The sequence below is a fragment of the Cetorhinus maximus genome, chromosome 25, assembly GCF_964194155.1.
Source record: "Cetorhinus maximus chromosome 25, sCetMax3.hap1.1, whole genome shotgun sequence".
Classification (NCBI taxonomy): domain Eukaryota; kingdom Metazoa; phylum Chordata; class Chondrichthyes; order Lamniformes; family Cetorhinidae; genus Cetorhinus; species Cetorhinus maximus.
In genome coordinates, this window is record NC_135903.1 from 36,466,559 (window position 1) to 36,610,737 (window position 144,179).

General features: G+C 42.6%; 1 protein-coding gene and 1 pseudogene across 1 annotated transcript; one reads left to right on the forward strand and one right to left on the reverse strand.

Annotated features, from left to right (window-relative positions):
* Positions 1-16,786: 16,786 nt before the first annotated feature.
* LOC144668059 (26S proteasome non-ATPase regulatory subunit 11) lies at positions 16,787-117,230 on the reverse strand. The gene is made up of 14 exons (XM_078529819.1): positions 117,071-117,230; positions 77,174-77,275; positions 71,170-71,294; positions 70,354-70,425; positions 61,536-61,593; positions 57,312-57,506; positions 54,225-54,369; positions 53,526-53,586; positions 52,050-52,112; positions 48,825-48,950; positions 35,808-35,843; positions 33,643-33,694; positions 32,667-32,809; positions 16,787-17,287 (listed from the first exon to the last, which is right to left on the reverse strand). The coding sequence occupies exons 1-13, from the start codon at positions 117,162-117,164 to the stop codon at positions 32,667-32,669; spliced, it is 1,272 nt and encodes a 423-aa protein (XP_078385945.1). The 5' UTR covers positions 117,165-117,230; the 3' UTR covers positions 16,787-17,287.
* Positions 65,810-66,293, forward strand: LOC144667775 (large ribosomal subunit protein eL24 pseudogene; annotated as a pseudogene).
* Positions 117,231-144,179: the final 26,949 nt, after the last annotated feature.

Consider the following 144,179-nt stretch of genomic DNA (forward strand, 5'->3'; position numbering starts at 1 on the left):
TTAAAGCAGCAAATTAAACTACATTAAAGCACTACCTCTCCTTCGGGTACCATGCCCTAGAAGGGAATTGACAACCATGGACTTGCATTGGACTGGTCCATGATTATGCTTGGTAAAGTACTGTAGTGGATTGCTGTTGCCTTCTGCAGTATGGCTGACCAGGAAATTGTCCCATTCTTACCACCTGCCAGGCATTTGGAGGAATTTATAGGCTGATAATCAACCTGCTTGACCACATTACAAATGCACCTGCTGTGGCTTCAAGTCCTAAAGTGGGACTTGAACCCAGAGCTTCTGGCCCAGAGGTAAGGACACAACTCACTGCACCACAAGATCTCCAATAAAGCCCCTCATAAGTACTTAATTCACTGTAAAGCATTTTGGGAAGTCCCGAGGTTGTGAAATACTATACATAAATGTAAGTAATTTCCTTTCTCTTATGTGAAGTGCAGCAATTTAGGTACTATCTTGTAAGATGCTGTTCTCAGCGCTCATATCAGTATACCACGTTCATAACATGCCAGCAACAACACTCATTTTCTAATCCTGGAACTCAGACTGTGGTTTTACATTGAAGCTTTGCTTTGTGGTTTGCCATATCATCCAAACTCCTTGCTGTCTTCTAACTCTCCACAGTTAGACATTAGCTGTTACTTAATATATGCTTGCCACAGAATTCAACGTTTATTGAAAAAGCACAGATATCATTCTCATTTATATTTTGGTTTGAACATCATGATGACATCAATGACATGATACTGATGTTGGCATCTGGGCTGACTGCTGCTGTCCCTGTAAACATGAATAAAACACTGACAGAAACCGTCCGTTAGTTTTACTGTATAATGAAGAAACACACATCCTCTCCTCCACCCAAGCGATTTCAAGGCTGTGATCTAATCTCTGGGTTTACACCATTATAAACCATTCAAGTGTTGTTCAGGGAGTTTATTGTGAATCATGAAACCTTCAATTATATTATTCGCTCACAGGCATTTCACTCACAGACATTTATTATATTCTCTGTATGTCAGCCCTGGCTCAGTGTGGGTCAATCAAGAAAGTTGTGGATTTAAGTTTGAAGAAGTATAGGTGATTCTTCTTGGTGTTCTGGCCAACCCCTCAACCAACATCACTAAAACAAAATGATCTGGTCATCATTGCATTGCTGTTTGTGGGAGCTTGCTGTGCTGTGTTTCCCTACATTAAAGCAGCAAATTAAACTACATTAAAGCACTTCCTCTCCTTCAGGTCCCATGCCCTTGGAGGGAATTGACGACCATGGACTTCCATTGGATTGGTCCATGATTATGCTTGGCAATGTACTGCAGTGGTTTGCTGTTGCTTTCTGCAGTATGGCTGACCAGGAAACTCCCGACTCAAACCTCCTGCTGGCAGGTCTATTGGAAGGATTTACATGCTGATAATCAACTTGTTTGTCCACATTATGAACACATCTTTTGTGTGCAAAAAATCTACACTGACACTCCAGTGCAGTCTTGGATGGGACATTAAGCCAAGGTCCAATCTGCTCTGCTCAACATAAAAGATCTCATGACATTTTTTAGAAGAGCGGGGCAGTGCTCCCTGGTGTTCTGGCCAATATTAATGCCTCAACAACATCAGTAAAATAGTTTAACCGGTCATTATTGCATTGCTGTTTGTGGTATCTTGCTGTGCATAAATTGGCTGCTGCATTTCCCATAAATTACCCCATGAAGTCTCATGGCATCAGGTCAAACATGGGCAAGAAAACCTCCTGCTGATTACCACGTACCATCCTCAGTACTCCTTGTTGAACACACTAAAGGACATAGCAGGTAGATTGGGTCTGTGGCAGGCGGTGAGGGAACCAACGTAAGGGAAAAATATTTTTCACCTCATCCTTACCAACCTGCCTGCCACAGATGCACCTGTCCATTACAGCATCAGTAGAGTGACCACTGCATTGTCCATGTGGAGGCAAAGTCGTGTCTTCACATTGAGGATACCCTTCATCATGTTGTGTGGCACTACCACCGTGCTAAATGGGATAGATTTCGAAAAGATCCATCAACTCAAGACTGGGTATCCATGAGGTGCTGTGGGCCATCGGCAGCAGCAGAATTGTGCTCGAACGCAATCTGTAACCACATGGCCTGGTATATCCCCCACTCTACCATTACTACCAGGGAATCAACACTGGTTCAATGAAGAGTACAGGAGGCCATGTCAGGAGCAGCACCAGGCATACCTAAAAATGAGGTTCAACCTGGTGAAGCTATAACACAGGACTACTTGCGTGCCAAACAGCGTAAGCAGCAAGTGATAGACAGAGCTAAGCGATCCCACAACCAACAGATCAGATCAAAGCTCTGCATTCCTGCCATATCCAGTCGTGAATGGTGGTGGACAATTGAACAACTCACTGGAGGAAGAGGCTCCACAAATATCCCCATTCTCAATGATGGGGGAGCCCAGCACATCAGTGTAAAAGATAAGGCTGAAGCATTTGCAATAATCTTCAGCCAGAAGTGCCGAGTGGATGATCCATCTTGGCCTCCTCTGGAGGTCCAACATCACAGATACCATTCGATTCACTCCACATGATCCCAAGAAATGGCTGAAGGCACTGGATACAGCAAAGGCTATGGACCCTGACAATATTCCGGCAATAGTACTGAAGATTTGTGCTCCAGAACTTGCCGTGACCCTAGCCAAGCTGTTTCCAGTACAGCTACAACACTGGCTTCTACCTGGCAATGTGGAAAATTGTTTAGGTATGTCCTGTAACAAAAAGCAGGACAAATCCAACCCGGCCAATTACTGCTCCATCGGTCTACTCTCGATCATCACTAAAGTGATGGGAGGGGTCATCAACAGTGCTATAAAGCAGCACCTGCTTAGCAATAACTGCTCACTGATGCTCAGTTTGGGTTCTGCCAGGGTCACTCAACTCCTGAACTCATTACAGGTTTGGTTCGAGCATAGACAAAAGAGCTGAATGCCAGAGGTGGGGTGAGAGTGACTGCCCTTGATATCAAAGCAGCATTTGACCAAGTGTGGCATCAAGGAGCCCTAGCAAAACTGGAGTCGATGGGAATCAGGGGATAAACTCTCCACTGGTTGGAGTCATACCTAGCACAAAGAAAGATGGTTGTGGTTGTTGGAGATCAATCATCTCAGCTCCAGGGCATCCACTGCAGGATTTCCTCAGGGTAGTGTCCTAAGCCCAACCATCTTCAGCTGCTTCATCAATGAGCTCCCTTCCACCATAAGGTCAGAAGTGGGGATTTTCGCTGATGATTTGCACAATGTTCAGCACCATTCGCAACTCCTCAGATACTGAAGCAGTCCATGTCCAAATGCAGCAAGACCTGGACAATATCCAGGTTTGGGCTGAATAGTGGCAAGTAACATTCGCGTCACACAAGTGTCAGGCAATGACCACCTCCAGCAAGAGAGAATCTAACCATTGCCCCTTGACACTCAATGGCATTACCATCACTGAACCCCCCACTATCAACATCCTGGGGGTTACCATTGACCAGAAACTGAATTGGACTAGTCAGATAAATGCTGTGGCTACAAGAGTAGGTCAGAGGCTAGGAATCCCGCAGCGAGTAACTCACCTCATGACTCTCCAAAGCCTGTCCACCATCTACAAGGCACAAGTCAGGAGTGGATGGAATACTCCCCACTTGCCTGAATAAGTGCAGCTGCAACAACACTTGAGAAGCTTGGCACCATACAGGACTAAGCAGCCCATTTGATTAGCACCCCATCCACAAACATTCACACCCTCCACCATTGATGCATAGTGGCTGCAGTGTGTCCTATCTACAAGATGCACTGCAGAAACTTACCAAGGCACCTGCCAAACCCTCGACAACTAACATCTAGTTGGACAAGGGCAGCAGATAGATGGGAACAACACCACCTGAAAGTTCCCCTCCAAGCCACTCACCACCTTGACTTGGAAATATATCGTCGTACCTTCACTGTCGCTGGGTCAAAATCCTGGAACTCCCTTCTTAACAGCATTGTGGGTGTAACCTACACCATATGGACTACTGCGGTTCAAGAAGGCAGCTCACCACCACATTCTCAAGGGCAATTAGGGATGGGCAATAAATGCTGGCCTAGCCAGCAACACCCATATCCCATGAATGAATATAAGAAAGCAACAGGGTGTCCTCAGGTTGTGAAAGGTGCTATATAAATGCAAGCTCTTTTTTCATCTTGATGCCAAAGAACAAAGTTCAATATTACTGTAGTATAAACCAAGCAGGCATACAGCATCCTGACTGGAGCCGCTTGGGATCTGCACCCTGCCCCCCCGGACTCCCCCCCCCGCCCCCAATCGCACCCCCACCGCACCCCCACGCATAATGAAAGTGCTCCCCCAAAAGCTGTGTTTAAAATAATGTTATGTACAACAGTTTGACATATGTTCCAGGAATTTAACAAACTTGAGGCTAAGCTGACATTGATTAGATAAAAGGGTTCATGTTTAGCTCTTGCAGCTTTATTACAGTTTTATAACACACTGTCAGTATTCTTGAATCCTGCCTGTAATTATTCTGAAGTATTATAATTCACTTTGCATCAGTCTCCAGGTGTCTGTCACTTTACAGCGTTAGAGGACAAAAAAAATCTGAAATAACCTTTAGTCTTTAGCCTGGTCTGTTGGATTTCGTTTATCTCAGATAGATAAGAATTGATAAAATATTTAAAGATTCCAAGCAGCAAATGGTGGTGCCATGATAATGTCACTGGACTGGAGAGGCCCTTCACTGTGTGAAGTTTGGTGCACATGGTTATAATATTGTACAAGGATGTTTTTCATTCGTTTTGATGAGTGTGGTTGCAAGGTCACTATTAATAGTCCTTCCTCATTGAGAAGGTGGTGGTGAGCTGCCTTCCTGAACCCCTGCAGTCCATGTGGCGTAGGTACACCCACAGTGCTGTTAGAGAGAGAGATGCTTTGGGGCTATGGGTTCAAATGCTACCACAACTACTAGTAATATTTAAATTTAATACATCTGGAATGTAAAGCTAGTGTCTGGTGACCATATCAACTGTAGATTATTGTAAAACCCCATCTGGTTCACTAATGTCTCGCAGGGAAGGAACTCTGTTGTCCTTACCTGACCTGGACCAGGTTCTGACTCCAGACCCACAGTAATGTGGTTGACTCTTAACTGTCCTCTGAAGTGGCCTAGCAAGCCACCCAGTTCAAGGGCAATTAGAGAGGGGCAACAAATGCTGGACTTGCCAGCAATACCCTCATCCCATGAAAGAATTTTAAAAAAAAATCTGGATGAGTTTGAAATGTTTTGTCCAAACAGGTGGCTTCTTGAATTGAACTTTTAAGTTTGAATTATTACCGCAATTAATTAAGTGCAGGGAGGGAACAGGCTAAAAGTTTTAACTTTGTACGTCACTGTGTGAAGTTTGGTGCACATGGTTATAATATTGCACAGGGGTGTTTTTCATTCGGTTTGATGAGTGTGGTTGCAAGGTCACTATTAATTGTCCTTCCTCATTGAGAAGGTGGTGGTGAGCTGCCTTCCTGAGCCCCTGCAGACCATGTGGCGTAGGTACACCCACAGTGCTGTTAGAGAGAGAGAGAGAGGATCCAGGGTTTTGACCCAGGTTCTTAATTGCTGCTCCGCGCTGCCACATTCAGCTGCATTAACATTGCCTTGTACGCATAAAGAGGCTGAACATGATGGGTTAACTGTTAGCTCCACCTTACACCCAGTCAGCATATTCTCATTGAATATGGAGACCGGCCAATTGTGAAGTGACAAATCGGGGAAATTGCAATCCTCCCCACATCCTGTCGAACAGATTGAGGTGCAATGTTCTCAGTAACTGTACATTTACTTTGTACGAGCTAAACAAGGGAATCGACGGAAATAAATACAATTTACACTCTTGGGACTAACCAGCCAACTAAAATGCACCGTTTTCGACCCATGTAAACCTTCCAAGTGTGATGGAGGATTACTTGTTCTCTCCCGCGACTTCCCTCTAAATTTTGAGGATATAATCCGCATGGATTTTCCGTCTGATCGCCTGAAACGGAAAAGCATTTCTTTGTTTTCTTCTAAAACTGATTTTTTTTCCCTCTTGCAAATCCACGTCCGCAGAGTCAGATTTATAGCAAATTGGTTCAGTGTGCATGGGTTTTTATAATGCATTTTGATGGGAGGTTTTGGTCTGTTAAATAAACCCTTTGAGGCCAGGAATCCGTCGTGCTTTGCATATTCCGTTTCCTTCCACGTGTTTGAATGTAGCTTTACAGAAACTCCGGTTAAAGGGCTTTGCGTGAAATCTCATACAAGGGCGACATCTCCTGACCAATGCAGGAATAACAATTGAGTTCCACTTCTCCGCAGATGGAGGAGGTTGCTTATGCCCAATGGTGTTAGCATATTGCAGGGGTCTGAAACCCGCAGCCACCCCCCCCACTACCTAAACATCTCAAGTGCGCCTCTTAACCTTTTCCAATTTTGTGTATTTTTTCCTCGTATTAAGTCAAGAAAAGAAAGAGAAAAAAAGTCATACTGAACTCGAAACGTGAACTGCTTCTCTCCCCACAGATGCTACCAGACCGGCTGAGTGTTTTCCAGCATTTTCTGTTTGCATTTCCAGCATCCGCAGTTATTTATTTTTATTAAAGTAAGAGCCACGTTTCCAATTTGGTGATGAACAACTAATCATTCTGCTGCCACTTTAGAGTTTCAGTAGATTATTTGAATGAAAAACATCAGCATGCTCTAAATAAACTTGTTCGGCCAATATAGCTGTACCATGGTTATAGATAACGTGCTTGGTTCAAGGTACAGGTTTTATGAATATGATCAATATTGTTTCTAATATAGCTAACATAATAAATGATTGCACATTAGAAGCTATTTTTCTATCACAAGAACAATAACTGAAAAATTGTCTTAATTCCACACATCTTGTTTGTTGTAGACATTAATTATAATTTTGTCACTAAAAGTAGTCAAAAACATGACAATTTAGAGCCAAGTCTATCTTAATTTCAATTTTTTTTCTACTGATAGGTAAACAAAATATGTGGATTGAATTTATGGATTCTCCTGTTGCTTCAACAGGTGAGTGTTCAGCAAGTGAAATAAAGACCAGTTTATAGTCTAGGTTGATGTTGTATTGTGAAATTAGGCTGAGTCTCGATTTGTATTAACTGATTACAAATACTGCATATGAAGTCAGTGTTGGGGGCATAGATGGAGGAATTGACTTGGCTCCAAGCTCACTTGCCTGGAAGGCACTTGGCTCTGTTCTTCCCAAATGTCAGAATCGCCTGGCGCCAGAGACTTCATTTGGGTCTGGCTAAGGTTGCCCTCTCCCCTAGTGTTGGAATCCAGCTTGCAAGCCAAGACTGGCTTTATATCCATGTTTGGGACATCCTGTGCTGCGGGTCCCTGTGCTCAGGTGGCTGTAGAGTACTACCTTTGGTGTGCAGGAAAGCCCCCTCACGAACGACATCATTGACCCAGCCTGCAGGACTTTACAAGAAACTGTGTGTGTCAAGGATTTTGTCCTTCCACCTGATGCTACAAATAAGTCTTAGACCGTGAAGTTGGAATTCTTTGAGTTGTTTTATGTGATGCCAGGAGGTTATATACAAATTATGCATTCTAAGAGAGGCACTTGGTAATTGGCTCAGAATTTACAAACTTTCATCTTGCTCCCAATAGTTTTTTAGATTTAAAAAAACTCTTCAGGCTTTCTCAAATATCTTCCATTGACCATTCTCCTCCCCCCACCATCTGCCTGAGCAGTCATCACCTGACTTCTGCTGGTGTGGAATGGTTGTCACTTTGCCTAGCACTGCATCCCAAAAATAACACTGAACAGAATATAGAGATGCTTCAATGGGATATGGTGCACTACAAACAAGTACCTCAAAATAACTTCGAGTGAGTTTAAAAAGGATACACGCTAAAGCCCTGTTGGAGATAATGGGACTGAAAATTCTTTGATCCTTGACATGCCAAAAGTCAGAGAGGCCATTTCATTTAATGGTTGTTGAGGCAGAAGTCACTAGGTGCAAAACTTATCTGTCCGAAAGGCTGAGAATCCTGGTATTTTGTACTTGATCTGTGTGGGTACCAGGTCCTCTCCTGGAAGTCTGCTGCAACTTATCCATCGGCCCTCTAAAGTTGGTCACACGAAGACATTGCAGCCACCTTCAAATGGCTTAAAACTCGTTTTAGATTCAGCTCCTCCTGTTTCTGCAGTAACTGCCCACCTGCAACTGTCACAGCTTTTCAGTAGGGAGGGGAGGCCCCCCTTCCATACAGCTGTGATGTGGCACGAATCATCAGTTGGCAAGCAGAATTTCCAACCCAATCTCCTTCAGTGCCAAAACATCCCTACTGGAAAATCCTGCCGAGATTAAGCTGTGGATCAATACCATAGCCCCTGCCTTCTTTGGGATAATCGTTGGCAGCAATTCAACAAAGCCTTGAAAGGTAACAATCTTGAGAGAGGGAGCAAGCCGTATAATTCAAGCATAAACAATCTTACATTATTTATTCACTTGAGCACAACACTGACAGTTTCTTATATGAATTGAGTTATCCATGATTTTGTTAAAGTCCAAGGAGATCAAAGATAAGGGAAAATAAAATCAGTGTTTATATAGAAACATTGGAACATCAGATTATACAGCACAGGCAGTCTTTCAGCCCATCAATTTTCTAATTCTTTCCCTACTGCAGCCTAAGATTGACCTCATTGTCCCATACTCTCTCTATTGACACCATATTTTCCTCTACTTCAACTATTCATGTACTTTTCATTTTAAAAGATGTAACAGCCATTGAAGGGGGCTCAGTTGGCTAAATGGATAGAGTGCAGTACAGAATAATGCCAACAGGGTGGGTTCAATCCCTGTACTGGCTGAGGTAGTCCTTGGGGCCCACCACCTCGCCTTGCCCCACAGTGAAAGCATGGCTTGAGCTATGATTACCAACTCTTGGACATCGAGGGTGCTATATGAATGGTCATTGCCCCCAACTACTCCCTGTGCCAAGCATATTCACTGCTCACTTTCGAAGAACAAAGAAAAGTACAGCACAGGAACAGGCCCTTCAGCCCTCCAAGCCTGCGCCGATCATATTGCCCGTCAACTAAAACATTTTGCACTTCCAGGGTCCGTATCCCTCTATTCCCATTCTATTCATGTACTTGTCAAGCTGCCTCTTAAACACCACTATCGTACCTGCTTCCACCACCTCCTCTGGCAGCGAATTCCAGACACTCACTACCCTCTGCTTAAAATACTTGCCCCGCACATCTCCTCTAAAGTTTTCTCCTCTCACCTTAAAATCTATGTCCCTTAGTAATTGACTCTTCTACCCTGGGAAAAAGCTTCTGGCTATCTACTCTGTCCGTGCCACTCAATTTTGTAAACTTCTATCAAGTCACCCCTCAATCTCCGTCGCTCTAGTGAGAACAATCTAGTGAGTTTCTCCAACCTCTCCTCATAACTAATAACCTCCTGGTAAACCTCCTCTGCACCCTAACTTCATCTAACTTACCTCTGCTTATTCTTAAAATTGAGTAAGTTGATTACTTCCGTCATAACAATCCCCATCACCTTTCCTCAGTCATCCGATAAAAAAGCTGTAATTTTAAAAACATCCCTTTAATCTTCTTTAAGAAATTTTCCCTATGCTTTCTAGGGCTTTATCATCCATTCTATAAGGTCCTTAAAATTGCACACAATATTCTAGCCAGTACTGTGTACAGATCTTTCATAAAGTCTTCGCTTCTGTACTCTACTTACTACTTTATTTACCTTATTTACCTACTTCCAAAATTTTAGAGAACAATGTATTTCAACCGCTAGGTTTCAGTTCATCCACATCCTTCAGTGTCTTTCCATTGAGTGTAAACTTCAATTCTGTTTTTGTTCTCCCAAGATGCATTTCCACATACCCAACCACATTAAGTTCTATCTGCCCATTCTACTAACCTGTCCGTATCAAGTCATTGTCATTCCCCTGTTTGAAAACCCTCCACTTGTGCCATCAGCAAATGTTGATATTGTGCTGAGTCAAAGACAACTGATCCATACAAGTGGAAAACAATTGTGGACCCAGAGCTGAGCTGTGGTACACATTCAACCCTGCTCCAATCCAATCAACACCCGCTTGCCAAACTGTTTCCTATTGGTCAACCAACTTTTTCTCCATGCTGCTACATTTCCTCTTGTCAATTTGTCTTAACAAGATTCTTAAGAATATCTTTTACATTCCTTCTACACATTAAGATTGTTGACTGGATTGACTTTATCTATTGTCACTTTCGCAAAAGCTTATCCAACTTGCCTTTTTAAACAAGTCCAAGATGTTTAACAGGCCTGTTTATTCTTCTATGTCAAGATGTTCACTAATTTCAACTCTTGGAATCTGTAATTTAAGGTATCTCAAACTGTTAGACTAATTGGTCCACAGTTAAAATGTTTATAGAAAATCTCCATTCTTTTGAATTGATTGCAAACATGTATTTTTCTCCAAGGAGAAGGTATAAATGTTTACTGTAACTATAAGTGAAGTAGTCAGTTATTCAATTGTTTAGTGCTAAATAAGTTTGGTCAATAAACAAATTCTGATGTGATGCTTTTTCACTTTTTGTACATGGGAGAAAGCTCTGTTCTGGGAATAAGATAATTTCAGCAGTTAAGATAACCAGCAAATGTAGATAGCAGAACAGTGATGACAATCCCAACAGTAGAATTGCAACTCAGTGAGAGTAATCCAGAATATAGAGTCTGAAAAATCTAGAGTAAGGTAAAGATCAACCAAAATAGTGCTTTATAAATGCAAAATGTTTAATGTTAGAGCTTCAACTTGTACTACTCCCAACTCCACTGCTCAAAATCATCTTGGATTCTCCTGATTTGCATGTCTTGAGTTTTTGTGCCAAACTTCCAAGATCAAATGAAATTTCAAGGAAATTCCGAGTTTCTGCTTTAGCGACTTCAATGAAGACTTGCACCAGAGTTAAACAAACAGACCCTATGAGGAGGTGGCATGGTAGCTGTTGAGCATTAGCACTTACTAAACAGTAATTATTGTGAAACTGCAGCTATAAGGCAGTCAAGGGACTAACTGATACCAAAGTAAAATGCAGTGAGACACTGAAAAGTAACACTACTGAAATTTGGAAAAGATACAAAGCCAAAAGGGGCGTTGGATTGCCACTCCGTGCCCAATCACTTATATAAAATTTCTTCCGTGTTCGTCTTGCCTGACCTTCCGACTCAGGCCGGGCAAGATCCAGGCAGCACAGCTATCTCCGAAGCCCAGTATCACAATCCAGCAGAGTTGGGTTAATGGACATGGCCCCTTTTTTACTGCACTAGCTGCCGTAAAGAGGCTCAATTAAAATTGACAGGCCAGGGAGAAGGTAAGTGGACAGAATTTTGGGGGGGAGGGGAATGAAGGTCAGGTGGGGGGTCAGATATCAGGAGGTGCCAACATTAAGTTAGGGGGGTTGCTGACCTCGGGTTCAGGGGTGTTAGAAGTTAGGTCGGGAGGTGAGTAGGGCCTGCGGGGGAGGGGCTGTGTCAAGTCTGCCTTCCGGGTTGGGGTTAAATCGAGTCAGGTCGGGGGAATCCCACGGGGAGTCGGGGTTGGGAATACTGTGTGTGGGGGGCAAGGGTAAGGAAAGGCCCTTGGGTGGGGGGCAGAGGTGTGAGGGGAGCGCCTGGGGAGTGTCAATGGTGTGGGAGGTGTCCCTTGGGGGGCGGAACCATCTGAAGTTTGAGATTTAAACTGCATTTTCTGATGGGTCCCAGAGCAGGGCAATTGCCAGGGGAAGTTTGCATTTCTGGGCAATTGCTGTGCAAACCCTGACCTTGAAGTTCCAAGAGGGGTTTTCCAACGCATCTTTGGAGTACCCCTAAATCCGACACTGGGGAGCTTGGAAGTTATGGCCCAGAATTCACCTGGTCATGGTGTGCTTAAAATGGCTCAACATTATTTTTGAATGCATTGACGATGTTGCTACACAGACCAACCAGAACAGTTCTTGCTGCCATGGAATTGTTCAAGAAGCAGCTGAGATTTCCACAGCATCTTGGCCAATATTTATCCCTGAATCAACATCACTAAATGACTTGATTGCTGTTTGTGTGACCTTGTTGTACATAAATTGGCTGCCATATTTCCTACATTACAATAATGACAACACTTGACATATTTTGGTGGTTACAACATACTTTGGGAGGCTTTAATGAAAAACACACAATACAAATGAAAGTCTGTTTCTTTGTGGCTGGCAGAGCAATGTGTTCCTCATTTAGCAGTCAATATTCAAGTATATGAAGGAGAAAGTTTTAATTTTCTGCCTATCCTGGCAGATTATTTTTAAAAAAAATGTAACATGTGGAAGTTGAGGCAAAAAAAGGAAAACAAAGATAAGGACAGAATGTTTGAGACGGGAAGTTACATTTTAGTTCTTCAGAGCTAAAGAGACAGGAACTTAACATAATTTCAACAAACAATTGGTAAGGCAAGAATTAAACGTAGAGAAGTTCCTTGGAACTTCGGGAATATTAAACAGACCAGCTTGGGTGCAACACCATAGGTCCTACCAAGTTGTGTTCCCTCGAGTTGCAGCTTGTATGGAAAATCCCAAAGTTATGAGATAGCCAGATAATCTAAGAACTTATCACTGCTTAGATGCGACGCTTGGCATGGTGCTTATTAAAGATGTCCGCTGAATTGACACACCAAAACACACTCACCAGTTACGTGGATAAATATTGACTACAGCAACCGATGCAGCAAACGCCCCTGATTCACATGCTGTGCTGAGGGCTGCTTAACAGTACCAGATGCTGATGTCTTACTAGAGTAGTACAGGAGCAGTCCAAAATTTGTTTTTGAAGAGGGTAAATCATGTGACACCAGTAGGCAAGGACAAATGGGCTTGATGAAAACTTTTATATAGTCAAACAAGGACATAACTGGGGCCAAGGGTTTAGGGCTCTCAAAAGCTGCATTGCCCCTTGAAGGTTTCCTTCAAAATATCAGTTCACACTCACTGAGCCCTTAAACATGCATATGAGAACTTGAGGAAAACATTGAAATATTTCACTTCCGATCCTGCCTCCCTGGCTCAAACAAAAATTGTCAATAGATTAAGAAAAACGGTGTAGTGAAAATAAAATGAATGCTGTAAAATACGGTACATGTGGGAGATGACAGGAAAACCACCTGCTGGCCAAGTCAACGAAAACCATGCACGACTCAGAATGAGGATACAACGCAGTGGAGGAAGGTCATCTACCGCCTGGAGAGGTTTAGAGAAGAAGAGTGACCTTCCTGGCGGATAGTAATTCCTAGTCATACATGAAAACTGAACAAATAAAAGATTTAAACTTATTGAAGATCTGTTTGATTGAATGTACAAACCTGGATATTAGCGTTTCCAGCTCAAAGCTAAAAAAACACCATCACGTGATGAGTAAAACCCCCAACACTATATGAACAAACACTGTACAAGCTGTGAAACATTCATAACATTTAATTAAAAACTCTTAAAATGCACCAGATCAAAGATTTGGGTTTTTTTACATTGTGGAAGTATGTAAACATCCTCAACATCATCCAATATTTCATATGGACAAAGAAATGAATAGATATATATAAAATGTCTATATATATATATATATATATTACAAAAAGACAGGTGCAGGTAATGGAAGAGATCTGTGCACAAAATCTGTACATTCTAAGTAGGATCAATCTAATGTAGTGACATAAATCTATAATTAGCCTGAACATCCTCCCCTCCCAAAAGTAAAAAGATACATCTACACAGGGCATGTACCGTCCCAAAGTATAATTAGTTATTGTGATCATCACCAGCAGCCACTCATTAAAGCAGTTTCAGCAACAAAAAAGAAACATTCTCAGAACAGTTTGTTTAACTACCTTGATTTGTTAAATAACATGGTGTTGGTTAATCAACTGGATAGAATTTGTGTCAAAATACCCAAGCACAAAATTAACTGGGCAAAACAGCAATTTGCATCTTTTAAAGAAAAATCTATTTCTCTTTGGGCTCGAGATGATTCCCAAGATTTTAACTTATCTCTGCTAACATTCTCATTTTATAGAATTCCCACTTTTCATGTAGGGTTTAAATCTGGTAGTGAGCTGAACATGCCCTGTTTGAGGCACCAAAGTTTAATTCATTTTTTTCTAGTATTTTCTAACTAGATATCTTATTCCACTGCACTTTGGGGTGAGGTGCCCAAAGGAAGCAATCATATCACACGCTGCAAATGAAAATACAGTAGACTCCACAATGCCATTCTTAGAAGCGGCTTCCTTCATATTCCCTCATGTACCAATCAGTCTACAAAGTTCTAAAGAATTATTGCTGTTTTTGCTGACTGAGGTTCCTTTTTGGAAGCCTGAAGTAATGGTCAATCAAGAGCGCTCTGAAAAGTAAGGTGAGCATGATACTGTTACCAGTTAAAGATAACCTCTGAATTAAATTAAAACATCAGAATCGCTCATCTAGCACACTCTGTGCTCTATTCCAATAAAACTATCCATAGCTGAAAAATAACTCCGGACTTGATGACATCAGTGCAACCTTCAGTCATCTGGTGTAACTAGCTGGAAACAATATATCTTCTGCTGCTCACACTACAATAGCAGCTAATACTTTGTAATTTGAATATAATTCCATTGCATTCCAAATTTACCACAGATAAAACACCATGCCCGGAATCAAACCAGCAGCTATTAGCTCATTTAACATCATGGAAATCAATTGCAACTGAATACATTTATACCACTATAAATAATTAAGTGCAAGGTCCAGTTGTAAAGGAGTGGTGTGCAGGTTCTAAACAAGCTAGTTCTGAAAAGGGGCCAGTGACTATAGTGCACTCGATTGACAAGCAACCATTACGCTCAAGTGACCTTGAACTGCATAAAGTTAGGATTTTTTTTTAAACTTGCAGATCACCCTGCCCTGAAAATAATCCTTCTCCCCAATTATAATTTTCTTACAGACTGAAGGTAATGGTGAAATTTTATTACATAGGTCCCTGCAGCAGCTTTTTTAGACAAATTTCCAGCAAACCGCTGAGTTAATATGTGGTTTAGTCTTGCCAGAGGACTGCTAACACATTGATGTTCAGTGTAGAATGAATATACAATGTCAACCTTGAGGTTTTAAAAATTAAGGGCTGGATTTTCGTGGGAAAGGTGGGAAGTCAAGTCAGGAAACACCAGCCTCCTTTCAAAAGGCCCCCGCCTGGCATATTTTCGTTCCGGGTAGGTGGGTGCAGGATGGAGTTGGGCCTGCGATGGAGGCGGGCGGATGGCAAGGCCGGCAGGAATGCCCACCTGTTTACTGGACATCAGCCCGGTTGTAATGATGAATGTCAGACCCGCAAACCATTACTGTCCCCCCCATCACATGCTCTGTCATATCCCCCATGCATCTTCCATAACCACTCTCCCAGTATTCACTATGTACAGAGCCAATGAGCCATTGCCAAGTCTGACAAATCCTGAAACTGACACAATAAGCAGGGGCTTTGCAAAGATCTATTGAAAAATACAGCTCAGCTTACAACTTCTTAAAAGCGTCAGTCAACCACAGCCATAGTATAAATGTCAGGAGCTTTTATTCACTTCAATACTCAATCTTGTGTAAATGCAGTGAAAAAAACTTTTCAAAGAAACAGCAAGATATTACAAGGTAATAGTGAAGTCAAACAAAGCTTTAACTCCCCTCTGCAGCTGTATATTGCTTGCTGAGATCCAAGTACATTAATCATTCTTGGAGCTCAGCCCGGCATTCATAATGAGGAGATCCAGCAACTGTATCAACAAAAACAGGCTAAAGAGATGGCATCTTTATGAATGTCTGGTTGAGCTCCCAGGATGGCTAATGCACTTAGATCTCATCAAGCAATGTTTAGACAGCTGCAGAAGGGAGGGAAAGCTTTGCTTGACTGTCATTTCTATTGCTTTGTAACAATCTCATGTTTCTTTGAAGAGTTTTTTTTCAAGTGTTTATTTACATAAGATTGAGGGGTCTGAGGTGGATAAAAGCTCCTGACATTGATGATATAATGGCTGCAATTGATTGACAGCTTTATGAGAAGGTAAGAGGACTAATGTATTTCCATGGGAATGCCAAATAACTATTTTTCTCTTTTGGTTGATGACTCAGGACAGGGATTCCCCCATAGTTCTCCTCTCGGCGAGGCCTTGAATCATGTCTACTTACAGAAGGGACCTGACTCCACTAAAATTGCGTTGGGGGGGGGGGGGGGGGGGAAAGAAGGGTATGAGGGGGGTTGAGCTGCCCACCTCAACAATAGAGCTGGCAAGGGCGGGATTGCTGCGTGTGGGCTGGCTATTGGCAGCCTTATCCCATGTCAGCAAAATTTGCCAGAAGTGAGGTCAGGGACTGAAATGCCGGAATTGGTTCCCATCTGCCATTTTTAAAAGAGCTTCGGAGTCCTCAAACTTGGCAAAAATTCGGCCTAAGACTTTCTTCCTTCTCCGCCCCCTAAAGATGTACACAAATAAAGCAGAAAATATGCACACTATGGATGACTCATTCAAAATATTCAAACACCTGTGGGGAAGCCAAAATAAGGTTCTTTGGTGCCTATGAATTCCAACAGTCAATCTACACAGTCTTTTGCACAAGTTTTTTTTCCCCCTCAAAACTAATTTATAAATCTAAAAATGAAAAAAGCACACATCACACCTTGAAAAAAAATGTTTTCTTCTTTATTTATGAACTCATCTGAACATCAGATATACCTGATAATTGTTGGTTAGCAAGAACCGTTTGTACATTTGATATTGATGGCAAGAACCAAAACAGCGACGGCATGTGTAGGAAACTGTTGGAAAACAAGTCAGGTCAAAAGCAGTGTGATGTCAGCCAGGTCCAGAGACAGCATGGGTCAACGGTCAACCAAAAACCTCTGGATATAACAAAGCGAGAGTTTGGTTAAACCCTCAATAGAATGAAGAGCAGGACAAAATATGACAAAGGATTTAAAAAAATGTCATACCATCCCCTGATAACCTGCTGGGTAAAGGCTACATCAAACCGGAACAAACTTGTTCTGAACAGAATGAGTTTGACGAGGGATTTAAAAACTTTCAGACTGAAAGTAGGACACACTGAAAAAATCCTAGCATTTCTCCAAGCTCTGTTCTCTTCTGTCACACAGTCCAACTCTCTGGAACACAGTTGCTCTCTGTAGGAGGAAAACAAACAGCTAAATATGCATCAATAGAACTGAATAAAAGCCAGGCTGATAAAGCTGAAATGTTTAAAGACTTTATAGTTAAAGAAAAGTCTACTTGAGCACATAGCACAGCTCTCAAAGGGAAAAAGGAGATAAATCATCCTTGCCATCACCAAAGATTTGTTGATACAATACACAAGGAGGCTGTCATTTGGTCCGTTAGCCATTATAACAGCCACAGGGATAATGTGCCCAACAAACTGCTAGGTGAATATGGACAACATCTTCTACCCGACCGTCCCTTTAGAACTTCAGAAAAGATATACTAGCCATGGAAGGGATAGAGTCTGGGCACACCAGAATGATACCTGGGAGTAAAGGGGTTAAATTATGACAGCATGTTATATAAACTGGGCTTGTATTCCTTTGATTTTAGAAGGTTGAGAGATGATATAATCAAAAGTGATAAAGGGGTTAATTAGAGTAGACAGAGAAACTTTCTGTGGGAGAGGAATCCAGGACAGGAGGACATATCTTAAAATTAGAGTTGGACCGTTTAGGAGGCAAATCAGGAAGCACTTATCTCAACCAAAAGGTAGTGGAAATCTGGCACTTGCACCCTTCAAATGACTGATGCTGATTCAATTGAAATTTTCAAGTCAGGGATTGAGAGGTTTTTGCTGAGCAAGGTTCTCAAATAATATCAAAGAAAGTCAGGTCAAAGCTGAGAGATCAGCCATGATCTAATTAAATAGTGGAACGAGCTCAACAGGCTGACCATCCCATTCCTGTTCTCACCAAAATAACTGCTGAATTCTACTGATAATGGAAATTTAAGTTCGAATGAAAATGCTGCCAGATGACTCTATGGTGCACAAATCCTTTAGGCTGACCTGAAAACCTAATCTCCAAGACTCTGCTGTAACCTTCTGCACTAAAGGCAAAATCTCTCAAGGAAACACACCAAACTCTTGGTCATTACTCTTTACTTCAAAGTGCTGTAAATAATTTTCAGGCTTAAATGTTCTATCAACAAAATAACTAGGTGACTTTTTTTGGTATCACTTTTATCAATCATTTTCGTTCTTAATTACCATGTGAACAAAAACTGTACAATTAATAAGGCCATAAACAGAATGCTGCTTTTCAAAAGAAGGATCAAAATGTTATGAAAAATACAATTAACTATCATTGTAAATTCTCAATTTCAAAATAAAATTTGAAATTGTCTAAACAAAGCAATTTGCTCCATAAACAAAACAGAACTTAACTGAAGCATTACATTTTTTTGCAACAGTTTAAATTTAGTATTATGGGCATGGATAAACTATGGTACACAAAGTGAATGCCCCTTCTATATCATTCATTAAGTATCATTGATGACTGTGTCTCATGCATTTTTCAAACCTAAAGTCTTACTTGTTTAAAATACACAAGTGTCCAGAAACAGCATTCACACATCTAATTCAAGTCAGAATTAAGAGATTTGGGGTTTGCACTAATGCTAAACTGGAACAGTAAAATAGACCCAAGGCCCCACCTAACTCCAGCAAAGTGGAATGAGAGTCAGAGGAGGTAGTCTTCCACCCCATAACATCACATGGAATATTCTCATTGTAACAATAATGAGATGACAAGTTAGTCATCTAGGGTGCTAACTATCTGTGCTCTGTACATCCAATGACACAAGAATCCAAAGAAATAACTTGCCTTTGCTGGTGAATAACTTAAGCTGTGTGAATCGAAGGCATTTATTACACAATGAGTAATTCAGGCAATGGTCAAAGGTGCAATAGGAAAACATCTAGAAACTGAAAATATAATGAAGAGTAGTCAGCATGGCTTTCAAAAGGGAAAATCATGTTTGATCAGCCTTACCAAAATCTTCAAGGTAGTAACAGAAAGTGTGGATAAGGGTAATACAGCAGACACAATAAATACACTTGGATTTCCAAAAGCCTTCGATAAGGTACACAGTGGACACATGACAATGGTCAGAACATGAGGAATCAAGGTACAAGTCGCAAGACGGATACAAGCTGGCTACGAAATGAGAGAGTAGGGGGTTAAAGGTTGTTACTCAGACTGCCCAAAAGGTGGGAAATTATATTTCAGAAACACTAGCTGGGACCACTGATCTGGACTTGAGAACTGAAAATACAATTTCAAAATTTGTGAATTACACCAGATTACAGGTTTGTAGTTAGCATTGGAGGGCTGCAGGAAAACATTAATAAACTTGCAAAATGGGTATGTAATTAGCAAATAAACTTCAATATAGCTAAGTGCCAGGTGGTACATTTTGCTTAGAATACAGAGGAGGCTACATACTCTTTGGAAAATGAGTGTATTAAAGTGGTAGAGGAACAGATGCATAGATTACCAGAAGTAATGGTCCAGGTTAATAAAGCACTGGTTAATTTCTTGAGGGATAAAACTAAAAAACACAAAAATTATGTTCCACTTTTATAGAACCTTAAGATGAGCCACATTTGAAGTATTTTGTACAGGTCTGGTCTGTATATTATAAAGGATATAGGGTACTGGGGAAGGTACAAAAATATTACTAGAATGATACCAGAACTGAAAGGTTAGAACTATCAGGAAAGATTGAATAGGCTGGGGCTATTTTCTCTAGACAAGAAAAGATTGAGGGGTGACATGATAAGAGGTCTTCAAGATTATGGAAGGGTTTGATAGGACAGACACAATGTTTCCACTTGCAGAAGAGACCATGACTAGCACAGGGTCAATTAAGGGGAAATTAGATAAATACCTGAGGGAGAAAGGAATAGGAGGATACATTGATTGAGCTAGATGAAGTGTGGAAGGAGGTTCATGTGGCACAGAATATTCCAAACCAACATTTACTGCTCATCTGCATTCGTTGTGATTTGACAGTGGGCTACATACATGTTTAAATTCACCTTTCACTGAACTAGGTTAGAACTTCAAAGCAGTACAACTTTCCAAACGTGTGTAAAAAGATGGAAAACAGCTGCGATCCTTCTCAGAATTCTTACAGTGCAGTAGGCCATTCGGTCCATCGAATATGCACTGGCTCTCAAAGAACATTCTATCTACTCCCACTCCTGCCGTAATAAAGAACAAAGACAAAGAACAAAGAAAAGTACAGCACAGGAACAGGCCCTTCGGCCCTACAAGCCTGCGCCGATCATATTGCCTGTCAACTAAAACATTTTGCACTTCTGGAGTCCGTATCCCTCTATTCCCATTCTATTCATGTATTTGTCGAGCTGCCGCTTACACACCACTATCGTACCTGCTTCCACCACCTCCTCTGGCAGCGAATTCCAGACACTCTCTACCCTCTGCATAAAAAACTTGCCCCGCACATCTCCTCTATAGTTTTCTCCTCTCACCTTAAATCTATGTCCCCTAGTAATTGACTCTTCCACCCTGGGAAAAAGCTTCTGACTATCAACTCTGTCCATGCCACTCATAATTTTGTAAACTTCTGTCAAGTCGCCCCTCGATCTCCATCGCTCTAGTGAGAACAATCAGAGTTTCTCCAACCTCTCCTCATAGCTAATAACCTCCAGACCAGGCAGCATCCTGGTAAACCTCCTCTGCACCCTCTCCAACGCCTCCATATCCTTCTGGTAACGTGGCGACCAGAATTGCACGCAATATTCCAAGTGTGGCCTAACCAAAGTTCTATACAGCTGCAGCATGACTTCCCAGCTTTTATACTCAATACCCCTGCCAATGAAGGCAAGCATGCCATATGCCTTCCCGACCATCTTATCCAACTGCGTTGCCACTTTCAGTGGACCTGTAGACCCAGGTCCCTCTGCCCGTCAATGCACTTAAGGGTTCTGCCATTTACTGTATAATTCCTGCCTGTATTAGACCTTCCAAAATGCATTACCTCGCATTTGTCCTGATTAAACTCCACCTGCCATTTCTCCGCCCAAGTCTCCAACCGAACTATATCCCGTCGTATCCTTTGACAATCCTCTTCACTATCTGCAACTCCTCCAACGTTAGTGCCGTCTGCAAACTTACTAATTAGCCCAGTTACATTTTCCTCCAAATCATTTATGTATACCACAAACAGCAAAGGTCCCAGCACTGATCCCTGCGGAACTCCACTAGTCACAGCTCTCTATTCAGAAAAGCACCCTTCCACTGCTACCCTCTGTCTTCTATGACCAAGCCAATTCTATATCCATCTTGCCAGCTCACCTCTGATCCCGTGTGACTTTACCTTCTGTACTAGTCTGCCATGAGGGACCTTGTCAAAGGCCTTACTGAAATCCATGTATATAACATCCACTGCCCTTCCATCAATCATCTTTATCACTTCCTCAAAAAACTCGATCAAGTTAGTGAGACACGACCTCCCCTTCACAAAACCATGCTGCCTCTCACTAATACGCCCATTTGCTTCCAAATGGTAGTAAATTCTGTCATGAAGAATCTTTTCCAATTTCCCTACCACTGATGTAAGGCTCACTGGCCTGTAATTTCCTGGATTATCCCTGCTCCCCTTCTTAAACAATGGAACAACATTGGCCATTCCACAGTTCTCTGGGACCTCACCTGTAGCCAGTGAGGATACAAAGATTTCTGTCAAGGCCCCAGCAATCTCCTCCCTTACCTCCCTCAGTAATCTCATCTGGCCCTGGGGACTTATCCACCTTAATATTCTTCAAGACGCCTAACACCCCCTCTTTTTTGATCTCAACATGATCCAGGCTATCTACACACTCTTCCCTAGACAAATCGACCGCCAAGTCCTTCTCTTTGGTGACTACTGATGAGAAGTATTCATTTAGTATCTCTCCCATTTCTTCTGGCTCCACACAAAGATTCCCACCTCTGACCCTGAGTGGGCCTACCCTTTCCCTGGCTACCCTCTTGCTTTTTACATATGTATAAAAGGCCTTGGGATTTTCCTTAATCCTGGTTGGCAGTGACTTTTCATGACCCCTTTTAGCCCTCTTGACTCCTTGCTTAAGTTTCTTCCTACTTTCTTTATATTCTTCACGGGCTTCATCTGTTCCCAGCCTTCTAGCCCTTACGAATGCTTCCCTTTTCTTTTTGACTAATCTCACAATATCCTTCGTTATCCAAGGTTCCTGAAACTTGTCATGCTTACTAGCAGGAACATGCCGGTCCTGGATTCTTATCAAATGACGTTTGAAAGCCATGTCAGTTGTTGATTTGCCCTCAAACATCCGCCTCCAGTCTAGATTCCTCAGTTCCTGCCTAAAATTGTTATAATTAGCCTTCCCCCAATTAAGCACCTTAACCCGAGGACTCCTGTTATCCTTATCCACCAGTACCTTGAAACTTACTGAATTATGGTCACTTCTCCCGAAATGCCCCCCTACTGAAACTTCCACCACCTGGCCGGGTTCATTCCCTAATACCAGATCCAGTATTGCCCCTTCCCTAGTTGGACTATTTACATATTGTGTCAGGAAGCCCTCCTGGATGCACCTTACAAATTCTGCACCATCCAAACCCCTAGCACTAAGTGATTCCCAGTCAATATAGGGAAAGTTAAAATCACCCACAACAACTCTATTGCTTTTACATCTTTCCAAAATCTGCCTACATAACTGTTCCTCAATCTCCCGCCGGGAATTGGGAGGCCTATAGTAAACCCCCAACATTGTGACTGCATCCTTCCTATTCCAGAGCTCTACCCATATTGCCTCGCTGCATGAGCCCACCGAGGTGTCCTCCTGTCTTACAGCTGTGATATTCACCTTAACCAGCAGTGCAACTCCCCCACCTCTTCTACATCCCTCTCTATCCTGCCTGAAACATCTAAATTCTGCACATTCTCTCTTTTCAGATAGCAATCCAATTCCCTTTTGAATACCTCGATCGAACCTGTCTCCACCACCCTCTCAGAAGTTTGTTCCAGGCTCCAACCACCTTTTGGGTGAAAACATTTTTCCTCTCACCACTTTTACTCCTCTTGCCAATTATTTTGAATCTGTGCCCTCTAGTTCTTGGTGTCTTGAGTGGGAACAGTTTCTCACTATTTACCCTGCCCATACCCCGCAGGATCTTGAATATCTCAATCAAGTCTCCGCTCAGCCTTCCTTTCTCCAAGGAAAACAGTCCCAACCTCTCCAATCTATCCTCATAGCTGCAGTCCTTTATCCTTGGAATCATTCTTGTGAATCTATGTCCCCTCTCCAATGCCTTCACATCCTTAAGTATGGCGCCCAGAACTAGACACAGTACTCCAGATGAGGACTAGCCAGTGTCTTATACAAGTTCAACATGACCTCCTTACTCTTGTACTCAATGCCCTTATTAATAAAGCCCAAGATGCTATATGCTTTATTAACTGCTCCCTCAGCATGCCCCATCTTCAATGACTTATGTACATATACGAGGTCCCTCTGTTTCTGCACATCCTTTAGTTTCTCCCTTTATTTTATACTGTCTCCCCATATTCTTCCTGCCAAAATGATTCACCTCACACTTCTCTGCATTGAACTTCATCTGCCACTTGTCTGCCCAATCCACCAACATGTCTATGTCCTTTGGTTCAAGACTACCCTCTTCATAGCTGACATTTCCAATCTTTTTATCATCTGCAAATTTTGAAATACTGTCCTGAACACTGCAGTCTGGGTCATTAATATATATCAGGAAGAGAAAGATTCCTAACACTGACCCGAGGAACTCCACTACAAACCTTCCTCCAATCCGAAAAACAGCCATTAATCACTACTGTTTCCTGTCACTCAGACAATTTCTTATCTGAATGCCTACTTTCCCTTGCATTTCATGAGCTAGAATTTTGCTCTCATATTGTGAGCCACTGTATCAAACACCTTTTGAAAATCCATGTACATCGCAGCAACAGTGTTGCCCTTTTCAACCTTCTCTGTTAACTCCTCAAAAGACTCCAGCAAGTTAGTTAACCATGATTTTCCATTAATGAATCCATGCTGGCTTTCCTTAATTATCCTGCACTTATCTAAGTGACTAATGATTTTGTCCCAAACTATAGTTTCCAGAAGTTTCCCTACCACTGAAGTCAGTCTGACTGGTCTGTAGTTGCCAGCTTTACCCTTGCGCCCTTTTTTGAACAAGGGTGTAACATTTGCAATTCTCCATTCACATAAACATAGAAACATAGAAAATAGGAGTAGGCCATTTGGCCCTTCGAGCCTGCTCCACCATTCATTATGATCATGGTTGATCATCTAACTCAATAGCCTGCTCCCGCTTTCTTCCCATATCCTTTGATCCCTTTTGCCCCAAGAGATATATGTAACTCCTTCTTAAAAACATACAATGTTTTAGCCTCAACTACTTTCTGTGGTAGCGAATTCCGCAGGCTCACCACTCTCTGGGTGAAGAAATTTCTCATCGCAGTCCTAAATGGACTACCCCGTATCCTCAGACTGTGACCCCTGGTTCTGGGCTCCCGCACCATCGGGAACATCCTTCCTGCATCTACCCTGTCTAGTCCTTAGAATTTTATAAGTTTCTATTCCTCTGGCATTACCCCTGTGTCTAAGGAAGATTGGAAGATTATCACTAGTGCCTCTGCAATTTCCACTCTCACTTCCCTCAGTACCCTTGGATGCATCTCATCCGGTTCTGGTACCTTATCAATTTTAAGTAGATAGCCTTTCTAACATCTCCTTCTCAATTGTAACTTCTTCTAGTGTACCAGTTACCTCCTCTCTCACCTCAGCATGGGTAGCAACTTCCTTTGTAAAGACAGATGCAAAGTGCTTGTTTAATACCTCTACTACTTCTCCTTCCTCCATGCACAAGTCCCCTTTTTTTTATCCCTAATCAGCTCTACTCTTTCTTTTGCCACCCTTTTATTATTTATATACTTGTAGAAGGCCTTGGGATTCCCTTTCATATTACCTGTCAGTCTCTCTTCATGCTCTTTCCTTGCTTTTATTAGATTTTTCACTTCCACTATGGTCCTTCTATATTCAGCCTGATTCACCATTGCATTTTCTACCTGACATTTGTCGTATCTGCACTTCTTCCTTTTCATCTTCAGCTCTATCTCTGTCATCCACGGTGCTCTCGATTTAGTTGTCCGACCTTTCCCCTTCAAGGGAATATGCTTTGACATTGCCTGCAATACTTTTTCTTTGAAGGTGGCCTATTGTTCAGTCACCGTCTTTTCTGCCAACATTTGATTCTAACTCAGATGCATTCCCATCCCATCGAAGTTGGCTTTCCCCCAATTAATTATCCCTGCTGATTGTTTCTTGTCCTTTTCCATGGCAAACTTAAACCTTATAATACAATGGTCACTGTCCTCTAAATGCTCTCCCACTGGTATTTGATCCACTTGGGCCAACTCATTCCTCAGAACAAGGTCCAATCGTGCCTGCCCTCTCATTGGGCCGGAAACATATCGCTGCAGAAAATGATCTTGAACATATTCCAGGAACTCTCTCTCCTCTTGTCCCTTTGTGCTATTTCTATCCCAGTCTATATTTGGATACCTGAAGTCCCCCATTATAATTACTCTGTCCTGAACTGGTGCTAATGCCTCAAAGAGAGATTAGTTATAAATAAAGGTATTAAAGTTGTGATATATTTATGGGATGAGAGTGAAGGACCTTTAACCAAGTCAAAATTCAACAATATTCAAAATGATTCACAGCAAGTACAAAATGTCCTTCTCAGATGTCTATGAAACAGATCAGCACTGAAATGATGTTACCTGCAAAGTAACAAGTAAATATTTTTTGCTAACTTATATTTAGAACGCTACTGTGGTTGAATTTTCCCACAAAAAAAGTCTCTCTTGGTGTTGCAACAAAACTTGCATATAAATTCACTCTCAAAGAACGATTAAATTGGGAAAAGCTCCCAAGTCAATCTGTGTAACACTGCCCGGCCTTGAACTCCTGCCAAGACTTTAGAGAACTTCCTCACTTGTCAAAACAGTACATTAAGCGTTGTATTAAAATATAGAACTCATTTATTTCAAGGCTCTGCTGAGTGCTAATGTGATTTATATACTACAAGGCAGTTGAGATGGCCAACGGAATGCTACACAAGACACTGCATTAAATCAGGCTACGGAAATCCCTGCCTCTATATTTATATAGAATTTGAGCTCAAAAGTGTTGGGTCATGGAATTAGGTAGCACAGATCAGTTGCCAACTTTTGTTATGTTCAGGAGAGTGGTTGGGGGTGGGAGAGAATGGGAAGGAGATAATGTGTGCGAGTGTGTGGGGGAGGGGGAGAGAGAATAATTTACAGTGAGAGGTGGCCATTCAGCCCATCAAGTCCATGCCAGCTCTCTGCAGAGCAACCTAGTCAGTCCCACTCACCCGTTCGAGCCCTGTAGCAAGTTTATTTCCTTCAAGTGCCCTTTGAAATGATGGATTGTTTCTGCTTCGAAAGTGGGCAGTGTTCCAGGTCATTCCCACTTACTGCATAAAAAAGCTCTTCCTCACATTCCCCCTGCATCTCTTGCTCCAAATCTTAAACCCATGTCCCTAGTCCTCCTACCATCAGCTAATGGAAGAGTTTTTCCCTTTCTACTGTACCCAAGCCTGGCATTAACTTGCACATCTCTATCAAATCTCCCTCAGTCTCATTTGTTCCAAGGAGAACCACCCCAGCCTTTCCAACTTAACCTCATAACTAAAATCTGCCCATCTTTGGGATCATTCTGGTAACTCTCCTCTGCACCTCAAGGAGGTTCGCATTTTTCAATTTGCCTGCCTATTCTGCTAGCCTATGTCCTGTTGCAAGCAATTCATATCATCCTCAATGTTTGTCACTCCTCCAAGTTTGGTATCATTGGCAAATTTTGAAATTTTACTCTATAAAATCCAAGTCATTTTTGTACAGCAAAAAAATCAGTGGTCCTAACATTGATCCTTGGGGAACACCACTGTTTACCATCCTCCAGTCTGAAACACAAACGTCTACCTCGAGTTGCTGCTTTCTGTCAGTAAGCCAATTTTTTATCTAACTGGATACTGACCCCCTTATTCTGCAAGCCTCAACTTTGTTAACCAGCCTTTTTATGTGGTACTTTGTCAAGCGCTTTCTTAAAATCCATATAGACAACATCCACCACTTTTCCTTCATCAACCTTATGTTACTTCAAAAAAATCAATTGGATTAGTCAAACATGATCTGCCTTTTACAAATCCGTGTTGGTCCTGCTTAATTAAGTCAAACCTCTCCAAGTGCCTTTTGATTTTATTCCTGGATTATGGATTCCAAAACCTTATCTACCACTGATGTTATGTTAACCGGCCTGTAGTTGTTCATTACTGTCTTTCTTGGCTAAAGGCGTCACATTTGTCACGGCCCAATCCTGTGGCACCTCCCTCATATCTAGGCAAGAATGACAGGTTAAGGCAAGGCCTTGGCTACCTCCACCACTACTTACTTACTTTAGCGACCTGGGATGCAAGCCATCCCGACCAGGTGACCTATCTGCCCTATGCATAGCTGGCCTTTTCAGTGCTACCTCCTTTTCTATTTTCACACTGTCCATTGCCTCTATCATCTTCACTTCTACCGATATTTTGTCCGGTTCCTCTTCTGTAAACACAGATACAAAGAGCTCATTAAGTAAGCTAACCTTGTCCTGTGCCTGTAAGCAAACATCAACATCTTTGCCCTAAATAGAACCCGCTCCATGTCTATTTACATGCTGGTAGAAGCGTTTTAGGTCCCTTTTATATTGAATGCTATTCTACAGAGTGAGCACTACAAAATAATGCTTCTATGGTGGAACAGCACAGAATTCTGAAAACGACAGAGTAATTGGTTTCTGGCCGATTAAACTTGATTACTGACAAAATTAGATTTCACTCAGAAAAAAAAAGCATTTCTTCAGGGGACCTCTGAACAAAAAGGCTAGTATTAAACAACAGACTGATGAACAGGTGAAAGTGACCATTTTAAACACTGAAAAGTTTCACAATGAAAAGTGCTGTGAACAAATAGCATCATTTAGGAAACCTATAAAAGGCTAATCTACCTTTTATAGGCTGGCATTGAGTGAACAGGTGGTAGATTGGGACCAAGCAAGCAGTTGGAGGCCGGTTTAGGGAAAGATAGAGCAGGCAGGATGTGGGATTGGGCAACTTGAATCACAAGAGATGAGTGCAGCACTAGTAAGTGAACTGCTTTATAAGTGTCCTCTTTTAATGCCAGTACAAAACGAAGGCGAAGTTTATGGGGGAACTATCAGATCACGTTTCCACTTTTGGAATTTTATTGGTCTTTGCTAGCCATATGGCTGGCCCACGCTAACCATATTTCAATCAGTAACACTGGAAACAATGTACAATCAAAATATTTTTAATACCATATAAAACATGAGAAGAAAAGAAAACAACACTCATTAAACAGCAATTAGAATCTACTCTACTTCAGAGAGAATAGGAAAGACATGCAGAGATTCTGACTCCTGTTTTCTCTCCACTGACAGCTGTCCTTTTTATGTGGGTTAATTTCCTCTCTGCTAAGCTAAAAAATGCTGTAAAACCTGCGTGTTATGTACACGGCATTCAGAAGATAAATATTTGACCCCAAAAGGCTAGCAGTATGAACAGTGAAGCGGTCTTCCGATGGAAGTAATAAAACTTTGCAGGGTTAATCCTGTAGCACACAACTACATTTCAAATCCTTCAAGCTGAACATTAATTTGATATGTGTGCATGTGGTAATCTTAAATGGGTTTGGATGATGATTGCTGGTGAACCAGCCTCTAGACATTAAGCGACTTTCTGGACTCACTCACAATGGAAGGGAATCGTAAGAGAATTTGTCCTCACCCATGGAATTATAGCCCACGTCAGTAAGCAGCTTTATGGGGAGGAAGGAATTAAGGTAATCGATCAGTTCATTGAAAAAAAGATGATCAGAAATTTTAAATTCAACTAAGAGAATATTGTAACCTGGATGAGCTTAGTGCAATACATTTAATCATTCAAATCCTGTACTCAACCTGTATGAAAATGGTCTGTTGGTCTTTATTGGAGAACTAAAAATGTATCTCAGCATCAAAGCAGGAGCCCAGTTACAAAACGATTACTGTGACAAATTGGGCAGGAGTCTTGTTTAAAATAATACAAAAGGCTTTGTTTTAATATATTTTTATGAAATCTTTTAGCTTTGTCAGCATTGCAGCCTCTTCAATTCAATTGCTGTTTGCTGGAAACAAATAGTGTGTGCGCACCCCCAAAATACTCATTGTCTCGAGCTGAAGCCACTGTGAAGGGTAGACAAGTTACCCCCTCTCTGCAACCCCTCTATCCTAACGGACTACTTAAGAGATGTTAATTCCGGGATACCAGTGGTATTTGTACATATGGAGTGAAGAGCAAGCGTGCTCTACTTTTTACTCCCTTTGTCCAGTCTCTTCTCACCTACATCCGTGACTCTTCCTGAAGCCCTATGCCATTTCAACAATCTCCAGTTTCCTGGCCCAAACTGCCACTATGGATGTCCAATCTCTCTAAACTTCCATCTTGCACCAGAATAATCTGAGGGTTTTGTTCAAGGAAGAAGTGGAGGGGCCCAACCAGTCCCCATCCTCCATCACCACTCTCCTTCAACTGGCTGAACTTGCTCTCTCAATCAACAATTTCTCCCTTAAGTGGTCTCTCACTTCCTCCAAAAAAGGAGTTGTCATGGGTACCTGCAAAGGCCCAAGTTATGCCTATTTGTGGGGCATGTGGAACATTTTTTGTTCCAGTTCAACTCAGGCCTGCTCCCCAACTCTTCTTCCAGTACACTGACGACTTTATCAGTGCCATTTCCTGCGCTTGCCGGAACTGGAAAACTTCTCCAAATTTGCTTCCAATAGCCACCTTTCTCTCAGCATTATGTGGTCCATCACTTCCCTTTCCCTCCTCGACTTGTGTCCCCATTTTTGGAGATAGGCTATTAATATCCATCATAATTCCACCAACTCCCACAGCTACCTTGACTATACTTCCTCACACCCTGCATCCTTTAAGGGCTCCATTCCATTCTGCCAGTTTCTCCATGACATCTGTTCTGAAGATGCCTCTCTTTTTCCACAGCTGAGGATTCTGCCCCACTGTGGATGACTGGCCCTCACTGTGTCCAACCCATTTCTCGCATTTATGCTCTCACCTCTTCCCCTCCCCTTGCAGAACTGCAATAGGGTTCCCCTTGTCCACCCCACCAGCTTCCACATGTAAAGGATCATCCTCTGCCATTTCTGCCACAATCAGCATGATGCCTTCACTAAACACCCCCCCCTCCCCCCTCCGTCAACATTCCAAGGGGAACATTCCCTTGGCAACACCCTGGTTCACTCCTCAATCACCCTCGTCCCTTCCCACAGCACTCTCACGTGTACTTGCAGGAGATGTAACACCTACTCTTTACCTCCTTTTTCCTCACTGTCTCAGGCTCCAAACACTTCCAGGTGAGCAGTGGTTTACTTGTACTTCCTTAAATTTAGCTTTTTTTTTTATTCGTTCATGGGACGTGGGGGTGGCTGGCAAGGCCAGCATTTATTACCCATCTCTAATTGCCCTAGGTGGTGGTGAGCTGCCTTCTTGAACCACTGCACTCCATGCTATATTCACTGCTCACAATGTGGTCTCCTCTACAATAGGAAGGCCAAACGCATATTGGGTGACTGCTTTGTGGAATATTTCCGCTCAATCCGCAATCTTGATCCCAAGCTTCCAGTTGTTTGCCATTTTAACTCAACACCTTGCTCTCACGCTCACATTTCTGTCATTGGCCTACTACAGTGCTCCAGTGAAGCTCAATGCAAGCTTGAGGAACAGCAACTCATCTTCTGATTAGGCATTTTGGAGTCTCCTGGGCTCAACGTCGAGTACATCAATTTCAGAACAGGAACAGTCTCCCACACTTTGCTTCTTTTTCTTTGCCATGTGCTGATCTGAATTTTATTTTTCAGATTTTTGCTTTCAGGACAGAGCTGTTCATTATTCTGCCATTCAGACTCACTTTGGGCAAATGTTTTGATTCTTTACTACAGTTATTATCACTCCCTTTGCCTTTTGTCCCATAACATCTATCATTTAATCTCTCCTGCTCTCTCCCCTACCCCAGACGTTGCCTTTTTCTCCCCCTTTCAACAGTATAAAACTCATCAAATTTTTACCTTCCTTCTGTTCTGAACAGTCATACATGACTCGAAACACAATGTTTCTCTCTCCACAGGTGCTGCCAGACCTGCTCAGCAGTTCTAGCATTTTCTGTTTATATTTCAAAAGTTCAGCATCCACAATATTTTGCTTGTATTTTAGTCTCCAAATGAAGTAGGTCTAGATGACAGGCTTTAGTTTGTCTGCAGGCTAGGAAGTCAGCTTCAACTTTATTTCAATTACACAGAGGGGTAATTCAGTCCCTATTTTAAAATTATTCATTCTGTCCCCAGTTAAGACAGCAAAATGCTCAGCAACCGAGGAAGCAAATTAAGTGCCGATAGGAGTAGGATTTTCTCTGCAGTACAGGTGAAGGAGCTGGCAGACACCAAACTGAGGCGAAAACACTGTTGCCACTGGTAGGAACGTGTAGCTCCGGCATGACAAATTTACACACACAGCTTCCAATATAAATACAGACATAGGAATTGCTAATAGAAGTGTGCGCTTCTGTAAGATTTAAAAAATATTAACCAATTTCCCAGTGTTGCACATGGGGCGTCAAAGCCAAGTGAGAGGTGGATAGTTGGACAGAGTGCAGAAAGAATTAAATCATGCACTGTTTCCGCAGGCAGCTGGGTATAATTAGAGTATGACAAGTTATTGTAAAATGTAGATACAGGAATTAAAAATTTAATAATTAGACATAAAACAGGTTCAGACAATAGATTTCTAACATATTATAAATGTTGATTACTGGGGTTGTGACAAGGAGACTAAGTTAATCGATTAAGATTGCTATCCCAACTTGCTAGGAGAGGGGAAAGAACATGTTCGAATTTGAGCGAGACAGAGCAAGTGCAAACTAATCTCACCCTGCATGAAAGATGCTTTGTTCACCAGGTGAACACATTAGGAAAATGGCAGAAGTAGAGTGATCCCTTTGAATTCTACTGTGGCTCCTAAATGCAACTGTGAAAGGTACCCATTTAGTCTTCTGTCCTAGTTTGGTCTTTAAATTAAAAATATCAGGTATAACAGGCTCACATGTCTAGTTGTTTATTGGACTCCTGCTTCGCCAGGCAGCTGTACAAGTTGCAAGTACAGAAAACATTGCATGATGTCCAATTTCATGGAATGAAACCATATTTGCATATGAATAATACATTACCCTCTCAAGTATGAAGGACCATAGATATCAGCTGGATACCACACATACGTCAGCTACACCTGAAAAGGATAGTAAAAAACGATTCTGTCCCTCGCATTATATTACACCTACCTATGTTAGTTTTTTTGCCTTGTTGTAGAGCGAGTCCACTACTTTACTCATATTCTGGATTGTTTCAAGCGCAGTTTCATATGTTTTGTCTACTGGAGGCTCATCAAACACAATCAGGACCCCCTCGCCTTGGTCTAAAATACCTGAAGTAAAAGTAAATACAACAAAAAACATAAATATAATCTGCAATATAACTGGCTAGAAATATTTTTTTTCTTCTAGCTCCCCTGCTAGATTACCACACATTTTTTAAATCTAAAAAAAAAATCAATCCAATACTGGAAACCAATATCCAGTGTGAAGTTATATAACTGAGAACAGCAAAGTTACTGGATGCAAAATACTGATGGGGGCTGGTTATTCAGATGCCAACAAATCTTCAAGACAATTTATCCAGTCCTAGTGATCATAGATCAGGTGGTTATTTTAATAGCTTAAAATACTGTATCCTAATCTGCAAAGGGTTAAAAGTGACAAATTAAAAGCAGTCACCCATTTAACATATTTTTAAACCTGGTACACAATGCTAATTTCTGCATGGTATTTCTTACTCTGCAGTTAAAAGGAGAACTGTGTCACACCAAGGACATGCAGTACGGAACTGCATACTGGAACAAAAATGCCACTTGTAGCTAATATTTCAGTCCCATCTGGAACAGGTAAAAAGTTATTTGGAACAAGAGATGTGATCAAAGTTTAAAATCATACCTGTCTTGAGAGATGAATTATTAAGGAGAACTAAAAAAAAGAGACAAAGGTAACTCTTGACAAAAATGTTAGCCCTTAAAGATATTGCATAGTCAAGATTTAAAATTGCAATTGCAACCATGACTAGGCTATGTAGTTAAACCGATTACATGGAAAATTCTTTTTTTGTTATTCACTGGTTCAGTTATTGTGCATGTCAGAGCTGGGTATGATTTTAACTTTGTTGTAGTTTCTCCTGTGTTCAATGTAGAAACTGTTCAATGCTTACCATGAAACTTCTTGTCCAAGATCATCTGAGAGAGTTTTCTTTCCACATCACCCTGGAATTACAGGACAATGTTAACTCCAAATTGCATTTCACAGTTGCTGAGCTGAAGATATCTCACTTCGGTAGAATTATCTAGGGCAAAATTCCCTAGGTTTTGCCATCTTGGCTGAGCGAGAGCTGATGATATTTCAAATTCAGTCAAATAAAACTTTCAAGGAGCCAGATAACTGATTGGGAAGCTTAGCAGGTTTCTAGATAAATAAACTCCTATCAACTTACTTGGTGCTCTGTTAAGATCTCAGCATTTCAGTTGCACTTAGGAAACAGTTTTCAACCATCAACCCCATGGATGGATATAGACTTTAAGTTATTCGAAACAAAACATTTCCCCATTATGGATTCCCAGATCTCAACTACACCATCAAACCAGCTGTGAACCTTGCTCAATTTCATAAACAGGCAGAAATAGAGGGGCACAGTCCATCTTCACTCTACCCTCAAATAAGCACCTAAGCAGATCAAAGGCCTGAGTGAAAATGCGAGCTCTACAAGGGTGCCATTGAGTTTTATAAATCAGAACCACTTGGGACTTAACCACATGAGGTCACTTATTGAAGCAATACATATTATGAGGCCAAACATCTGTACTCTGATCAGCTGTCAACTACTGTGAAATTAATTTAGCAACAAAAAATGTCTTGTAATTCATTCCCAACTCAGAATACCCTCATTGCTCCAGTGGGAGCACTAAGCAACAAAGGTGCTGGGAGGCAAAGGCAAATTTCATTTGCTTGGCTTTGAAACACAGTGCAGTATGCTTATGAAGCCAGCTGCCACATAGCATGACTAAAAATAAAACTGCTTTTTATAAAAGTTACTGTTTTTCCTGGAGAAAAAGAATCAAAAATAAGACCTTCAGTTCTAGAGCAAGGAGATAACCCGGTTTTATTTTTAAAAGTTGTTTCTCACCAAAGTGAAGGATGCCAATTAAATGTTGAAACTTTTGTAGTTTTATTGTATCTATCTAGAAACCTTTCAGAAAACAGATTACAATAGGGAGTCAAAAATATTGTAAATAATTCTCTTGCTTCATTAATTTGGATCTCGCTTTGTTACAGAATGTGCAGATTCAAATATTTGAGAAAACAATTATAGAAGGTGGCAAGTTAACCCAATCCAGTTGCTGTGAAAGATAATCAGTTGTAGTAACTGCACGATAGCGCAGTTTTAATCCCCAAATTTGTCTCTTCTTTGTGGTGTTAATTCCTTACTGGGAAGCAGCTCCAGAGTCCATTATTCTTAAGTTTAACATTTATAATATTGTCAAGCTACACCATTAGGAGAACTTTGATGGGGCTGGGAGTTGTGGGGAAGGCCGGGTGTGGGGGTGGGGGTGGTGGTGTGGCGCTGGATGGGATAAAATTAAAGGACAGGAATGCTGCCCAAATTGCCCTCCTTAAGCAAAAACAGTGAAGCTACTTGTAGCACTTTGGCCAAGATCAACTCATTAAGCAAGAGGAGGATTACATGGGACCTTCTTGGTCTAAAAGGCTCAGCTACTCATTTACTACATTGAGTCAAGCACCAGGGAACTCAAAAAGAATGCTTCAATTTGGGTTCATTTAGTTTTAGCAACAACTCAATAAGATTACTTAAGGCACTGTTATAGAAGAGTGTCAAGCAGGCTTCCAAAATGAACTTGCATTTTTATAGTGCCTTTTCAAATGCCTTTAAGCATATGCAAGCCAAATTAATTACTTTGAAGTAGTGTACATATGGAAAACATGGCAGTCATTTTACTAACAGCAAGGCCTCCCAACAGGTAACAATAAAATTAATGGCCAGTTAATCTACTTTTAGTGTGTTGGCTGAAGGATGAATTTTGCAATGAAGTAACAATATTTGAATAACATCATGGCACCTTCTTAATGCTCATTTGAACCACCAGATCAAAACAGTGCAAGTTTCAGTTTAATGTTTCCCTCAGCAGTCCACTGAAGTTTCAGCCTAGATTACACGTTCTAATCTTGGACTGAGGCTGCAGTCCTCAATCTTCTGTCTGAGGTGAATGATATCAAGTGAGACAGATTGACTTTAATATTTAGATCAACATCAACAAAATTCACAATGCTGTATTTCCTACTTAAACAATGATGATCACTTACCTTGGATAGTTTTATAATACTTGCTATGTGTTCTATCTGTAAGAATAAGAAAAAACATTTTACTTTACGATCTCCAAGTCACCACTAAAAAAAGTCAGGATTAAAAGAAACAGATGCAAGTACGTGTCATAATGGCATGCATGGGTCTTCAAAACACAATCAAGTAACAATGCAAACCGTATTTTTCAACTTAATGTTCAAAAGAGTTTGCCAAAGAATTATACTTTTAATACTTATAAAAGTGGATAATAACAAGATATTAAAAATGACAACTTAAATATTTACAGTACAGCAAGCCTTTATTTAACAACAGTAGTTCGTCTGAAAGCAATGGCAACCTTACATGGCAATAAATTTGAGTAGCTAGCAAAGCATATGGGCTTCATAAATAGAGGTATTGAGCACAAAGCAAGGAAGTAATGCTGATCCTTAATAAAGCTCTGGTTAGGCCACAATAGAGCAATGTGTCCAATTCTGGTCATGACATTTTAGGAAGCACATGAAGGTCCTTGAGAGCATGCAGAGGAGATCTACCAGAATGGTTCCAGGGATGAGGGAATTCAGCTACAAGGTTAGGTTGGAGAAATTGGGGTTATTCTCCTTGGAACAAAGGAGGTTGAGAGATCTGGTAGAGGAGTGTAAAGATTATGACAGGTTTAAATAAAGTAGACAAAGAACAGCCATTCTCAAAAATTGATGGTAACAAGGGGACAGAGAGTTAAACTTTTGGGCAAGAGATGTAGGAGGGACATGAGGAAGAATTTTTTTTACATAGCAAGTGAGCTCGCTGTTTACGAGCTCGCCGTTTATGAGAGTGAAAGCAGAGATGATCAATGATTTCTTGAAGGAAATTAGATGGGCACATGAGGAAAATAAATTTGCAGGGCTACAGGGATCGATTGGGGGAATGGGGCTGACCAGCTTGCTGTCGACTGCCAGCATGGACTCAATAGGCCAATGGCCTCCTTTTGTGACATTTTTATTCTTTCACGGGATGTGAGCATCGCTGGCAAGGCCAGCATTTGTTGTCCATCCCGAAGTGCCCTTGCGGTGGTGGCGAGTTGCCTTCTTGAACTACTGCAGTCCTTGTGACATAGGTGCACTCAGAGTGCTGTCAGGATGGGAGTTTTGACGCAGTTACAATGAAGGCAGGGCGACGAACGCCTGGCAAAAAATTTAAGGGACATTTTGGCATCAGACCTGAGTGAAGGCATGATCATACGGTTCCAAGTCAGGATGTTGTGTGGTTTGGAGGGAAACTTGCAGGTGGTAGTGTCCCCATGCATCTGCTGTCTTTGTCTTTCTCGATGGTACAAGTTGCAGGTTTGGAAAGTGCTGTCAAAGGAGCCTTGGTGAATTGCTGCAGTGCATCTTGTAGATGGTACACACTGCTGCCACTACTGTCAGTGGTAGAGGGGGTGAGTCTTTAAGGTGGTGGATGCAGCGCCAATCAAGCAGGCTGCTTTGTTGAGCTGCACAAATCCAGGCAAGTCAAGTATTACAATTATTTTTATTCATTCATGGGATATGGGCTTTGCTGGCTGGGCCAGCATTTATCGCCCATCCCTAGCTGCCCTTGAGGAGGCGGTGGTGAGCTGCCTTCTTGAACCGCTGCAGTCCATGTGGTGTAGGTACACCCGCACTGCTGTTAGGGAGGGAGTTCCAGGATTTTGACCCTACAACAGTGAAAGAATGGTGATATATTTCAAAGTCAGGATGGTGAGTAACTTGGAGGGGAACTTCCAAGTGGTGGTGTTCCCATCTATCTGCTGCCCTTGCCCTTCTAGATGGTAGTGTTCGTGGGTTTGGAAAGTGCTGTCGAAGGAGCCTTGATGAATTCCTGCACTGCATCTTGTAGATGGTACATACTGCTGTGTGTCCGTGGTGGAGGGAGTGCATGTTTGTGGATGTGGTGCCAATCAAGCGGGCTGCTTTATCCTGGATGATGTCAAGCTTGAGTGTTGTGGGAGCTGCACTCATCCAGTCAAGTGGGGAGTATTCCATCACACTCCTGACTTGTGCCTTGTAGATGGTGGACAGGCTTTGGGGAGCCAGGTGCTGAGTTACTCGTTGCATGATTCCTAGCCTCTGACTTGCTCTTGTAACTACAGTATTTATATGGCTAGTGCAGTTCAGTTTCTGGTCAATGGCAACCCTCAGGATGTTGATAGTGATGGATTCAGCATTGCTAATGCCATTGAACAAGGGGTGATGGTTAGATTTTTCCCTTGCTTGAGATGGTCATTGCCTGGCACTTGTGTGGTGTGAATATTACTTGCCACTTGTCAGCCCAAGCCCAGATATTGTCCAGGTCTTGCTGCATTTGCACATGGACTGCTTCAGTATCTGAGGAGTCTCAAATGGTGATCATTGTGCAATCAGCAAACACCCCTACTTCTGACCTTATGATGGAAGGTCACTGATGAAGCAGCTGAAGATGGTTGGGCCGAGGATACTATCCTGAGGAACTCCTGCAGTGATGCCCTGGAGCTGAGATGGCTGACCCTCCAACAACCACAACCACCTTCCTTTCTGCTAGGTATGACTCCAGCCAGTGGAGAGTTCCCCCCCAAACCCCAATCGATTCCCATTGACTCCAGCTTTGTTAGGGCTCCTTGATGCCACACTTGGTCAAATGCGGCCTTAATGTCAAGGGCGGTCACTCTCACCTCACCTCAGGAGTTCAGCTCTTTTGTCCATGTCTGAACCAAGGCTGCAATGAGGTCAGGAGCTGAGTGACCCTGATGCAACCCAAACTGGGCGTCAGCAAGCAGGTTATTCCTAAGCAAGTACCGCTTGATAGTGCTGTTGATGGTCTCTTCCATTACTTAACTGATGATGGGGGGTAGACTGATGGGGCAGTAATTGATTGGGTTGGATTTGTCCTATTTGTGTGCAGGGCATACCTGGGCAATTTTCCACATAGCCAAGTAGATGCCAAAATTGTAGCTATAATGGAACAGCTTGGCTATGGGCGCGGCAAGTTCTGGAGCACACGTCTTTAGTACTATTGCCTCAATATTGTCAGGGCCCATAGCCTTTGCGCTATCCAGTGCTTTCAGCCGTTTCTTGATATCACGTGGAGTGAATCGAATTGATCGAAGACTGGCATCTGTGATGCTGTGTATCTCCTGAGGAGGCCGAGATGGATCATCCACTCGGCACTTCTGGCTGAAGATTGTAGCAAATGCTTCAGCCTTATCTTTTGCACTGATGTGCTGGGCTCCTCCATCATTGAGGATGGGGATATTTGTGGAGCCCCCTCCTCCAGTGAGTTGTTTAATTGTCCACCACCATTCACGACTGGATTGGGCAGGGCTGCAAAGCTTAGATCTGATCCGTTAGTTGTGGGCTCGCTCAGCTATGTCATTTGCTGCTTATGCTGTTTGGCACGCAAGTAGTCCTATGTTCTCGCTTCACCCAGGTTGGCATCTCATTTTGAGGTATGCCTGGAGCTGCTCCTGGCATGCGCTCCTGCACTCTTCATTGAACCAGGATTGATCCCCTGGTTTGATGGTAATGGTAGAGTGGGAATATGCCAGGTCGTGAGATTACAGATTGTATTCGAGTACAATTCTGCAGCTACTGATGGTCCACAGCGCCTCATGGGTGCCCAGTCTTGAGTTGCTAGATCTGTTCGAAATATATCCCATTTAGCACAGTGGTAGTGCCACACAACACAATGAAGGTTATCCTCAATGCGAAAGCGGTTACTCCTACAGGTACTGTCATGGACAGATGCATCTGTGACAGGCAGGTTGGTGAGGATGAGGTTAAGTATGTTTTTCCCTCTTGCTGGTTCCCTCACCACCTGACGCAGACCTAGTCTAGCAGCGATGTCCTTTAGGAATATGCCAGCTTGGTCAGTGGTGGTGCTATTGAACCACTCTTGGTGATGGGCATTGAAGTTCCTCACCCAGAGTACATTCTGTGCCCTTGCCGCCCTCAGTGCTTCCTCCAACATGGAGAAGCACTGATTCATCAGCTGAAGGAGGGTAGTACATGGTAATCAGGAGGTTTCCTTGCCCATGTTTGACCTGATGCCATAACACTTCATAGCGTCCAGAGTCGATGTTGAGGACTGCCAGGGCAACTCCCTCCCGACTGTATACCACTGTGCGATGGTGATGGTGGCGTCTGGGACATTATCTGTAAGACATGATTCAGTCAGGATGCCAATGTCAGGCTGTTGCTTGACTAATCTATGAGACAGCTCTCCCAATTTTGGCACTAGCCCCCAGATGTAAGTGAGGAGGACTTTGCAGGGTCGACAGGGCTGAATTTGCCGTTGTCGTTTCTGGTGCCTAGGTCTGGTTTCATTCCTTTTTTGAGACTTTGAAGCTATTTGATACATCTGAGTGGCTTATTCAGCCATTTCAGAGGGCATTTAAGAGTCAACCTCATTGCTCTGGATCTGGAGTCATATGTAGGCCAGACCAGGAAAGGACAGATTTCCTTCTCCAAAGGACATTAGTGAACCAGATGGGTTTTTACAACAATCGACAATGGTCATCATTAGACATTTTAATTCCAGATTTTTATTGAATTCAAATTCCTCTATCTGCTGTGGCGGGGTTTGAACCCAGGTCCCCAGAACATTACCCTGGGTCTCTGGATTACTAGTCCAGCAATAATACCACTACACCATTGCCTCCCCTGCGCTTTATAAGAATATGACTTTATGAATTTACTGCAGAGACCAATGGTTGGACTATAAAAAATACGGAAACCACATTCCAGTGACTTAAAACTGCAGCTTCTAAAATGGCTTAAAACTTGCATCACTGTACCTGATGAATCTAAACCCATTAAGTGGAGCCAAACTATCCGGAAAATCCCAGAACCAATTACTGTGAAGGACTGTGAATGGGATCATCTGCTAACCCATACACAGAACATCCAGACCATCATCTGGATGGTCTGGACGGCGCATTAGATGTATTCAGCTCAGACAATGAACTCTCGCTGAGAAAGGAATGCATCCCAGCTATAACCTAATCAAACCAAAACCACCCACCTGGAATACACTAGCCATGACCATATTTGGGTTATTGGTCAGCTGGAGGGGATTTTTAAAAATTCATTCATGGAATGTGGGCGTCACTGGGCAGGTCAGCATTTATTGCCCACCCTAAATGCCCCGAGAAGGTGATAGCGTGCTGCCTTCTTGAGCTACTGCAGTCCATGCAATATAGGTACAACCACAGTGCTGTTAGGAAGGGAGTTCCAGGATTTTGATCCAGTGACAGTGAAGGAACGGTGATACAGTTCCAACTCAGGATGGTGTGTGACTTGGAGGAGAACTTGCTGGTATTTCCATACATCTGCTGCCCTTATCCTTCTAGGTGGTAGAGGTCACGGGTTTGGGAGGTGCTGATGAAGGAGCCTTGGTGAATTGCTGCAGTGCATCTTGTAGATGGTATACACTGCTGCCACTGGGCATCAGTGAGAGAGGGAATGAATGCTGAAGGCGGTGGATGGGGCACCAATCAAGCAGGCTGCTTTATCCTGGATGGTGTTGAACTTCCTGAGTGTTGTTGCAGTGGCACTGATCCAGGCAAGCGGAGAGTATTCTATCACACTCCTGACTTGTGCCTTGTAGATGGTAGACAGGCTTTGGGAGTCAGGTGGTGAGTTACTCTCTGCCGAATTCCCGGCCTCTGACCTGCTCTTGTAGCCACAGTATTTATATGGCTGGTCTAGTTCAGTTTTTGGTCATTGGTAGCCCCCAGGAGGTTGATAGTGGGGGATTCAGCAATGCAAATACCACTAAATGTCAATGGGAGATAGTTAGATTCTCTCTTGTTGGAGATAGTCATTGCATGGCATTTGTACAGTATGAATGTTGCTTGCCACTCATCAGCTAAAGCCCGAGTGCTGTCCAGGTCTTGCTGCATATGGACACAAGACCGCTCCAGTATTCGAGGAGTCACGAATGGTGACAATCGTGCTACCATCAACGAACATCCCCACTTCTGGCCTTATGATGGAGGGAAGGCCATTGATGATGGTTGACCTAGGGCACTGCGCTGAGGAACTCCTGCAGCGAGGTCTTGGGATTGAGATGGCTGACCAACAACCATAACCATCTTCCTTTGGGCTAGGTATGACTCCAATCAACAGAGTTTTCCCAACTTCCGTTGACTTAGTTTTGCTTGAGGTCCTTGATGCCACACTCAGTCAAATGGTGCCTTGATGGCAAGGGATGTCACTCTCATCTCACATCTTGAATTCAGCTCTTTTGTCCAAGTTTCGTCCAAGGCTTTAATTATGTCAGAAGCTGAGTGGTCCCAGCAGAACCCAAACTGAGCATCGGTAAGCGTGATATTGCTGTGTAAGCGCTGCTTGATAGCGCTGTCAATGACACCTTCCATCACTTAGCCGATGATCGAGACTAGACTGATGGGGCGGTAATTGGCTTGGTCACATTTATCCTGCTTTTAGTGGACTGGGCAATCTTTCATATTGTCAGGTAGTTGCCAATGTTACAACTGTACTGAACAGCTCAGCCAGGGGCATGGGTAAGTCATGAGTATGACTGCCAGAATGTGGTCAGGGCCCATAACCTTGCAATATTCAGCTGTTTCTTGATATCACGTGGAGAGAGTTGAATTGGCAGAATATTGTTGCAAATGCTTCAGCCTTATCTTTTGCACTGATGTGCTCGTCTCCCCCTTCCTTGAGGATGGGGATATTTGTGGAGCCTCTTCTTCCAGTTAGTTGTTTAATTGTCCTCCAGCGTTTACTACTGAATGTGGCAGGACTGCAGAGCTTTGATCTGATCTGTTGGTTGTTGGATCTGACTATCGTGTGCTGTTTCTGCTGCTTGGAATGCAAGTGATCTTTTGGTGTAGCTTCCCCAGGTTGACCCTTCATTTTTTAAGGTGTCTCGTGCTGGTCCTTGCATGCTCACCTGCACTCTTCATTGAACCAGGGTGGATTTGCTGGCTTGATGGTAATGGTAGAGTAAGGGGTATGCCAGGCCTTGAGGTTACAGATTATTGTTGAATAAAATTCCGCTGCTGCTGCTGATGGCCCACTGAACCTCATGGATGCCCAGTTTTCAGTTGTTAGATCTGTTCTAAATCTATCCCATTTAGCATGGTGCTAGTGCCACAACATGACGGGCGGTAGCCTCAATGTGAAGACTGGACTTTGTCTCCACAAGGGCTGTGTGGTGGTCACTCCTACCAACACTTGTCATGGACTGTTGCATCTGTGACAGGTAGATTGGTGAGAATGAGGTAAAGTAGGTTTTTCCCTCGTTAGTTCCCTCACCACCTGCTGTAGACGCAGTCTAACAGCTATGTCCTTCAGAACTCAGCCAGCTCCATCAGTTGTGGTACTTTTGAGCCAGTGATAGTCATTGAAGTACCCCATCCAGAGTACATTGAGCCCTTGCCACCCTCAGTGCTTCTTCCATATAGAAAAGCACCAATTCATCAGATGAGGAAGGGGTGAGGGTGGGAATTGGGGGTGCGCCAAGTGGTAATTAGCAAAAGATTTCCTTGCCCATGTTTGACCTGATGCCATGAGGCTTCATGGGATCCAATGTCAATATTGAGGATTTCTAGGGCAACTCCCTCCTGAATGTATACCACTGTGCCACCATCTCTGGTGGATCTGTCCTGACAGTGAGACAGGACATACCCAGGGATGGTGATGTCTGGGACATTTGCCTGAAAGGTATGATTCCGTGAGTATGACTACGTCAGACAGTTGCTTGACTAGTCTGTGGGACAGCTCCCTCAATTTTGGCACAAGCCCCTAGATGTTAGTAAGGAGGACTTTGCAGCTTGACAGGGCTGGGTTTGCCATTGTCGTTTCTGATGCCTAGGTCAATGCCAGGTGGCTTGTTTGGTTTCATTCCTTTTTGGAGACTTTGTAGCAGTTATGATACAACTAAGTAGCTTGCTAGGTCATTTCAGAGGGCACTTAAGAGTCAACCACGTTGCTGTGGGTCTGGAATCATATATAGGCCAGGCAAGGGTGGCAGATTTCCTTCCATAAGGGCATAAGTGAACCAAATGGGTTTTTATGACAATCAACAATGGTTTCATGGTCACAAGCTGTATAATTCCAGAATTATTAACCAAATTTAGATTTCACCAGCTGCCGTGGTGGGATTTGAACGCCATGTCCCCAGAGATTGACTTTTGGAAATCCAAATATACTACATCTACTGGTTCCCCTTTATCCACCCTGCTGGTTACTTCCTCAAAGAACTCTAACAAATTTGTCGAGCAGAATTTCACTTCCATGAAACCATGTTTACACTGCTTGATTGCATTATGATTTTCGAAATGTCCTGCTACATACTTAATAATGGATTCCCGCATTTTCCCAATGGCAGGTTCATGCTGATTCATCAGCTGAGGGCGGGCGTAGTAATCAGCACAAGGTTTCCTTTCCCATATTTGACATGATGCCTTGAGACTCCATGGGGTCCAGAGTCAATGCTGAGAACTTCCAGGGCAACTCCCTCCCAACTGGCATACCATTGTGCCACCACTTCTGCTGAATCTGTCCTGCCAGTCGGATAGGGCGTGGGACATTGTCTGTAGGGGTATGATTCAGTGAGTATGACTATGTCAAGCTGTTGCTTGATTAGTCTATGGGACACCTCTCCCAATTTCAGTACAAGCCCCTAGATGTTAGAAAGGAGGACTTTGTAGGTTCAACAGGACTGGGAGTATGTTGTTGTTTCTGATGCCTAGGGTGATGCTGGGTGGCTCGCTCGGTTTCATTTCTTATTGACTCTGTAGCAGTTCGGTACAACTGAGTGGCTTGCTAGGCCATTTCAAAGAGCATTTAAGAGTCAACCACATTGTTGTGGGTCTGGAGCGACATCTAGGCCAGACCAGGTAAGGCAGCAGATTTCCTTCCATAAGGACATAAGTGAACCAGATGGGCTTTTACAACAATTCGACGTATATTCATGGTCACCATTACTGGGGCTAGCTTTTAATTCCAGATATTTTTTTAAAAATTAATTGAATTTAAATCTGATTTGAACCTGTGCCCCCAGAGCATTAGCCTGGATTACTTGTCCAGTGATATTACCACTGGGCCACCACCTCCTCCATTACACTGTTCTATAAGTGTGAATAACTTGTGTACCAGATAGGAAATCTTGTGATACAATTCATGTATTTGCAGAAAATTGACTTCACAAACCACAATAGCTGGATGGAATCAACCTACATCATCTAAAACTTTTACACAAGAACATATGCATGTAAAAAAAACACCCAGGTCCAATTTTCATTGGGAAGCCCACCGCTTGTGTTTCAGATCTACCCACGATTTCAGATACCTCAACAAATGTGTCTCCAGCTGCGACTTACTCCATGTGGATTCTAACTGAAATTCCACCCTTAGCATTTCCAATCTACCCACAATTCTGGACACTTCCTAGACAACACCACACGCACACTCTTGACCTCTCTCTTCAGCAGCACTGACTCCATCTCAAAGCTGTCTTGGTCTGCAGTTTTATTTCACTCTTCATCTCATCCAACGGTTTAACAAAAAACTTGCCTTCCTTTCAGGTGGAAAAGATTGCAAGCTTCAGCAACTCAGACAGCAAGGCCCCTCCAGATAGATTTCCCCTTCACTTCCCTCTGGCCCCATACCTTCTTCTAATCTTATCCCTTGCTGTGCTTTCATAACATCCTTCTCTAACCTCTCACCCTTCCCATCTCTAACCCTGAAAGATATGTCATCAATAAAGGACTCAGTTTTATTCCCCGATGCCCGCCACCTCAATGAATTTTGAGCTCAGCATGATGCTGAGCTCTTTTACTGTTGCCTTCGCCTCCATGCCCAATTCTTTGGCCTGGAGTTGCCCCCCTGCATAATGGACATTTTTACCCGTCTCCACTGATTCACCTGCATCTGGTCCTCTCCCTCTGCCCTCTTACTCGCTCTTGATCTTTATAATGTCACACTGGCAGTTCTTAATTTCTCTGATCTCCTCACTCACTCTAATCTGTCCCGCTCTGAGCGTGCTGCACTCTTCTCTCTCAGGTTCAATACTAACATAGTCATCAAACTTGCTGACAAGAGTGGTAACAGCTGTTGTCTGGCAAATCAACTATCTACTTAGCAGAGGCCAAAAGCTAACTATCCAACACTTCCCAGCACCTCCATGGACCGTGACTGCACCACTGAACATGAATCCATCATCTCTAGGACTACCACTGATGACCTCCTCAAGGCGACTTCCCTTCATGGCCTGCAACCTCAGACTCCTAACTCTGAATAGGCTGCATCTAACTCCTTCCCAAGTAGACCTATTGGGTGGAATTCAATGGTCCCGGCAATGGGGCGAGATCCACAGGGCCAGTCCTTGGTGAGAGGAAGAGAGGTTCATTGTGAAGAGCGTGGGTTGCCTTTCCAAGGATCCCTCCCTTGCTGTCTCATTCCTTATCTGGGAGTCCAGACAGCAAGTCAGCATCAAAGCAGTGCTCAATCTTGGTCCTCTCTCAATGTCCACAGTTCCAGTAGGGATTACTGGATATTCAGCAGCAAAAAGACTCCAACCTGATTTCCCCTTTCCTAACCCAGAAGAATACAGGCCAACCATAGGGCCCTTAACACTGCCGGCCTTATGGCTGAACTATTCATCACTTTGATTTTGGGGCAGCTCTCACTGAACAGATTTAGTTAAAATCAAGTTTTTTAAGTTACAGGAATGGTAAGTTATGTGCATGGCTAGGGGCAGATGGTTAAGTTCCATAAATGCCTACCAAATAGAATTTAAACCAGCCAGTTTTAAAAAGTGCTAAATCTATTAAGAGACACTGTACATATTAGAAGATATGAAGGCCAGATTTACATCTTCAGTACTGCCATAAATCTGCTACATTAAGTTCCCATTTAAAGTTGCCTGATCCGGCGCATTTTGCTTTAGCATTGTGGGTATATTTGGGCTGATATGGGCACTTATGGTCGAGACTACCATTAATGTTGTTACATGCCAGTGGCGATCAGGTGTGACTGACCAAATCGACTCAATTTTGGAGTAGACTCTCCCCAACTCTCCCACTGGCAGCTCCTCTTGCTGACTTCCTGTCTTACGCTGCCCTTGTCTTGGGCCCTGGGGTGCGGGATGGAGGGAGGGTCGGCGAGATGAGGCCGGGGGGAGGGGAGGGATGAGAGGGGCTCAGCAGGACAAAGGGGAGGGGAAGGCCCAGCGGGACAGAGAGGGAGGGGGGAGGGTCAGCGAGACCGAGGTACAGTGCTTGGTACTGATGAAGACTCATGGCTGAAAGACAGCAGTCAACAATTTCCACTCTTTTCATGGCAGCGTTCATTTCTCCTGTGTTTTTACACTTACTAATTTATCCCACTTCATGCAGAATAAGTAGTGCTTGTTCTTTACCATTGCAACCATTGCCTAGAGCCAGGCTGTTAAAATACTGGTAGTGTGCTTAGCAATGGGCATTTTATGTTGCTCTCAGAGCTTTCGAATTTGCTATTACAACACTATAAACTCTTGGGTTGAATTAGATTTATCTATTCAGAATGGATGGCAAATACAAATGTCAAGCCAAAAGGTTCTCACCTATTTATTTTTTCCCCAGCATACCAATTAATTGAAAATGTGATAACTGATCACAGAAAGCTGCCCATTCCTTTTTTAGCAGATCAAAATAGTGAAGAGGTAAACAACACTAGGAGCAATGAACTCAATACAAGGGCTGGGCAAATTTGATCTGGTGTGCTAACATAGCACCTGTCTTTAAACGATGCAATGTGCAACATGCTGGTACTAATACAAGTACTGGCATTTTATGCGTGCTGTGCATGCATTCCAAGGGCTCAATTAGGAAAATTTGGAATGCATTCAATTCATTCATCAGTTTAAATTTATATTTGAGAAAAAAGCTTTACTGAGTTAACTATGGGGGCACAAACTGAAAATAACAGCTCCGTGACCCAAAGTTGTGTAGCAAGATGTGGTTAAACATTATTTCGGAAGTCGATTGCAGGTGTTGTTAGCTGATGAATGCATAATAGTACAATAGAAAATAAAAGGCAACATTTGCATATAAACGAGCAAGCAAATGCAATAACAAAAATTACTTGTAAAAATAGAAAATGCTGGGAAAACTCAGCAGGTCTAGCATCTGTGGACAGAGAAACAGAGTTAACTTTTTGAATCTGTATGACTTCTTCAGTGCTGAAGAGAGGTAGAAATATGATGGGTTTTATGCAGTTGAAAGGGTGGAATGGAGCAAAATAGAAGGTCAGGGATAGGTTGGAGATCAGGAGGGATTAAATAGCAAACTATATCATGGACAAAAGACAAAGGGATTATAATGCTAGTATTAAAGACTAAAGCAGGTGTTAATGGCGGCATAAAATTCAGCCCTATCTGAAAGCAAAACATGAGAACAAGATACAGACTGGCACTTTGAGGTGGTGGGGGAAGGGGGTGGAAAAAAATCAAAATGGAGGACAGAGTTCATGGTCTGAAGTTGTTGAACTCAATGTTAAGTCCAGAAGGCTGTAAAATGCCTAATCGGAAGATGATACTGTTCCTCCAGTTTGTGTTGGGCTTCACTGGAACACTGCAACAGGCCAAGGACTGAAATGTGAACATGAGAGAATGAACGTAAATTGAAATAGCAAGCGACAGAAGATCGGGGCCATGCTTGCGGATTGAGCGAAGATGTTCCGCAAAGCGGTCACCCAGTTTGTGTTTAGTCTCCCCAATAACAAAAATTAGTTAACTGGTAGAAAACATTGACACGAAATGGAACCTCTTTAAAAAGGATGCTATCTTCTGATATACACATGGACGCTACACACTATCCTGGCAATCAAAATGGTGTCAGTTTCGGAAACAATCCATTGAAAATCAACCATTAATGGTCTACACTTGAGCAATATTGAAGCAGCCAATATTTTTCTAATAACGCCACGGCTTGCAATTCATTTCAGGATGGATCCCAGACTTGTATGCAAGTAAAATGGGAACGTTGTTTCATTCATACTACTTGCAATTACCTGAACTCTGGAGAAAGGCTCAATCACTCGGATAAGATTCTGCTCCAATAAGTTGTCATACAGCTTTGCCAGATGCGTGGTGATAATTGGATCATCCCGTAGCTCTGCTTGGAAATCTGTTAAAGCCTGGAACCCATAAGGGCAGAGTTATAATTCACAATAGACAAGATAACACAAGTTAAGCAAATTAAAGTGATGTTCTTTTTTCTTTTTTTTGCAGGGCTAAATTTGACAAGGCAAAAGCTGCCATGAGTGTCTGGCACAATGACAAAAATCCCTAAGTCAACCATTCTAGAATAACAGGCATTTGCACTAAACCTTCCACTTTGCAGGCTGCTTGACAATAGTCTTGGCGAAAGATGATATTTTCCACCAATGACATTCTGAACAATTAATGAAGGAACTGTTCCATCCAAATCTTTCTTTCATATTGTTACCTGGAGGCATACCAAGAGCAAGGAGGTCTGCCTTGGTTCAGTTTGTATCACTTTTGCCCGAGTCAGAAGGTTATGGGTTCAAGAGCCATTCCAGGAGTTGAGGACAAAAACCTAGATTGACACTCCAGTGCTGTATTGAGGGAGTACTACACTGTCAGAGGTGCCATCTTTTGATAGACATGTTAAATTGAAGCCCGGTCAGCTCTCTCCAGTAGGCACAAAAGATCCCACGACACTAATTCGATGAAGAACAGGAAGGGTTATCCTTGGTGTTCTAGCCAATGTTTATCACCCAATCAACAACAAAAAACAAATTATCTGATCATCATTACACTGCTGTTTGTGAGAACTTGTTGGGAGCAAATTGGCTGCTGCATTTCCTACATTACATGATTGACGACACACTGCAAAAATTCTTAATTGGTTGTAAAATGCTTTGGGGTGTTCTGTGGTCATGAAAGATGCATTTTAAATTATTTAACAGAAAATACACCCAATCTGAGTGACTTGCCAGCCTGGTTGAATTTGGATTTTTGGTTACAAAAATAAATGTTTAATCTAAACTATCTAGTCAAAAAACACTCAAGATTAACCGATTAATGACCGCAGTAACCAACAACTCAACTTTACCATTGAATTGTTACTTTTCTTCTGATTTTAAGATGTTACTTTGATTGTTTGCAAGTGTCTGACAAACTTATTTAATTTGTTCAGAAATGCACAATCTGATATAAATCTCACTTAAAGACATTGCCTTGCGCAGGTGTGATAATAATGAAACAGCTCTTGTTAAAATCCATTACCAAACAAAAGTTTGTCACAAAATACTGAAGGCAATACCATTAGGATAAATAGCCTTTTAAGAGCAACTGCAACTCAATGATGTAAGCAACTTTTGCTACATCGAGTTAACAAGTTTGGGGATCAAAAACTGGTACAACCTGCCAAGTTTACAAAAATGTGTCACCACCAGCTATTCAGTACATGGTGATATTATTGAGAACAAGAAACTCCTGGTGGAAGCACTTCTTGTGTTATGAATAGCAGGCCAAAATTTTAGAATCTGTGATCTAATTTCATGAAGCCTTTATTCAATTTTATAATCCAGACTGCAGTGCTCTCTATTTGCAAATCTGTTTTTTTTCTTGGGGTGGTGAAGGTGGACTTACCAAGTTTCTTATTTGCAAATCCCTCAGTAATAAGAAATGAGCTGTCTTTGGGAAAAGAAGCAACATATACACCTTCGCATCCCTAAAACCATATCAACAGTATTGCTGAAAAAAAAAAAGGGGGCATTTTTGACAAAGTTTTTCGTCTTGCACTCATCAGGGCAGTTCACAAGAACATCAAATAGAAAGGGAACAACATAAATGTAGCTTCCAGTACAAGCAAACACTGCAGTCCAACTGACAATCTTAAATTGGTTGTCAGCGTAATTCTTAACACACTGGGGATTGTTTAGCAAATGTTGTCCAATCGCAGAATCACATCTAATGTTGGGCACTGCGCTTTGAGTTTTGCAAACACAGCTGGTTGGGAAATGTCTGTACCTTGCGAACAACAGAAGGGTCATGCTGTTTGATATGATCCGCCAGTCTTTGGGACGTACAGTCTACATACCTAGAATCTCACAGACACGGAAATTCATGTACCACATTACTCATTTGAGAGATAGGCAGAATGTCTTTTTGGCTTGTCAGCAGCATCCTGTTAGTGGCGAATACCACTTGTGGTGTTATGCAGGTCGTACGTGCCAAAGACTGGCGGATCGTATCAAACAGCATGTCTCTTCCGTTGTTCGCAATCAGCCCGTGCTTGCAAAACTCAAAACATAGTATCCAACATTAGGTGTGATTCTGCGATTGGACAACATTTGCTGAATAATCCTCAGTGTGCTAAGAATTACACTGACAACCAATTTAAGATTTTCAGTCGAACTTGCACTGTAGTGCTTTTGCGTGTACTGGAAGCTACATATATTAATACACAGGGTTCTGCTCTTTTCAGATAAAGAACCTGTACACACATTGTGTCTGTTTCACCTAAACAAAATAAGGGACAGCCATTCGCTGGTTAATTCCAAAAGGCAATGCCTTGACCAGAGTCCAGCTGCCTGGTTTAAATTTCAATCAATGCTTGGCAGTTAACTGTCAGTCAGCATCAACTGGCACATTCTCCATGGCAACACCTCTACCAATCAGAGTCTACTTGCTAACCAAACAACACTCCCTTCTTACATAATATAAATTGTTATTCCCTTTACATTTGGTATTCTTACGAATTGTCCTGACGAATGCAAGATGAAAAGCTTCGGCAAAAAAAAATTGTTTTTTCAGCAATATTCAAGTTCTGTACTACCAAACGACCATTCTTATCAAAAGCTGTGAACATTTACAGTTCACCTGGAAGTGCAAGGAAGAGGATAAATGTCAGAGGAAAAATATTTTCCCATTCCTTATATGGATCATTTTCCCATTTGGACAACAGTATCAGTGAGCCGCTATATATTACTTTTCATAGTCATGTTCTGTAGTGAGGGGGCCCATGGACTACTTCATAATAAGGCCTCAAGTTTTTGCTTTGAAACCTTTTACTCCACAAGTTGGTAATGTTTCTGCTTATATTTGTTGTGCAATGAGAAGGTAAACATGTTATCAGCTAACAATGTGTCCTTTTAGTTGAACTTCATGCCCCTAGCAAACAGTATCCCTCGCACTATGGGCTCTGCATATCATCAGCCAACAGTGACATTTCTCATTAACTGCAATTCAGTTTTTGGATAGCTTACCTTTTCAAAATCAGCCAGCGATCGATTCTTGCTTGCTCGGGCCACACATTTTAGCGAATCGGTCTTAAAATAAATCAAAAACTGAGGTGAAATTACTAGTTAATAGTGGACTCCAACTGCAATCACGATTTAAACATTCCAGGTGTACAAACGTATAGCTTGGAGTATTTTATCTCACACTCATCTGTGTCTTTATATAAGCTACACAGCCATTTCACCCCAACTCTTTTCAACAATAGCCAACACAACACAGTCTGAGTAATTTAGGGCCAAGACAAGACAGTAGGCTTACTATCTTTGCCTGCCCAATACTACTACTGCTTTACCCATACGTTACCCCTATTTTGTGCTTTTTCATCATGTTTTTCAGTTAATTGATGAGCCATTTCTAAACTTGATGATTTTTTTTGTTGAGTTACACACTGACTTCTTGGTTCCACACCACTATCTGCATGGCTCAAGTGCTTCATGCTGAAACACAAAACCTATGGAAAGGCACATCAACTCAGCCAAATGCTGGGTCTGAATCTTTTTTCTCCAGTCTACCTCACAAGGATGTTACAAATTCTTTCAGAAATGACACCACATGCTCACTTAATAGTGTAATGGGCAAATGTATCACCAGTAGTGGCACCATGCCATATACAGCAGGAAGGCTGTAAATTTGTTCCTTAATTTCTGATGGATCAGTTGATCATAGCTAGCACAACATTAGAAGTGCTGCAATTGACAACCCTGGGCTTTCTGATCCTGAATAGAAGTGTATGTGCATCAGAAAGTGTACGCCCTTTCCAGTCGGACATCTGCTAAGGCTCTTGGGCGAGATAACAAAGATCTGCCAGTATTAAGGACAGCTTCATGAGACAAGAAAAACGGGTGGAAAAATGAAATAGTGCTAGACTAATAACACATCGGAGATCCAGGCCTGGAGAAGAAGGCGGTGGGAAAACTGATTCAGGTACTTCATCGGAAGGAGGGTGGAACTACCAATTACTTTGTTCACATTTGTTTTTCCACATACTAGTATTATCTTTTGTAAGTTAACCAAAAGGAAAGGGTTCTTAGTAAATTTGTAGAGATAACTCCACCTTGCTTTCTTCAAATGTAGTCTATGGCTACCCATTGAAGCTAGCCCATTTTATGATCATAAATCTTCCCTGACAGGCCCAGTCCTGTCAACTGTTACACTCTCATAAAAAGGGAAGTCAGGTCAATTCGGAGTCCTGACTGCATGGATGACAAACTTCCAATAACCCATATGGCCCATTTATATATGAACAGATTGCACTACAATTCTCCATACAGTCTTCGTCAGATTTCAGAGCATGAAGAGGAAAATATTTTCCTTCCCCAGGTAAATTGAGGGCTGAATACCTAGAAGCATCGGTGAGTAACATCCATGCTAAGAAAACATCTATTACCCTTTACTCTCATCCCCCACTTCTCCCAAAATTAAATGTTTAATTTTTATCATACCTGTCTTCCAGCATATCGGAGAGCAAGCTTCCCACTCACCAACGCCTGCACATCTTCTGGTCTGAAAGAAAAACAAAGAACACACATTTTGAAAATTAAGTGATACACTTATCTTCAAATATTGTCACACAATTTGCCAAAGCTCACCCTTAGACCAAGTTTCATCCTTTCTGATGGTCTCTTCCTGCCCAAACACAAGAAAGGCAATGCTTAGGCATTGCCATCACAATGGAACAATCTTTGATATGCCACATATTTAGGTCACTGTGGACATTAGCTTTAAAGGCATTCTGCAGCATTTAGTTTCACAAGTACTTTCAAAAACACAAAGGGATTGGTTTTTGATCTTCAATAAGTACAGTAAAGTGAAAAGGAGAATGGTCTAAGAAAGTCTTCACTGGCATCAAGAAATACTACAAAATACAAATCAGACACCTAAACCCATGAACCATATTGTCAACAATATTCTGAAATTACCTCCAAGGTCAGTTTTTTTGTCTCCAGGCCATTACATATATATATTTTTTTTAAATGGGAATGCTTTCCCTACCTGTAATTATGGTGCATGGGCTTGTGCCAACATTCATTAAGATTATGGCTGGCCATTTATCTCAATTCCACCATCCCAACTAACCCCACATCCCTCGATTCACTTAGTACCCTGCACAAGCAATTTTGATCAAAACTTTTTAAACTTACGTATTTAACATAATTTTGCACAGTAGCATATATTTCAATGCTGTGATAGCTTTGGGACTATCAATAGAATCATATCCTTCAAATGCCTCATAAAAATAGGAGTAAGCAGTCTTCCAGTCCTTTTCTTCAGCAGCATGGATAATACCTAGAAGCAACAATCTCAGGTTAATGCAAAACTAATTTGCGGCCATGTTTAAAGGCAGGCTATTTTCCAACTGCATATCTCTAGCAGACAAATAGACATGGGAAATTCCATTTGGACAGCATTTCTATTACAGATAATATTTCTATTAGTATTAGGTTGAACTGTTTCAAACCAATGAGAGCAGGAATGTCACAAAAATCTGGGTTCGCAGACTGACTTAACCAGTTAAGTCATTGGGCAGTGAACAGGTGAGGCATATGGACCAGAAAGGTTTCGTATTTGATTCCAGAACTGTGCTCACTGAGCAGATCTCTGTAGTTAACTCCTGCAATTGGCCACAATGCCCCTAGAGAAGAAAAATTAGCTGCAGTTAATGATTCTGGTCGTTATTCAGTGATCCCTACTGGAAGGGCATACTATGAAATAATCAGGCGAGACTTTCACATGAAGGATGAGCATTTGGTTGCGGTACCGTGTCCATGGAACTGTGTGTTCCAGAAGGCAGTCAGCATTTTCAGGAGAGGTAAAGGGAAGGGGCGGGGTGGGGCGGGCGGGGGGGGCGCATGGTTAGATGGCAGAAAAAGGCTGGGCAACCAAATTGGCTCTTTAAAAAGAAAGCGGTGGTAAGAAAAACATCTCTGCAGTACAAAATTTCAATGCATTAGATCATTTTAAATGGACAGATTTGTGTGAAATACACAAAAGCATTTGAGTTCTCCAATGCTTCAAGTTCTGTGAACAGATTTTTTTAATATTCTCTTTCATCACATCAAAAGCACCAAAGCTGTTGTAATGCAAGTGCTGATATTAATGCTGGAAAGAATTAAAAGAAAAAATAGGAGGGCAAGGACAGGCTTGCATTTATACAAGTCTTTTCATGACCCCAGTTCATCCCAAAGTGCTTTACAGCTAATTTGGGCTCAGGAAAGTCCCATAAATAGCAATGTGATGATCGCCAGGTTTTAGTGAACTTGGTTTGAGGGGTAAATGTTGGCTAGGAGAAGTGGGAGAACTCATCTCTTTTTCAAATAGTGCATGGAACTCTTTTCTACATCTAACCAAGGCAGCAGATGGCATCTTGGTTTAACCTCTCATCAGACAGTATCACTCCCTCAATACTGCACTGAAGTGTCAACCTGGATTATTGCTCAAATCTCTAGAGTGGGACTTGAACCAGTGACCTTCTAACTCATATGAGTGCGCGATCAACTGACCCAATGCAATATGATGACCCTGTTTATCTCTTACCTAAGGGCTGCTATAAGATTGGCAATTACTAGGCTCCTTGAGGTTAGAGTAATCTCTCAGTAACTATCCCAACAAAGAGCATAACATTTTTATGCTTTATACAGTACAGGTAACATTGCAGGGTTTTCTTCGATAAGCTTCAGGTAGAAGTATAGCCTACAAATCTATTTTAACTTAATTATTTCCCTGACAGTTCTGCAATCATGAAAATTCTTCCCTTTAGTGTTGTAGTGTTTTAAGAACATTGCAGCCGTAACAACAATTTGCAGGTCTGCTCCTCATGTATCATAGCACTGAGGCTGTATCTTGGGTCTCTGACAGAACTGGGGTTTGTTGGGGTGGGGAGGGGGGTGCACGTCCTGGGATTTTGCAGTTCAGGGAGGGCTGCTTTCTGTTAAGAATTGTGAGACAAGATCCATCCTTCGAACAAAGTGCTGTTACTTAATCACATCTGCTTCTGACTGAAAGAAAAACATGAATGATATCAACATCAGCGTCAATCCACCTCATTGTTATTCTTGCGAAGGCTAAGCAGGAGAGGCTATTGCTGAAGGTCATGCTCTGCTGTTTCAGGCTGCCTCACTGTCAAATTCCCTCCAAAGGTCCTGTCTCATCAGTGGTTAGGATGGTGGCTTCACCTCAGCTTTTGATCTGACCAATGGGGTCAGCTGGGGAATAAATTAATTTTCAATCATATAATTTACTGGCCTTTAAAATTAATAGAAAACCATCAAACTTGTTTCATTATAATTGATTCTTAGTTGGGCGGTTGACAAAATGGCACTTTGTTATTGCAACTTTGATATTTGTCAGCAGTGATGATCCATCTACAGGCGCCAATGGCTCGCTTTATCTTCTTGTGGATGTCTAAGACCAGCAACAGCTGCCACAGGAAGTGTGTGTATTCGGAAGTACATACATTTGTTGAAAGCCCCTGGTTCACTCACCTACCTCACAACTAAACATCAGTTTGCTGCTGATTCCACCTGACCAACATCAGTTTTATCAGGCCTCTGATTTTAAACTACCTTTTCCCCACATTGAAATGCTTGGGAGAAGAGACAAAGCTTAATTATCTTGATCTAGCATGTAACCACTTCAATGTAGGAGGAACTCCCATGTCCATTTGCATTTTGGTGGCTGCTCTGGTCCTGAGATCAAGCCCCAATTTCTATTTTCCCTTTTCTCTCCCATTTTCTCTTTATCCCTCTCACTATCATGCCTCTCTTCTTTTCTCTGCCCTTGGGTATTCTATCTTCACAAACCCCAATTGCTCAGCATTCATCTACTCTTCTGCTGCTGTCACAGGCTTGATTCCCTCTTAAATAATCGTACAGCTTCCCTCTGTATTTCTCTTGCCATCCTCCAACAGACCCACCGAGGGACTTGCTGCTGCCTTCCAACCCCAATTAACCCATACCACTGTCTCCATGCTTGATGCTAATCTTGCCTACCTCCTTCCAGTCCCTCTCATTGCTCCCATCTCTAACTCTGGGCTCTGCCAATAGATTGGCACCTCACTCCAGAACATACATTTACTTGTGAGCAAGGCCCTTACCATCCATGAACTTGTGAACAATCACATTGATAACATAGCTTTGACACAGGTAAATGGAGGGGTAAATGGAAGGAAAAGTCCTACTGTGATGCATTAAAAAAGGCTAAAGGTTATGAGTTTTAATTTTGTTCCATACCTGACTGCATATCGAGTGCAGCCTGTAGTTTGGGTGGGCAATAAATTGCATTTGCAGTTGTTCGTGCTGAGGTCAGGGCAGCTCGTGCTTTTGGCAAGTTACTCAGAGCATGATATGTCTTACTCTCCAACAGCTGAACTTCCACCAAAAGTGCCTTGTCATCCATCTTTTTCAGCTCACGAAGCAATTGTGATCCTGAAAAACATTAGAAAATTTAGTTTTTTTAAAAAAAAGAGCTCAATGTCTGTATCAAGTAGGATGTTACTGATGGCGATAATCCTCTTGATTGAACCATTATTCTTTATTTCAGTAATACTCAAAATACTTCTGAAATATGGGTCGTCAGTTTGAAACAATATTAATCCTACTGATGAACAAGTTGAATTAAGGGAAGATGAGATTTTACCCTTAAATCATTTCCTGCTCATCTGCCCAATTGTAACAGTTTATGACTCATTAGAGCAGGGTGATCAACAACTTGCATTTATTTAGTTCCTACGACATAGAAAAGAAAAAGGTCAGCAGTGCTTCACTGGAGGAAAAGGAAGTCACTGAGCCTCTGTGGGAGAGGGCTGGGAAAGGTGACTAACAAAACCGGCCTAAACTGTGGCCAGAAAACCATATTAGGGACAATTATTCATCCTATGAAGTCCCAATTTCCTCACTTAATTTTCCAGTTACTAAATTTCTTCTGACTAGTTTGGCTTTTTAAGCTTGGTGGGCTGGCAGATTGAAGACAGTTAGTTATCTGTTAATGGATTTAGGTCCAATTAGGGAACAGCTCTTTTCCAACACTGGCTTGTAGATTTTTCTAATCAGTCAGCCCCACAAAAAGATTGGAGGGGGGAAGAAATGGTCAAGGGTCATGGAGAGCATAATGCAATGGAGAAAGACAACAAGGGGAATAGTAGGTGAGTGAACAGCAGCTGTGGTGAGGAGCTAGGAGGCTGAGCAGGGAGCAGCTTTTTCATCCTCTCCTCCTTTGGGTGCTACAGGAATATAATTCTTTTATTAAAGAGAAATCATACATAAAGTGTGAGTTCAGGAAATTGACAGAAAACTTCAACACAAATATTAATTCTAATTAATTGCAGAAACTTAAAAAGCCTACACTTAATGAATATTAATCACAAAAAAAGAAAACTGCTTCAGTTTAACATTAGCATCATTTAGTGAGAATGGCAAAAGTAAGTTTTTATTGAATAGTTCTCAAATTTATCATTCCTGTCACCAAATAAGATTCAGAATTATTAGTTTTAGAAATGCAGCTATAGGTAAACTGGGATGGTTTGGATTGTGGCTATATGAACTACTCTTGTTTGAAAATGTTACTAAAATTGTTTAGATATCCCTGGATTAACACACAGTGCAATATAAATATATATCATAACTGCCACCAAGAATAGACCATCTAGCTCAAGTATGTTTTTGTCAGACTGTTAGGTCATGGCTCAACCATACTTCAACTTAATGCCACTCCATGACCCTTGATATCCTTGCCCAACATTTTGGTCTTGAAAATTTCACCTGGTCAAGCATTAGTAGCCTTTTGGGGTGCAGAGTTCCAGGTTTGTAAGAGGGGGATGTGTGTGTGTGTGTGTGTGCGTGCACATGTAATTAGATAGAGCACCAAGAATACTGCAAAGCAGGTATACTGAAGTGAGATGGAGGCAGTGCTAAACTAACACTTGGAAGTTATGATGCTTAGATCTTGCATTTATGTTTGACGCTTTCTATGGCATTCAAGGTACTGCATAATTGGAAAACCCTTTTCAAAATGACTGCCAGTAAACTGTCATATGAATGAACAAAGTACAGTCTATGATGCTGATGAAAATTTCAATTTCTGAGCCAAATCTTTTACAATAAAGGTACAAAATCTTCAAAGTTTGAATTACTTTGTAATCTAATGTTGCATCATTGCACTGTCACTCAAGACTATTCAATTTCCAGTCTCAGCTATTAAACATTATTCCCCTCCTCTCCAGCTATTGTCTGGGCCACCTCTAGGAGAAAAGAAAAGCTGACCTACTCCAACCTACTAAAAAGCATTTCCTACATTAATTATTTCTACCTTTCAGGAAAGCCAGTTTAACACAGTAACAGACTTTTGGCCCATCAACCGATGTTTACAGATGCACATTTCCAGCAAAAGCCGTAAGTTAAGTAGTCAAGAGCGAGAACTCTGGCAAATATTTCCTTCTCTAAAACAGGGTCACGAGGCACAACTATAACTGCCGAGATACAATAATTTAACAGATGACAGATGGAACTTGAGACTCATCTAAACATATGGGTTTAATCAATGACTGGCCAAGCAATCAGCTATCGTGGGAATCCCTTTAAAAATACTTAGGTTAAAAATCATTCTCTGGTCCAAGTACAGGTGCGTGATCTGATATTAGGCCTCAGCTATTGTTGCACTTGGTACCTGCTGGAAAATGGAGGGACACGCCTCTTCAATACCCAACTATCCCTCTCGCAACAGATGAGCACTTCAGCCATGCTTTGTACCTTTAACAGAACAGCTCAAATCTTTCAAGAACAGGCAAGAAAAATCAGACACAAACTTATGCACCACAATGTATACATTGTGCTGCATCTTTCAACTCTAAATACTAGGTCATAAAACTTTTTTTAAAAATGAAGCAGAAAATGTGAAATTACTTCTATATATTTAGCAATGGTATCTAGCTACCGAGCATAGCTAGGTTGAAAACAACGGTGCAAAGCAGATGCTTTGCATAAAAATGGAAATCCAAGTCGGCTTCAAGCTCTGTCAGAAAAACCTGATTTAATACGTAGACAGCGTGAAGAAAAATTCCTGAACACTGCGTAATAAGTTGAAGTATAGCTGGCAATGGACACACATAGTAATAAATTTTGCCATTTCTCAGTATTATTACCACTACTCTTCTGCCCCTCTAGTACTAATTCTGTTTACAACTTAACTTATGTAGGGTATGCATTTTCAGTATGGGAAGGGTTTTGAAATGTTTCTCAGAAATGCAGTAAAGATGCTACATAAATGCCTGTCTTTCTTTCTAAAGATTTCCAAGGTATAAATATAGAAGTTGAAATTTTAAAAAATGTTAATTTGTGAAAATTCAGCATATCTGTACCAACATAAATCCTGTAATTAAATTCAATTATACTTCAGTAGTATACTGGCCTCTAGTGGGCAGTCAGGGATGCATAAACTATGGTCCAAAATGACAGCAAGTTACCAAAGTTTAAAGAGCTCTGCCCTCTAGTGGAAATTGTATGTTGCAGACTGAAAAGAACTGATGACTTAGAGCAGTGATGAGCCATCGTGGTTATTGGGGAAGGGGGGGTGGGGGTGGGGGAGAAAAACACCAAAATGGTTTAGGATAAGTGCCTTAACAAGACATTTTGTGAAGTGCACTGAAAGACACCGAATAGTCCAATAACTTAAAAAAAAGGTTTGAAATTAACACATTGGTCTCATTTTAAACTGAGACCAGAAGCAGTTATTTCTGCTGATTTAAGCATGGTGACAGTGCTCAAAATAATTCACTATTGTGAAGTTCTTTGAGATGCATATCGGAGATGCAATAAAGATCTTACATAAAAGTCCATCTTTCTTTCTAAACCTTTTCAATCAATAAAATTATGGAAATTTAGCTTGCTTAACCTGAAATAGGTGTCAAAACAAACAGCAAAATGTCTCAGGATATTAAACAAGATGTCAACACTAGGTGCAAATTTGAATTAAAATCATGTATCCTACAGTTTAAAGTGTGTGTTCAGTAATGAATACCTCAGTGTTAAATTTCAGTATAGTTTCCCCAGATATCAATGTTTAGATCATACTGATTGCACTATCTAGTTAAGTGTTCTTAAGCATCATCTGATTAATTATCAGTCCACCACAATATCCATCCTAAAACAGCTGAAAAACCATAAATTTCCCAAACTAAAACACACACAACTTAAAGCAGTCACTAAGATTTCAAACTAATAACAAAATGCACCACTTTTTGGGACAGCAGTACTCAACCTGCATGCTAATTCATTACCACTTACACCTTAGATATATGAGAGATATTGAAAGATTTGAGTGAATTCTTGCATTCTAATTTACCTGAAAGCAATTTTGGATTGAAGTTTTGAACCCAAGCCACCCCCCAGCATACTGCTGCTATAGTGATCACAGCTCTCAGGCTAGCTATCCAATAGATGAAAGGCAGTATCAATAGTTACCTAATTGCAATGCCTCCTGGTACCTCTTAGTGTCAAAGTACAGAGAAACCAAGCGAGCCTGTATAGGAAATATTAAAAAAGTTAAAATGTGCGTGTTTCAACTGAAGTTTGAACTCAAGTCATTAAAGTGCAATACTTTTGGAAGTACAGTAAAAATACTAAAAATCCTTTAACTCCGTTACCAAACTTCTGTATCTTTAAATCTTTAAGATGCGGGCCTGACTATACCTAGCTGACAGCCATCCTAAAATTTCAAAAACATCAGTTTGGCCAAAGTAACAGGTACAGTTCATTGTGAAAAATTAGTTTAACAGGTTTAAACTAGACTGATTAAAAAATAGATTATGTGGAACTAGAAAAAGTTCTGCAGCAGCAGGGCAAATGAATTATTTCTTCATATTTCCTTTTTTGCACCCAATGTCAAGATTTGAACACTCCTAAATCAGGAGAGGCACAATGTTATGCTGCTTTACATTCCCTTTTCTATCACCAACTATTTTTGATAACCAAGCGAGTTTATCAGCCGAAAGCTAATTATGAGCAAATCATCATGGAAAATGCACTCAAAATTCAAGGAACCACCGTGGATAAAATTTAAATAAAATCATGAATATAAAAGTGGCTGATTGCTGTTCAAATGTGCATGTCAGCAGAGCTAGTATAATGACAAATGGAAAATTTAAAAATATGCTCATTAAATTGTACCTTTAAGCCAATTAAGTACCTCAGCACCAGGATCAGCAAACATTTAGCTGCAGTACACTAGTTATTAGCTGTAACAGGCCATACCACAGCTAGTGCTCCTGCAGAAAGCACTCCAGTTGATCTCTGCTGTTAAGTTGAAGTTGATCTTAAAAAAGGCACAATACACGAAACAAATTTGGTCTTAGTGTAACATTAAAAAAATACAAAGTCAACATTAAAAAATCATCACAATACCCACGGCAGCAAAATCATGCTCACTGTGATGTTATAAAAATCATGGGAGTTGGCGTTTGCAATCGGTCAACAAATCAATGGCCACATCGGGCAAATGTTTTTTTGAGTGCCAGCATACAATTTCCAGGTTACCAATAGGAACTAAATGTGCCTGCCCAAACTAATCAGAAGAGATGTTTCTGATCTGGATTTGAATGCAGTTTTATCTTTATAGATACAATAATGCTTTCCTCCTGCTCAACCACCAAGGAGCACACTCTTAAGTCACTTGTTCCCTACAAACTGAAAATGTGGCTTTACACACATATCTGGTATTATACTGATTCCCAGTGCCCAAGCAAAAATCTGACATGAATCCTCTTGTGATCCTCTTCCAAAAGAGATTATTACTGCTTTTTGTGTTCCAAATTAACAGGTATAAATAAAAACAGAATTACCTGGAAAAACTCAGCAGGTCTGGCAGCATCGGCGGAGAAGAAAAGAGTTGACGTTTCGAGTCCTCATGACCCTTTTCTTCTCCGCCGATGCTGCCAGACCTGCTGAGTTTTTCCAGGTAATTCTGTTTTTGTTTTGGATTTCCAGCATCTGCAGTAGTTTTTTGTTTTTATCTTTAGGTATAAATAAACCTTCCCTCTAACCAATAACTAAGACAATACAACAGCTTAGGGTGTCTTACAGAACATTAAATGCACATTTCTTCCCTGGATACAAAAATAAAATGTGCGCTTCAGTCACTACCAATACTAAATCTGCATGGGTATCCGTGTGGTAACCCCATAACAAGAGTTGTATGGCTTATGGGGTTTCATTGTAGTGCAATACAAGATTGAGAGGTTACACGTGTCCAAGGACAAAGGAAATCACAATGTTTGTGTGGTTAGAGGACATGAAGCAGCCATTTGGCTCATCCTTCCGGTGCTGTCTCTCAGCAAGAGCAACTCAGCAGGTCCCACTCCCACCCTCTGCCTCCTTCACACTCAGACAATGCATTCATAATCCTCATCAGTGTAAAACTGTTTTTCCTCAAGTCATGCTTACTTTTGCTAACCGCCTTAAATGGATGCCCTCTGGTTCTCGGGCTTACCACCAACGTGACCATTTTCTATCTAATATGACCAGGCCTCAAGATTTTTAACACCTCTATCAATTTTGTCTTCAACCTTCTCTTCTTCAAGAAGAACAACCCCAGCTCCTCCAATTTACATCCCTCATCTCTGGAACCATTCTTGTGCATCTTTTCTGCAACCTCTCTAAAGCCATCATGTCTTTTCAAAGATATGGTGCTTAGGATTGAACACTACTCCATTTGAGGCTGAAACACTTGTTGCATCAAGGTTCATCACAGCTTCTTTGCTTTAGTACTCTATGCCTGTGTTTATAAAGTTAAAGTTTTTAACCAATTTCACCACCGGTACTGCCACCTTTAACCATTTGTGCACATATACCAGTGGGTCTGTTTCTGCACACCCTTTAAAATTGCAATATTTATTTTATATTGCCCCTCCTTGTTCACCCTACCAAAATTTATCACTTCACACTTTGCTGCATTAAATTTCATCTGCCACATGTTCACCCATTCCACCAGTTTATCTATGTTCTCTTGAAATCTAACTCTTTCTTCTTCACAGTGAACAATATTTCCAAGTTTTGTGTCATCTGGAAATTTTGAAACTGTGCTCCATACATCCAAGTCTCAGTCATTAATAAAGCTGAAAAACTTATGCTTAGACTCAAAAGAGGAGATCTGCAGATATCATCAAATTGATGTTTCATACAAAGCTGTCACTTTTTAAAAAAAAATTGTTCTTGGGTTGGGAGTGCCATTGGCAAGGCCAGCATTTGAGTGGGTGGTGATAAGATGCATTCTTGAACTGTCGCAATCCACAGTGCTATGAGAGGAAGTTACAGGATTTTGACCCAGTGACAGTGAAGGAGCAGCGATATATTTCAGGTCAGGATGGTATGTGACTCTTAAGGGAACATGCAGGTGGTGGTTTTCCCATGTACTTGCTTCCCCTTTTCTCCTAGATGTTAGAAGTCGCAGGTTTGAAAGATGTTTTCAAAGCAGACTCGATGAGTTGCTGCAGTACACCTTGTAGATGGTACACACTGCAGTTGCTGGGCACTAATGGTGGAGGGAATGAATGTTTAAGGTGGTAGACTGCTTTGTCCTGGATGATGCTGAGCTTCGAGTGTTGCTGAAGCAGGCAAGTGGAAAGTATTCTATTGCACTTCTGACTGGTGCCTTGTAGATGGTGGACAGACTTTGGGGAGTCAGGAGATGAGTTACTTGCTGCAGAATTCCCAGCCTCTGACCTGCTCTTCTAGCCACAGTATTTATATGACTGCTCCAGTTAAGTTTCTGGTCAATGGTAACCCTGTTCCCCCACTCTTGAATGTTGATAGTGGGGGTTTCAGTGATGACGATGCTGTTGATTGGCAAGAGGGCATGGTTAGATTCTCTCAGAGATGGTTATTGCGTTGCACTTGTGTGGCACGCATGTTACTTGGCACTTATCAGCCCACGCCTGAATTGTTTCCACATCTTGTTGCATGCTGGCACGGACTGACTCAGTAGTGAGGAGAGACCTCTTTCCCCCTCCCGATTCCTACTGACTCCAATTTTGCTAGCGCTCCTTGATGCCACACTCAGTCAAATGTTGCCTTGATGTCAAGGGCTGTCACTCTTGCATAACTTCTTGAGTTCAGATCATCTATCCATGTTTGGGCCAAGGCTGTAATGAGGTCAGGAGCTGAGTGGCCCTGGCGGAACCCAAACTGAGGATCAGTGAGCAGGTTGTTGCTAAGAGCCATTTGATATCACTTGATATTGACACCTTCCATCACTTGGTTGATGCTCAAGAATAAGTTGGAAGGGACAGCAATTAGCCAGACTGGATTTGTCCTGCTTTTTGTGAACAGGACATGCCCGAGCAATTTTCCACATTGCCGGATAGATGCTAATCTTGTAACTGCACTGGAACAGCTTGGCTAAAGGCTAGTTTTGTGTCACGAGTCTTCAGTACTACTATCAGGATGTTATCAGGATCCGTAGCCTTTGCTGAATCTGCGCCTTCAACCATTTCTTGATACCATTTGGAGTGCATTGGAATGGCTGAAGACTGGCATCTATGATGTTGGGGGCCTTAGGACGAGGCAGAGGCACAGCCAGAGGCAGGTCAGTCAGCACTTCCCGTTCAAAATGGTTGCAAGTACTTCAGCCTCGTCTTTTGCACTGACATGCTGGGATCCCTCATCATTGGAAGATGTTGATGTTTGTGCAGTCTCCTCCTCCAGTTAGTTATTTAATTGTTCACCATTATATATGCAGTGAAATGAAGGCCGAACTCTGCTGTTTCAGTGGGTATAAAATATACCCGGGTCACGGGAAGTGCTACGCCAGAATTGATGGGAAGGTTTTCCAGTTTCTGAACTCAAAATGTGAGTCAGCCTTCTTCGCCAAGGGAAACCCTCGACAGATCAACTGGACTGTATTGTACAGGTGCAAGCACAAGAAAGGGCAGTCTGAAGAGATTCAGAAAAAGCACTCCCGTTGTGCAGCGAAGTTCCAACAAGCTATTATTGGTGCCTCTCTTGCTGAGGTTATAGCTAAGAGGAATCAGAAGCCTGAGGTGCACAAGGCTCAACCTGAAGAGGCAAACAGGGCTGCCAAGGAGGCTAAGGAGGCCAAAGCTGCAACAAAGTAAGTAAGTCAGTGCAGCTACAGCTAAGGCTAAAGCTACTCAGAAAGCAGCACCCAAACAGAAATTTGCTAAGCCAATGAAGTCTCAGGCTCCACGTGTTGGTGGAAAATGCTAAATATAATAATCACTCGTTGATGTAAAATAAAACCTGAGTAAAATTCAAAAAATAAATTATATATTTTTTAACTCTTTTATGGGATGTGGTTGTTACTGGCAAGAGCAGCATTTGTTGCCATTGAGTCCCCAGAAGTTAATGAGGAGAATTTTACAAGGTCAACTGGGCAGTCTGCACCTTTGTTGTTTCCAATGCTTAGGTTGATGCAAGCTTTGTATGCAGTGGCTTGAATATTTTCTACTAAATACTGACTTAGTTTTTTTCACTGTCATATTCAATGTCAGTTTCCTGTACAGGATATAAATAATACTAATTATCTCATTTTTAATGAGACCAGCTTTTTATTTCAGATATATTAATTAACTGAATTTAAGTTCTCTCAGCTGTCCTGGTGGGGTTTGAACTTACATCTCCAGAGAATTAGTCTGCACCTCTGGATAACTAGTGCAATAATGTTACCAAGATGTTACAGTCCCCCTAATTGTAAAAACCTGATAGAAGTTAATTGACCATTCACAGAACAAAGCAAGTCGCTCCAACTAGTTTACAATTGAACTGGTACACTTAAGCTTTGTGAACAGAGTGTGTTTGCATCAGAATATCCTATTGATTTAGCTAAATGCAACTGAGGTGGGTTTTGTCTGCAGTGGCTTATATATTTTGAACTGAATACTGACCTTAATAGTAATCAAACTGTAAGTGTATGCCAGTTTCCTATATAGGTTATATATAATTCTAATGCAATACCTCCTTTAAAATAATCAATGGATTAATAACTACTAATGACAACTACTTTGCAGAGTTTCAGAAAGCAATTTTCTTGCTAAAAGAAACAATAACACCTGGTTTGTTTACAGATGCTGGCTTTTGTTCCATATCCACATGCTCCTATCAAGGATAAAGCTAGGTACAAGCAAAAAATGCTTGCAAGATATGCACTTCGTTATCTCAGCTGACACACAATGAGTATATCATGATGCCAGTCTTCAAACCAAACAGACAAAATCCACAAAGTGGGCTATGTATGTCTAATATGCAATATACACTATCTACCTACATGCAGTTGGCAAAGCCAAAGCTTAGCAACCCAATCACGGGGAACGCTGGAGTTGAACCATGCAGCTCAACAGCACAGGACACTTTTAAGGCGCCAACCCCTCTTCACCCTACCCATGTTAACATAGCCTTGCAGCGTTATGCAGAATGGAGTGGGAATAATTCTAGCCCCTACAAGTTTCGTCACGAGTTAGGCCCAGCTGACCCACAATCATTTGGGGTAATATGATCCTCGTGATCCAAAATTCAGACTATCAAGTCTGCCTGAGAAGGTCAGGATGCCTCTACAATCTCCCATTGTCTGGCATGTCAGTTTGACCTCAAAAGAAAACAGGTGTTAAGACATCCACTGCTTTATTCCTGGCTGGCCACTAGACAACTGACATGCAAGTTTCAGTCATTGTTCAGCGGACAGCAGGCCAGAAATAAATGAAACACAATCTTGAAACTGTCCCTTATGATGCCACCCAATACAATGATGTTGACATTGAATGAAATGGTATAGTGGGCAGACATACAAATATATTCAGCAAGCTTTCCAACTGTCTGTGGAGTCCTGGAGTTTAAGTGCACACCTGAATAAATTCAGGTGCTTCCAACTTCTGCATGAGAGTGGTCGAACATCATAAGGTGCATGAAAGCAGTATAATTGGCTGAGACTTACATCATTCAAATCTCATTTAAAGCTACACTACAATCTGCTTCAGGCAATAATCATGGCAATTAAACCCTGTTCCCTTTTCAGTTTACCACATTTGCCATAATACACTTGTCATGCATCCTAGAGATGGATAGACGAAAAAGGAAAAGGAAGACAGACAATAATGACGAATTTATATCGTAATCAGTGAGTAGTCTTATTAATTTAAAATCTCCCTTCTTGGGGATAGAAATACCAATTAGAAGGGGAGTACATAGCTCAAACTGATTCCAGTTCTCTAGCCTCATATGGACTGTTTCAAGATGAGTCAACAATTCTTAGTATTTAGCTCTAAGAACATTGCTTCTAGACATTTAACACATTATTCATGGCTGCATCTCATCTTTAACAGAGTGTAGAGTCCACTCCCTCAGAGTAAAACAGTTGGTTACGTCCTGTCTGCACATTACATTCTAGTAGCTTTATCAACATCAAAGAAGATCATTCCCTACTGAGTCAAACATAACAAGGTTCAAAGTTTCCTCCAGGTACAGAGAATGCTTGCATGCCTGCTGAACAACATCAGACTTGGAACTAATTAGGACTAACGCAGAAGAACATTTTGACCATAATTGATAAATTATCTTATATTTCCATTGCTAAAGACATTATGTGACATTAAGACCTTTGGTGGATGAACACAAGCCTACATCATAATCCGAAAACACCTTCATAACTTTACGCTATGCAATCATCTACTCTCACAGCAGTTCTTAAGTACCCAAAATTTCAAGTGCCACTTAAAAGACCCCATACTTTCACCCCACAGGACTTTTCTCTTACCAAGTTCTAGTTTCAGTTGTTTTAAGATTAACTCTCAGAAGGAGCAAGAGATCAGTGCCACCTGACACCTCTATCAGCAGTCTCAGAACCTAGTGCAAGATTTCCTGGTCACCAACTTCCCTTGTGCAATTGAGTGCGTAATCATGCTGCACTGGGATTGCATCAAACTAACGCCAAATTTTTGAACTTTGCAACAATCACATTGTAATCCGTTAAGAACCAAGGCTTGGTGCTGTAATAGTTATCAATACTGTAAAGAAGGATTCTCTTTACTACCTAGTTCCAAAGCAAGTTGGCACACTAATATAATGCAGAGTGCTAAGCATGAGAGTTTTCACCTACACCTTCCTATATAGGAAGCTCACAATATCAGACATGAGGATATCTTTTTATTTTTTGAGACAGACTTTAAAGCACATGAAGATTCAGGAAAATGTTCAACTGTAAATGTATCACAAATTTCTCGCAAATGATTCTCCAGCTCCCTTTCCAAATCTATCCACGCTATATAATTTCCCTGGTTGATATCTCCTTATGAACATTTATCATTCTACACCACAACTCCAGCATACACTCCAACAAATAAGAGCAAGTTTTAAAAAAGTTTTCCTTGTATGCAGCAGCTTAGTAATTTTACAATTAACCCCTCAACAAAACTAAAAAAAGTTACACAAAATTCTGAGGCAATTTAGTTTAACTCTGAAATATACATTTCAAATTTTCAAGTCAGTGGCTATGGCTTAGAAGTATAAATGCTGTGTGCACCATTCATTATATTCTGAACTACCATTTTCATATGACAAGATAACAATACTTTGCGATTTTAGGTATTTACTTATAAGATACAGATTTAAAAAACTTGAAGCCCCATTTTAGCAATAATGAATTACACCACAGGCAACTAAGAGCTGCAGTAGCAGTGCTCAGACAAAACTATTAGCAGTCAAAAAAAAAATCTCTTTCCCATTCACCTCCCTTACCCAGGACAGTGGTGTCATTTTCAAAAACCCCTGCTTATGCAGCAATGGAACCAGCTGCTAGCTAGAAAGCATATAAACACTGGACCAACATTAGCTCATTTCCCTCATTACCATGGGAAAGCAAACTACCTCTCGCATGCAGAACCTAGAGAGGTCCTGAGTACCAAAAATTTGCATTCTAGTTGCCCAATGTATTGAATGTCAAAAATAAATATTGGAGACTCCTCCAAATGATACAAGGAAACCAAAACTATGATTTCACAAAATGTTTTGTAAAAATCTACAATGCCGTAGGGCTAAATATGGAAAATAAGTCAAAATCAAAAGATTCTTTGCTGTTGCAAAAAAGGATTACTTTCAGTAACTGGCTTGATAGGCTTATAAAAAATGAAAATTATATGCAAATAATACCCAGTTGTCAAGTTGAAAAATAATTGATTTAGAAACTTCCTCTGAACTCTTGGGTGAATTGCAGACTTGAACTGGATATTATTTAATATTACCTCCCTTGTTGAGATCAATTAATAAATCAGAAACATACCTCCAAAGCCTGGCGTAGAAACGTCCTTTTCTCAGATTTTGCCCACTCGATGCATTCTAAACATAATTCAACCTGTAAAAACCACAGCTCAGTTAATTCCGCAATGACTAAGTACATGGAAAAGTGAGCTAAATAATTTCTGATGTGAGGGCACAGCATTTTATAAACCTATGCAAAAAAAACTAACAATACCGTAATGTAATCGACTGACCCATTCATTACAATCTCAGTAATGTAAGGGAAAGTGTCCAATAACACTGTTGTTTGTGGGACCATACTGTGCACAAAGAAATTTATGATCTCAGGGAGAAACTTTAGCTAAGACACAGGAGAACCCTCTGATTTTCTTCAAAATGCTTCATAGAGTTTTTACAGACACGAGGGTAGATGGGGTTTCAGTTTAACGTCTCATCTGAAAGATGACATCACAAACAGTTCAGCACTCCTTCAGCACTACAATGAAGTGTCAGCCTAAACTAGATGCTCCATTTGCGTGGGGCTACCACTGAGCCATGGTGACATCGTATTAGGTGGCTTGGTGTCCACTTGATAATTCCTTCTCACCATATAAAAATTAACAGCTGAAAGGACGGATGGACTGAGCTTTCAACTTGACCCTCATCTATGCACATCCAAGATGCAAGTGGGATTCGTTAAATTAGAGGTATGCATGAGATGCAGGAGTCCAGCAGTTTTTGGTCATGATATCAATCATGCAATATTTGGGTTCTATGCTTTTATTTGTTTTGGCAGATTAAACATTTAACAGAAAATCAGCATTGGGCAGTTAAATAACTCACCAGTATTGACTCTTACCTCTTGACCAGTTGCTGCTTCCATGTCTAAGAACAAGTCGAGTAAAGACCGAACCAACCGGGCAGCCTTGGCTTTACTGATGGAATTCAGGAATGGTCTGACATACTTCAGCAGACCCCCCAGTTCTTTAGAGAGGAAAAATGAATTTCAAATATTCAGAGTTGTATTATGTACAAAAAGAAAGACAAGATCCTGAATTTTCTTTAGCCAGAGGTAAACACTTAATGGTATTTTAGTAGGTACCATTTCAGCACTTTCTCTCTTTGTATTGATGATATTCTGAAGGCTTGGAACCAATAAGCACCTACAGCATTTTCCAACTCTTACTTAATTAGAATTTGGTGATCACTTTCACAATAGCTGCCCACAAACTCTGGGAAATGCATCTCTTTAGATTTAGTTTGTCACTTGATTACTCCTGCTCAAATCTTAATTTCTGGAGCAATTCAAAGAGGAAGGGTGAAGCAAAGAAATAGTCAGTGTTTTTGTGCAAGAGAGACAATGCCCCCTTAGCAGTATGCTAATGCATTCAAGAAAGATGACACAAAATATGTTGCTAGGTTTCAGAGCTCTCTTGATATGCAAGTGATTCTTAAGTTTGCCAAAAAGTTTCACAGGCCAAGCAGGAATTTTGTGCTTTCACTGGAGAGTCATAATTGGATATCAAATTATATCCAAATACAAAGTGAATTATGATCCATGCATTGAACGAGACAGAGTACAGCCCAGTTTGGGAATTTATATATATATATATAAATAATTTATGCGTATTTAATTTAAAAATAGGAGAAAATTTTAAAATGGAAGCTAAACTGATTAATAGATTCTGGAGTATGTGGGGCCAAGATAGGGTAGACAGTAAAGACTTGTTTCCTCTAGCTGAGGAGTCAATTACCAAGGGGCATAGATATAATGTGATTGGTAGAAGGATCAGAGGGGACATGAGAAAAAACTTTTTCACACAGTGGGTGGTGGGTGCTTGGAATTCACTGCCTAAATCAGCGGTTGAGGCTGAAATGCTCAACTCGTTGGATCTGCATCTGAAGCGCTGTAATCTGCAAGGCTATGGATCAGGTGCTGGAAAGTGGGATTAAAATGAGCGGCTAGTTTCTTTTTAATCTTTTTCTGGCTGGCACAGACATGATGGGCTGAATGGCCTCTTTCTGAGCCATGACTTTTCCATGGTTCGATGGAGTAAGGTTTGTCACAATGCACCCATTCTCAAGTGAGACATCTCACAAGAAATTTGTTTGTATAAAATGATCAAAAACACAAGCTTACCTTTTATACGAAAACACAACAGAACTCAATCCCAACAACATGATAAACAACCCAAAGTACAGTGCAATAAAAGGGAATTTGGCTTACCAGTCAATGCAAACCAGTGACCCTATGGAGGATTTATTATCACTAATAAAGTTCCATAAAGTACTTACATGGGACAGTTTTGCGAACAATGACTCTACATGTTCCACACTGCCCTGAGAAGGTAACAATGAAGCACCTTTTTACAACAAATATTTGAACAGTCACTTGGTAGTACAGAACTTGAATATTGCGGAAAAGAGAGACATGTTGCTGAAGTTTTCCATCTTGCACTCGTCAGGACAAATGCAAGAATGCCAAATTCCCAACCATCACAACAATTTATACTGCAGGACAAAAGGGTGCTTACTGACTGGCAAGTTGACTCTGATTGCCTGAGGAGTTGCCATGGAGAAAGCAATGGGGAACTAGAGGCTCCACAAACTCCTGGATAATTCAAAAAAGGTGCAAGGCTTGAACATATTCCTTTTGTTGGCAGCAAATGGGCCCCTGCGTATGAATATATGTCACTTCTAGCAAGTATAAATAAGCCATGGTACTGTCATGACTGATTTTCTTAAATTGTTCATTCTTGTAGCTATTAGCATACTTAAGATTATTTAGCAAGCGCTGCCTAATTTGGGAATCACATCTAACACTAGATGTTTGTTTTGGGCTTTGCAAGCACTGACTAGTTGAGTGCGGTTTATACTCTGCCTATTACAAGCATGCAGTTTGATTCGATCAGCCAATTGCTGGGACGAATGGCCTCTATACCTGGTATCAGAGTGGCACTGAAATTTACATACGATGTTACTCGATTATGCGGTAGGCAAAACGTCTTTTTGGTTTTCCTTAGACATCTTAATAAGCTCCATCGCATGCTCAGATTTACTTTTGAGATGGAGCATTCTAATGCTCGTCCTTTGCTTGAAGTGCCAGTTGAGAAATCCACTAACAGGTTCTCCACTCTGTCTAGCAAACGCCTACCTTCATCAGACAATATATACATTGGGATTCCTATAGATCCACGTGCTATAAGATTGGCCTAACCAGAAATCTTGTAAATAGGACCCTTGCCATTTGCTCACCTTGCATGCTTGACACTGAAATAGAACACATCAAAGCCATGATACAGGGCAATGGCTATCCTCATCAGATCATTATTTGTTTATCAAGGAAACTCGCAAATGGGCCAAAGACCGCTGCTTTCGGACATGAAAAGTGCCCAGTCTATCTCAAAATACGCTGGAAAACCAAGTATCTCAAATATTTGAACAACAGGTTAAGCAAGCTGTTTCATACTGCTACTATTCTGTAGACCCATCCATGTCCCATGCTTTGATGCAGAGAATGCAGCAATCCTAAAGGAATATGAACCATCTGGTGACCCTGATATAGCAGACCACCTCATTAAATCTCTCAATGCTGCATGTTGCGCCAGTTGGGAGGAACAAATCGGACAGCACAATTTCACTCATTCCAGTCGCAAGTGCTGAAGCCTGATTTGCCACCTCGGAGGAGCCCAATAATCAGCTACACTAAATCGCCCTTCAGTCGTCCCAAACCAAGTTGCCAGTCACCTGCTCCATGGAGAGGACACCTTTGGAAAAGAAAATAAAGTGCATCACCTTTAACAAACTGAAAAAGCAACACCAGCAACATGCAGAACACAGCAGTCCTGATCCCTGCAAGATCGCTTGAACTGGAGAAAGCATTAAGGGACCTGAAATATGGCAAAGCAGTGGGGTATGAAATTGGTCCAGAATTCCTGAAACAAGTTGGCCCTCATCCTCCTGCCTGGCTAACTCTGTTCTGCACAAGAATCATCAACTGAAACTCACTCCCAAAGCATCGCATATGGCAAAAGTTATTGCCATTCCAAAACCTGGGAAAGATTCCACATTGGCAGATAGCTAGTGACTGATTTCACTACTTTCTATGTGCTTTAACATCTTTGAGCATCTTAACCTACCATGTCCATCTCTGAAGAGGAGACCATCCTTAATGTTGCCCAAGCTGGTTTCCGTAAAGGGCACCAGTGGTCATGTTCTGGCACTCGCTACAAGACAGGCATAGTGTTACTGGACCTCATAGCTACTTACAATGCAATGTGGCATACTGGCCTGCTCCTAAAGCTGTCCATAATGCTTCCAACCTAGGTCAGGACAGTTGTTGAAATACTCCTTTGCAATGGACAATTCAGAGTTCACTTGGGCAAGGGAAAAACGCATGAAGAAGACTGACCAATGGACTATCACAGGGCTTAGTGCTAGCCCCAAGCTTGTTCAATGTATATACAAATGACCTGCCAACAACCATGCCCATAAGTTCATCTACGCCAATGACATCTGTTGTGCCACCCAAGTTCCATCCTTCTGCACTCTGGGCCAGATCCCTAATAAAGTTGATGGACTACTGCAGCACATGACGTCTCACACTGAATTCCTCTATGTCCAACGTATTCCACCTCCATAATGCCAGTGCCAAAAGAGAATTTCATATCTACATGGATGGTCAGAGACTAAAGCATGATCAAAACCCAACATACTTGGGAGTGACTCTAGATAGGACTGTGTCCTTCCAGGAACATCTGAAGAAAACAGCAGCAAAGGTGAAAACCAGAAACAACTTACTAACCAAACTTGCTGGATCTAGTTGTGGTGCTGCTGCCGCAACACTCCAGACCTCAGCAGTTGCTCTATCATACTCCACAGCAGAGTATCGTGCACCTGTCTAGCAAACGATCACCATGCACACACATCTTGTTGACACTCAACTGAATAGAACAATGTGCATAATAACTTGGAACTCTCTGCTCAACACCGCTCCCTTGGCTTCCTGCTCTCACAAACATCACTCCCCCACACTACTGCTAACTAACGAAAACCTAAAAGCTGGTTGAAACCTTCTGTGCTGCACCTCATTTACCACTCCATGACAACCTGTTCTGCCTTCTATCTGAGCACCCTTCCTGTGAAAAAATCACTAGCAAACATCCTTTGGATCAGGGAATGGGAAACATAAATCACCAACAAGTTCCTTGTGATAAACCCCATCTAGTGAATGGCAGACTTTGAACTACCACAGCAAAAGTGGTTCTTGCTAAACAGGTTCAGGACAAGCCAAGGCCACTGTGCACTGGGGCCTCAGTACAAACTCCTTATTTGCTTGTGGGAGGACACAAACAATGCTGCACATTAGCAAGGCGTGTCCCCTCGACAGACTAAGTGATGGACTAATCACCTTTAAACTCAGCAAATGAGGCAGCTGTTGCTTGGCTTTGGGGATTTGCATTCACTAAATAATAAAACTATGCAAGTGGCATTTTCCACTAAAAGGATGCTGCAGCGAGTCCAAAAAAATGTTCTGCCTACCACACAATTGAGCAAAGTCGTGCATGAATTTCAGTGCTTGTGCAACATCAGATGTGTTCCAGCAATTGGCTGATCGAATCAAATAGCACATTCCTTCGGTTGCTTGTAATAGAGTACAGACTGTATTCAACCCGTCTGCGCTTGCCAAACCCAAAACAAAATATCTGCTACTGGGTGTGATTCTGCAATTGGCCAGCACTTGCTGAACAATCCTGGGTATGCTAATAGCTATACTAACAACTAACTCAAGATAATCAGATGGGCTTGTAATGTGGCTCATTCACGCTTGTTTCGCTGCATACAAAAGGAAAATGTTCAAGCCTTGTGTTGTTTTCAAAATATGTGGGAGCTTGGGAAGCCTACAGTTCCCTGTTGCTTTTTCCATGGCAACGCCTTGGCTAATCAGATTTGACTTGCCAACCAACATCTTTTTCTCCTGTGATATAAATTGTTGTGATCATTTTAACTTGGCATCCTTGCATTCGCCTGATGGGTACAAGACGAAAGGCTTCGGCAGCATGTCTCTTTTTTCAGGAATATTTGAACAAACTACCTAAACAACTGAAGGCAAGCCATTCAATCAATGAGACATTATGCTGTATTTTTCCACTACAAGGCCAATTAAACCACAAATAAAATTATATGCCCCGGAAGGTAACTGGCAAAATGACCAGGACAGAATTATTTGTAAATATAGTGAGTTACGACACTCTGTAATGGATTGCCTGAAAGTGTGGTAGAAACAAAATCAATCGCAACTTTTTAAAAAAGAAATTAGATAAATAATTGAAGGGGGAAAAGAATGAGGTATGTTGGTAGTGAGCAGGGAGTGGGACTAATTGGATAAAGCTTTCAAAAAGCCACACAAGCACAATAGGCTGAACGGTCTCCTTCTGTCACATATCATTGTGAAAATTACTTAATGCCCAGAAACTGTCAAAAGAAAAATAGTTTTAAGAGGAAACTAACTTCAAGTTCTAAAATCATTGAAATAATGCTGACAGAAATAATTTCAGTTTGCACACAGAACAGGATATAGCCCAGGATAGGACCACTTGATAACATCTGCTCTAAGGCTGCCTCTGATCAGCAAATTGAAAACTTAAAACAGGAAAGGATCACCAGGGATCTGATTTTTCTCTTCTAGGATCCAGCAGAATACCTTTTAATGCAACACATGTATACAGAATTTCAGTATACATGTATACAGAAACAGAATGCTCCATTAGAAACAAGTTTTGTCGCCCGGCCTCACATGCACTCTATACATGTTGTTGTACACATTGCACCTCAATTAGAGAGACAACTGCTCTATAGTTTACCTGCTGCTTGCCCCGTTTTGGCTAAGAGACCCCCCAGCTCCAGGATGCTCTGTTCCTTAACACGGACAGCTTCTTCATCATCTTGCTGGATATCACGTTTCACTGAAAGATAGAACAAATGAGACATTTAGTCCAGTATCATTGGAAAAATGTACTAGCTTGGGCTTTTGTCATGCCTACATGGGTTTTTGTGCACTGTCAAAATGCTTGCAGATACATCACTTAGGAGGCTTGTGCAGCAGGCTTCTCAATGGTTTTGTAAAATGCACTCATAGCATTTAGCTGAAGAAAAGCCCTTCAAAATGTTAGTGCTTATAGTTTCTAACAAGTGAAAACTTACAGGAAAACCAGCTTTGTAACTTTAGATGGTCAACTTCTTTGTGGTAGTAAGGGTCAAGGAAGGGAAACTTCACACAGGATGCAGTCTGTAAACATTGTGAATACAAATCTCCTCTTTGTATTGCAAGTTTTATTTATACACGCTTTCCAAGAGGCTACAGGTGTCCCCACAACTGATATAGGTCCCTGCGAAGGGGTCGCACGATGAGTAATCAACAGGCTGGTCACCATGCAGAAACAAATTCTGCCTATAACACCCAATGAGTTTGGTTTTACTCTCAAATACTAAAGTAAATTGCTGTTAACATACTGAGTCAGCTTAGGTCCTGAAAATTAGACAATAGTCTAGAAATAGGTCTTCATCAGCAGGCTTCTGTGAATTGGGCACCAGGAATGATCTGTGCAATGGAACGGGTAGTGCTAAGGCACACACTGTATTAGGCATCGGGCCTTAATTCCACAAGACTAGCGAGTGTCAAAGCCTGAAATAAAAACAGTAAATGCTGGAAAAACTCAGCAGGTCTGGCAGGATCTGTGGAGAGAGAAACACAGCTAACATTGAGTCTGTATGACTTCCTCCAAAGAGTTACACGGACTTGAAACTTTGTTTCTTTCACCACAGATGCTACCAGAACTGAGTTTTTCCATCATTTCCTGTTTTTATTTCAGATTTCCAGCATCTGTCCTTTTTTGCTTTTGACTGTTAAAGCCTGCTTAGTCTGTCAGATGGATTGGCTGCAAAGAGGATTTCAGCCTCTTGTGCTGCGTTGTCAGCAACCCTCAGGTAGATCTTTGTGGGGAATGGATGGGAGGAAAGTGCTTCAGCATTGTGTCTCTCAGCTCAAGATTCAGCCAAGCACCTTTTTTAAAAAAAAGTTGTTTTTTTTGGTGACATTCAGGGATGAACAATTTTGGAGAGGGAACCTGAAACAAGAGTTAGGTCATTTGCGAATGTATGAGGGGGGCTTAATCCTGGTTTCAAGCATCATTCCCAACACCTCTTCTGCTGCATTCACCAGTAAAGCACATGCTCCCTGCCGTAATGGACACATTGCAATCATTTTTTTTTGTCTGTAAAATGGGTGAGGGGTCAACCAATTGAGGCAACAAACGCCACAGGAAAGGGTTTATCAGCCCTTTAGGGATGCCTGCTATCATGAGGACCTGGTACTCTATAATCAATAAAAGAGCCAATATCTATTTATCTCCAGGTTCCTTCAACAAGTTTCCAAAGGCACAAGCGGCAAGCTTTCTGCCTTTGAGTGCGGAAGATCGGTAAAAAGGGAAAACCTCAAGCCGACAAGAAACACAAGAAGCACCACCTGGTGCTTAAAGCTTTATAGCGCTGAGTGAACTAAACATTTTAAATCTCGCTGATAAATTGGCCTGTGGGTGTTTTTAAAATAGTAATTTAAACTGGTACTGGGGAAATACAAGTATTGTATTAAATTTCTAGCATAACAGGTTAAATGCTATTCATAACTATGGAAAATCGCAGAGTAATATTTCTAAACTTGAAACCTAATTTGTTAAATGAAAACAAAATAAAGATGGCAGGATAGGTGGGCAACATCTGCAGCATCCACAGCTCGAGGAGCTTCGGTTCAGAGTTAATGAGCCGCAGTCAGAGCTTCAGACGCATGCATTCAGGAGGGGGAAAGCTACCCGGACACCTTGTTCCAGAAGGCAGTCACACCCTTTAAGTTTGGTACTTCAGATTTGGTCTGTGGTCAGGAACAGACGGGTGTGACTACAAATGAGGTCAGTAAGGAGATCCAGAAAGTAGCAATGCAGGAGGCCTTAGAGGCCCTCAGAGGGTGAGTCTGGGGAACTAATAATGGGGATCAAGGAAATGGCAGAGACTTTGAACAAGTGTTTTCTATCTGTCTGCACAGCAGTAAGCACAAAAAGCATCCCAAGAACAATAGAAAGGCAGGGGACAAAAAGGGGGAACTTAAAAACAATCTCTATCACTAGTGAAAAAGTACTAGGAAAACTAATGGAATGGAAGGTTGACAGGTCCCCTGTCATTGGATTACATCCAATGCGTCTACCATCTCTGCAGCAACTTCTAAGACTGGCGAACCAGTCTTAGAAGTTGCTGCAGAGATGGTAGACGCATTGGTTGTAATCTTCCAAAATTCCCCAGATTCTGAAAAGGTCCCAGAAAATTGGAAAATACAAATGTAACACCACTATTCAAGAAAGAAGGGAAACAGAAAGCAGGAAATCATGGGCCAATTAGACCAACATCTGTTAATTGGGAAAATGCAAGAATCCATTATCCTGGACGTAGTAGCAGGACATTTAGAAAACCATAATACAATCAGGCAGAGTCAATATGGTTTTGTAAAAGGCAAATGGTGTTGGAGTTCTTTGAGGATTTAACAAGCAGGGTGGATTAAACGGGAACAAGTAGTAGATTTGGATTTCCAAAAGGCATTCGAAAAGGTGCCACGTAAAAGGTACCGCACAAGGTAAGAATTCATGGTGTTGGGGGTAATATATTAGCATGGATAGAGGTTTGGCTAACTAACATGAAACAGTCAGAATAAATGGATCATTTTTCCGTTGGTAAGCTAACGAGTGGAGTGCCACAGGAATCAGTGCTGAGGTCTCAACTATTTACCAACTATATTAATGATTATGTGAAGGGACAGGTTGGATCGTAACCAAATTTGCTGATGACACAAAGATAGGTAGGAAAGCAAGTTTGAGGAGGATACTAAGAGTCTGCAAAGGGATACAGATAAGTTAAGTAGTTAGGCACAAATTTGGCACATGGAGTATAATGTGGGAAAATGTGAGGTTGTCAACTTTGGGAGGAAGAATAGTAAAGCAGAATATTAATAACAGAGTGTGACTTGCCAATGCAGCCAAGTGCATTCTGCATGTGCCAAGTGTGTCGGCAATTTGCCAGCTAGCCAGGATCCATTTGTCAATGTGCACATTGATGTCAGCATGGCTGCAACTACACCATGTGCCTCTATGGGATGAACACACATCTATGTATCCACACTCTCTCCTCCCCCCACCCCTCACCCAACCCCACCCCCCACCACAGCCCGCCTCTCGCTCACTTCCCCCCGCGCAGCCTGTGTCTCACTCTCCCTCACTTCCCCCCCGCGCAGCCCGTCTCTCTCTCTCTCTCTCTACCCCTACGCAGTCCGTCTCTCTCTCTCTCTCTCTCTACCCCCACGCAGTCTCTCTCACTCTCTCTACCCCCACGCAGTCTCTCTCACACTCTCTACCCCCACGCAGTCCGTCTCTCTCTCTCTCTCTACCCCCACGCAGTCTCTCTCTCTCTCTCTACCCCCACGCAGTCTCTCTCACTCTCTCTACCCCCACGCAGTCTCTCTCACTCTCTCTACCCCCACGCAGTCTCTCTCACTCTCTCTACCCCCACGCAGTCTCTCTCACTCTCTCTACCCCCACGCAGTCTCTCTCACTCTCTCTACCCCCACGCAGTCCGTCTCTCTCTCTCTACCCCCACGCAGTCTCTCTCACTCTCTCTCTCTACCCCCACGCAGTCCATCTCTCTCTCTCTACCCCCACGCAGTCCGTCTCTCTCTCTCCACCCCCACACAGTCCGTCTCTCTCTCTCTCTCTCTACCCCCATGCAGTCCGTCTCTCTCTCTCTACCCTGACGCAGTCTGCCTCTCTCTCTCCACCCGCCCGGTCTCTGCATCCCTCAGTCCCCCACAGTCTCTCTCGCTCTGCTTTCCCCCACTAGTCTCGCTCTCTGCCCTTGATTGGAGAAGTAGATCCTCTCAGATTCTGTCACTTACATATTCGGGGGCAACTTTTCTCTTATTTGTCACCCCTTCATGGATTTTTCATGAGCTTTTTGGGGGGGCTTCTGAGGGAAAATTTGCTCTCTGCATCCCTGTATTTTGAACCCTGACACTAGGGGGCATACAATGGCACTTTGAATATTCCAACGGTCCAGCATCTACCTCTGCCTGCCATATCAATTGTATTCTAGTCTTCAACAAAACCCAATGCTTACCCTGGCTGTCATGCACCACCACCACCTTCCCCCCCTCACTGCTACAAAACCTCAATACTGCTGCCTTAAATGCAAGCAATGTAAACGTTATACACTGATTCAGGAGCATTTAACATCTAAGCCACATGCTTAATCATTCAAGCTTTGCACTGCTTTACAATTTTGCCACTGATGCTTGCTTGATGCAGTTTAAAGGGAGTGTTTGACAAAACATTGCCATATGAAGCTTCAGTTGATTACTCTAGTTAACGTTGTGACAGTTGTATAGACAGTAAGTAAAGTCCTGCCATTTGTTGGGGTTATATTCCTGCAAAACCTCGCAAACGATGAACATATTTTACAATATGGGTCTATTAGATAGGTTCCAGCCATCCTAAAATTTTACATGTACAAGGGATCAAAGGCAATTAAATTAAAAACAGTTTTAAGAGAAATTTACTGGGGGAATTGTTTAATAAAAACATGAGAATTGTCAAATTTGCCACACTTAAAATACTTTACTTGAGAATGGAGTGGACTGCGACCAGGAATTAAACCGCTGCAACAAGGAATGCCCATATGCAAACAACGGCAAAATGCTCAGTGTGCACTTTCTACTGCAGAAATAGGTCATGGACACCTTCCTTTTTTTAAAAGTTTATTTAGATGGTTTTTCTTTTTTTTGTGGCATTTTCCAAAGATGGATTTTGTTTTTTATTTTTAAAATCACGGATGAGTGAACATTTGGGCCCGCAATGGGTGAACTGGTTGTACAAAGACTTTTGTGCGGATAAGCAAATTCACAAAAGAGGAAGTTGTGAACAGCGGGACTTACTGCAATCTTTATCATATCTCTCAGTTCATGTTAACAACATCATCTGCAAGTCTCGCTCTGAGTAGCACACCATCCTCATTTGGAATCATGGAATTTTGGGATGTTGCAGCACAGATGGAAGCCATATGGCCCCTTGACCCTATTGTGCCAGTACCTTGAAAGAGTCACCCAATTATGTCCAATGTCCTGTTCCCTACCCATTCCTTCGCAAATTTCACCCATTCTAGTATTACCCACAAAAAAAGGTATGCTTCCCCAGGTGATGAAAAGGCAATGACTGCCAATCCATCTGCTCTGATAAACTCTTGCTCATTCACTCGCTAGCTCACTTAAGAAAGGCTCACAGTATGATCCCACAATTGAGAGGTTATCACATACAGGTAAAGACTGGAGAAGCTCTTCTCTGGTACCAGGGAAATGAAGTTGGCATGGAGTCAAGCAAGGAGCCATTTTAAGCCTGCGGGGGAAAAGATAGCAAACTATATGAGCATACACTCCAACAGCTTATCAAGGCTTTCTGAGCAAAAAATAACCAGGCGATGGAAAATGAGGGACCCCGAAGTATCCCACAATGTACACCAAAGCACTATAAAACCATAACGCTGAGCACAGCAGGAGAAAGCAAGACTTAGGCCAAATGGGATTCTGGCAGTAATGAAGGGTCTGGCCAAAATCGATAGCCTAGATATGGAAAGAGCTCTGCAGAATGGCCTACCAAGTATCACGAGGGAGGAAGGAAAAGGGCGAGCTGGTATCTTAGAAGATGGACTGGTGCTCAAATTAACAGTATAGACCTAGCAAGCTAGGACAATCAAACTGTGCACACATAGTTAATGCTGTAAGATGACAAACTGGGAGCTCCCCAGCATATCATATGGGGCCTGGATGATATAGCAAGCCAGGGAAATCCTCCAGCTGATGGAGCATGGAATCTGCTGGAATTTTCTTTAATTCATGGACGTGGGTGCGACTGGCGAGGTCAGCATTTATTGCCCATCCCTAATTGCCCTTGAGATGGAGTGGGTGTGCTGCCTTGAACTGCTTGCAGTCCATGTATTGAATATGGATTATGAACAAAAGGTGGAATGTAGAGCATAAATGCTCAACCACTGTGTGTGTGTCAGATTCGCAAGCTTACAGGAGTGCTGCTGACTCCCTACACTACCACCAAGTATATGCACAAGGGATGAAGCAGGTATGAGGTCGATCCTGGGGGTGTAGATTATGAGGCAAGGAAAGCTAGCCAGCCCCGTTTTCAGGATGGAGAAGATAAGGGCCCATTTGTAATTGTATGTGAAACATAGGGGTGATGCAAAGGTTAGGCATTATGGAAACGTGAGCATATCGCATTTATGTCGGATTACATCTGGGTGATCCCAGACATATCGCTTCTGAGCATAGGTAGGACACCAGGATATACTCCCATGATTAAGGTGACTGCTATATCCCTGCCTGCAGGTACCTTTGGGATTCTGGTAGCATCAGCTGCAACATGTCAGGACAGGCAGGCTGTTGCTACCTTTGCATACAGAGCTATTGGGGAAAGGAACAGACTGGACAGTGTCATCCTCAGGGCCACTGACAAGCTTAATGGGGACAACGAGCTGCCTATTAAAATGCTCCAGCTTTGTGCCTCACACTGCAGCTACTCTCAGTCATAAATCAACCCCTGCTGTTAGACAAACGCAGCCAACATCAATACCCATACACAAAAGATAGTAAGTTATAATCTCTGGAACTTAAGCATGAGTTCCACAATTATTTGGCACAATTTGAATACGAGATTCCATTTCTGTCAGAAGACTTTATTGAGCTCATGTCATGTCTAAATTCCTCCCTGCAACATTTCAAAGTTGAGGCAAGAGTACTCAAAATAGTGTTGAAATTGATAGTTCAGGCTGGTGGGATATCGGGCTTAAGATATCAGCTCAACTTTGGATTTCATATTATTTCACACGCCAATGTGTAAACTGATAACACTAGCTTACCTAAATGTAACCCCTGTAACTCACCTAGTGAAGACTATGCTAGACAAGAATGAACACTGCACTGGGATGTAAAAGGATCAGCTAAGGAAGGAAATGAAATCACAAATAAATATTGGGTCTGAACTTCCTCGGAGTGACAATCAGTGTCAGACTGCCATGCCGTTCCTAGTTTTTTTTTTACCTGAATATTTTTTCTATCCTGTCTCGCCCGACCTTCCAACTCAGGCTGGGAGAGATTTGGGCAGTGTAGTGCGTGCCTACAGATTTGAATCGAATGTAGCTCAGTCGGATGCAAGGATGCCACACCCTCTTTTTTACGGCACTAACTGCCGTAAACAAGGTAAGTTAAAGATCCAGCCAAGGTTAAAGGTTCTTGACAGGCAAGTGAATAAAGTAAGCGAGTAGGATCTTGGGGGCGTCGGATCAGGTTTCGTTGGGGGTTTGAGTCAGTTCTGGTCCTGGCCAGGGGCAGGGGGGTGGTGTAGAGTCCCGTGTGGCTCTGTACAACAGTTACCCAGAAGTTAGAGGGTTTAATTCTTCTAACTTTTTCTGGGTAACTATTGATGTAACCCAGTTGGAACCATCTGAAGTTTGCAATTTAAATTGCATTTTTGGATGGTTACCAGTGCAGGGCGATTACCATGGGGAAATTTGCACTTCCAGGCATTTGCCATGCAAACCTTACCTGTGAACCTCTGGGAGGGGTTCACCAGCACATCTTTGGGGTACCTTCCACGCCTCCCTCCAATACCATGTCCCGGAGTTCGGATGTTACAGCCCAATAAAAAATTCCTTCCTCTGAAATGTATTTGAGACCGTCTTGTAAACAACAATAATGGTTAAGCACATCAGGAGAAGAAAACAACAAGTAGATGTTTCCCTCTGGGGGTGAGGGGAGTCTGTGGGGGTAGAACAGAACTGCATGAAAAGTCAGAGATGGAGAGCTCCATGCCTCAAAAAGTGTGGATATGTCTCTCTCACCTCTCCCAGCCCATCTCTCACACCCTTCCCCAGACCGTTTCTCTCTCGCCCATCACTCCCTCCCCCAGTCCATGCTTCTCTGTTGCACCCCATCTCCTCGGTCCATTCATCTCTCTCCTGCGCCCCCCCCCCCATCCATCTCTCTTTCGCAAACACCCCAAGTCCACTTCTCCCTCTCCGCCCCCCCAAACAGAATCCCTTTCCTCTCTCCGCTCACTTAGTCTCTCTCTAACAGCATCGACAGGGGTCTGCACAAGGACAGGAGGCCAGGCAATAAGGGAAAGGCAGGTGCAAGCCCCGGTACATCCAACAATGTACAGGATTTGGTGGATATACCTGCAAATGTTAAAGAAGCAATGTCTGAAGAGACCATGATTCTCAAAGCAGACAGTCACCCACCTCTGCGTCTTAATGTAGGACAGCCTGCACCCGCTGGGATACAGCGGGCACAAGATGCCAGTGGCTTTGAAGTCACTACAGGTCTCAATTGCCATGACTTTGCTTCCTCCTAGGGATCAACCCTACATTTGTGGGATCCTATAAGCAGCCATTCACCCTTCCAAAGAGGTCACAAAATCACTGCACAAGAGGGCTGGAGAGTGCATGAGATTCAGGGTGGATGAGGACTTCCAGATGGAGAGCAACGTGATTTGCAGCCATGGCCACGTTTCTGTGTGTTCAGGGTATAACAGACTACACATATGTTGCCATTAAGGCACCAGAGCAACTGGTGGCTTTCATCAATAGAAGAGGTTTCTATTTGCTCAATGTGTAGGTAGTCTGTGACCATAGGAAGCAAATAATGCACGATATCCAATCAGCAGCCACAATGCCTATGTGCTGTGCTACCTGCAGCTGCTGGCACCCATTTGTCCTAAGGCCACTGATTAATTCCATCGGTAATGCACTTGGGGGGGTGCTAACAAGGCAAGGTATTACACTATGAATGGTAGGACCCTGGAAAGTACTGAAGATCAGAGGGACCTTGGTGTGCATATCTATAGATCCCTGAAGACAGCAGGACAGGTAGATAAGGTGGTTAAGGCAGCATATGGGATGCTTGTATTCTATGCCTCGCCTAATAAAGGCAAGAGCAGAGAGGTTATGCTGGAACTGTGTAAGATGCTGGTTAAGCCACAACTGGAGTACTGCGTGCAGTTCTGGTCAATATAGGAAGGAAGTGATTGCACTGGAGAGAGTGCTGTGGAGATTTATCTGGATGCTGCCTGGGCTGGAGCGTCTGAGCTATGATGAAAGATTGGAAAGGATGGGGTTGTTTTCCTTGGAGTAAGGAAGGTTGAATGGGGGCCTGATAAGATTATGAGGGGCAGAGATGGGGTGGATAGGAAGGCACATTTTCCATTAATAGAAGGGTCAATAACCAGGGGGCAAAGATTTAAGGTAAGAGGTAGAAGGCTCAGAGGGGAGTTGAGGAGAAATGTTTTCACCCAGAGGGTGGTAGGAATCTGGAACTCACTGCCTGAAAGAATTATTGAGTTTAAGTAGTATTTAGATATTCACTTGCATTGCCAGCCAAACGCTGGAAAATGGAATTAGCACAGTCAGATCTTTGTTGACCAGTGCGGACACGACAGGCCGAACGGCATTCTTCTGTGCTGGAGATGTCTATGAGTCTATAATGGATAGATCCTCTGTGACAGGGGCAACTGTCTTTGGACCTGACAATGATGTCGCCAGATCCCCTTGCGGTGAGGCAGAAGCAAGGTAGAATGCCAGTCACGTCACAATAAAGGTCACAACAGAGCAGACTATTGGTCTTCTGAAGATGCACTTTGGTGGGTGGTGCCCTGCAGCAAGACCCATTATGGGTCGCCCAAACAGTAATTTGCGTACTGTGCGCTACATAACCTGACCTGGAAAAGCGAAAACATCAGCCTGCAGAAGAGGAGGAGGCACAAGCCTCATCTGACAAGGAGGTGGAGAATGAAATTGAAGGGGGAACCACAACTGGCTGCTGCCAATGGCCAGCCATGGAGTTGGGTGCACAGGAGGCATGGGAACACCTCAGCCCTGACCCACTCACAAAGCTGATCCCCAATAAGGGTCATCCATTCACCAACCTAACTCTCTTGCAATGTACAGCATGTCCTTGCAACGGTGCCCTCATATTGTCCTCCCGCTGCCATTACATGATATCAACAAACGGTTGAAGGTTACTGCAAAGGCTAAGGGCCTTGACAATATTCCAGCAATAGTACTGAAGACTTGTGCTCCAGAACTAGAAGTGTCCCTAGCCAAGATGTCTCAGTACAGCTACAGCACTGGTATCTACTCGGCAATGTGGAAAACTGCCCGGGTATGTCCTGTACTTAAAAAGTACGACAAATCCAACCTGGCCAATTACCATCCCATCAGTCTACTCTCAATCATCAGTAAAGTGATGGAAGGGGTCATCAACAGTGCTATCAAGTGGCAGTTGCTTAAGCAATAACCTGCTCACTGACCCTCAGTTTGGGTTCCGCCAGGGCCACTCAGCTCCTGACCTATTTACAGCCTTGGTTCAAACATGGACAAAAGAGCTGAACACCCGAGGTGAGGTGTCAGTGATTGCCCTTGCTATCAAGGCAGCATTTGTGTGTGTGGGGCATCAAGGGGCCCTAGCAAAACTGGAGTCAATGGGAATCAGGGGAAAACTCCACTGGTTGGAGTCATGCCTAGCACAAAGGAAGATGGTTGTGGTTGTAGGAGGTCAATCACCTCAGTTTCACGGCATCACCGCAAGGTAGTGTCATAGGCCCAACCATCTTCAGCTGCTTCATCAACGACCTTCCTTCCATCATAAGGTCAGAAGTGGGGATATTCGCTAATGATTGCACGGTGTTCAGGGCCACTCACGAGTCCTCAGAAACTGAAGCAGTCCATGTCCAAATGCAGCAAGACCTGGACAATATCCAGGCTTGGGCTGACAAGTAGCAAGTAACATTTGAGCCACACAAGTGCCAGGCAATGACCATCTCCAACAAGAGAGAATCTAACCAGAGTCCCTTGACATAAAATGGCATTACCATCATTCAATCCCCCACTATCAACATCCTGGGGGTTACCATTGACCAGAAAATGAACTGGGCTGGCCATATAAATACTGTGGCTACAAGAGCACGTCAGAGGCTAGGAATCCTACGGTGAGTGACTCACCTCCTGACTCCCCAAAGGTTGTCCACCATCAACAAGGCATAAGTCAGGAGTGTGATGAAATACTTTCCATGTGCCTGGATGAGTGCAGCTCCAACAACACTCAAGAAACTCGACACCACACAAGACAAAACAGCCTACTTGATTGGCACCCATCCACAAACATTTACACCCACCCACCACCACCAACGCACAGTAGCAGCAGGGCGCACTATTTACAAGATGTACTGCAGGAACTCACCAAGGCTCCTTAGACAGCACCTTCCAAACCCACGACCAATAATACCTAGAAGGACAAGGGCAGCAGACACATGGAACTGCACCACCTGCAAGTTCCCCTCCAAGCCACTCACCATTCTGACTTTGAAATATATTGCTGTTCCTTCATTGTCGCTGGGTCAAAATCCTGGAACTCCCTCCCTAACAGCATTGTGGGTTCAAGAAGGCGGCTCACCACCATCTTCTCAAGGGCAATTAGGGATGGTTAATAAATGCTAGCCTAGCAAGTAATGCCAACATTCCTAGAATGAATTAAAAAAAGATGTCCACCTCACAATTGGCAAGCAAGTTCACATCGCTCCTTGTCCACACGAGCACACACCAATTAAAAACAGCCATTTAACGTCAGACTAACAATCCTTCCAGACACAATGATATAAGCACCAGTGCAACCCTACTGGGTCTATGTAACATTTGAGAAATGTTTCTGGGTGCTGCTGCATGGTGCATCCCCAGCTTCTGCAAATATGCTGGGGGCAGCCTGCTGGTGACATTGCCCCATGGCCTTCGATGACCTGGAAGTGTCAGCGCAACGGGCGAGGTGGCAAGCCCAGGCGGGAGGGAGGCTGGCAGGTGGGCGGCGAGCCCAGGCAGGAGGGAGGCTGGCAGGTGGGCGGCGAGCCCAGGTGGGCGGCGAGCCCAGGTGGGAGGGAGGCTGGCAGGTGGGCGGCGAGCCCAGGCGGGAGGGAGGCTGGCAGGTGGGCGGCGAGCCCAGGCGGGAGGGAGGCTGGCAGGTGGGCGGCGAGCCCAGGCGGGAGGGAGGCTGGCAGGTGGGCGGCGAGCCCAGGCGGGAGGGAGGCTGGCAGGTGGGTGGCGAGCCCAGGCGGGAGGGAGGCTGGCAGGTGGGCGGCGAGCCCAGGCGGGAGGGAGGCTGGCAGGTGGGCGGCGAGTCCAGGTGGGAGGGAGGCTGGCAGGTGGGTGGCGAGCACAGGCGGGAGGGAGGCTGGCAGGTGGGCGGCGAGCCCAGGCGGGAGGGAGGCTGGCAGGTGGGCGGCGAGCCCAGGTGGGAGGGAGGCTGGCAGGTGGGCGGCGAGCCCAGGGGGTTGGGAGGCTGGCAGGTGGGCGGCGAGCCCAGGCGGGAGGGAGGCTGGCAGGTGGGCGGCGAGCCCAGGCGGGACGGAGGCTGGCAGCGAGCCCAGGCAGGAGGGAAGTGACGAGGCGGCGAGTCCAGCCGGGAGGGAGTGTACAAGTAATAAGTTCAGCTGGGAGGGAGTGGGAGTGTCGAGGTGGGGTGGGGGCTGCACGTTTTCAGCTGACTTTCAAACTACAATAGATGCATGCATGCCAAGCAAAATTTGACAATGCAGAATTTCTTTGATTGTGATTGATCAGCAACAATTTATTACAAGCAACTGCCTGAGACATCGCTGACAGTGACATTTCAAACAATGACACTGCATTTGTGCAAGTGTGGGTAGTGTGTCATCTAGTGGCTGCATTAAGAAACACTGCCTATTTAAATGGAGAAAGGCTGTACAATGCTGTGGGAGAGGGGGATCTGGGTGTCTTTGTATGTGAATCACAAAAGTTAGCTTGCAGGTACAGCAAGTAATTAGGAAGGCAAATGGAATGCTGGAAGGGGGATGGAGCAAAAAAAGGTAAAAGTCTTGCTACAACTGTACAGCTCATTGGTGAGACCACACCTAGAGTGCCGTGTACGGTTTTGGTCTCCTTACTTAAGAAGTGCATTGGAGCTAATTCAGAGAAGATTCCCGGAACAAAAGGGTCATCTTACAAGAAAATGTTGAGCAGGTTGCATCTACCATAAGGGGACTTGACAGGGTGGATTCTGAGTAGGTGTTTCCCCTTGTGGGAGCACCTCGAACTAGGCAGCCTAGTTTAAAAATAAGTGGCTCTCATTTAAGATGGAAATGAGGAAGAATTTCTTCTCTCCGAGGGTTATTAGACTTTGAAACCTAACAGAGGGCAGTGGAGGCTGTTATTGAATATATTCAAGGCTGAGTTTGACAGATTTTTGATTGACAAGGGAGTCAAAGGTAATGGAGAACAAATAAGTGCTGTTAATGCCACAATCAGATCAACCACGATCTTATTGAATGGTGGAGCAGCCTTGAAGGGCTGAATGGCCTAATCCTGCTCCTATTTTTTATGATCTTATAAGGCAGAGTTACATATTGGATATCTCAATCAAAGAAAATGTAAAATAATCTACCCTCCTCAGCTTATCCTGGTGCTATGTGGAGAATGCAGAAAGAAAAGCACATTCAATCTGCACAATTATTCATATTTTCCACATCTGACCTGTCATTGAATTTTAAACTACTAAAGCACAGTTACTGACCAAGAACAGTTTATCTGTGCCTCTTAATCAGATCGTGAGGAAAGCAAGAGCCATCTCTCTTCGTTAAAACTGTAACATGTAGATCAGTTAACTTCCTCACTGCTCTGGCTCTTTTCCTTAAACAAAAGACAATTGCAAGAGATACCATCCATTACAAATATGGAGTTTGCAGTTTGAACCTCTCCAAATCAAGTCCTTGATTCATTATCAGTCCTTGTTATTCAATTTGGTTCTCCATCCAGCCTCTCAACATAAATCAGTTTTGCTGTTTGATCACCTATAACTATTAATGCCCATTCCATCTCAAGTGCATTCCAAACCCGCAACCTCTATTAAGTAGAAGGATAAAGGCAACAGATGCATGAGAATATCACCACCAACAAGCTCCCTCAAGCCACACACCATCCTGATTTGGAACTATAACGCATTCCTTCACTGTCACTGGAATCCTGGAACTGCTTCTTTAACAACACTATAGGTGCACCCACAACACATGGACTGCAGCAGTTCAACAAGGCAGCTTTCACCACTACCTTCTGAAGAGCTATTAGGGATGGGCAATAAGTGCTGTAATAGCCAGCGACGCGCACATCCTGTGAAAGAATATAAAAAGCAGGATATACCAGTTAGCCGCACAATTATTTGCAGTTAATATGGCCACATTCCTTGAAACTGTTTACATCCTGTTCACTGTAAACCAATACAATTTCGAGTTTAATTGTAACTGACACGCTCAAGATCCACACTGTTGCCAATTCACAGTAGAAGCTTCCTGCACACCAACTGGAGTTAAAGGGTTATGTCTGCATCACAGTGAAGAAAAAAAATCAAAACTGGCCAGAAATTTACTCGAAGTGCATCAATGCGAATGATTCCTGAGCGAGTATACCTGCATAAGTGAGGATTTAGACAAGCTCCTGTTTCTCAAGATATTTTACACTACCATAATGAAGAGCAGCTTTCATATCACAATGAGTCATTTCAGGCTTGTTTTAGGAACTCAGAAATAACAGTAGACCATTCGGCCCCTTGAGCCTATTCAATGGCTAATCTTAACTTCATCTACCAACTTTTGTTCCATAATGTTTTAAACCCATGACCAGCAAAAATCTATTAATCTCAGTTTTAACATAACTAATTAAGCTAGCATCTATTGCTTTTTGTGGAAGTGTTCTACAGTTGCAAGCCATGTGCTTACTAACTGTTCTCCTGGATGATCTACTTCTGATTTCAAGGTTATGCCCCTTGTGAGGGGTTCCCACCAGCAGAAAAAGTTAATCTCCATCTACTCCAGCAGTTTCTTCCAAAATCCTAAAAACCTCAACCAAATCGCACCAAAGCATTCCTGGGAAAACAACCCTAGTTTATGTAGTTTCTCCTCAGCTGACACTCCAGTGTAGCACTAACAGTGCATTGCACTGTTAGAGATGCCATCTTTCAGATGAGATGTTAAACTGAGGGCCCATGTGGCTGCTTGGGTGAATGTTAAAGGTCTTATTTCAAAGATGAGCAGGGGAGTTATTCCCAGTGCCCTGGCCAATACTTATCCCTCAATCAACTTCACAGATTTTTAGATTATCTGGCCATTATCACATTGCTGTTTCTGGGAGTTTGCTGAGCGCAAATTAGTAGTAGCGTTTCCTACATTACAACAATGACTACGCTTCAAAAGTAATTCGCTACAGGCAGCTGTAAAGTGCTTTTGTGTCTGCTGGTTGTGAAAAGCCCTAAATAATGCAAGTTTTTCCTTTTTATAATCTAACCCTTTGAGCTCTGGTAACATTCTGGTCATTATGCTGTAGTCCTTCCAAGGTCAATATATCTTTTCCAGAACTATAGACAGATGTTGTGGCACCAGGGCTTTGTCTAGGTGTTGCATGACTTCTACCCTCTTGTATTCTAGTGCTCCAAAAACAAAGGCCAGCATTCTGCTAGCCTTTTGATTATTTTTTGTTCCTGACTACTACAATTTGTAGTGATCTGCATACATGGACATCTAATTCCCCTTGGACCATCACTGTTGCTAGTCTTTCACTATTTAAATACTCAGATCTACGGGGGAATAGACCGGAGGGCATCAGGTGGCACACTCTGGATTCACAGTTGAGTTGCTCAAAACGCTCTTTTCAGCTTTGACAGATAGCAGTCATCCTTAAGAGAAACACCATTTGTCCATTTAACCACAGTACCACCTGATACCCTCCAGTCTATTCCCCCAGTTCAGCCTTCTACAAACTACAGGAGCAAGTGTTTGACAACAAAGACCTCCACAAACCAACATAAGTCCCAGTGCCCAGAACAGTTGTCATCACCAAGCTCCTGTACCGTGTGAGACTCCATTACTGGACTGTGCATCAGTGACACATAAGAGAACTAAAGAAATTCCATCATTGTCTCTGATGCACCTTCTGAACAAAAACTAGTATTCTTCTTGAAGCCAGTTCCACAAGTATTCAGGTAAAACTCCTACAAAATCAACTTTGATGGACTTGCAACTGTCCCTGGATGGCCAAAACACCATCGCCCAGACTGGTCCTTTAAGCTCAACTCTCAAACGGCCAATGTTCCAGGGGAGCATAAAGAAAACACCAAAGCTCTCTTTGACGTGCAGTGGCGTTGACCTCAGTGACTAGGAAAAGCTTGCTTCCAATAGTTCAAAATGGCAAAAATTTGTTCATCAAGCTGCATCACATTTTGAGCCCCATTGCTTTAACAATGAGGCTGAGTGGTGGCAGAGAAGAAAAGGCAGCAAATCCTGCACTCTGGATCCCACTACCTGTTGGCATGCCCTGCCCCATGTGCCCAAGGATCCACAGGTCAAGAACTGAAAGTCACATGAAGGTCCATGGCAGAAACTCTCAACCCTGGGGAGACGTCGTCTTCAAATCAAGGGAGAGCTGCCACCACTAACTCAGGTCTATCCTTTTTTGGTCCAAAATGGATGTCCTCACACTTTCTTGTATTGGAGTGCATCTGCCTCAGTTTTCCCCATTCGCCTAATCTATCAATGTCTCTGTAATTTTATGTTTCCCTCTCACTTCTTACTACAGCATCAATCTTTGTGGAAAGGCAAACTTGGATATGGTACTTTGTTGTATTATCCAAGTTGCTGATGAATATAGTGCATAGTTGAGATTTTGAGATGCCATTGGTCACTTTTTTCCAATTTGCACACCCATTACTCCTGTACTTTATCTTCTAACATCTAGCCAATCTCCTAGCCAGGTCAATAATTTGCCTTCAATTCCATGCACTTTAATTTTAGCTAATAATCTCTTATGTGGAACCTCACAATGACTTCTCAAAGTTCATAGAAATTACATCCATAGACATTTCCCTCTCCACTACTATAAAAGATAAATTAATTGGGTTCATTAGCTATAACCTATCCTTACAAATCCATGTTGACACACTCTAATTAACTCAATTTCTCTGTCCTTAATTATAGATTCTAATAAGTATCACAGCAGTCAATAGAATAATAGGTCTTTCATTTCCTGGTTTCTTGTCATTCTTATATAATAAAGTTACATTTTCAAACTAAGTAACAATTCCTACATCAAGAGCACTTTGGAAGATGGTTTTTAACTTGGATGTACCTTCTAAAACTATAACATTTAACGGGAGAAATGCATGCTTTGTTCGAGACATAAAAGGAAGGAGGACTGCCTTTATATGCAGTAGTACAATTAAACATGTGGTGCACCTCCACAGCACTGAGATACTTAAACAGTAAATTTCCCTCTCCTTCAGTCCAGGATCTCATTCTTAATTTGGAATCAAACCAAACCAACATGGATTTCCTTCAGATGGAAATTTAAAATGGAGCGCAGTGCAGTGGGTGGGACTAAAATCAACAGAGTGGGTTGCTATTTAAATAGCACTAGAAGAGGGTAGTAATAATGGATAAGAATAACAAAGGAGAAAATGTTTTTTTATATGGCTACCAACCTCATGGGAGTGACAGAAAAATTGTAATGCTTTGTACAAGATCCAATGGTTTTTTGGGGGAGGCAGGAAGGAGTCTTCTACATAGATCCACCTGACATCTAAGTTCAAATGGTAAATTCATATCCATGACTGCACTTTACCAAAAAGTCCAATATAAACCCTCAAGCAGTCTGGTGGTATGAATAATATGCACACACATTCTTGAACATTTCCTCTACCACAGTAGTAACTAATCAAGGGTGCTATGAAAGTTGATGAACAAGAAATAAAATACAGAACTCAATTAATTCAGAGGGTCAGCAGGGAGGAATTTTTTTTCAATTCAGTATCTAAATTTATGCACTCTCTCAACTCTCTTGCCTCATATAAGTATGCGCCTGCCTTCATATTCTTAACTGTCCCTCCACATTTTATCAGTCAACTCCCTACTTATAACACATAGCAAGATAAAAACCTGGAGACCTCTCCAATGTGAACCATCATGTGCAAGGGTGGATAAGCGCAGCTGGTTTTATCACAATTAGCGCCAGTTAGCACTTGCTGAAATGTAGTATGCAGGAGCCAATGAAGCATTGTGGTATAACAAGGGATGCACTATAAACAGGGTCTTACGCAATCATAGAGACAGTGTTAAGTGCAGTAGCTTTGCTTTCTGTGCTACATCTTCAGCAGTCCTCGTCACCACTACCAAATAACAAGAAATAGGAGTAGGCCATATGGCCCATCGAGTGCACTTCACCATTCGACAAGGTCATGGCTGAATTTCTACATCAACTCTACTTTTCCACCTTATCCCCTAGTACCAAATCTCAGTCTTGAATATACTCATCAACTGCAAATCCACAGCTATCTGGGGTAGAGAATTCCCAAAATTCACAACCTTCTGAGTGAAGAAAATTCTCATCACAGCCCTAATTGGTCAGCCCATTATCCTGAGGCAATGCCACCTAATCCTAGACTCTCCAACCAGGAGAAACAGCATCTACCAAGTCAAGCCCCAAAATATTACACATTTTGATTAAATCACCTCATTCTCAGAAACTCTACAGAATAAAAGCCCATTCTAAGCAATCTCCCCTCATAGGATTGGCTCTCATCAAGCTAATGACCCATTGCTGCATCCCACCCAAGGAAAGTATAGCCTTTGTTAGCCAAGGAGGCCAAAACTGTACAGTATTCCAGGTGTGATTTCACCAAAGCCCTCTATAATTGGAGCAAGACTTCCATACTCTTATACTCCAACCCCTTTGCAATAAAGGCTAACATATCATTTACTTTCCTAATTGCTTACCGTACTTGCACATTAGCTTTCCATGATTTGTGTGCAAGGACCACAAATCCCTCTGAATATCAACAGTTACTCATCTCTAACCCTTCAAATAATACTTTTGTTTTTCCATTCTTCCAGCCAAAATGGATAATTTCACACTTTCCTACATTATACATCTCCTAGCTTCTTGCCCACTTACTTACTGGTCTATATTCCCTTGCAGCCTCTACAGGTATTTCTGTCTAGATTTGTAGCAAAATTGGGATATATTAAACTCAGTCCCTTCATCTAATTCATTGATATAGATTGTAAATAGATGAGACCCAGGCACTAATCCTTATGCCACTCCTTAGCTACACCTTGCCATCCCAAAAGTGATGTATTTATTCCTATTCTCTTGCCCATTTTTGCCCATTAACCAATCCTCAATTCATTCTAATATATTACCTCCAAACTTGCATAACAACTTGTCTGGCACCTTATCAAATACTTTCTGAATATCCAAACATATGACATCCACACGTGCTAGTTATAAACTTTCAAAATTTGTCAAAAACGATTCCTTCCACAAAGACATGCTAACTCTGCCAAATAATTTAAGTACCCTGTTACCATGTTCTTAATAATATAGTAGATTCAAGCATTTTCCCTATGACTGATGTCAAGCTAACTGGTCATTAGCTCCCTGTTGTCTGTCTCTCTTTACTTCAGCAGCATGATTATTTGCTCCATTCCAATCCATGGGAGCTATTCTGGAACCCACTAAATTCCAGAAGATCAAAACCAGTGTGTACATGATCTCTATGGCTACGTCTCCTAAAAGCCTGTGGGCGCACAGGCATCAAGTCCAGAGGGTTTGTCAGTCTTAGGTACATTAATTTCTCTGGACTTTTTATTGAATAATGTTTATTCCTTGAAGTTCCTCACACTTATTTTACTCTTGGTTTCCCACAATTTATGATATGCTTTTCGTGTCTTCTCCTCTGAAGACAGAAACAATGTTTGTTTTATGTCTCTGCCATTTCTTTATTCCTACTATTTCTCCTGCTTCTGCCGCTCTGAGACACATGCCAAATTTAACTAATCTCCTCTGTTATATATTTGTAAAAGATCTTACAGTCTGCTTTTATTTCTTACTACTTAACTCATTCTATTTTCTCCTCCTTTATCAATTTCAGGATCATCCGTTGTTGATTTCTAAAATCTTCTCAACCTTCCAGTCTTACTACTCATTTTGGCATGTGTAAGCTTTTTCTTTTGATCTAATGCTATCCTTAACTTCTCCAGTGGCAAAGCATGGCTGCACCACTTTTCCAGTGGAGCTTTTTTAAATTCCTCACCGAGTTATTTCTTTAAATGTTGCCATCATTTATCTGTCATGGCTTCCCAATCTACTTCGGCCAACTCTCTTCTAACTCTCTAATTGGATTTAAATTCAAGACCATAGTTTCAGACATAACCACATCACTCTCAAACTTAATTTGAAATTCTATCATATTATGATCACTCTTCCCAAGAGAATTCTTTATTAGATTACTAATTAATAGCCCGTTCCCTTGTTAATTCCTAGAGATATTGTTCTAGAAGACTGCCTTGAGTGCATTTCATGAGCTGTTCATCCAAGCTATTTTTGACAATTTGGTTTGTCCAGCCTATATAACGATTGAAGTCTGTCATGATTATTGCAATATCCCCCGTGATCAAATCAGTTTTCTTTCAGTCTTTAGGGAACTTGGGCAACTGGCCTGCAGCAATATTTAGTTGTTAAATAGTCACTTAGTAGCTCAGAACTTGAGTATCACTGAAGACAGACAGACATGCAGTCAAAGCTTTTCATCTTGCATTCATCGGGACAGATGCAAGAATGCCAAATATCAAAGGGAGCAACAATTTATACTGCATGAGAAAAGGGTGCTAATTGGTTGGCAAGTCAACTTTAATTGGCCGAGGCATTGCCATGGAGAATGCATCTGGGAACTATTGTTTAACTCAGAAGAGATGCAATGCCTGGACATGTTCCTTTGGTCTGCAGAAGCCCCTGCATATGAATATATGTAGCTTCTAACAAGCCCAAGTGTGCCATGTTGCGAGCCTGACTGAAAATTAGCGTATCAATTTGTGGCCTTGTACATAGCAAACTGCAGAAAATTAACTAATGGGTCTCCTGTGGTATTGCTCACAGATTACAGATCACAATTAAATGAATGCATTTACACAGGGATTAGCAGCAAAGTTAAAAAAAAGTCTATTCCACTTGGATGTAACTGTTGTAAAAGTGGTCCTCCTGGTCCATTCCTTTCAGCTTATACCATGACTTCTTTCCTACATTATTTGTGTTGTCCCCTTTCTTTTTCCAATTGTAACTGCAATTTTTTTTTTCCAGAACAGAATCCAGTGGTTGGGATGGGGAATGAATGCTTCTGTTAGGCTGATCCCAAAACAGTACTTGAAAATTGCTGGTGGAATAAGGCATATTTAGGGTTCAAGTTGGATTGGCACTCTAGGCAAAGGGCCAATCCACTTACTAGGAAAGCGAAATGGAGTCGTTTGGGAAAGAAGGGCTGCAAATATCTAGTTGGATTTGGGCTCAGGTTTCACATGTTAAAAAGGACCCCAAGGAGGTCTGTTTCAACACTGAGGAATGTGGATGGAGCATGGAACCAGTATAGTCAGGAATTGAAATTCTGTACACAGATGCACTTTTTCCCCTCCTTTCCTCTCCCCTCCCCCCCCCCAAAGTATGTGTGGGTGCATTCCTGCTTTGTCTGCTGTGTATACTTTGATAATGCTGGGGGATTGGTCGAGTGAGCCATGGAACACAAAGGTCTAATGTTGTGTTCCAATATGGGTGATGTACCTGATTCAAAGTTGTTATGATTATATGGATAAATTCAGAGTGTTTATTCACGCAAATCTTTATGTTAAGAACTGGGCAACTGTTTGCTGGAAAGTATCAATCAAAAAGACACTACACAATACTCTGCAATCCAATTAGCTCGTTCTGATGGATGAATATAGAGTGGTCAAAGAACTGATTGACTAAAATACCTCCACTTAATTACACTATACTCCTTAATTACACCACAGTCACAGATATTGCTATAAACCACGTAGTGACTGATAACTTTTAAATAGAGATGGAGTTACCAGTGACTGACGGAAATAACCAAAGGACAAGATTTCATGTAACAAACCAAAATATAGATAAATAAAACATAAATCAAAATTTACTTAACAGGCAACTAATACATTGAACTAAAGAAAAGGTACTTCGCATGAACTAACTAACAAAATCAAGTGACACCATACAACCCTTATCACAGCACAGCACTTCTGGCACAGATATGTAACATGGCAGGGATAGTTCTAGAGTACATCCCAGCTCTAGCAGGCTCACTTCTCCCCGTGATACTTGGCCAAAACTTCCAGTGTCATTTGAAAATCATTCCACTCAGCCCGAGTCCCAATCTTACATGATGTCCAATAGAACAGTGATGAAGCAAAAAGCCCCGCGGACCATCTACAGATCCTACCCTATCCGATTGCCATTGCAAAAAATCCATCAGAATTAATGGGGAGAATACTTTTTAACGCGACATCAATGTGGTGATATCTGGTTCCAAGTTGGAGAGCTTCAGTCTGATTTCAAGCACCATGTTCAGCCAGTTCCTCCTCTTTGTTTTCAGTCCCACAAGTGTTGAAAATCTGATCTCACAGTTGTAAATTGTTGGGAATGGCAGCAGGTGCTTCGAAGCTGCGTCAGCGAGTCCAAGATGTGCCGACATGGAGCCAAAAGTCAGTCAAACTTTTCTCACTGAATACCAGCTTGTGACTGGATCAGCCCAATGACCACCAGGAAGCACACCAAACACATTTTGAGAGCCACTGCCCCAGAGCAGAAATGACAACACAAACATCCATTAGTCAAAATAAAAACTCTTTTTGTAAAATAAGGCATGATGATAAATAAGTATTATACATCTGCACTTCCATATGTTGTTGTTTTGAATAGGTAATACGTTGCTAATATCACTGAAAGAAATCTTATGTACATAAAATAAATCAGCTCTCAGGATACTGGATAGGCACCAGTTATTAAATGGAATTTACTAAAATACATAGAAAAAAAGTGTGAACATTAAGCAGGCTAACTGCTCAACCAATGTGTACCATTACTGGACTGGAAACTTATACAGTGATTAAAAGCTAGATTCCTCATTCGAGCTTTGTTCAATAGATCATAGAACACAGACGCCTATATTTTAATGCACAACAGTAAAACCTAAATATCCATTGAGCCTTCTAAAACACTGTTATTTCAAATAACTGTGACAAAGGTAAGGGGGTTATTAGTGACCAGCTCATCTACTATGGTGCTGCTCACATGGGCCAAAAAAATTGTGTCTCCCCTAAAAAAAAGGCTGCTCAGTTTCCTCCTGCAGAGGCCACCCAGAGGTGCCCAGTGTCCTGCCAACGTGGGGATTATGGCAAACGGTTACTGCAGGAGGACGGGTTTGCAAAATCTGTTTATTTGCTCATAGGGAGGCAGAAGAAATAGGATCGGGGGTAATCATTCAGCCATCCAAGCTCTCAAGGCTGTCTCCCCCTGGGGGAAGATGATGTAGTGGTAATATCATTGGGCTAGTAATCCAGGTTAGTGATCTGGGGGCATGGGTTCAAATCCCACCCCGGCAGCTGATGGAATTTCAATTCAATCAATAAAGATCTGGAATATAAAACTTGAGCTTGGAACTATCATGGATTGTTGTGAAAACCCATCTGGTTCACAGTGCCCTTGTGGGAAGGAAATCTGCCATCCTTACCCAGCCTGGCCTACATGTGGCTCCAGGCTCACAGCAATGTAGTTGACTTGTAACTGCCTCTGAAATGGCCTAACCAACCACTCCGTTCAAGGGCATTTAGGGATGGGCAACAAATGTTCGTCCTGCCAGCGACACCCACATCCCTTGGGTTAACAAAAAACCAGTATCATGACTGATTCTACTTCAATTCCATCTTCCCACACTATCCTCATATCCCTGGATTCCCGTGGCATCCATAAACCTATGGACTTCTAACTTGAATATACTCAAACGAATGAGCATCCAGAACCCTCTATGATAGAGAATTCCAAAGATTTGTGACTTCTTGAATAAAGGAACTCCCTTTCACCTCTGTCCTAAATGGCCCAACATGGTCTGTGATCTTTGAGGTTCATCTCTGTTACTCTGACAGGATGTGCTGAAGTGCAGGTAACAACAAAAGCTGAAAAGAAAATATGAGTCTGTGAAATACTGTTAATTTGGAAGGAAACAAGAATAGGAAGCTCAGCACATTATCAGTGTACCAGGCTGCAAGAAAAAGGCCCTGGGGAGGAGGAGAAAATGTGAGTTTCAGGCTCCCAGGATAGAAGTAGGCCTGCACAATAGAATAGTATGGCAGGATTGTGGAACAGTATAGAATCTAAGGGCAACGATTTCAACCAATTTTATCACTATTTTTTGCATGGTGCTATCAAAGAACCATTGTGGAAGGTGACAGCAAAATTGAATTGGAAATGTTAACAGTTTTATATACAAAATATATTACAACTGCTATTAATATGGCTATACATACAACTGAAAGTACAATTAAGAATAAGTAATTTACTTCATTCAAAGGCTGAAAAATAAATCTCAATTTACTGCTACTCAGCTCAACTTGCCTATGCCAATGTTATGCTTCATACAGAAATCAACATAACAAGCCTCCTCTCACCCGATTTCATTTAATTCGATTAACGTATATAGTTTCTATTCCCCTCTCCCTCATGTCCATCTATTTTGCCCTAAATACATCAATGGTATATGCCTCAGCTACATTTGATGTAATTAAACACCCCGAGGTGCTTTACAGGAGAGTTATCAAACAAAATTTGATACCAGGCCACATATTAGGCAGAAGTTCGATTACGAGGTAAATTTCAGGAAGTGTTTAAAGAAGAAAGAGGTAGAGACAGTGAGGTTCACAGCAAATGCCTCTGTTTCCTTCATAGTTGAGGCTTATGTACATAGGAATGGAAATCTAAACCAAAAACAGAAGACTTTACATTCTTATTTTATAAGTTTCCGGGTGAAATAGTTGCATCTATATAGTGCTTTTCATGATCACTGGAAGTTCAAAGCTCTTTACAGCCAATGAAGTATTTTCTTGAAGTGTGGTCACTGTTGTAGTGTGCACTCAGAAAAATCCCACAAAGTGATAATGACCAGATTAAGAGTTTTTTGTGATTTCGATTGAGGGTAAATATTAGTCAGGCCCCCAGGTATAACTCCTCTGCTTTTCTTCAAAAATAGGGCCATGGGATCTTATGCATCCACCCAAGCTGGCAAATGAAGCTTCTATTAATGTTACATACAGCTGTCTAGTTGCCCGAATGCTTGAGTAACAAAAATTTACAATCATAGATAGCACCTTTCACATAATAAATACCCCACAGTGTTTTATAAGAGAACAAAGTAAACCATACGACAATGGGGAGACAAATTATGGAATGCAAATGAAGATGATGTTGAAGTGGGAGGACCCGAATATGGTTCAAAATACATGGGGGCAGCGGGCAAATTCACCCTTGAAATCTCTCAAATAGTCCACGAAAAATCAAAGAATACAATGACAAAAACTTATCTACATTAGAGCTCCTCCATAATCCAAATGAGGCTGAATAGCTGCAGGTGCAGGAATCTCAGTGGGAGTGAGAAAATAATAGAAAGGTTGACTGGAGGAGCAATGTGCACGGGAGAGACAGAATCTGTGAAGAGATACTCCTCTAATCACAGATTCGGTCTCTCCCATGTCTACTGCTCCAGCTCCAACAATCACAGGTTCCCTCCCTTCTGCTCCCCCAGAGACAGAATCTAAGATTGGAGGAGCAGCAAGGACAGGAGGGAGGGAAGCTGTGATTGCATGGTGAACAGCAGTTATCGTGGATGATGAATCTGACCGGTCCGATGTCCACCAGGGAGCCAAGAAGCAGAAAAGAAAAAGGATGGGGGCGGCAGCCAGAAAGCCATTAATGAGGGGAGCAGCAGACCCCAGGGGAGCTGCCTGTACTAAGAATGCCTTAAAGGGCAGCTATCAGCGGAGAGAAGGTCCATCCCATTTTAATTTCACTAATCCTCTAGTGGTGGTGGGTGGTGAGGCAATGACAAACGAGAAATGATGAACCACACAGAAATTCATTTGGTCTGTTACTAACTTATTTAAATTGTTTTTTATGCTTGTCTGTCTACTGTTTCATTGTGTCAGATAGTTAGAATTTGAGATGAATCAAATCTTAGGTTATTCTAAATTGGGAGTTGCATTTAGGTGATGAACAGACACTTTTCTGGTGGCAAGCAACCTTAGCTCATGGGTGGTGACACCCTTGTCCCCTTACTGAAACCTTCCAGCCTATGATGGACATAACAGAACATGACCTTGCTGGGTTATTATGGACACCATCTTGTATTACATGTACTAACTGCTTGAAAAGCTGAAATGCTGAGGTCACTTTGGTGATTTTACACAAACGCATTGGACCAATCTTGACAGTAATAGTAGGGAAACAAAGGGAAAACCAACATTAATTTTAAATTACAGCAAGATGGAATCAGTATTATGATAGCGTGTTTTCTGATTCAATAGAAACCTGTGCAATCCACTGGTACTATGGAAACTTCAAAAGTGCCTTCGAGCTCATCCAACATAAAGAAATATCTGGCATTACGACACAGCCAGAGCCCAAGTCACAACGCAGCTTACAATGCATGAAAAAAAATCAAACCATTCAAATGGAGCCAATAGTCTAGGGGGTTGTGAAAATGACTGCACAAGCATATGGGAGGGTGGTCAAGCTATTTGACATAAATTTACCATCTGGTGAAGCACGAGCTCCTGTTTATCTACTTTTCTTCTCTTGTATGTTTCGAGAAACAATGTGACATGGATCTTGCAAACACACATGGGAACCCAACACAAACGCATACCTTCACCCACTTCTTTGGCTGAGGATATTCATCAGGGCTGCAACGGGTGAAATGTGCACACGGTGTAATCCTTCTAAAAAATGGCAGCGCGAACAGGAGCTGCAAGGAGAAAGTGTTGGCGTACACCAAGTACCTAGATGATGGCATCCCACATGAGGCTTTTTGGAATCCAGGACATTGAGTGCAAAAGCAGATGGAAGCCTAGACTGCGTTTCATGGAGAAGGGCATCCCAGGATGCAAGAACAGCTTGATAGGTTTTGGTGTGGATAAGGCTGGCGTCAACTTTGGCCAGTGAGATGGGGTCTTTGCAAAACTGGCTGCCAAGATGCTGTGGCTAATTGGAATCCAGTGTGTGCTGTATCGATTAGAGCTTCCTGCCAAAGATGCTTACAGAGGCGGCTGCTTAACCAGAAAGATCAATGACCCCTTAACCTCAAACATATCATTCTACAGAGAATCACCCAATCATCTTCAGGAGCTCAGTGAAATGCTACAGGAAACCATCCTCAGACCAACATGGGTAGAGGGCACTCACTGGGTTGATCACAGGCAACGAGCACGCATGACATTGGACAGGGACTACCCCACCACTGTTGCCCATCTAAACAACATAGGACGTGATCAGTGGGCTGAGGTCAAGAAAGAATATGCTTCTAAAGCAAGAGGAATGGTAAAGAAGTTCGCCTCCTACAAGTTCCTTCTCCATCTGATACTGCATACTGATGTTTTGGAAGAGCTATCTCACCTCTTTCTCTTCCAGGAAGAGGATGTAAGTCTATCCGAGTGACAGTGTTATCACAGTCCAAGAAGTCCTGTGTGACATGACACAAGAATGTGACAAGAATGTCCGCAAGAGTGATTTAGCTCATTGTCAACCAACAAGGTCCTTGGAGCCGTGAGCCAAAAAATTACTGGCTACAGGAGCTAAAAGATTATGAAATCCCAAAGTGAAAATAATGCTAGAACACTTCAAAGATACGCTTGCATCCCATGGGTACAAGGTTGGTGGAGCAATGGCTGAGTGGGTCCGACTGAAGAGCATAGCCCAAAAATACCATATGGCAGAGTTTCCAGAGTGGATTCTTTAAAGAAAGACAAGAACAGCGCTCTCACTTTTTCCATCTACTTGACATCAAACAAGTAATACCACTGGCCACAGTTGAAGTACAGAAGGCATTCTTCCTCATGAACAGAATCAAGAGTAACTGGCGCATCAATCTCGAGGCACAAACTATTGATAACTTCATAATGATCGTTGCCTTCATTGTAGAATCAGCTGTAACAAGGTGGCACAAAGCAGGTAAACAAGCGAGAAGGCCACATGTACAGGCGTAGTACGGTAGGAGTTGGCAATCATCAGCTACCTCCTCTGAAGAAGCATCAACCTCTTAGGTTGCACATCCTACACCTGTACATGAGGAGGAGGGTTCAGAATATCCTGTAATGACACACAGAAAGTGATTGATTGACACAAAAATGTCAGGAAACCATTTTAAAAAATCTTATGAACAGTTTACACAATTATTGAGAATTTGAATTTTTCTTTCCATTTGGAATTTGTGCCATCATAACTAAAGATGGAAATCCTCAAAAAAATTCAACACAAATACGGAAGGTAACATCACTACATGACTGCATCACCTAATGAAGGAGTTAGTGAAAATGAAAAAGGAGTCCCCGAAAACCAAAAAGTAGCCCTCGACAAAATTAAGCGAGGCAGGTTTTTTTCCCAAAATGAGCCTTTGAAAAATAAATTTTAACCCCTGGGTCTGAAGCGCCAGTCATATGTTTAAACTGCAGTACAGCTGTCATTTCTAGATGACAGAGAAACAGTGTTCCAGCATAGAAAGTTATTTTTTCTATTTTACATATGTAAGCTTAATGCCAATTAAGTCATTTAATGTGGTGACTGCTTTCATTATAAGTGCCATGTGCTCCAAGAATAACCGGCCACTAGAGTGAATTACATGAAATTTCATTAACTCAAATCCACTGATGTTTAAACTTAAATACTGACTATTTATGTCAGCAGCAGTTTGAAACTTGTCAAAATTTATTAACTTGATAGTGACAGCACCAGATCAAATGAGAATATTTTGACTTCTGTTCACACTGCATGTGACAGAAATCTGTTTTCGCCACAACTCACCATCACTAAAACACTCATCCATACTTTGATTGCTATCACACTTATCCTTGCCTACTCTCAAATTATAAATCTTCCTATGGAATGGTCACCAATCTTGCCGTGAAACATTCACATTCTGAAATTTTTATTCTTTTAGAGCAAGATAAAGAACTTTGTTAAAAAATAAGGCAGGGAATTATGTTTTTAGACCAAAACTCTACTCAATCTCTTTCCACCCACTTTCAAAACCATCAGCAAGCACTAGAAGGTGCCTGTAAAAATATTATGCCATGAATTAAAACTAATGATCCAACCAAAGTTTTTAAAGATTCAACTCCTCAATGTACATTGAGCTTCCTTTCAGCGACTTTACTCAAGTATTTCTTGTAAATTTGGAATTTGCATATGCAATTACGAGATTTTAATTATAAAACTTAGTGAAGTTCCTAATCTATTACCACCACTTCATGCATTACTTCTGAAACTGAATTCTTTAATTTGTTAAAATCGACAGTACTCACCAACAGAAATAGCTCAAACAATGAAAGGTCACGTAGTCTTGACTGGGAAGGTGATTGAAGCTGGGCAGGGGAAAGGAAACCAATTAACTTTTTTTTATTCTACTAAAATTTTTCAATGCTGAGTGCTGATGGCATTCCAGAAAACTTGCTTGAAGGAGTGACCAAGTGCCCCCCAACAGTACAAAGAAACTAAATTTCCAACAGATAATATACTCGAGCATTTCAGCAATCATGTGAGGGAGTGAGATTGTGAAGCCTTGATTATACCACCAGAAGTTATCAACTGAACTAAAGTAGGCGTAAATGAACACCTAGACTCATAAGTATAACATTCATTTTGGAAAGAAATTCCAATTATTACATTCCATTTAAATACATGTCAATGCCCGCATTAGACCATTTACACAAATTTTGGAAAGGGGTTTGGACAAGGAAAGGCTGTGAAAGATGCCAGTTTCAAATATTTTGCAGACCCAATTATATTCAAACATTTATAAACTAACAAATTCCTTCTTCTATTAAAAACTTGGGCAAATCTATTTCAGAAATAAACAAACGATGGTGACTAAAACCTAATTTATCGTGGCCAATCAAGTTGCGAAGAGTAACATGACATAGTCCATAAGACATAAAAGAACAAAGCCCTTGGGCCAACCTGACACCCCACTAGGACCCCAATTCATGTATTCGAAGTTGCCATGACCCATCAGTAGGATCTCTGGGAGCCGGGAAACCTACGAGAGTGGGGTGGGTGGGTGGGAGAGTTTTTAATTTTCACATATTTTTAAGAACTTACCTTTTCAGTTGGTTTTCTGAGGCAGGAATCAGGCTTCAAGCATTGGCCATTTAGGCCACGCCCACCATTAAAACAAACATGAGGATGTAAAGGGGTCTCGCAGCTGTTAACATTCAATCAGGGCTCCACACCAGTCATTGCTGCTGCAGAGCTCGCGGCCCCAGAATCCTGTGTCTCAACCCCCAGTTTGGGAAGCCCTGCCATAAAAACTTCCAACATCAGGCAAATAAAACAAAGAACTCATTGGATTAGTATAGCACATTACACTCAGGGGCCGTGCTTCAAACTACCGTCGACACATTCACATAACCTGCAAATTCAATGGCAGGATAGGCGCTCTAATATCAGCGTTCTCTCTCAAGCCAACATCCCCAGTATTGAGGCACTTGTTATGGTTAATCAGCTATGTTGGGCAGGCTACATCATCCACATGCCTGACATAAGACTCCCAAAACAAGCTCTCTACTCTGAGCTTCGTCACAGCAAGCGGTTCCCAGGAGGGCAGAGAAAATGTTTCAGGGACCTCCCTGAAAAATGCAACATCTTCACCAATCTGTGGGAACCTCTAGCTTGAGGCCGCCCAATCTAGAGAAGCATCTGCGAAAGTGCCAACCATTTTGAGCGTTTTCGGCAGGCCCAGGTGGAGGCCAAGCGCAAACAGCGGAAGGAGTGTACAAAAATCCGAGCACCCCACCTACCTGCCTCATCAAACACTGCCTGCCCCACCTGTGACAGTGTGTGCAGATCCAGCATTGGACTTTTTAAGTCACCTACCCTGGAGTGGAAAAAAGTCATCCTCGGTCCCAAGGGACCACCTAAGAAGAAATGTAACTTGTATAAAGGTGCCTTTACAGGAGTATTAACAAGAAGTCCAGCACTGAGCCACATAAGACAGAGGACCGAAAGTTAGACAGAGGGGTAGCTTTAAAGGAATACTTTAAAAGAGAGAGAGGCAGAAATGCAGAGGTGCTTAAGAATCAAATTACAGCATTTAGGACCTAGGCAGCTAAAGGTTGCGCACCAATGGTGAAAATGGAAATCAGAGATGTGCAAGAGGCCTGAATTGGAGGAGTGCAGAGATCTTGGAGGTTGCAGGGCTTGAGCAGATTACAAAGGTATAAAGGGGCAAAGCCATGGAGAAGTCTGGAGATCAGGACAAGAATTAAGAATTGAAGCGTTGCCTGACTAGGAGTGAATGTAGGTCAGCTGGTACAGGAACGATGGATGAAATTGACATTGCACAAGTCAGGATATGGGCAGAAAGGCAATAAAGATACTTTTACATGAATTTTCAATTCTAGGGAACAGTTCCACTGTACACCATGACCAGCTGATGCAGTTCAAGTTTCTATCTCCAGCTAGAACCTGGTTTTACACCGCTAGTCTTTTGCCTCCCTGAAGCGAAGTGTCCTGCCCCTGTAGAGAGACTCTCACTGTTTTGCTCTGGAGTTACGGCAGACCTCTTTCAGCTTAGCGCTGATGCAGAGCAAGAATCCCTTCATATCAACACACAACTTGCACTGCATTCTTAAATAGCAACAAATCCTTGCACAGGTTTATTAAAAAGGTTACTCAGAAGGTCTGAACTTGCAAGGCTTTACTCACACACATGGGACAGAGACTCAAGCTATAGAAGCACAGATCAGAGTATTGGGTGCAGGGTTCTGCCTGCTCAACTTGTGGTGCTTCCAATTTTCTGGGATCTCCCCACTAGATTGTATAAATTAGAACAAGGCTTCACAAAGATGGCAGAAGCCTTACAAGATCATCCAGAAATTCCCTTACATAAGAGAAAGATTAATAGCAAATGAGATAAGTCACAAGAAAATTGGAATGGGAGGGGGCGGAAACTGCAGCAAAACATTAAAGAAGCAGAAATGAGCAGTCTTTCAAACAGCAGCTGTGCCTGGAGGCGCAGGGCAGATTATATCCAGGAAGCAGACCATCTTGGGATTTTCCTGCCATTCTTAAAATTTATACCAACTTGTGCTGACCAGTGTTCCACCCATCTTCTATTCGGAGAAGAAATGATATTCGCCAAGACAAATCTTTTCTTAAACCAAACATTTTTACTTTTTTAAAAGGAAGAAATTGAAGGAGACCCATTCTGCACATGGGCAAAGAATTATGCAAAATAGGCAGGTTTTTGTATATAGAACAATGTATTTCATTAATACCCATGCAGGCTATATCATTCATTACTCATATTAGAAATTATGCTGCATGTGTCAGAATGCTTCTTTAATTTGTATTGAAATATTGTGATGGTATAAAAATGTCTAAAGATGTAATTAAAACTAATCACAAGAAAGATTGCTTGGAAGCCACTTGGAATTGGGATCTATGATAGACATTTCAGTCATGCAAGCAATCTAAGGTTACTACAGTGGAATGCAATAATGCTGGGGAAGTTACAGTAAAGATGGTCAATATTGTCAGGAATGAGAAAAAGCCAGTTAACCCATTGAAACTCGTTCCTTTATTTCATTACCCCTTCCTCCCTAACAGCGTCACAGTGCTTGAATTTATATAGTGCCTTTCATACTCTTGGGATGTCTCCAAAGCTTTACAGTCAATGAAGCACTTTTGAAGTATGATGACATGAAGTAATATAGGAAACAGGGCAGCTAATTTGCACAAAGCGTATCTAGTCATTTATGTTACTATCTGAACAAAAAGGAAAGATAATGGTTAGAGAATTGGTTTCAAATTGTGTTGATTGAGGGCTAAATGCTGGCCAGGACCCCAGGAGAACTCCCCTACTCCTTGTCAAATAATGCCATAGAATATTATACATCCAGCTGAGCAAGCACACAGGGCCTTGGTTTCAAAACAAGAGCCCCTCCCCCGCCGACAGTATAGCACTCCTTCAGTAAAGCAATATTACAATTAGCCTGGGTTATGCACTCAAATCTCTGGAGTGGGATTTGAACCCATGACCTTATTACTCAGAGGTAAGAATGTTACTGTTCAGGTAAGGCTGGCACCTTCACTTCTGTTATAAAAACAAAAAGCTAAAAGCTACTGCGGATGCTGGAAATCCAAAACAAAAACAGAATTACCTGGAAAAACTCAGCAGGTCTGGCAGCATCGGTGGAGAAGAAAACAGTTGACGTTTCGAGTCCTCATGACCCTTCGGCAGAACTGGGTCCCAGTTCTGCCGAAGGGTCGTGAGGACTCGAAACGTCAACTGTTTTCTTCTCCACCGATGCTGCCAGACCTGCTGAGTTTTTCCAGGTAATTCTGTTTTTGTTCACTTCTGTTATCTTGTTTAGGAGATTATGCAATGTATTTATCACTCAGTGAAGAAGACTTTACTGATAATTGTGACTTTTACTCACTTCCATTTATGTTCACCTATCTTGATAATCTGGGTTTACTTTATATTCTATACAATGTTATTAGGCACACCTTAACTGACATACATGTTATGTTCCCCACCTTAACTAGCCTATGTGTATGTCCCTCAAAAAACACTCACAGCTACACTGGACCAACAATGCACGAGTGTGGAATTCAGGCACTGTTCAGATGAAAAGACCATGTAACAAGAGATGTGTAAAAATTGCTCCACCCAAGATTCTCGAGTTAGGGAGTCACCCACCATTACACCTCCAGGTATGCTCAACCAAGTACAGTCATACAGTATTTAAAAGATCAGCAAGTGCACAAGTTATGGACAAAGACATGTACCTACAAGCTAACAGTAAAGTTGGAGACAGACAAATAAAAGAAAATCTTAGGATTCCATTCATCATACATTTTCCATTCGTAATGATCATTTTAAACTCCCAACACAATTCCCAATTCCTGAATTTTGGACTGCATGAGTAGGCGCCAATTGAAGCAAACTGTGGAAATCAAGTTTTGAATTGAAGGTATTTTCTAGCACGACCACTAATTAGCCTCCCAGAGGTTTTACCTTTCTACCAAATTAACTTTCATTCATGGACCTATACCAGAGGGCAACTATCCTAACCTTCGTAAGAAGCAAAAAGAAAATGATTGAAAGATTCAGCATGCCAGTCAACACCTGTGGGGAGAACAGATGAGCTTACATAAAGGTATTCTGATGAACAGCTTTCTTCACAGGTGCAGACTATTGAGAGTAACCAGCATTTCTGCTTTTGTTTCATATTTTGAACATGCACAGCTCTTATTGCTTTTTATCTTTAAAATCAACAGGTTTTCAATTTATAAAGGAGCACCCAAGAGTGCCCGGCAAACAGTAGGCTGGCTAACTGGTTACAAACCACAAGGTATCTCCTCTACTGTGATGAAGTGCAGTTCCACCCACAAATAAACATGTGGCGTCTTTGCCCGGGACTGGGATAACAGCATCCCAACCCTGGCCAAGAGTAGCACTGACACCAAGCACCACAACCACCAGTAAGTCAGCTTCCTCTTACTTGGACCCAACTAATCAACCGATCCAAAGAACTGATCCATAGCAATCACATCAAGAAGTCTGGATGTATCAGTGCAAAATCAAAATGTACTATTTTGTAAAACATGTAGGGAAATGTACATATTTGTAAGAGATTGGTGACCGTTCATCTAAAATAGCCTCAAAATTTGTGAATATATCAAAACTATTAACTGGATAATCATAATTCTTTTTTGTTGGGGCCCAGTTTTGAAATAGGTATTAAGCCCGACGCGCGACACTGAATATAATCAAGATACGCTTCAGCGTCAACTGCAAATGCTGTTCTCCCGCAGTGTCAAACTTGGCAACCATGATCTCTTCATTAGTGCCCATCATTTAAATGAACAGAGGAAAAATGTTTTTTTGTTAGTAACTGACTGAAAATTATTTTATAACAAAATGCGCTGGTAATGGGGTTTCAATTTCAAAATTACTTTGCCTTCTACATTTTCTCAGCTTCCTCTCATTGCCTGCTGACAGCTGCTTCTCATTAGAATTACAGCTTCACAGCATCTAACCCAAGTGACATTTTCTGCATGTGAGCCTTGACAGAGTGCCAGCAACCTCTAACTATTGAAGGTGAGAAGGGGGCACTTCAGTCAAGCCTAAACCTCCCTCGCCTTTAGAACTATTTGCTTGCCAACACTGACTACTTGAGTGGAATAGCCTGTTTCCACGTTATGACATCCATGTGTGTCCATTATTTCTACCCAAATACATTTCCAGGAGTCGTCACAGGATGGTGATCAGGAGCAGGAACATGACCCAATTTTTCTTATTCTAATAAAGGTTAACTGAAGCACTCCTGTTGCTGAGATTAGTTAACTCGGAAAACAGCAATCAAATCAGGACCTGCGTGCTTTGTTTGATTCTATTGCTCACTTGATACACTCACTGAGCCAGCCATCAGGGAGATTTTGTACTATTTGTGGAGCGATGCATTTTTAAACACAATTATAATACATTTCTTTCACATTTATTTGAAGACTGACAATGAATTACAATACTCACTTCCCATCTTAATGAAAGCAACGTCATTTAATTTTTAAAATGCTAAAACTTCCACTAAACTGTGCTATTTAGATTTCTTAACTCCATCTTAGCGCAACAGAAATGACGATCAAGAATTGAATGCATTCACAAAAGAGTTAAAACAGTTTGTATCAATTACAGAATTCACAGTTAAATACAGATATAAAAAAGAAAAACTTACTTTGCCAAGATTTCAGGACCAAGAGCTCAAATCAGAAATAAATTTGTCAATAACACCAGCATCATGGTTTTAATCTATATGCTTGTATTTTTCAGGTTGACATGACAATATACATCACAAAAACAATTTTGAGACCATACTGCAAAGCGTAATGAAAATCAACACACTTGAAAAGTAAAGTGTGCAATTAATATTTATGTAACCTGCTTCAAATGCTATAGAACTGAAGCAGGAATTTGATGTGCGAGTGAAATTTTCACACTGATTCCACTTGAATTGTACACAATGCTGTTCAATGACAATTTTTCTCTTTAAAGTGCAGTTGCGGAGAGAATATTTTGAATTCAGTAACACATTATATGCCAATCAAGGGAATGTATTGAAATAACTGAATTATGACAGACCACCTATTTGCACCTCCGTAACATTGTCCGGCTGCCCCGCCTCACCTTAAATTCTGCTGACACCCTCATCCATGTCTTTGTTAATTCTAGATTTGACTATGGCAATGTACTCCTGGCCTGCCTCCCATCTTATACCCTCTGTAAACTCATGGTCATCCAAAAGTCTGCGGCACGTATCCTAACTAGCACCAAGTCCCATTCATCCATCACCCCTGTCCACTGATCTACATTGGCTCTTGGCAACGTCTCGATTTTAAAATTCTCATCCTTGTTTTCAATTCCCTCCATAACCTTACCCCTCCCTAGCTCTCGAATCTCTTCCAGCCCCACAACCCTCCAAGATATGTGTGTTCCTCTGATACTGGTCTCCTTCAGTTCCCAATATCCTAAGCTCCAATTTCCTCCTTAAAGCCTCTCCATCCTCAAAGATACATTTAAAATGTACCCCTCTGGCCAAACTTTTGGTCAGCTGCCATAAAATTTCTACATGTAGTTCAGTGTCAAATTAAATTTTATAATACTCCTGTGAAGCACCATGAGATGTTTTATTACCTTAAATGCACCATGTAAACACCCTTTGCTATTGCAATAAATTAGTGAGACATGTGGGAAGTACTTTTCGTTTCTCATAATAACCTTTCAATTGGATACATGAGCTTTTGACTTTTCAGTTATACAGCTACATAAGTAAATTAAAAAGTTTTCATTACAAATCCTATAAGGTCTTGAAGATCGATTCCACTGTATCAATAAAAAGCCTTCTAGCAAAATCTAATCTATTAAACAAGTGTTGCACACATACAATTGAGTAGTTTATTTTCCAAGCAGAGTACAACAGACTGCAATCTCAAACTAAGTACAGAACAGCAGACAAAACTGACAAAGAGCTTACATAACCCTCTCTTTACCTTTGGATGTGGCTCTACTGTTAATGTCACCAAAGAATAGCACACAAAAAAAGTTTGTCTTTTGTGACAACCAAAGAAGTTCCTTCCAGAATTTCAGTGAGTCAAGATGATAAAAAGTGTAATGCTTCCAAGCATAGCCAAATAGTCTTGAGCTGTGGAATTGTTCAACTGGACAGTCAATAAGGAAAGAACATTCTCACGGCCACATTCAGAAGCCAGTTTATTGTCTTCCTAATGCATTTGGTGTCTTATTGCTAATCACATGTGACCCCTGACTAAACTGCTCTTCCACTCTGAGACACTCTCTCTCTACATTATTGTTAAAGATGATACTACAGGTTACTTAACTGTTGGGCAATGTGAAACCTCGACAACAAAAGAGACTTAAAAGTAGGCTCAAAATTTGTTAAGAATATATTAAAACGGTAGTTGCCAAATGCCAAAACAGTCACTGATATTAAAAAACCTTAACTTAACTTACATTCAAGTATCTTCCAATCAGCATCAGTTAATGCCGAATTGCTAAGTCAGTACAGAACTTCTCAAAACGAAAAAAGTTAAAAAGATTTTAAAAAACCCTACAGAACTAGGCTGAAAGAGATACAGTTCTGCACTATAGGGGCATTACAGACAACTTATGGTCTAGTAGTAAAGTTTAGATCTCATGCTGAACATCTGCAACATATCAAATTACAACATTTAATAACGTTAATAGGCTATTAATAGATTTCAAATTCTCAACACTTGTCCTATGTCAACATTTTTCAACAAACCAAGTATCCAAAAGCAGAAAGGACATTTAATATGTATCTGATGAAGTGTCCTATGTGATGCATTCACCGTTCAAATGCTGCCTGACATGACTATTTCCTGGAATTTATTTTTAATTTACTTAAAATATTCACTGTAAATACACGTGTCTCACTTGAAGAGACACTATTCCTGATTGATGAGGGTGAATCAGGCACTCACCCGATTGGATTCCCTACTATGAATCAGATCCTTACCATGAATCACTCACTCAAACAGGAACCAAGTGATAGTTTCAACTATTTACACCTTCAAATTCTACAAGAATACCACCCAGACAATGGAGCAGAAAATACCCGAGTTTCAAAATGCAGATGTAATCAAGTTGTATATGTAGATATGTGCTATGAATCTTAAAAAATAGGTGCCTGTGCTACAGAAAACTTGATAACCAGTGCAAAAAAGTAATGCAATCTCTTTCAGGTTATTAAAACACCAAATTCATAAGCAGAGGATAAAGAGTGTAATTCAATTTTAGTTCAACATAATTATGCATGTCATTAGTGTATGCACTCTGAACATTGTTCAATCATGTCATTCACTTGTAAAATCTTTCCCAAACACCAGTTGATCTGTTCTGGTCTGGCCTACCTTCCCTACCTTCAAGTTGACAGAGCATTTTTCTTTCCCCAACTAGGATCTAGTGCTCAGTTCTCCCTTATGAATGCTCGAAAAAGTAGTTTGAGTGGGTAATTCTCAGAGCTGTACTTCATTTACATAATTATCACATCCCTGATTGTAAAACTGATATAGACCAGGAAACTATGCTGCCTTCATATTAGCTCAGTTAGTTGAGCAACATGCACCAGAGTGTTCAATTGTCAAAGAAATTAGTTACCAGAACCCTCTACAAACTGATTCGGACACCCTGGGTAACTCCTGACTAAACGATTGTGTGTTTCCCTGTCCAATAGTACTACTTTCTAACCTGCCCCCGTTCACTCCCATAGACTTATCATAGGTGATATGTCTGCCTATTGCTACTATGACTCAGTAAATTGGCTCACTGTTGCTAATCCCCTTTCTCGGCATTAGGTCTCCCTTGACTACCTGCCCACTCCAGTGCTTTGATCTTTTGGTTTACTTTCTCCTTTCCCAAACGCTGTCTTCTTAATCCAGCATAATTTTTTTGGGGCGATTCCTCGTTGGAGGTCAAGATTTCTGCCCGTTGCCCCTCAACCCACGATAGGTTCTTTGGAAGTGACTTGTTTTTTTTTCTGCCGGTAGTAACAGTGGGAGAATCATGTGCGAAGCTGGGAGCCATACTCTGGGGGAGCCCGACAATTTCAAACCTTTCTCTGCCGGACTCTCCATTCATCCGCCTGCGGATCCGGCTCCCCTTGCTCGGCTGCAATTATGGGGCGACCTGCCGCTTGTTGTGAGCCTCCGGGGCCTGGCTGTTGCCCTCCCCCCCCGCTGCTGCCCCGGTGTGGGGACAGTGGAGAGAGGGTGAGTGTGGACTAGGCCCGGCCCGGCCCCGCACTCTCACAGTGAGTCAGCAGCGTTACTCCCCGCGCTCCTGGGCGCCTGTCGGCCGGCCCTCCTGCCGCCACTCGCGGCTCGCTAGGCGCGGGGCCTCGACCGCTCTCACTTACCGATACTGTGCAGGATGTCTATGGAGGCGTTCCGGTCGGTGCTGACTAAGGACTGAGCGCGCTGGAACTCCACTAATGCCGCCGCCACCGCCATCTTTTTTTTCCTCACCGACAATCACATCAACTCCCTCCCCCCTCCACGGCGCAACCGAACTCCACCCCTCGCCGGCCCAACGTCATCTGACTGACAGCGGCAGCACCCATTTAGCCATTCGACCGTTGATGTCATCGCGTACAACTATCCAATCGGCGTGAGGGAAGGGCGTGGTCGGAATGGCACTTCCGACTAGTAAGGTAGGTTACGCTGCAGGTGACGACACACTCTTGGAGCATGCGCGCTGTGACTAGATGGCATTGTGGGTAATGTAGTTTTTCCCCTTGTGCATAAGGCAGAATGGGAAACAATGACAGATAAGAAACGAGAAACATTGGCACTTGTTGTTTCCACACCTTTCTATTGTGAAAGATCCTGCATATTGCACTGCCTCTCAATTTATTCTATCCTCATTGATTGTTTAGATTTAGAATGCGAGAAAGAGTTTAATTGCTATTTTGAATTCTTTGAGAGTTGGTAAGAGCAAGGTTTCGACTAGGGAATTTTCATAGGAGGTGCACAATGAGTGCAGTCGATGGTCACATTAATTTTTTTTAAAAGTTCCACAAATATTTCTTCAATGAATCCTTAGAGGACATGGAGATTAAGGTTTCTGGAAGATTGTCCCAGTCCTTAATTGTTGGTAACAAAGTAAGTCAAGAAGCAAAGATGAAATATGTCCTGACAGTACAATACAGCTTACAGCCCAGTAAGAATGTCTTGGAATCTCCATGAATTAGGGAATAATTTCCTGGACACTACTGCAACCAACCAAGGAGCAAAATTATCGGGTAAATGAAATAATTCTGTATATTTTACATTTTTGAAAAGTTTGTATATAAAAACAAAAGCAATATACAGAGGATTCTAGAAATCTGAAATTAAAAACAGAAAATGCTGGAAACACTCAATAGGTCAGTCAGCATTTGTGTAGAAAGAAAGAAAATTAACTTTTCAGATAGATGGCCTTTTAGGCTGAACGTAAGAACGTAAGAAATAGGAGCAGGAGTAGGCTATTCGACTCCTCAAACCTGCCTTGCCATTCAATAAGGTCATGGCTGACCTGCCCCAGGCCTCAACTCCTCTTTCCTGCCAGCTCCTCAGAGCCCTCAACTCCCTGATATTTCAAAAATCTATCCACCTTCCCTTTACATACTTTCAGTGATTTAGCCTCCACAACTCTCTGGGGTAGAGAATTCCAGACATTCGCTACCCTCTGAGAGAAGAAATTCCTTCGCATCTCAGTTTTAAATAAGTGTTCCCTTATTCTGTAACTATGTCCCCTAGTTTGTAATTCCCCCAATAGTGGAAACATCTTCTCAACATCTACCCTGTCAAGCCCCCTCAGAATCTTGTACGTTTCAATAAGATCAATGCTCATCCTTCTAAACTCTAATGAATGAAGGCCTAACCTGTTTAGCCGTTCTTGATAAGTCAACCCATTCATCCCAGGAATCAGCCTAGGGAATCTCTTTTGAACTGCCTCCAATGCCAGTATATCCTTTCTTAATTATGGCAACCAAAACTGAACTAAGTACTCCAGGTGCGGCTTCACCAACAGTTATAACAAGACTTACATATTTTTAAACTTCAACCCTTTAGCAATACAGGCCAAAATTCCATTTGCCTTCTTAATTACTTACTGCACCTGCATGCTAACTTTTTGTGTTTCATGCACAAGAACACCCAGATCCCTCTGTACTGCACTTTTTTGGAGTCTCTTTCCATTTAAATAATAGTCTGCCTTTTGATTCTTCCTATCAAAGTGCATGACCTCACACTTTCCTACATTAAACTCCATCTGCCAAGTTTTTTGCCACTCACTCAACCTATCTATATCCCCTTGCAGATTCCTTATGTGCTCATCACAACATGCCCTCCCACTTATTTTTATATCGCCAGCAAATTTGGATACATTGCACTCTGCCTCCTCCTCCAAGTCACTAATATAGATAGTAAATAATTGCGGCTCTAGGACTGCTCCTTGTGGCACTCCGCTAGTTACGTCTTTCCAGCCTGAAAAAGACCCATTAACCCCGACTCTCTGTTTTCTGTGTGTTAACCAATCCTCAATCCATGCTAATACATTACCCACAATACCATGAGTTCCTATCTTGTGCATTAACCTTTTATGTGGCACCTTACTGAATGCCTTCTGGGGATTCCAGATACACTACATCCACTGGTTCCCCTTTAACAACTCTGTTTGTTATATCCTCAAAGCACTCTAAAGTTGTCAAACATGATTTCCCTTTCACAAAACCATGTTGACTCAGTTTGATTGCGTTAAGCTTTTCTAAGTGTCCTGCTATTTCTTCCTTAATAATGGACTCTAGCATTTTCCCAACGACAGATATTAGGTTAACTGGCCTATAGTTTCCTGCTTTTTGTCTACCTCCATTCTTGAACAGGGGCATCACATTAGCGGTTTTCCAGTCCGCTGGGGCTCTCCTGGAATCCAGTGAGTTCTGGAATATTTTGACCAATGCCTCCACTATCTCTGCAGCCACTCCCTTTAAACCCCTTGGATGCAGGCCATCAGGCCCTAGCAACTTGTCTGCCTTTAGTCCCATTAGTTTGTCAAATACTTTGTCCCTCGTAATAGAGACTGTTACAAGATGTTTCCTTGTTTATCTGATACCTTTGGCATGTTTATAGTATCCTCGACTATGAAGACCGATGCAAGCTATTGGTTTCAATTATCTGCCATTTCCCTGTTCCCCATTATCAATTCTCCAGTTGCATCCTCCAAGGATCCCATGCTCATTTTAGCTACTCTCTTTCTTTTTATATACCCGTAGAAGCTCTTGCTGGTTTTTTTATATTTCTTGTCAATTTACTTTCAGAATCAATTTCCTCCCTCTTTATTAGCTTTTTAGTCATCCACTGCTGGTTCCTAAAAAATTCCAAATAATCTGGCCTACCACTGGTTTTTGCTGCTTTGTATGCCTTACTTTTTGATTGGATATTCTCCTTGACCACCTTTGTTAACCACGGGTGGTTCAACCTTCTCATCGAGTCCTTTTTTTCGACCGGGATAAATTTTTGCTGAGCGTTATGAAATATCTGCTTAAATGTCTGCCACTGCTCATCCACTGACCTTCCCCTTAGTCTATTTTCCCAGCCTACTTTAGACAACTCTTTAAGTTGAGGACACTGGTTTCGGACCCAAGTTGCTCGCCCTCAAACTGAATTTGAGATCCTACTGTGTTGTGATCGCTACCCGCTAGAGGATCCTTAACTACAATATCTCTTATTAATCCCACCTCATTACACATTACTAGATCTAAAATAGCCTGTTCCTGGGTAGGTTCTGCAACCAATTGCTCTAAGAAACAATCCCTGATGCACGCTACGAATTTGTCTTCCACGTTACCCCTGCCAATCTGATTTGTCCAGTCAATATGCAGATTAAAATCACCCAGGACAATTGTAGCACCCTTCTTACATGCCCCCATTATTTCCCCATTTATACTTTGCCGTACAGTGAGACAACTCTTCGGGGGCCTATAGACGACTCCCACCCGTGACTTCTTCCCCTTGCTATTCTTTATTTCCACCCAGACAGATTCCACATCAAGATCTATTGCACCTATATCACTACTCACCACCCCGCTGATACCTTCCTTTATTAACAAAGCTACCCCACCTCCTTTTCCTTTTTGCTTATTTTTCCAGAACGTTGAATAGCCTTGAACATTGAGTTCCTAGTCTTGGTCACCCTGCAACCATGTCTCTGTAATTGCTTTCAAGTCATATTCATTTGTTTCTATTTGTGCCGTCAACTCATCCATCTCATTACAAATGCTGCGTGCATTCAGATAAAGAGCCTTAAACTTTGACTTTTTACCATTATTGCTCATTCTGGTTTTGATTTCTGCTGAACACTCCTGTTTATACTTTCTGCCCCTTCCTGTCACACTTTGATTATCGTTCACCTCTTCACTACCCTGCACCTCTGCTCTCTCATTTTTAAAAAAATTTTTAAACTTCCCTTTAATTGAACCCCCACTTCAATTGAACCCCCACCCCCCCACCCCCCTCCCACACACTAATTAGTTTAAAGTCCTATCTACAACTCTAGTTGTACAAATCGCCAGGACACTGGTCGCAGTATGATTCAAATGAAGCCCATCCCAATGGAACAGCTCCCTCCTTCTCCAGTAGTGATGCCAGTGTCCCATGAATTGGAACCCATTTCTCCCGCACCAATCTTTGAGCCACGCATTTGCCTCTCTAATCTTATTTACCCCATGCCAATTTGCACGTGGCTCTGGTAGTAACCTGGAGATTATTGCCTTAGTGGTTCTGCTTTTTAATTTAGCCCCCAGCTGCCTGTAGTCCCTCAGCAGAACCTCTTTCATAGTCTCACCTATGTCGTTGGTACCTACGTGGACCACGACAACTGGATCCTTCCCCTCCCACTCCAAGTTCCTCTCCAGCCCAGAAGAGATGTCCTTAACCTTGGCACCTGGTAGGCAACACAGCCTTTGGGACTCTGTCTTTGCTGCAGACAACTCTATCTGTTCCCCTAACTATGCTATCCCCTATTACTACTACATTTCTTTTTTCTCCCGCCCCCCCTCTTGAATGGTGCTCTGTACCACACTGCTGTGGTCAGTTCGCTCATCCTCCCTGCAGTCTGTGCCCTCTTCCACACTGGGAGCAAGAACCTTGTACTTATTGGAAAAGGGCACTGCCTGAGACTCCTCCAAAGCTAAATTTTGGATCCCCACTACCTGCCTCAGTCACAGTCACACCCTCCTGTCCCTGACCATGGTCCAAACTTGATGTAATTAATCTAAGGGGTGTGACTGTCTCCTGAAACAGTGTCCAGATAACTCCCCCCTTCTCTTATGTGTTGCAGTGTCCATAGCTTGCACTCCAGCTCATCAACTCTGAGCCGAAGTTTCTCGAGCAGCCAAAACCTGCTACATATGTGGTCACCGTGGATCGCACCAGTGTCCACCAGACCCCATATACTACAGCTGCAATATAAAACCTGCCCAGATACCTCTATTCTATTTAATTAATTTATTTGGATGTTAAATATTTTAAAAGTGAATTTTTTAACTGTACTTTTCAGCTGTAAATAACGTCTCCTGATTTAAACCACTTGGCCAATCAAAAGAGACACAAAAGAGATACCCACCAATCACCTACCTGTTTTCCTTTAATGTCACACTTCCGCTCTAACAGGTAGAAAAACACTCTCCTCTAGGTGCTGCTGACTGCCTGTCCCAGGGCCCTCCTCTCACATTCTCCTCTAGATGCTGCTTACTGTCTGGCTCGGGCTCCTCCTCTCGCACTCTCCTGAGGTATTAAATTAATACTTGGTTTTGTTCTCTTGAGCATGTCCAAATATAAATGCTCAGCCGGCTTGGCCCTAAGCTCTGGAATTCTCTTTCTCCACCTCTCCACCTCTCCAACTCTCTACCTTTCTTGCTTTAAGACATGCCTTAAAACCTACCTCATTGACAAAGCTGTTGGTCATCTCTCCTGCAATTGTTTCAGGTAGCTCAATGCCTAATTTGTTGCATAATTCTCTTTTAAGCACCTTGGGATGTTTTATGATGTTAAAGATGCTATTATGTTGTGGTGGTGATTGAAATGTTAACTCTGTTTTTTTCTCCATAGATGTTGGCTGGGATTTTCCGGCCCTGTCTCGGGTGGGACCCGCCGTGGGCGAGGCGACGCCCCAGCCAGAAGTCCATTGACTTGCGGCGGGACCGCAAGATCGCGGCGGCGGGTGAGTGCGGAAAATCCCGCCCATTGGGTGGAATTCTGAATATCTTGAATATCAAAATATTGGAAATGTCTGTGGAGAGGAAGACAGGGTTAACGTTTCGAGTCCATATCTCTTCGTCAGAACTAAAGAGAAATAGAAATGAGGTGAAATATAAGCTGTTTAAGGAGGGTGGGTCAGGTGGAGCTGGATAGAGGGCCAGTGATAGGTGGAGGCAAGGGAGAGATTGCCAAAGATGTCATAGACAAAAGGGCAAAGGAGTGTTGACGGTGGTGATAATGTCACCATTAGCACATCCTTTAGCTAATATCACCACCGTCAACACTCCTTTGCCCTTTTGTCTATGACATCTTTGGCAATCTCTCCCTTGCCTCCACCTATCACTGGCCCTCTATCCAGCTCCACCTGTCCCACCCCCCCCTTAAACAGCTTACATTTCACCTCATTTCTATTTATCTTTAGTTCTGATGAAGAGTCAAACGGACTCGAAACGTTAACTCCATCTTCCTCTCCACAGACATTTCCAATATTTTGATATTCGAGATATTCAGAATTCCAGACAACGGGCAGGATTTTCCGCAGGGTAGAAGCAGGATGAGCAAGGGACAGATGGCCCTGGTGGGGGCAGGGTGGAGGGAGGGGATCGAAATAGGCGAAAAGTTGGAGATCAAACAATGGATGGAAATAAATTTAAAAATAATAATAGAAATAGGTGGGAAAAGAAAAATATATTAAAAAATATAATAATTATTGGAAAAAAGGGGATCGGAAAGGGGGTGGGGATAAAGGAGAGAGCTCATGATCTGAAGTGGTTGAACTCAATGTTAAGTCCGGAAGGCTGTAAAGTGCCTAGTCGGAAGATGAGGTGCTGTTCCTCCAGTTTGCGTTGAGCTTCACTGGAACATTGCAGCAGGCCAAGGGTGGACATGTGGGCATGAGAGCAGGTTGGAGTGTTGAAATGGCAAGCGACAGGGAGGTCTGGGTCATGCTTGCGGACAGACCGAAGGTGTTTTACAAAGTGGTTGCCCAGTCTGCGTTTGGTCTCTCCAATGTAGAGGAGACCGCATTGAGAGCAGCGAATGCAGTAGACCAAATTGAAGGAAGTGCGAGTGAAGTGCTGCTTCCTGTCGGGCCGCCTGCTGGGCGGGCCTTAATTGGCCCGCCCACTTAAAATGGCGGCGGGGCCCGTTTCGGCGGCAGCGATCGGCTTCCCGCCCGCTGCCGAGTTGGTGGGGCCCACCTGCTCATCAAGGGCAAAACTCTGCCCCATATCTTCATAAAGCACATCCTCATGACAGCTCTGAAATAAAGTGAGTTGGTGTAATGAAGAGAAAGTTCAAGAGAATGCCCGCAGCAGTACACGGTGAAGTGGTGGATCACGTGAAGTGGCAAAAGCAGTGATTAAAATAATGATAAATATCACGGAGATATCTATGATTGAGGGTGAATCCGAAACAAGAAGGTAAAAATTTAAGCTGAGATCCATGTTGAAAGGAAAGAAAGAAATGAAAGAAACATTCGCATTTATAGAGCACACCACCAGATGTCTTAAAGCACCTTACAGCCAATGAAGTACTTTTTCAAGTGTAGTCATTGCTGTAATGTAGAAAACAGAGCAGCTCCTTTGCGTCCAGCAAACTCCCACTCACGGCATTGTCAAAAAAAGAACAAATAATCCATTCCTTTTGTGACGTAAAATTAACGTTGATAGAGCGATAAATATTGTCCAAGAAGCTGGGGATAACTCCCTTGTTTGCCTTTGAAATAATGGCATGGGACATTTTACATGCAGCTGAGCAGTTGGATGGGACCTCAAGTTAGCATCTCACCCGAAAGACAGCACCTCTGATAATGCAGTGCCCCCATTGTACTCTACTGGAGTATCGGCCTTCATTTTTATTCTGAATTTTGGTTGAATGAGTTGGAACTGGAAATAAAGATGAGGATGTGAAAGTGAGCTTTCCTATATCCCCATTTCCATTTATAATTGAGATTTGCAGGATCTGCAATATTTTGTTTGTTTGACATAATTATTATCTCCCTCTGATCTATATTTTAAAACATTAATCCAATTTAAAGTGACAGAAATAATGGAAAGGAAATCATAAAGATTTTTCAAGCTGGCAAAGTGCTTAAGGAATTTTAAAATGCTTGATTTATTTGCCAGTTTTCCTTCCAAAAGGCTGTAAACAAGCAATTAGCATTCGTACAAAAAGCTATCGGTAGGACAGATGAAAAATGTCTGTTTACAAGGGGAGAAAACATTTTGTTTCAAATGGATTAAAACTTGCAATAATTCAGGGACAAGTGGAGGGCCTTGAAGATAGGAGACAAGCAAAGTGGCAAGTGACTCAAATAAATACTGTCATAGTTGGCAACAATTTATCTGAAAAGTTAGTATTCTAGGGCAGGAAGCAGGCACTTCTTCATTATAAAAAAGAGAACAAAATATGTATTTTATTGGATTTGTGGTAAGTTTCTTTACGAGAAAATATCTTCTAGTAACATTGTTTACAGTATCTGTGGCATTTGGGACATTATAGTTGGCCTTCAAGTCTCTGGCATAGTAAGGCTGAGGGAAAAAAAATCAATCAAGATTTTCATTGACCATTGATCTTTACTAGAAAACATACATGTGTGGATGTCAAGTAAAGGTAAGTTAGGGCTCAACTATGAATCCAACCCTCACCAAACACATGGCTCAAATTAATCTGCCAACATTCTGTGATAGACTCACAACTCAGAGATACCAGAGAGTTGCTGGTACATGTAGAACTGTACGAGGGAAATCAGCGTGAGAGTTAACATAATATTTTTAATTTCCAAAAAGTAGTTTGAATTAAATTATATGGTAATTGAGAGCCTTGAATGACTCTAAACTTCAACGTCTTCCTCATCACAAAAAAAATTTGCATATTTTTGTTCAATGTAACAAATATGAAAACTCATTCGGTAGTACAGAACTTGAGTATTGCTGAAAGACCTTGGTCCATGCTGTCGAAGTTTTTTGTCTTGCACTCATCAGGACAGACAAGAATGCAAAATTTCAAAGGGAACGACAACTTATACTGCATGAAAAAAGGGGTGCTGATTGTTTAGCAAGTCAGCTCTAGAAGCTACATATATTCATATACAGGGATATGTCCTTTGCAGGCAAAAGGTGTCCCCTTCACTGTCAGGGCTGACGGCCTGAAGGTGCTGGGGATATGGTTCGGAGGAACCAGGGCATGCGTTAGAAACTGGAAGGAGCGAGTGTCTATGGTGAAAAGGAAACTGGGCATGTGGGAGCGACGCTCCCTCTCCATTGCGGGTAAGAACCTGGTCATCAGGTGTGAGGCACTCTCGCTGTTGCTGTACGTGGCGCAGGTCTGGCCCATTCCACACTCCTGCATGGTGGCGATCACGCGAGCCATCTTCCGCTTTATCTGGAGGTCAAAAATGGATCGTGTCCGCAGGGACGCGGTGTACAAGCCTCTAGATAAAGGGGGAAAAAACGTGCCCAACATCGCCCTCATACTGATGGCCACCTTTGTGTGCGGCTGCATCAAGCGGTGCGTAGACCCTCAGTACACAAACACCAAGTGTCACTATGTGCTGAGGTTCTACCTGTCCCCGGTGTTGCGAAGGATGGGTCTGGCCACGCTGCCGCGGAACGCTCCAAGTAGTTGGACCGTGCCGTACCACCTGTCCCTGGTGGAAAAATTTATGCAGAAAAACACCTTTGACCACAAGTCCATCAGGCAGTGGTCAGCACGTAACGTCTTAGAGGCCCTGAGGGAAAAGGAGAGGGTGGATCCTGTGGGATGGTTCCCCGAGCAGACTGTCAAAGTCATTTGGCAGAATGCCTCATCGCCAGAACTTTCCAACAAGTACCAAGACGTAGCTTGGCTGGTGGTGAGAAAGGCCCTCCCCGTCAGATCCTTCCTACACGCCAGGAGTCTCACCCCCTCTGCACGTTGCCCTCGAGGTGGCTGTGGTGGGGACGAGACCGTTGTTCACCTCCTTGTAGATTGTGCCTTTGCAAAGAAGGTCTGGAGAGAGATGCAGTGGTTGCTGTCGAGGTTCATCCCGAGCAGTTCTGTGACACAGGACTCTGTGCTCTACAGGCTGTTCCCAGGGACACACACCGAGACAAACATCAACTGCAGCTGGAGGATCATCAACTCGGTGAAAGACGCGCTTTGGTCTGCCCGAAACTTGTTGGTCTTCCAGCACAAAGAGTTGTCCCCGACCGCGTGTTGCGGACTGGCACAATCCAAAGTCCAGGACTATGTGCTGAGGGACGCACTAAAGCTTGGGGCAGCTGCCGCAAAGGCGCAATGGGGAAGGGTCGCTGTCTAAGAACTTTCTGCCACAGTGCACCGAGGGACTGGGAACTGTTTAAATCCCCTCGGGCTGTACAGCTCAAAATGAAAGGCTGTAAACGATTGTAATATTGTTTGTACTGATGCACCTGGTGATACATTTTGTAAAAGTTGAACTGGATTGTACCCTTGAAATGGTGTTTTTGGAATGGTTTGGAATGTGATTGAAGATATTTTATGAATAAAGTATATTTTTGCAAAAAAAAAACGTATCCAGAAAGCTCGCTGTCTAAGACCTTTCTGCCATAGTGCACCAAGGGGCTGAGAAAAGTACAGACCTCTCGGGCTGTATGGCTCACACTGAAAGTATGCATTGAATACTAATTGTACTATAATTGTATTAAAGCACCTCAGAGTGCAACGTGATGTATGATTGATAACTCCAGTACCATTGCACTGTCTGACTGTAATGTCCATATTGAAATGAGTGTAATATTCATTGATTGTATTGAAGCACCTCATGATCCATATGTAAAAGTTGAATCCGATTGCACCTTTTGTGATGGCGATTTAGAAATGTTTTGTAATGTTCTTCCAGATATTTTATGAATAAGGTATATTTTTCCAAAAAAAAAGTATCCAGACATTTCCTCTTTCTTTGAATAAACTAAAGCGTGAGGGACAAGGCTCCCTGGTGCATTCACCATAGCAATGTCTCTACCAATCAGAATTGACATCCACAGGGATTGTACTCACTGCCAGTTCAAGGGAAATCACCATTCACTCTTTCACTACACCTACATCTGCCCTGTGGATCGTGTCCTCATCCTATCCATAGCACCACTCACCACCCACACATGCCAGGCATCCTTCTTATCTGGCCTGGCAGACGTCCTGCTTACACTCTCTCCATCTGTCTTCATGCAGGACAAGCTGGCACACAACAAAAGGGAGAGTTCACAGACTGGTGGTGAAATGCCCGACATCAAGGTCCTCACAGGCTTTGAAAATAGAGTCAGCCTATTGGCCGGCGATGATCTGGGCTGTTCCTGTGCTGATGGTGAGGTCGGCTCAACCAAGTGAGGACCCAGCAGTGCAACATCCATCAGACAACTATACTGTGAGTCAGTTTCCCAGTTTCGCAGTCCCCTGCCATTCACTAATTATCTCTCCTTGTTTTCACAGGGACATTGGGGAAGCAGCTGAGGGAGTTCACAACCCACATCCTCAACTCAAGCCCCGAAGGCACCTCAGAAGAAAAAACTGATGACACTGTAATTGATGACCCGTCACAGCACTCACCCACAGCCTCCACCAGCACAGAGACACACATCTCAGTAGGACCTAGTTCTAGACTAGCCTTGGGGACACAATCCAGTGAACACATCGCACTGTCTGAAACACAGCAAGTGGCGGCAGGGACTTCCAAGGTTTCTGCCACTTGGAGGACTGCTGGAGGCCAGAAATCTGCTGAGTCCAAGTCAGATGAGGAGCCTCTAGATTCAGTCATACCTCAGTTGCTGGAACTGCAAAGGCAAGCTCAGGAACATCAGAAAGGGATTTCCGCTGCACTCCTCAGATTGCAAAGCACGATGGAGGAGTCTGTCCACTTTCAGTCAGATGTGATGGCGCCGGCTTTCCAATGCACTGAGGTCAACACTGGTAGGATGGCAGACGACATCGGTCCTGCACTGCTGTATGGACTACGCTCCATTGCTGATACCATAGTTGCCTTCCAACAGTGTCAATGCGAAGGTGTGCGGGGCAGCTCCATTTCACTCCAGCTTCCCTTTGTCCTCAAGGAATCAGCCAGGGGCCTTTGGGCACCTATACGGAAGAGGATCAGCATGTGCACACCCCTGGGCCGTCCACCAGGTGACTCGGGAGTGTCTGGCCCATCTGAATCCCCTCTGTGACCCCAGCAGCTCCAGCTCCACAGGCCGAGGATGGTACCACTGCCACACAGCAGGACACCGAAAGCAGGCTGGGGCCCTCCAGGTCTCGGCCCTCCAGAGGATGCCCACCAAGGTCATCACAGACAAGGGGCAGGATTTTACGCGGGGGTGGGGCCCACTCGCTGACACGTAAAATGACACGCAGTGATGTCGGGGGGAACTCCCGACGTCACCCCGCCCCATTTAAATTTTCAGGAAAGCGGGGGCGCAGCAAAATCAGCTGTGCACCTGCCAACCTGTCAATGGCCAATTGAGGCCATTGACAGAGGCAATTAAGTAATTAAAGGACCTGCCCGTCCAACCTTAAGGTTGGCGAGCAGGCCGGGAGCCCCGGCACAAATTAGAAAAAGCATGAAACCTCATCCACGGGCGGGATGAGGTTTCATGTAGGTTTTTAAAAATTTTAATAAAAGTTTTGTGAAAATTATGGACATGTCCCAACTCATGTGACATTGTCACATGAGTGGGGACATGTTAGGGAAATTTTATTTTATTTTTTTGAGGTTTTTAACATTTACAGCTGATCTCCCTGAGGCAGCACTTAGCCTGAGGGAGATGAGTGCGCTCTTTCATGCGCATGCGCGAAAGAGCGCGCTCTAGATTTTGGGATTCCCCCCCACTGCCCGCACAGGAAGTGCATAACGCTTCTGTGCGGACATCACGCTGGGTGGGCCTTAATTGGCCTGCCCATGTAAAATGGCACCGCAACCCCGATCGGGGGCACCAATCAGTAGCATGCCTGTGTGTGCCAACTTTGCCACCAACGGGGGGAAAATTCAGCCCAAGGAGCAGCAGTCAGAAGGCTGCCTCTACCTCTGCTGTGGACGTCCGGGGAGCACCAACACATAGTGGCAGGGTTAAGAAGGTGAGGAAGATGTAACTCTTTTGAGTCAAACCCAAATAAACTAAATTAACAAATCAGGGAACAAATTAAAAAGCAGCCCCTTAAAGGGAAACTGCAAAAGCAAAAGACAAAATTTAAAGGAAATTTACCAACATTAAATCAAAATGTGATTAAGGGGATCAATAAAACACTCCAGTCCCCGCGGTGCCCACCGAGCATGGAAGGCCTTGATGGTGACGGTTCACTGCGTGCTCCCTCTCCAGGGAACGTAGCCATGAAAGAGGGGCAGACAGTTGGGTTGGGCAACCCCCTTGGTCGCCCGCTGCCTGGGCCTGTTAATGGCCAACTTGGCCAGGCCCAGGAACAGGTTCACGAGGGCGTCCTCCTCCCGCTGGCCCCCCTCCGCACCACGTACCCATAGATCAGGAGCGTTGGACTAAAGTGCAATCAAAACAGCAGTAAATGGGTGAAGAAGATGAAGTTCCACAGCCTGGGCAGGGGTGTTAATCGCTTGTATTTGATGTTCACTATTGTAAATAAACTCCCAGGAATATCTCCTTGCCTATGGCTCCTTGTTATGATGAGCAGTGTCCATGTCACTCAGATGTGAAACCTGCACATGATAAAGGCAGGTGTGTCAGTCCAGGGCCTCTTCCCTGTGTAGTGTGTAATGTAGGGACCAAAGTGATGGTCTGGCCTCACACTCACTGGGCACATTACTGATGCCTGCACCTCGATGGTGCTGGTCATTGCTGCCAGAATGTCGTGGGCAGGAGTCACAGAGTTCCGTCATTCTCTCTGTGTGCTCTCAGTAACTTTAAGGTGAGGCTGGCCCACGTCTCTTCAGCATCTGTGACTGGTGACACTGTGCTGCTGAAGGGGTCGGGTGCTGAAGGCTAACAAAGGATCGGGTGAATTTAAAATTTCATGGCTGCATCTCCCTGATATGACCCTGATCACAGAGCATGAGCAAGCTGCCCTCAGCCAGACAGGAGTCAGACATTCACAGAGGCTATGTGAAGATCTAGGGGAGTGTCCTCACTGCATGTCATCATCATCCTCCTGGAATCTAGTGACTATTAGAGCCTCTGCTGCGTCTCCATGACATGAGCCTGAGCACTGAGGGTATGTGCGCTGCCAGCAGCCACACAGGAGTCAAACGTTCACAGATGCAAGGTGAGGAGGTCAGGACTGCCTTCACTGCATCTTGTCATCATCCTCCATGAATATTGCGGCCAAGATGGCCTCCCGAGCATACCTACCTTGTCTGGCCACTGCAATGGCCTCTTCGCCGGGATCCTCGCCTTCAAGGACCTCATCACTGTCATCCCCTTCGATGTCCTCCTCATCGGAGGATACATCCATCTCATCCTCAGTCAGGGCCTCCCTCTATTGCAGTGCAAGGTTGTGGAGCACGCAGCAAGTGACAAAGATGAGCGACACTCGCTGGGGACTGTATTCCAGTGCTCCACCGGACCTGTCGAGGCACCGGAACCTCATTTTCAGAATGCCTTTAGTTTCCTCCACTGAAGTCTGGCGTTGTCACACGGGCATCATCAGCCATGTCCTCTGCAGGTAGCCCTTGTCCCCAAGGAGCCAACCTTGAAGCATCTGTGGACCCTGGAAGATGTCAGGGATCTGAGACCTGCTAAGGATGTAGGAGTCATGGACGCTCATTGGGAATCATGCGCAGAATATGTTTGTGGTGTTCGTGCAAACCAGCTGAATGTTCAGCGAGTGGAAGACCTTGTGGTTGATGTAGTGGACTGCTTGTTGCCATGGAGCTCTAAGTGCCACGTGATTGCAGTCAATGGTGCCCTGCACCTGTGGAAAAGCTAAGATCTGTGTAAATCCCAGCACTCTTGCTTCCTGGCTTTCCTGATCCTGGATGAAATGTGCAAAATTCTATGTCTTCACCAAGATGACATCCATGACCTCCTGGATGCACTTGTGAGATCCCACACAGGTCATCAGTGGAGCCCTAAAAGGAGCCACTGGTATAAAAATTGAGTGCCACGGTCACTTTCATGGTCACTGGCAGTGGATACCCTCCATGTCCCCATTGTGCCAAATCCTGCAGCAGGTGGCACATATGACTAACCTGTTCCCTAGACATGCGCGGTCTTCAGCGACATTGGTTCCCAGCCATCTGCAAGAATGAAAGGTGCTGTCTATAGAGCCTGAGTCTAATGAGGTGCCTATAAATGTTGGTTTGCTGTGGATCTTCAGCTGTGTGTGCAGCAGGCCCTGCCGCCCCTTCACCTTGAGGGAGGTGCTCCTCCCTTTGCTGAGCCAGGCGCCTCCGTCACTCTCTTTTTCTTTTTCTCTGATCTCTGTAAGCCATGAGGCAGACCGCTAAATCGCCAGCTCCATGATCCTGATGTTCTCCTCCTGCAGGATCAAAGAGAGACATGCATAGGTGTACTAAGAACTTCTCTTGGTTACGTCTGAAGGCTTCTTTACGCATGCCGGAGAGTGCTGGCCACCACTTGGATGGCCAGTGTGTACTGTGCTCATTGGCTGTCCAAACCCCCACCCACCTCCGTCCACTTGAACGAGGCGGCAGCTTCAGTCACTGGGCTGCAGGCTGTGCTCTCAGCTCAGGCACAGCAATTCTCCTAACCCGCACTGCAAGGCTGCACTGTTAGCTTGAACCATGGGAGAGACCGGTCCAAACCTTAATAAAGAATTTGCAAGGGGCTGTGAGCGCCTCCACCAGTGACTGCGCCATGGCCAGTTTTAGCAAGGGGATTGTACAACTTGCCCAGTCGGCGAGTTGCTCTGCTGCCCCTTAAATGCACATTAATTTGCAGTCTGCACCTGAGGGGTGAAAAGCTCTGGAGCATTTGGTGGCTCTTTCATGTTTTTGTGTTGACTGAGTGGGCAGAAAAGCTTCAGAGGCTCCGACTCCCAGCATGTCAATGGAGCAGCAGCTGAATGGTTCCAGCTGGAGGAGAATACTCACTTTTGACAAGCTTTTCAAAGTGTATGGCCGCTTCCATCACCCGCCCTCCCCTCACCGCCCCGACAGGTGCTTGAGTCTTTCCCTCAGCCTTTCTGTGCTGTCTTGCACCCCCCCACCCCCACCCCACTGGCCTGATCCACACTGGAGCCCTTGCCCTGGCACCGCACTGAAAGGCAGCTGGGGAAAAAAACGACTTGTCAGCGCACCCTGCAAATGCGCGGTGCCTCTCCCTTACTGTCCTATGGGCGATGCTCGCGAGCGCTGTGCAAGGCTGTGTGCACTCACCTCCGAGTTCCCCTTGAAGTTCAGCTCGTCAGCTGCATGCCTTTTAAGGGCAGTCGGGCAGCACAAATGTTCTGAAGTCACGCTGATGTGGATGGTAAATTTGATGTAAATGTATTAAGTTGATGTTCCCGACCTGCGGCGGCAGGAAATACAGCCTGGCGTTGATGGGTGGAGTGGACGATCGCAATCTGGTTTCATGACGGCGTAAAGACGATTTCTGGCCTACTCATCATATTGTCTCTCCCCGCCCACCATGACACCTGACACCAACGGGGCCGGAAAGTTCTGGCCAAAGTATATCTCCTTTCCCTCCTCACTAACCTTAGGTACTAAGTGAAAATTCCTCACCAAGTCAGAATTTAAGAGGAGTTCTCTCCAAGTTGGCCTCTCTTCTCCTCATTAACTCAAGCTCATGTAATCGGAACTCATGATCCATTGCAAATTTTGTCATCTCTCTCTCTCCCTCTACCTCCTTCCTTATCACTTTCCACATTTACTAATTTCTCTCTTTCTAAGTCAATCTGCCTTAGTTCTATTTCTTTTTTAATTCTGGCGAATTGTACTTGGATCATTTAGAGAACCTGTCCTTTCTTCTTTCCAGGTACTGAGCTAATTCTTCAAGGATCCCATCCCTCTTAGCTCCTAATCTTAGGTTAATCCCCATGTGATCTGCCACAGCCTGTAAATCATTTTTTCTCAACTGTTTCAAGCCCCTGAGAGTCAGATCCTCTTTTTCAGCAAAGGCTTGAGCCCAAAGGTATTCATGTTGATTTCTTAATACAATATGGCAAAGGCAAACGTGAAATCTTGTTTGTTTATATGCTGGAAATTTCCAGTTAACCCGTTTTACAGTCTCTAGGTTCAATCCTGGACTCAAGCCTTCAATTATGTTTCAATCATCATGGGGGAACCATAAACCAAAATAACCAAATGACCCCAATTGAAGAAATTACGAACAAAATTTCACTTCTCATAACTTTTACTTTAACACAAATCAAAACCAATGCAAATTCAGCATGAATTAACAGGCAAACGATAACTCAACTAAAAAGGTAAATTTCACTTCAAATAGTTCATACAACAAAGATACATCTTATAAAACCAGAAGCACCTACATTACTCCCCGCAGACATGTGGCACCATGTGCAGTTCCAAAGTTCTCTAACTGGTCTCTGGTTTAGAGACTTTCTCACTTTCCCACTCAATCGGTTCAGCCATTGAATTGCGTTCACTGGCAGCTGTATTCCGTCCTTGGAGATGATCATCTCGTAAATGGCACACTCTTGCAGAACACCCTTAGCTACGTTCACAACAGTATTGATGGCACAGATTCTCCAGAGACCCCTTTATCTGATCCCCTTCATAAACCCATTAAATGGCCTGGTCAGCCTTGGCAAAACTGAAGCAGCAGCACAAAAACTGTCCAATTAACAATCACTGCTGTAACCCTGTCTTCAGCTTTCTCTCTTGTTTAATTGTATCGCACACACAGTTCCTTCCCCTAAATGTGTTTTCCCTGGCCACACAGCTTTTTGCATCTTAACTACCTTCCTGTTGATACTGCTTCCTGGTCAAGGATTGCAAGGTCACATAGACTAGTATCTCTTATTATCCAAGAAAATTACAATTGATCCCTTTACAATTGATGCAAACTCTTAAAATTCCTTTTCAAGCATTCTTAAAAACCATTACAGATTCCCTAGATGTTTTAAAGAAATTTCAAATTTTTCTTACTGCACTGCCTCTGAATCAAAGGTCATCACAATATCACCAGAGATGGTAAATTATCCAGAATTTGAGGCTCTGGCTGCAGTTCAATTTTCATTTATTTCTTAAAGCCTTCACCAAAGCAATGAATACAAATACATATACATATGCAAACAACAATACATGAATACTGTATGTACATATGTTACACCAAGCAATCTAATACAAAAGAGTTAAGTCATAATTATTACGAAATAGTGCCCAAAGTTTTAAGGTTATAGAGATTACCTCCATGTTTTTTAGCATGTACTAAATATCATCTTGTCCCAACCTAGTTTCTCAAAAAGCACCCAAACCTTTCTAAATTTTTCTAGGTCAGAGAGCAAAAGTGGACAAGCTTTTGTTTTTTGTGAGAGGATGATTATTCTGATCATTTCCTTATAGAAAGACTTAATGAACACACAATTTTCACACTGCTAAATCTCATAAAGATAATAAAGATATTCATCTATTTCAGTTGAGGGATGAATGGTGCCTGGAACACTGGGAGTATTCCCAGTTTTTCTTTCCTGCAATTCCATGTTTGAACCTCTCCATTTAGGTTTCCACCCTAAGCACAGCACAAAAATGTCTCTAGACAAATTCACAAATGGCCTCTTCAACCACTCCACACCCATTGATGTGATTGACTGTGCAATCCAGCTCTGTAGGACTGCATTTGCTTGGTCCCACTCTTAGTTTTCCAATATAGCCAGCGCATCTTCCTTCCTCTGCACTGTTACCTCTAGAGTCCCACAACGATCTATCCTTTGCCCCAACTTTTTCCACAATTTCATGTCACCTCCTTAGCAGCATCATCCACAGACATGGGGTAAACTTCCAAATGTACGTTGATGACTCCCATCTCTTCCTCACTACTACCTGTCTTGACTCCTCCATTACCTTTGTGTTGTCAGACTGCTTATCCAACATCCAGCCCTGGATGAGTTGCAGATTCCTCTATGTATTGGGAAGACCATCCGCTGTCTTTAGCCCCCATCACAAAATCTGTAGCCATGCCACTGATTACAGCCATCTCTCTGGATGATGTCTCAGGTTGAGGTGTCATATTTGATGCAGTGTGTGTTTCTGATCTCATAACCTCTCCATCACAAAGATCACATTTCTCACCTCTGTAAAATTATTCATCCACATCTTCACCTCACAGCACATTCACTGCTGAAACCTCCTCCCTGCCTTAATCCTATTTTGACTCAACTATTCTGATGCTCTCCTGGATGACCTTCTCTGCTACACCTTAAGTATGTTGAAGCTCATCCAAAGCTATCCATCTCCTGCATCAAGCTCTATTTACTCATCTTGCCATTACTAATCTACATTAGCTCCCAGTTTCCCAACACCTCAAATTTAATATTCATATCATTGATTTAAATCACTTTATGATCACACCCCTCCCTATCTTTGCACCCTCCTCCAACCCTCAAGTCCACACCCCCCAACTCTCCACACCTTTAACTCTAGCCCCTAGTGTATTCTCCCTCCCTTTGTCCTAGTATTGACACTTGTCCCTTCCACTGCTTAGGCCCCACACCATGGAGTTCCCTGCCTAAACCTCTCCTCCTCTCCAATTCCTTCTCCCCTTTTGAACTCCTGAAAACTCTTTGATCAAGCTTTTGATCACCCTTCTAATATCACTCACTTTGGTTTACTTTTTAATACAATGACTCTGTGGAATACCCTGGGATTTTAAAGGTGCAAAATAAATGCAATTTGGTACTGAATGATGCCACGGGGTTGAACAGTAAGACAGATCCTTAGTTTAATATCTCATTTGAAAGACAACTCTCCAACAATACAGCACTCCCACTGTAGTACACTGAATTCTCAGCCTGCAAAAGCTCTGGAGTAGGGATTAAACTTCAGACAGAAGAGAGAATATTAATGCTGAAGTTAGGTGATACTTAGTTTTAAAACACATTTAAAAGCAGATTAGTGTGCTAGTCTGCCATTTCACTGTCAACACCTTCTGACTGTTCAACACTGTCTGATCCTTATCTAATATAACCAAGATCCAAAAAAGTAAAGAGTGCGGCAGTCTCAAGGAGCTGCACAGAGACAGATGACAAAAGTTATTTTATTTTGACAGCAAGTTTTGTTTCCACTTCTTGAATCAGAAAAATCTGATAAAGTGGGTGGAACACCTTTGAGAAGAAGAAACACATCAAATGTTAAGGAATAGTTTTAATATTTTGTGTGATGGAGTGCCACAAGGAGTGCTGCCACATTAGGGATTTGCTATTTTGTGACCAATTGGAAATGATGAGTGACTTGATGGTGGGGGAACATGTTGCTGAAACATGAGGATAATTGATACCAATCATTGTCTAACAAGCCCAGTCCAACTAAAACTCACTTTAAGAGGTGTCAGCTGTGGCTCAGTTCATAGCACCCTCGCCTTTGAATCAGAAGGTTGTGGGTTCATGTCCCACTCCTGGAAACCAAGAACTGTGAATGTACTTGAAAGAGTTAAAACTCACTTTAACTTGATCCTTGGTTTTGCAGTCTCCCTAATTTAGGGGCTGTGTTTATTTTGCCCCTCATTTTGTTAATTTAGTTTAATTGGTTGACACCAAAAGAGCTAAAACTCACTTTACTGCCAAATGCAGAAAACTAACCCCTTGCACTCTAGAGAAACAAGCGATAGCCCCAAAGCCCAATGCTCTTGCTGCCTGGCTGTCCTCATCTGTGGAGTAATTGATGAATTCATTTGCATGATGGAAGAGGGCATTAATCACCCTTTATCCACCTGTGCGTAGCAGCCTAGAAAATGCTGCACATATTGCCCATGGAGCCCTGGAAACAACTGCTGGTGAAAAAATCGAGCGCTACAATAACCTTGAAGGCCATTGGCATGGGGTTTCTGCCAAATTCACCTGCTTGTGACCACATCCTGGGTCCACCTTAGCCATCTCCGGCATTTCCTCTCTGATATTTGCATATAGTTAGTTCTTGGCCTGATGACGCGGTAATGTGCCAGTGCCCATCTTTCCTAGATGCCCTGCCTCCTGGCCAGCTTCCCTGCCTGGTGCTGCCTGCTGCTGGTTTTGTGGCCTCTGGTGTTGGCAGGTGACAGCCCTCTTTTGTGTATCCTCTTCTTCTGTTCCCAGGGTTGCAGGAATATTGGGCGTATCAAACCTAAATGAATCCACCAGTTTAACTGTGTGAATAAGGCAGGCAATGATATTAGCACTTCTGTGTTCATGGTTTTTATCCATAAAACTGCTGCGCAATGAGATTTTCAAATCCTCCCATTGGTCACACCTAAAACTCCCGCCACACCCTCAGTGGACTCCTCCCACTTGGATGTGGGCTCCTGTCAGTTTAATGGTAAGTTTGGAACAATGGCCAGTGACAGAACCAGAATCACCCTTCACCAGGAACCCATCACAGTCCACCATCCCTCTGTCACCTTCGAGTTTGAGACCATCACCCTTGACTCTCTGAACATCACTGTGTACCTTCCCTCTGTCACCTTCGGACCTCCCACCATTACCCATGACTCTATGACAATGGACATGCCATCTCTCCCCCTTCATGCTAATGCCCTCACCATTGACATTCCTCTCTGATCCTATGTTAATTGTATTATTAAGGTTAATGATACACAAGTGAAGAGCATTGATTGATAAGCACCTTGATCACGTATAAAGACAGACTTATGTGACACTGGGTATTGGTTAGGGAGGAGGCAGGAATTTGTAATGTTGCATTCTGTACTAAATCTAGTATTAACCAGATTGGTGTCTGGTTTCTTACTTCACCATTTGGTTTCTGAATGAATTAATGTCCTAGACCTTCTCCCCATCATCCTTGGCATGTTCTTACAATCCCTTGAGACCTTCCATTATCCCTGCCTCTGATTGGACCTGCCCTCATAACACACCTGATTGAAGATATTCAATAACCCAGCCTCCACTGCTCTCTGTGGAAGAGAATTCCAAAGATAAACGACCCAATGGGAGAAGAAATTACTCCACATCTCCGGTATAAATAAGAAACCCCTTATTTTTAAACTATGCCCCCTAGTTCTAGATTCCCTCATGAGGGGAAACATCCACTCAACATCCACCCCTGTTAAGCTCCCTTGGAATCTTATATGTTTCAATAAAATCGCCTCTCATTCTTCTAAACTCCAATGAGTATAGGCCCAACCGGCACAACTTTTCCTCATAAGACAACCCCTTCATCCCAGGAATCAGCCTAGTGAACCTCCTCTGAACTGTTTCCAATGCAAGTGGAATCTTCCTTAAATAAGGAGGCCTAAATTATACACAGTACTCTAGGTGAGGTCCCACACGCACCCTGTACAGTTGTAGCAAGACTTCCCTACTTTTATACTCTATTCCCTTGCAAAAAAAAGCTAACATTCCATTTGGCTTCCTACTTATCTGCTGTACCCGCATGTTAACTTTTGTGATTCATGTACAAGGATGCCAAAGTCTCTCTGTACTGTAGCATTCTGCAGTCTGTCTCCATTTAAATAAATTCTGCTTTTCTATTCTTCAGGCCAATTGGACAACCTCACATTTTCCCACATTATACTCTCTTGGCCAATTTTTTGTTCACTCACTTGACCTATCTATGCCCCTTTGCAGAGTCTTTGCATCCTTATATCCTCCTCACAACTTGCTTTCCTACCTATCTTTGTAACATCTTCAAATTTTGCTACAATACAGTCCATCCAAGTCATTAACATAGATTATAAATGGTTGAGGTGCCAGTACTGATCCCTGTGACACTCTGTTCATTAGTTTCCAACCTGAAAGTGATCCATATATCCTGACTCTCTGTTTCCTGTTAGCTAACCAATCCTCGATTCATGCAAATATATCACTCTCAGCATAGTGAGCTCTTACCTTGTGCAGTAATCTTTTATGTGGCACCTTATCGAATGCCTTTTGGGAATTCAAATACAGTACATCTACTTTATTCCTTTATTCACCCTATTTGCTACATCCTCAAAGAACTCTAATACATTTGTCAAACATGATTTCCCTTTCACAAAACCATGTTGACTGATTGTATTACGATTTTCTAAATGTGAAGTTCTTCACTTTGGCAGGAAGAACAAAAAAGGAGAGTATTAATTAAATGGAGATAGGCTGCATAATTCTGAGGTGCAGAGGGATCTAGGTGTTCTAGTACATGAGTCACAAAAATGGGTGCAGGTACAGCAAGTAATTAAGAAATCTAATGGATGTTATCCTTTATTACGAGAGGGATTGAACATAAAAGTAAAGAAGCTATGCTTCAGTTATTGGTGAGACTGCATCTCAAATACTGTGTGCAGTTTTGGCCTCCTTATTCAATGAAGGACGTAAAAGCATTGGAGGTGGTTCAAAGGAAATTTACTAGATTGATACCTGGAATGAGTGGGTTGTCTTATGAGGAAAGGTTGGACAGACTGGGCTTGTTTCCACTGGAGTTTAGAAGAGTGAGGGGTGATTTGATTGAAGTATACAAGATCCTGAACAGCCTTGACAAGGTCGAGGTCAAGGTCAAAATGATTTTTCCTCTTGTGGGTGAGTCCAGAACTAGGGGACATTGTTTTAAAATTAGGGTTTGCCCTTTTAGGACAGAGATGAGAATTTTTTTCTCTCAGAGGGTTGTGTGACTTTGGAATTCTCTGCCTCAGCAGGTGGTGGAGGCGGAGCCATTGAATATTTTTAAGGCAGAGGTAGATAGATTCTTGTTAGACAAGGGAAGCAAAGGTTATGGGGGTTAGATGGGAATGTGGAAATCGAAACACAAGAAGATTAGCCGTGATCTTATTGAATGGCGGAGCAGGCTCGAGGGGCCGAATGGTCTACACCTGTTCCTATTTCTTATGTTCTTGCTCCTACCTCCTTAATAATGGATTCTAGCATTTTCCCAATGACAGATGTTACTCTAATTGGCCTATAGTTTCCTGCTTTCTGTCTCCTTGCTTTCTTGAATATTATATTTGTTAAATTTGTGTTTTCCAATCTGCTGGGACTTTTCCAGAATCCAGGGAATTTTGGAAGATTACCACCAATGCATCCACTATTTCTGCACTTCTTTTAATGCAGGCCATAAGGTTCAGGGGACTTGTCAGCCTTTAGTTCCATTAGGTTGCCTGGTACTTTTTCTCTGGCTATAATAATTTCCTCCCTCCTTTTTGCCTCCTGATTTTCTACTAACCTTGGGATGCTTCTAGTATCTTCTACGGTGAAGATAGATAAAAAAAAACTTGTTCAAAGTCTCTGCCATTTTCTTGTTTCCCATTATTAATTCCCCAGTCTCGCCTTCTAAGGGACCAATGCTTGCTTTAGCTGCTCTATTCCTTTTTACATACTTCTAAAAGCTTTTACTGTCTGTTTTTATATTTCTTGCTATATATCTGGCTTCTGAAGTGGCTGAAAAGTCCAATTTGTGATCTGCCGACACTGTCACATGCCGGGCAGGTGGTGTTTAAAGGGTCAGGCAGATGAGGTGTTTGGAGGTTTGTGCACCTTCTCTTAAGCCTTGACTTTGGAACTGAAGAAAAGCCACATTGGAATTGAAATGTTAACTCTGTTTCTCTCTCCATTGATGCTGCCATTCCAGCTGGATTTTCCAGCACTTTCTGGGGAGGATCTTCCGGTCGGTGAGCGGGGAGCGGGGCCCGCTTGCCGATGCGTAAAATGACGCGGGATGACGTTGGGTGGAACTTCCGATGTATCACCTCGCGCCATTTCCATTTTCGGGTCGGCGGGGGGGCAGCCGAGTCAGCTGTGCGCCCGCCGACCTGTCAACGGCCTATTGAGGCCATTGAGAAGCTAATTAAAATTATGAATGGACCTGCCTGTCCAACCTTAGGGTTGGCAGGCAGGCCGGGAGCCCTGGCGGGCTTAAGAAAAAGCATGAAACCTCATCCACGGGCGGGATGAGGTTTCATGAGGGTTTCTAAATATTTAACAAAGGTTTCAGTAAAAGTAATGGACATGTCCCAACTCATGTGACAGTGTCACATGAGGGGACTTGTCAGGGAAATTTTGATATAATTTGCTTACCATTTTTAAATTTGGAGCCGATCTCCCTGAGGTAGCACTCAGCCTCAGGGAGATCCACGCGCTCTTTCACGCGCATGCGCGAAAGAGTATACTCTCGGCTGAGGGAATCCACCCCCGCCCGCACAGGGAGCGCATACTGTGCGGGCCTTAATTGGCCCGCCAACTTAAAACGCGGTTCGCTCCTGATTGGGGGCACCGATCGGAGGTGCGCCTCCGCTCCTGCACTTCCCCCCCGATGGGGGGAAAATTTTCCCCTCTGTGTTTATTCCAGATCTCCGGCATCTGCAGTATTTTGCTTTTATTTTAATGCCAATCATTTTCTAGAACCACAGGAGTCAATCTCAAAGGTGCTACTTATTGTGTGTAATAATGTCGGCAAAGTTAGGCAATTCAATAAATTCTTCATACTTTGTCACCATATTCATACTTACACTCCACTAGGGAAATTCTGTGCCTGTTTTGAGCCCACGATCTCTTTCATTGTTAACAATCACCCATTCTGAACTAGATTCCCACCCATGGATCAGTGACATGTAGCTGTTGTAGAAATGTAAGATTTCCAGTCCCTTCTGCATTTTCCACATTTGGCAACCTGAATTTAGTGTGTCTTTAAATTGTGCAATTGGTGTGAAACAAACTTACCTCAAGCATCTGTAACCTAATTTTAGGGCCAGACAAGAACAATACCCCAGACATTTTGGGGAGGTGCAATGGGTGAGGGAGACTGCGGTAGCCTGGTGAAATCTGGCAAGGCCAGGGACACAGAGGTTCTGCCGAATTTGACAGCAAGTCCTCGATATAACTTTTCTCTTCTGTTTCTCAGCTGTTCAATTTAGCCACCTTCCAGGCAGGAAAGCCAGCAACAGGAGGCCACAATGAGGTGCCCGTGGGGAAGGCCCACAACAAGCAGGAAGAAAAGCGAGTGAGAAGTCGGGCCTTATGGCTGAAGGTTGCCCATCGTGGCAGGGGAGAGAGAGAGAGAGCAACTGCGATCAGCAGACGGGAAGCCAAAGATTTCCTTGAGGGGCCGAGTGGGGCACTGCTGCTCCTCCTGATCCATGAGGAGTGCTGGAAAAGGCTGGGAAATCTAGAACACATGGGCACAGCCACAGGATAAGGGGTTGATCATTTAGGACTGAGATAAGGATAAATTTCTTCACTTCAGTGTCTTGTGACTCTTTGAAATTCTGTATCGCAGAGGGTTGTGGATGCTCCATCATTGAGTATATTCAAGACTGAGATCAATAAATGTTTTTCCCTCAGGGCATCAAGGGATATGGGGAACGGGTGAGGAAGTGGAGCTGAGGTAGGAGACTAGCCATGATCATATTTAATAGTGGAGTAGGCTTGAGGGGCTGTATAGTCTACTCCTGCCCCTATTTCCTATGTTATTATGTTCTTACATTTTTGAATTGGAAGCTTCCATCTTCCACTTATCGCTAGGTTTCCATTTTATATACTTGTAAAAGCTTTTACTGTCAGTTTTTATGGGGAAATCTTGATGGCAACTGTTAAATTTAAATCTGGCTCCTAATTTCTCTCTGGGAGCCTGAGTTAAGTACATTAATGTTGTGTCCCATTCCTCAAGGGCAGAACAGTGACACAGCTCAAAATCTTCCGCTATTAAAATGGCAGCTGGTGCTTTGGGGGGTCTTGTTTCGCATTTTTAAATTTTAAATCCCCTCCCAAACCCCTCCAGCTTGTTGTGGTGGAGCAGGGGGACAATATAATAAAACATAAAAACACAGGCAAGCTTAATTGATTTGGCAGGAACAGCAACATCATCAGTAATGCTTTTTGAGAAATGTAGCTGCCACACCTCAAAAGTGTTGCCTCCAGAATGCCACCAGGGTAACTCATTTAATTTGGAATTAATTATGCAGATTTTGACATTTCGTTAAGAAAAGTTGCAGATTTATTTCTGAAGAGTTTAAAGAATTATCGGATGTTTATTGTGTCTGGTTTGTCAGTTGTGTCCTTCATTATCACCAACTCATGTTATATTATATCCTGATAGAACTAGACCTGTGCCACAACCCATCTTACCCTGGATGGAGGTAGGGGATACCGCAGTTGCGTCAGAAATCCTGATCTATGGTGCAAAACATCCTCCTTAATCCTTTAATCCACTGAAAA

Bases quoted from the DNA above. Each gene is read 5' to 3' on its own strand.
- LOC144668059 (XM_078529819.1), bottom strand. From the start codon at position 117,164: ATGGCGGTGGCGGCGGCATTAGTGGAGTTCCAGCGCGCTCAGTCCTTA. The intron at 48,951-52,049 runs GTAAGCTATCCA...TATGGGTTCCAG, and splicing joins CGCTGGCTGATTTTGAAAAG to GCTTTAACAGATTTCCAAGC. The intron at 32,810-33,642 runs GTAAGCATTGAA...CTTTTACTTCAG, and splicing joins CTTGGACAAGAAGTTTCATG to GTATTTTAGACCAAGGCGAG.